A 144,179-nucleotide genomic window follows, 5' to 3' on the forward strand; every position below is an offset into this window, starting at 1 on the left:
TGTCCAACAAAACAATAAAGGAAAAGGGGTTCAAGCTAAACTTGGAAAAATTAACCCATTTGCACATTGCGGAGCTATATAATGACTTGAAATGCAAGATTTTGGGATAAGTACTATATGAGTAGAAAAGAAGTGCGAGATCAACATGGAGTCCCTTCAGGTGAAATTCTATTGCTTTATAATAGAGTTCCATGCTAGTACATGATCTTTAATTTTAAGTGTTGAAATAATACCTGAACAAATAGGAGACAAGGAGTTTCGTGTTTGGGTTGGGAAAGAGGTCTTTTATGAGACACTGATGGAGAGAACCAACACCTTGAAGCAGCAACTCATTATTGATGAAGGTAACAATATACAATCTCTTAGGAATTCTTTTGTTTGCAAGTGCAATAGACATGGTCGATACTAATTTATTTTGGTGCCAATTCTCAAATAGGTTTTGAGGTGCCTATGACACCAACAATTGCACGTTATGTCTATCCTTTGTGCGTTCGCTATCGTAAAGAACTTTTTGAAGCATTATTACACAAAGCGGAGCCTACTTTGAGTGGTAAAATGCGTGAAGAGATTGGCTTTGCTTCAAAGAGGCTCTTATGGAGGTAGCTACTCTCTTTATTTGTAATGTAGCTTTCATGTTTATTTTGTGCTTCTTGCATTTATTCCAAGTTCTTCTTTGTAGATTTTTGTTTCATTTGTTTGTTGCAGGAAAAATAACAGCCGTGCCAGTTGAGTGTGATATGTGGAATCAAATCACCATGTGAAAGGATCTTACAATGTACTCTGGCCATGCAAATCGGGAAAAAAGGGGGGGCTTATCGGATTGGGAGGTGAAGTATTGTCCTTGGTGGTTAGACTTCATGCCAGGTTTCTATCCTTCACATGAGCTTGTGCAATATAGATTACATAAAGAAGGTGCACTCACTATAGCAGAGAAAGATGAGGAGGAGGCAAAAAAAATGGTGTTGGTCCCTTTTATAGTCACCATTCCTAGTCCCCATGAGAAGCCAAAAGATCCAAAATCATCACATCTTCCACCTTCAGATGATGTCTCCATGAAAGACAATTGTGAGCCAAAGAGGACACACAAAGAGATTGCTATTTCCAAGAATATGAGAACCATACCTCTTCAGCTGCAAATACCTTTTCAGTGTCTAGTCTTGTAGGCAGATGTGTGCAAATTGTGGGAGACACTCTCTAACAAAGAAACATGCAGAGAGTATGAGAAAATAAGGGATTTTCTTGTCTCAACTACTGGTGGTAATTGTAGAATAAAAAAGGGCTTGTCTACCACAGTGGTTGCAGATATGATTTTTTTGGACTTGCCTACTGGCTTTTTGGTTGAGGGTTTCAAAGAAATCCCATCATGGAATGAATGGTCTCTGAAATTATTAGAGGCTGCTCTTGGTTTGGGTGTGGCATTAGTTGATGATGGGAGATGGGTTGTATTGTTCTCGTCCACAAAACACAAAAGAGAAACAGAGATACAGATTGGAAGGTTCAAATATGATGTTCATTTTCGTGTGCACTTGAGAGGCATAGACCCTTTTGGAAGTACGGCCAATGGAGTATAGGTTATTTTCAATCCAATCATTTTGGTCCATTGTTCTTTCGTTCCATTTGTTGTTAAATTTCAACATGTAGATATCCTATGGACTTGTAAATTCTTTTCAAAACTTGAAGTTGTGTTGATATGAGTTGCAAGTTTTTGCACTTGACTTGTACATTCTATGTAGAGCTAGTTGCTCTCCTATTATGCATGTTGATAGAGCAATGCTTGTGGATGACAAGATGTTTAGTTTGAAATCTGATGTTTGGACACACTACCTTCCACATTCAAAATAGTCTATTGCAAGTCAAAAGACACCTTGCGTTGGAGGGTTGGAAAAAAGTAGCTTGCTAATGCAATTCCTAATAGCTGCCTTTTGCAAAGAGGGGGGAGTGTTATTCGATGTCTTTCTTGGTTGTGGTGGTAGCCTAGAGGTAGCTCGGAATGTTGGAGTTCATGTTGTTGGCATTGATTTTGACAAAGATGTGATAGAATGGGTTAAAGATCACAGAGGTGTGTACAACACATACTTAAGGCTCTACTCATTTTTCATGGTAATAAGAATTTAACTTTCTTCATAGATTTCATAAACTATTGTTTTACATGCTTATGAGCAGTCATGGGAGGGAAGCAGATTCCATCTACATCAACCAATGAAGAGTTCTTGCCAGAGTATGGCGAGGAACCAATTATACTAGACTTGTGGTACGTAAAAACTATGGCATTCAGGACTTTTGAGTGTCAAGCATTTTCATGGCATTGTAGCCTTCAAGCTTTTGATAATTACCAGGACTTTGCCATGTTATGCAGAGTCACAAGCATCCTACATGGCAAGGCATGAGGAAATCTATGATACACATCGTATGAAGAGAAAGGAGAGAAATCATTGCGTGTTTATAGATGACATTGCATCGGAGGATGATGATTTTGAAGATGAGCCATAGGGATACACATGGGCCTTGTCCAAATGTTTTTCATGTAGTATTTCTATGTGCACTCATATACTTTGTTTCTCTTGAACAATTAAATATGTTGGGGGTTTTTCGTTTCAAAGTTTTAATGTTTGTAGCTAGCCACTATGGAAACACATTGACATTGTATTGTTTTCCACATAGTATCCATAAGTGCAAGCTTACTTTAGTTCTCTTGAACTATTTATCTTTTCATAGGGTTTTTGTCACAAATTAAGAATAGCTTTTGTAATTAAAATTTATTCTCTAATAGTATTATATGTTTAAGTTTCATGTTTTGCTAGTTGTTTTGACTCTTTTATATGAGAGATTTATAGCTAGCCCTTTGAGAAACTATGGTCATTGCCCATTATTCTTCATTTTTCATTGCTAACTGTGAGTTTACTCAATATCACTTTCCTACTAATTTTGGTGGAGGTTTTTATTTTAAAAGTAAGAAAGGCTTTCATATCGGTTTCAACGGCAGTAATCATATGAATTACAATTTGTCTCCTCATACTACTATGGGTATCATTCTCTTCTTTGCTAATTGCAACGTTTATAGCTAGCCACCAGCTATAAAATTCATGTAGAAAAAAGCTCACAAAACTCGCAACTCGCATAACACTTACTCGCAGAATGCCAAGCTCCAATAACTAGGTAGGGACTATCTTTTTTTATTGTTTTTTCTAGAATTTCATAGGGTAGCTAGGACTCAAAGCATCACTTTTGAGCCCTATGTTGAAATTGGTTGACGCTACCTATATGTGCAAAGACATACATATGCAAGTGAGTGCTCATCATATAATCTAATACTAACTAAGGAAGACTTGTCTTGATTTTTGTCAAAGATAGCTTGCATGTTGATGTAGCAGCACTTCAATTAGCTCCCATTTATGGTTGTGTTTAATTGGACTCCATCTTGTTTCTAGCAGCACAGCTCTGATGGGATTCATTTTTCTTACTCGATAGGGTCACTGACCTAGATACTTGAGTTTTCCCTTATGTACTTTGGCATTGTATAACAAGACCATGTCACCTTCCTTGATGTCTTTGGCTTTAATATTTCTGTCAAACCATGCCTTTCTTCTATATTTTTCTATTGTCATAGCATGGTAGGCGACTAATCTAGTCTCTATATGCTTCTCCAATTAATAGAGTCATACCTTCAGGGATGCATGATCTCCCATGCATTCATGTATTGCTATGCGTAGGCTTGGTAGTATAAATTTGAGTGGGACCATAGCTTCAAGGCCGTACACCAATTGAAAAGGTGTATTCCCTATACTGACCTTGACTATGGCTTAGTATGCCCATAAGGCTGCATTTAGTTTCTCTGCCCAATCAGAATGATGTGGTTCTACTACCTTGGTGAGGATAATGCATAACATTTTGTTGGTGGATTCGGCCTGTCCATTCCTTTGGGGGTAGTAGGGTGTGCTTTTTTTATGGATTACCATAAAGCCAGACAAGAGTTCTTGGATAACCTCTTTGACAAAATGCGTGCCTCTATCCGACACAATTTCAATGGGACATCCGAATCGGGTGATCACATTCTCGTATAAGAATCTTGTTGTGCTTCTGACATCTGCCTTTCTGACTGCTTTAGCTTCAGCCCATTTGGTAAAGTAATCAGTGGCCACAATGATGTAGCATGCCTATGTTCCCTTCCGTGCTGGAGGGATGGGACCCACATAATCAATCCCCCATTTTTCAAATGGTTTTTGTGCAACGACTGCTATTAGGGATTAAAGTCCTTGTGTTGTGGTTAAGTAGCCCATTGGCATACATCATAGCCTTTGACATATTCGTAGGCATTTGCCCAAAGTGTTGGCCACTAGTAGCCTGTAAGGAGGACTTTTCTTGCTGTCGCTTCCCCTTGGAAGTGTCCTCCTGCAATGCCTTCATGGACTTCACTAAGGATTGGCATGATCTCATGAGGCATTACACATCTTCTTAAAACCTGGTCCCATCTTGTACAGTTGTCCTACAATGAGTTGATAGGGTGCAGCCTTTAAAATTAGTTTTCTGGCATTCATTGCTTTCATTTCAGGGGGTGGTCTTCCTACCATTAAGTACCTAATGATATCTGCACACCAATCTGAAATAGTGTGGCATCTAAGACAAAATCATTTGCCAATAGATAGTGTCAAAATTTCTTAACACTATACACCATTGTTAGGGCTTCTCTTTCTATGGTGGTATAGTTGATCTCTGCATCATTGAGTTGTCGACTGGCAAAGTAGAATGCGTAGTCTTTCTTATGTTCACCAAGTTGGCAAAGCACACTCCCAATTGCATACTTGGATCCATCAGTATGAACATGAAAATCAATATCCCAATTGGGAGATATAAGGATGGGTGCTGTGATTAGGTGCCACTTTAAAAGCTCAAAGGCTTGGTCGCACTCTTCTGTCCATAAGAATTCCACTAATAATTTGCAAAGTGGTATGGCTACCATGTGATACCACAAGATAAATCTTCTATAATAGCCGGCGTGTCCCATAAAGACCTGTACACCTTTGGAATTTGTAGGAGGAGGCAATTCCGGGCATAGGAGCAAACCCTAACCCTAACCCTAAGGGGTTCACATGTATATCTTCATGTTCATTGTTAATACACTTAGTGTACATGTAGCTATATCGTGTGCACTCCTCTCTCTCTCCCTCTCTCACTTTCACTATCATGGTATCAGAGCCAATGGTGCTCCACTCCCTTCATGAGTGTTAAGCCCTCCTTGCGTGAGACATCTTCCATTGAGAGATATTTCCGTCGAGAGAGATTCAAGCCCTTGCTTCATCAAGGCACGCAAGCCCTTACTCCATCAAGGCACAAGCCCTCTCCATGAGGCACCTTCACCGCTTCTCAAGCTCATCTTGTAGAGCTCATTTCCTTTTCCGATTTGCATCAGAAAGCTCGTCATTCCGAGCTATGGAGAGTGAGATAAGTTCATTTTCCTCTTGAGAGGAATTCCATTCACGCTTAAGAGGTTCATTTCAGTTTCTCAGAGACTAAGGTTCACCCTTCTCTTTCTAGTTTACTTTCAAGATTAGAGAGAAAGTCTTCTTTCCCCTGTGATACTTGAGAGCTATTTTTGAGACTCACTCCTATGGAAGACACTATCTGTTCGTTTTTTGGTGTGTGTGAGGCTCAACTTTTTGTAGATTTGAAGGTGCAAGATGCTATTACAAATGCCCTATGAAAGGAAAGAAAAGAGAGAAAAGGGAGCTTTTTGGAGGCCGTGATATCGTGGTCTCCAAGGAGCCCCTTTTGCTCATTTTTTTGCCCCTTCAAAAGGCATTTATATGAGGCTAAAGTGGCATGAAGGAATGCTTTGTCCTTCATTTGCTTTGTCCCTACAAAGGGAATGCAAGCGTGCATCTAGGAAATCAACGTATCGGCACTCATACCTCACAACAAGATTGATGTTTGTGATCAGTAACGTGATTTTCCTCTCTTAAGGCAGCTTTTGGAGGGCAAAAAAAATGAGTGGAGAAGACTCATTGAAGGCTACGATATCGCAGGCTCCATGAAGCCCCATTTGCTCTCTTTTTTAATGGAATAAAGGGCATATGTGAAAGACCAAAAAAAGGGCAAAGGGGCTTCATAGGAGGCCACGATATCACGGCCTCCCGTCCCTCTACCCTTTTTTTTTCTTTTGCGAGACCTTGTTTTGCCATTCAAAGGGCCTTAGGATTTCTCTTCAAAGGGCATTTCAAAGACTTTTTCAATATATAAAAATATTTCAAATGCCCTAGATTCTCCTAGTCTTACGCTATTCTATGAGAACCTTGAGCATTACTTTTGGTTGAGGTCATTGAGATAGATAATGACAAGCATAAAACTGCCATGGAGAACTGAAATGTTCTTACTATGGGTTGGAAAATGATGGCCATGAGACTACATGGAAGTTTTCATATTTGAATAAAGTATCCCACCCAAGGATAGATAAGCTATGGGCATTGAAGGGAGCCCTCATAAGGGTTTTTAAAAAAAGGCAAAGGGGGCTCACGGCATCCTAGGAGGCTCCTCCTGCCAATTTTAATTCGGCCATAACTTCATCGGTAGGACTTTAAATATGGTGATGTTTGTAGTCAAAACGATTGGAATGACATGAATGAAGCCATTTTTCATGTTAAATTGTGAAAATTCTACAAGTTAGAAAGTTTTGTTTAAAATACTTATTTTGGTTTCATGAGAGCTAGACAAAATCAAACTCTTTATTTTCTTATGACCATGGATTCTTCTCATATAGAGTTTGTAGGTCCTTGACCAGAGAATTTCATAAGCCAAAATAGATAAGTTATGAACATTTAATGCAGCCCTCATAAGGGCCAAAAAAATAGGCAAAGAGGGCTCCAAGGAGGCTGGAATATTGTGGCCTCCTGGGATGCTCCTTCTACCAATTTTAACTTCATTGATAGGCTTCAAATATGGTCATGTTTGTAGTCACAGCGATTGGAATGGTCAATGAGCCGCATCTTACCATGCAACACACAAAAATGCACTCTCCATCGATGCACATTTGACTGAGAGCAGTTGCTCCTCCCCAGCCTTGCTGCTGCTCCCCCCCGCCTCAGTCGTATGACTGTCCGGCCTGTTCTCCCTCTCCCCTCTACCGTACGACCTCTCCCTCTCCTATCTGTGCTCTCCTCTCAGCCTCATCACCCTCTCCTCTCCACTCCCTAGCCTCTCCTCTCTACCTGGCCCTTCTCCTCTCCTCTCTACCTGGCCCTTCTCCTCTCCTCTCTACCCACTCTCTCTACCCTACTCCCTTGTTGCTCCCTTGTTGTACGGCCTCCTCCTCGCCTGCCCTCTCTTCTCCGTCCCCCTCTCCTAGCCTCTCCTCCCTACCCCTCTCTTCCTCTTCGCCTACCCTTTCCTCCCCCTTCCCTAGCCTCTCTGCCCTACCCTCTCCTCCCTATTCTCGCCTACCCTCTCCTCCCCCTTCCCTCCTTACACCCTCTCCTGTCCCTCCCTACTACCCCCCTTCTTCCCTTGCCCTCCCTCTCTCCCTCCTGTTGCCCCCTTCACCCTCTCCCTCTCCCCTTGCTGCCCCTTCTCCCCTTATCTCCCACCCTCTCCCTCTCCCTCCCTGCTATCCTCTTCTTTCCTAGCCCTTCCTAGCAACATTGTTGATCAGATGGAGCTTTTTGTGTTCGAGTCAACCTTCACACCTTGATTGATGATGGCCTAGCCTTTAGCCAATCCTCGCCCGCTTCCACCGGTCATGAAAACCATCATTTTCTTAAAAGACGAGGTGCAGCAGCTCAAAAAAGATACTGAGTAGGAGAGCTTGACATCGCTCTTTGCTCGCATCCATGGGTCCCACCCTTCCAGGTTACAGATGGATGTTGGTCTACTTGGGTGAGGTTTCTTCCATATCATTTTTGACTCCTCAGAGGTAGCACGTATAGTGCTGTAGGCTAGCCCGTTAGCACTGGCCTCCAAGAAGATTTTTTTGACCCCTTTTTCTTTAGGGTTTGATCATGTCGAGGAAGACAGCTTGACGACATCACTCTTCATCAGATTTCCTGGCCTTCCTCAGGTGTACCATCGACTACTACATTCTATTGGAGCCACCTTTGGAGTGGTTTTACTAAGATCCCCCCTCTCCCTGAGATGCCTACTTAAGCAGCAGAAGCAGTTAGATACGATGGGGTACCGCGTGTTAGGGTCATTGTCTCTGACCCTAACATCTCGAATGACCACATTATGCTTCAGCATCTAGATGGCTCCTTCTTCAGACAGAGAGTCCAGATTGCAGGGAGACAAGATGAGCGTAGGATTTGCAGGACCCTTGGGCACTTTGCCAGAGATTGCCAAGGAAAGAGAAAAAACCAAAAAGATCCACGGGTGCACCTCATAGCTTTACCCAACCTGGACCTTCTTCACGACCAGTTCCTACCACCTCATGCACTGCTAGACCTTTGACTTCACAGCCAAGACCATCAGCCTCTCGTCCTGGTACTTCTACAACGCGGACAAGATAGTCAGCATGTCCTGCTTCGGTCGCCCCCCGTTGGGTGCCTATCAGAGTTGGTGAGCTAGTACCTCAGGCTACCACTGATGGGGCCGCGGACCCGTCTCTTCAGGTAGGAGACATCCCTGTCTTGGTCCCATGTGCAGATGAGACTGCTCCCGGCCCTGTTCAGATACAGGAGTGCTCATCTAGGGAGAACCTTTCTGTAGAGACCCATGCTTTACATGAAAACAATGACAAAGATGTGGCTGAGGTCATGCAGTTGTGGCCACATCTATCTACACCTGACAGAGGTAATGGGGTTATTGGTTCCACTCCTCCTTTTGTAGGGCTCCTTCGCACTCTTGCGCCAGAGGTACTCCTTTGCACTCATGCGCTAGAGGTACTTCGCAAGAATTCATTTTTAGTTCTGGCAAACTTGGCTGAGTTTGAGGTGGAGGAGGAGTTTGTACCCTCCATCCTTGGGGAGCATATGTTCCAGGACAGAGTTTCCCCCTCAGCAGGGGGTGTGCTTTCCCCAGTTGACTTCCCTCCTCTTGATAGGAGGAATTTTTCGCAGAAGAGGGCTTTCTTTGCTACCAGGTACGGTAGGATCTTCCATCCGACCTCCTCCTCTCGCAGATGAGGATTGTCAGTTGGAACGTTTAGGGCCTCAAGGGTGTACCAATTGGATGCTAGGGATTTGTTCCAAGTTGGGTAAGCTTCTTTCAGGCCACACTTTTTGGTCACCCGCCTTAAGCAACAAGGGAGGTACTTGCATTTCTGTTTCTTCTTCTATACTCCCCTTGGCGATTGGACACGAAATCATAGTCCCTTCCAGAGCTGAGTGGATTATACTTTTGATTGATGGGCATAAGGTTGGTCTCTTAAACCTTTATGCACCCAATTCTAGAGGGGATCATGTTCTTTTTTTAAAGGAGTCACATATTGCAGATGCTTGGATTATAAGGGGCGATTTCAACATGGTTCAAATGCCCTCGAACAAAAGGGGTGGTAGGGAAGGTGGCATTCACTCCCTATGGAGAGTAGCGTGCAGGGATGCTTGGCATGATGATGCTTTTCACACTCAGCCACATTCTCTCCTATTTTCTTGGTCGAACAAGAGATTGCAGATGCCTATACATGCACGGATTTATAGATTTTATGTGGATGATTGGGCTCTTGATAGAGGTGGTACTATTTGCATTGCAGTTGGGGTGTCCACTTCAGATCATTTTCCAGTGGTTTTGATGGTCTCAGATCCCCTTGTGAGGCGCCGCTCTACCAGTGTTAGGATTCCAAATTCTTTCTATGCAAAGGAAGGCCTTACAGGGAAGACTTAGCCGCAACCCTCTCTGATATCAATGACTTTTATCTTTCAGTTGCTCCTATCAGAAGGGGTGAGATCCTTGAGTGTGAGATAGGTATCCGTCGGCAGTTGGCTGCACTCCAGAGGGAGGAGCAGAAGAGGCCTATAGATGCTTGGATTCAGGAAGACCTTGCTGCAGCAAGGGCTCAGGAGAGCAATCACTTTTAGATTAGAGAGCAGAGTATGCCTTTCCCGCTAGAGAGTCATTTTGGACACAGAAGGGAGGTAAGGTCAACAAGCAAAAGGGGAGGGTAGCACTTCATCGAAGAAACGATGAAGAATGTATTTTCAGTTTATAAAGTACTCCGATTTGGAGAATTAGGGCGTGACAATTTCTGGTGTATGAGAGAGAGGGATTCCTCTCTTAGATATTTGTTGTAACCCCTCTTGGATATTTGCTATGATATATGATGAGATTATGTTGTAACCCTCTCTTTGTTATTCGTTATGCTGTATGTTTTTTAAAATAGAGAAAAGATAGGGGAAAAAGTAATTTTTTAAAATTTACAAAATTTTGGGCATTTAGTTATATTTTAGCTTTAAAATTTGCAAACTCTCTCTCAAGAAAAACCTTCAAAAACTTGAAACCCCAAGTTTTGTGATTTGTTGAGAAAAACGTTTTCTGTGAACGCTGCAAAGGCTAACAGTATACTTGCAACCCTAGGCGCAAAAAAGCCTTAGTGGAAGAACAAAGAGGCCATCACCCAAGCAATCCAAAGGGAGGACGAAGCGAATTGAGGAATGGGTTCTCTTAAGAAGAAGTTAGCTGAGGCAAACCAAGTCAATAGAAGGAGGGAACACAAGACTATGACAACAATCAAATGCATGGATTGAATCAACAAAGAGGACATCGACCTCAAAGCTTGAGTAGAGATTCTTGAGATCAAGTCGCAAACAAGGTGCCCATCTCTTGATCCAAGTTGAAGGAGGTGCATATTGAGTTCACCAATGAGGTGTCTGATATCTTTGAGAACACTGGGAAACAACGTGCTGAATTGGATGAGCTATTACAACTGTTGACTAGACCCTTTGAGATCCCTCTTAAACAAATCCTTCACAAAAAGCAACCATGGTAAAGACTTGACAATTAGAGGGGCAACCTTCAATAGGAAAGTGAAAGGCACTCCAACCAAAACCCTCAATACACCTAGAAGACTCAAGGGAGGTAGGCCCAAAAACACTTCCATCAAGCAAATGAAGTAGCAAATCCCAATAATCAACAACCTAACAAAGCAACAAAGCATCACCAAACTAAGGGTGTAGGAAAACATAGCTAATCGATCTCACCAAATATGACCCAAGGATCAAACTCAAAGACGACTACCAAGCTAAGCCTAATTTTCAACCCATTATAACTTATCAACCCATTATAACTTACATGTGGTAGAAGCCACAAGCATTAACCTATAAATTGTGGTGCTCAAAGGTTCAACAAGGGAGATGGTATCTCCCATTGCACTCAAGGCTCCAATGAACACCAAATAAGCTTGGTGAGGTCCACCAAGTTCTCAATGCAAAGGCAAGAGGTGGTAGCACACCGCCAAACCACTCTCTTGGATACTATTGGTGAACATGGCCATTCCCCAAATAGAAAGAGATTGGATAATATATATAGGTTCGCCAAAGATCAATATTACAAGATGCATCATATCTTAGAGGTTGAGAACACATAGATCTAGGATCCATTGAACGAATGTGACAAACCACCCATTCCGATGTGGAATGAAAATACACGGAGGAACACCATGACCCTCTAGAGAGACATTAAGCCACTATCACAACAATTAGGGATGTTAGACCCACAAAATGAAGAGTTCCAACTAAGCAAAGTGTCGACCAAAGAAAAATAAGATTAATTCACCCATTCTCCAATGTACGAGTCATCTGGATTGATCCACAGTAAAGGGTCAAATCTCACATGAAAGGCACTGCACCAAAGATCCCATGAAGGAATTGCACCACACGATTCGGTGGAATTCTAACCCAATTCTTAGGAGAATCTACCATAGCCATGGAAGAGCAGCACCAGAGGTGGGACAATCACCATGTAGTACATGCCAAGCATCAAGGGCAATAGTATATACAAAGAAGAAGTCCATCGTAGAAGGGTTGTTCCAAGTTCTAGAGCCGAGTTGTCAGTTTGATGATGAGAGTGTAAGTCTACAAAAGTTACGGGTGTGTGGAGTTCAGCTCATGCCATTTATACCGCCTTGCAAAGAGTTGACACAATGAATAGAACATGTTTTTCTCCCATAATTATTTAATCTTTGAGCAATCGATGCATTGTGCACCTACTTTGCAACTGACATTTGTCCATTTCTGTCCTTTGCCTACAAATTAGTAATCTGCATGAGTCATTGTAAGCACCCCAAGGCCAATTTGCATCGTGTGAATGCTTCCTTAGGTAATCTAGAAATAGGCGTAGTGCTTTGACAAAATCCCAAAGCACAAACATTTTGAATGTATGTCCGAATGAATGCAGCCTAGATGTTAGCAATACACAATTCATAGCTAACACCAAAACATCTCTCTCTCTCTCTCTGCAAACAACGAACAAGAAGGACACGAGAACATTTTGATCTCACTTACATGGTATACATTACTCTACAATTGGAAAAAGGACTTTGCATCTCCTATAATGTCCCAAGCTAAGAGCAAAGAGGCTCATCTCCTTTAAAATCAAAACAATTGAGATGCATACATGATCATTGAATCTTGCCTTATTTTGGTCATTGCAAAGAGCAATGTCCTTAAGGTCATATGACAAGGAAAGGGCTTTTGCATGAAGGGCAGTCATATGACATCTTCTTTTCTTTGAAGTGTGGTGCCATGATGCATTCTTCTATTGCAATTCCAACCTTGCAAGACCGATCATTACACCAAGCCACTCCTTCATGCCAAAAGAGGACTACTACATGATGGGTGCTAGGATGTGCTTCTCAGTTGCAACATGATGCACATGGGACTGTGATTCTCTCTATTTCATGATTCCACTATGGGTAAGATTGGTTCTATGCTCTTGTCAAATTCTCATATGAGCGCAAATGTGGCGTGCATGCAAGGGCATGTGTGTGCACAAGTGTGCACATGCACGCTCACGCACATTGTGTGTGCACAAGCGCATGTGCACACACACACGTGCCCATGCATGAGAGAGAGAGAGGGGGGGGGCGGGGTTACCAGGTCCAATATTCTTCTATTAGAGCAAAGAGGCATGTGGAAGCAATACAACCTCATAAAACAAATAACATGCAAAACTATTGTATAGATATAGAAGAATGGGCATGATAGAGAAAAGGGAAAGAAAAAGAGAGGGTAGGGGAAGGAAAATCTAGAAAAGAACCTCTATTATCTTGACATGCATGCCATGGAGAAAAAGCCCAAGGGAGAAATACCAATTACTTGCTCTGACTTGATGAAAAAAATTGCAATGCCTTCATGTCGAATACTTTATCCTTGATGAGTGTGAAAGAACACATGTGAAAGAACACAATGAGAAAGCCCTAAAACAAACATATTTTGCTATTCCTCGTGCTTGTTGAAAAGAAAACCTCTAAAGGATATAAAAGGCATGTGGAGAGGGAAAATACATACTAAACCTAGAAAGAACAATCAATACGAAATTTGAAGAGGTGTCATCTTGAGTCAAATAAGCTTTACTAAAACCAAGCTTACTCAAATGATTCATAGACATAGAGTTATATTGAGTCAATGTAGCACACACTGAAATAATAATCGAAACCCACAAGTAATAAATTAGACTTTAAGTGAGCTATTCCAAGTGATCTAGCTAGTAAAAAATGTAACTATGAGCAAGATACGAGGAATTGAAAAGTAACTAAGCACCCAGGCACGTTTAAGGACCATAGATACACAAACTAAAAAGTAGCTATTTGACCTTTGCATAGCAATGAATGGCCTCACAAGCACCTTTAAGGACCCTCTATGGTTTGTGTATATTAGGCTTATATTTGAATCGTAGAGCTTTATTTACCTTTCAAATCATCACAACAATAAAAGTTGCCCTCCAAAATTCTCTGTGTTTCCTAAAGGGCAAGAATCATTCTCTTGCATCTTTTAAGCGCTCAAAGCTATGATACATACCTTCAAGGACCCTTAACATTTTGTGGATGTTACTTATTATCTTGCAACCCGAAGGGTTTTTACTAATGGCCTTATTGTTCTCATTGTCGTTGTCACCCTTTAGGTAGCAAATTTCCATTTGTATTGCACCATTGTTGTTCTACCATTGCCATTCTAGCCATTCACCAAGCGGTCGTAATTCTAGTCACTGACTTGTGCCAACCACTCACCAATAGCAACCACTCATTAATAGTCACATCCATGCCCTTTCTTTGGGTCTTCTCCCTCCTCCTCCATCCAAGAATCTTCAAGCTCTAAAAGTCATATTCTCGTTACATGGTTCTACCTTCAAGTGATCCAAGCACAAGTAAGGGGCTTTAGGAGATGTAGGCATGACATAGTCATCTTTAAAGGATTGAGGACTAAGAAATTTTATTAGGGAATTCATCTATGGTTGCAAGCCGCATAGCAGTTGGCAAGTTCACAATGTGCTAGTCATGTAGTTATTGTAGTCTTTGTTAAGCCTTATTTCCCACACGCATACAAACACATGTAAACATGTGTTGACAAATTAAACAAAATTTCTCAAAATAATTATTACACTCATATACTCACACAAACACTATCATGCAAATCATCCTCCATGAAAAGTCACACAAGCACTTTTTGCTTCATGAAAAACTATTGTCTCAAACATGTACATTCACCATGAAAAGGCATTGGTCAGCACAAATACATGTGTGAGAGCAATCATGCATGTGTTCCTTGCATGCTTTTATACTTAACAAAAGGACATGGAGACTGACTTTCTTGAAAGTATAATCTCTATATACATAATGTAAGATATGACTTTGACTTTGACATATATTACCATGTTCCATTCTCACATTTTCTATTCTATTTTTCAAGTGAGCTAGCTAAAAGTACATGCCTATTTATATTTAAGCATGTCAATTACAAGTATTCATCATTGCAAGTTCCTCCTTGTGAAAATTCATTCACCCACCATAGGATATTAAATGAAGTTCATCTCTAAAGAGCCCTTGCCCTCCCACCCACCCCAAAAGACCTATTAAAAAAAGGTCTCATTTTACATGCTCCCATAACTATCAAAACCTACAAAAGCATATATACCCCCTCTATATTGGTGAGATGGTTACTTTTACAATTAAATCTACAAAAGCATATCTAGCCCCTCTATGTTGGTGAGATGGTTGCATTCGAAAAATACATTATACCTCTACATCGTCAATAGGAGAGGACAAGAAAGCTCGCAAGAGGGTCAAAAGTATTGCTACAATTGCAAAGAAAATTAACAATAAAGGGACTAGCCTTGAACACAAGCAACAAGCATTTAAGGTTTTAGAAACGATCAATGAGAGATAGCAATGATTACGCTAGATATCTACACATTCTACCATAGGATGACCCTTTCGAAGATATTGACATTAACCTTGAGACTTGGGAGGACGATGTGATAAAGTGTCTCCTTTGGATCCATTTAATCTACCAAGTTGTCTAAAATGGATTTGGTTTTTTGTGTTGCTTATGTATAACTCCAAATCTAGCATATATAAAGCCTTCATAGTTTAATGTTCTAAGGTTTTTCAATGCAAAGTCTTGTTAACATATACAATTAGGATGACCAGCTAATTCCTAGTTAGTAGTACTTCTAAATATTGCATGGCATATGCTCGCTAGCACTTTGGTTGTTTGTCCATTTATGATGAGGCTACTTCCCTCTTGCAAGATGGCTTTTCAAAGGTGGTTGTTTGAGTAATGGATTGAATTTCATTACATATTTAACATGTTATTATTCAAATGACCTTTTTCTCAAAATGATAAGATGCCCCTTGATGGAATTAAAGATGTGAGGACATTCTATGAATTGATTCGAGACCATGGCTTTGGGCTTAATGGATACACTTCAACTCTGTTTGCAAGTGAGCAAGTACAAGGATGAAGATTTTTAAAAGTACAACAATGAGTTTTGTAATTTTCCATTCTTAAGTGCCCTCAATCAAAACTCATAATCCAAGATCATCAAAATGAAAATGGCTGCCTATTTTTAATCAACGTAATAAAACTTGAAACCTTGTATAAGAAAAACGATGCAAATTGAATCAAAAGGTGTGAATGTTGAAACCTTGGAGAAGATGGAACAACAAAACAATGATATATACCTTTCCCCAAGAAGATGGAACAGCAAAACAATGATATAAACCTTTCTAAGACAATAATATATCCAATTGTAGAAATTCATATGTTTTTTGTGATACAATGAGAATCGTGGAGAAGATTGAATGATAAACAATCAGACTAAATACTTATTATGAAGATAAAGAGAGTGATTGCCTTCGATGTCAACAATGTGGAGATATTAGGCTCTATATACAGAATTACTTTAATGTTGGACTTTTGGGCCGAGTTGCATTCCTAAGACTGATGTGGAATCACGCTGAATATCTTCTTCTTAATAACATCAACAAGGCTTCTAGCCTTAGAGAGGATGACGTTTTATGTAATATAAGCATTCCGATCTCATTTAACATTTTGGACTGAAGATAATCGAAGATGATGATATTAAGCACATGTGCTTCCAAAAACCTTCAAAATATGCCTTGAGCTAAATGAAGGCAAGAAAAATCGGCCAATGAGAAGCTCAGTTAACAATTATTGTCAAAAATGTTGATGAAGATGAGGGTAGGTAGACTTCCTTAGTTTTGTTTAAAGATATGTAGTTCACATAGCGACATCTAGTTTAAACCTATTATCACCTAGTTTTCTCACTTACCACTAGGTGGCTGAACCAAGAGGCAACCAAAACAATGCAAGGCAATTCGAAACGGTGCCAAATTATGAACAACCAGGACCCGGAATTCCATAAACAACATCATTCATCCTAAACCTATGCAATTGAGGCTCTGGTACATTGAAACTGAAAAACCGCTTCTAAAAGTAAAGACCTGCATACACTAAGGAATCATTGCTCTCTACAACAGGCTGTGTTTGTACAGCCTCTTCGTGTATACTTTTCATTAATTGAACGATTAGGCCCCTTGCAGGTTGCTTGTCGAAAGGTCCTAATTACAATGAATCAAACCGCGAGCGTGAATTTCAGTAACTCCAAAGGGGGAAATGAATTGCATGAAATTTACAGTCCCAACCTGTATTGTAGACGCAGTCAGCAAATTCAACCATTGGATTTCTACCTTTTCTTTCAAAGCCAACAGATGTTCTACCATCGTAAATTATATAAGCCGCTTTTAATGTTGTTTTGAAGGCCACCTTCATTTTAAGCTTTCTGCTGATCCATACTGCTTAAATGTATGCAAATATGCACATAATTGAGCAGACACAAGGACACACAGCATAACCAATCAGTTAGTCAAATGCACATAATTGATAAGACACAAGGACACACAGCATAACCAATCAGCTAGTCAAGGACACACAGCATAACCAATCAGTTAGTCAAACACACAGCATAACCAATCAGTTAGTCAAATGCACAATCTACAATCAGTTGAAAACATGCTTAAGACTACACTCACACACGCTTGAATGACAAATAAGGCAAACCAAATCAGAGACGAATGCACAAGCCCAAATTCTTAAGAGCTCCACTTAATGAATAAAAGTTCTGGCATTTACATTTTTTTTAAAAGAAGCCAATCTAAAGGCCTAAATGAATGAAAGCATTGGCTACTTTACACATGCTGCCCGATGTATTTGTCACTGTTGAACCATGTCGGCTTGACTTGGACTAGAGGAAAATCTGGTTCTCTACCTGTGTGCAAACATATGTATTACTCAGGACTCCACAACTTTCAAGTTATTTATCTAACTATGCATACCTTTATATCTCATAACTTTCAAAACTGTCATAAGCTCCTGACTTTCTAACACTCAAAGGTGCAATGCCAAAAGCAAAAGAAACTTTTAGCCACATCCATGCTCGACCCTATTCCTCAGTTTCGACATTCACATCTATTTTAAATGAAGAGAGCCTAAACTGGATAAGAACCTTTACTGTGCTCATCCCAGATTCAGGAGTAATCAGAGGACAAAATCACTTCAAAGTAAATCAAGTGGAAAGTAAGCAGCCATTTTACAACAAAATAAATACTGAGTACTACGCCAGAGCCATCTCATAAAGACATATGCATAGTGCAATCAGAGTGTTTCCATACCTTAAAACACCTGGAAAGTGTATAGCTGAAATGAGCTCACAGTAGCGATTCTTCAATCGTTTGCACTGTGAAATATAGCCCTCCTGCCAAAGGCTACAGAGAGAAGCAAAATGAAACCCAGCTAGGCACTCGAAGTACCTACGGGAGGTGTTGATAAAGGTCTCTGCAATGGTTTCAAGGATTCCATAATATTTGCAAATGATGGCCTTTGCCATGGATCACTGTGATACACAAGGAAAGTCACAGGTGTATCACAAATCAATAAAAATGATAATGCATTGGCTGAATAACAAAACAAATTAGAAAAACATCAACACAACTTTCGGACACATGAAAAGCCGCTTGCAGGAATACTCCATCTTCCAAACTGCATATACTTACTTTTCCCAACAAGATTGAATTACTGCTGCTATCTCTGAATTCATTTCCTTTGGGATTTGAAGTCTTCTATGTTGAAACCCTACTGCTCCCACAACCTGCAGGACACTCATATATCATTCAAATTCATGTTTTTAATAGCATCCAAGACTTCAGAACAAAAAACCTTATAGAGCACATGCATTACATCTTTCACTTTGATTCCTATCATAGCTCACATACAGTTCTGTTTTGCAATTCAAAGTTAGCTCTCAACCTGTACAAAAGACATGTAGCTATCATTTAAATTGTGGACTGTACGGAATGGATATGTGTAACTTACATGCAGTATGCATGCATGCATGCAATAAATAGAATACCCCTCCCTCCCCCCCCCCCCTCTCTCTCTCTCTCTCTCTCTCTCTCTCTCTCTGCGGACTTTAATCCCCCTCTCCATCTGTCCATCAGGCCCCCCCTCTCCGTCCGTCGTCACCCAACCCCCCCCCCCTCTCTGTCGCTCATCCCTCCCTCACCATCACTCAGTCCTTCCTCTTCCGCTCCCGTTAGCCGACAGCACCGCCTAACTCCCGCAGCAGGCCTCGCAACAGCAGAGGGGCCGTCGTCCAACCCAGCCTCAGGCTGAGCTGAGCCCCTGGCTCAGTCTGGGGGGTTAGCTTCAACAAAGGGGTCTCAGATTGCCCAGGTCTTTCCCAGCATGGAGTTCCCAAAGACGAAGCTTTTTCCATCAACTCCAACTAACAAGAAGCCATCCTACACTACCATGGCGTCAACAGTGAACACCTTCTCCCTATGCCTTAACTTTTCATAGATTTCAGAGCGAGCTTGATCCACATGAGCGGATCTAGTTCCTACAACAAGAACTCAAAGATGCAAAGCTTCGCATTGCTTCTCTGGAGAAGATAGTTTCAGAAATGAAGAATGAAGGTAGACGAGGTAATCCAAGAAGTCCTACAGCAATGCAATACTGCAAGTCCTGCACCACAGCTTGTAGCCAAGGTCCAAGAAATGGTCACCACTCAGCTCAAATCCATGGGACAGGAAATTACAGCAACAATACATAACAAGATTGACAAATGTGAAGTTAATACTGAGGTAAGAGCAGCAAACCATAGCAAGTAACAAGAACATTTTATGTATTGGGGGATTGCAAGACAGTTGCCTTGGAAGAGGAAGAGGAATGCACTGATGAGGAAAAGATTACTCAACTCAAGAAGGCAGTGGCACAAGTCGCTTGGAATGAAAATGGCATAAGTCTTATCACTCCAAAGGGAAACCAAGCACAGATTTATTTCAAAGATAGGGTTTTAAGAACCGAGATCCTTAGACAAACCAACAATATACCGAGATGAATCCAGGAACATTCCCAAACTCATCCTCTAAAAACACAACATAGTGCAGTTTCAATCTCACGATAGTCACTCATAAGATTGAAAACCATAAACCCCACCACGCATAGCAGGGACTAGCTACTATGACATCCCCACTGACGTCATCAGCGCCCAACAATAAGTGTAGGATTTGGATACCTGAAGAGCTCACTCCAACCCAACTCAAACAAAGGGCAAACGAACTTATCAAAGTGAAAGAGGCAAGGAAAGAAGGTAAATGGGCGGGAGCGGTCTATCGAGATGGGAAAGGAGATTTCAAGCCTAAAAGCCAAGATTATGGCCCAAAAAGCATGCGAATCAGCTTTTAGAAGCTCTAGAAAGCTAAAAGTGCAAAACCCTAGCTTTTTGAGAAAGAAAGTCTAAAATTAGGCAAAATAAAGCTAGCCCCAGCTTTTTACAAAGCTCTGCTTCGGGTTGGGGCCAAGCCTATAAAAGAAGAGCCCCTAAGCTCTAGAATCATTAAGAGTTGTACTCAGCCCAAGCTCTTGTGAAGCCAGTTGTACAAAAGTCTATTTCTATTGCAATTGAAGACCTTCGGGGGGGTCCAGCCCTTTTTAATGGCCATAGTGCAGTGTGATGCTTCTACCCCTATTCTATTCTTCCAGCAGTCTTTCTTGAAGAGGACTGTGTCCTCATAGCTTCTTCCTATAATCCAAGCAATCCCAACGCCAGGCTTCTTCCCCAGATGATGTGCTTTTGGCTGTGTGCTATGCCCGGAGGTGCTCAAGAAATATTCCCTGAGTATCCAGAAACTATAGTGATTTGATTGGGAAGGTGATCCTTTGCTGCCTTTTGCTGTCCAGCCAGTCCAAAGCATCCATAGTTGCTGAAATATTGTTCCCAAAGTGGATTTTTGAGGTGTAGTTCCAGTTTCAGTCTCCCTCTCTCCCTGCCACCCTGCTCGTCGCGCTTCTTGGAGCTGCTACACTGCACCACTTCTGCCTTGGGACTCGTGGAGCCAGCAACTGTCACGGGAAACCACGGCCCACATGTGCTTGCCCCACCCTTACCCTTCACTCAGCCACCTCTCACCTCCTCAGTCAGTCTCACCACACCCACATTCTAGTTGTCCCCCCACCAGTCTCCACTACCACCCCCCATTATCCAGCCCCAATTCACACCAACATCCCTACACACTTCATGGTCACTTGGACTCTTGGGATCCTGTCCTAGAGATATATCGCCTTCACAGGAGGGGGAGCAGGACCATCTCATCCACACCCTGAGCCAGGAAATATCCCAGCTCCAGAAGGCATTGGCCACTATGGTGACAGCTCCACAAAATGGACCAGCAGTAGAGGCTGTTGAGGCACAGATAGCCACTATACAGTCAGCCATTGCAAAGACTACCAGATGGGTGGATGTTGTGAAACGGGAGCCTGCGAAGGGCATCATTTCAGCCACCATTTTGGAGCAGCAGCAGAGGGCCAGCAAGGCTCTCACTGTCAGAGTATGTGGCATCACTCGCACAGCCACAACCCCCATGGATGACACAATGGGCTTCATGGTTTCCACCCTTGGAGTTTAGGAACATGGGATTGAGGGGGCCTGGCGAATTGGGCCAGATCCCAAACGAGAGCAGCCTCTCATCATCCACTTCAAGAGACGCCATGCCCATCTCGCGGCGCTGCGCAGACGCTCGGCCTTACATGCTCAACCAGAGATCCACTTAGATAAGGATCTTACACCGCTTCATGTGGAGGAGAGATGTACCCTCTTACAGAGGCGGGATGCCGCCCGCAAGGAGGCAAGTGGGCAGTAGTCCAAGAGGGGCGGCTCTTGATAGGTCCCCGACGGGCATCTGGTGGCCCCCTACATTGGGGGCGGGATCTATGAGATTCAAATCACCGAGACCCTGACTCAACAGCACCTTATGGTCAGATCCAAAGAACTTCTCAAAATCTTACACAGGTCGAGACATAGCTTTTTACACAGAGACCCATTAGAGTCCAGAGTGCCCTTTGCCTATAGTCAGTGGGTACACGTGGGAGACAGCATTTTGAGATGAGACCCGAGAGACAAGAAGAGTGGAAATACTATACCGATCATCACTTAATCAGTGGGTACACGTGGGAGACAGCATTTCGAGATGAGAATTGAGAGACAAGAGGAGTGAAAATACTATACCGATCAGCACTTATTAGGAGCTAGGTTCTTATGGGTCGGATCCGACAACCTTCACGTGAGGATCTCTTCATCACCCCCCCCCCTCTTGAGGCCTCGCATTTTGCCAAGGACCTACATGAGGGGGCTGAGACCTCACTATATGCAGCCCTCTACCCGAACATCTTGGATTATTCGAGCCGCAGGGAAGTTCTCCTAGTTGGGGACTTCAACGCGAGAATAGGTACACACCAGGTATCACTTCTGGATTTTCATGACGATTCGATCTTGCAACCAGATGTTGATATAGATGAGGTTAGGATGTCTCAAGTCTCCGTAGACAGACGCACACTAGTCCATCCTATGGGCATGCACCATTAGATATGGGAAGGATACATGATCTTATCATATATAACGGCCTGCATTGCTGGCCTTCCTCAGGTCGGTTAACATGTTTTCCAAATGGAGGGGTTCCAACATAGTTGAGTACCTCATGGGATCTCCTGCCTTCATTTCACATATCACCCTTAGGAGCAGACGACACCTATCTATTCTTTAGCATCTCCACACCACAGTCCATCTCACACACTACGTGGACAGCCCCATCTTCTGCACAAATTTGTACCTCACCTACACACACCACCTACCATGACATACACTTTGATCACAAGCTAAAACCCGCATACTCCGCACGTGCCTCAGACATGCTTAGAGACATTGACCACCCACCACTCCTAGAGAGCCGAGCCGCCTTGATCACAGCACCACGAGGCTGCCCTACACATTTTCCCATACACCACCCGATGCACACGCCCTCCACCTCTCAGCTCAGTACCCTGCAATAGCTGGTTCGATGACGAGTGTAAAGCTCTAGGCCGACAACTCTAACTCGAAAGAAAGCATATCACCTTCCAAGTGATGCAAAGACGATACGCGAGTATCGCTGTCTGGTTCGCCACAAGAAGCAGGCCTTCACTCGCCAAAACGAGGAGTTATTAAACTGTGAAATAACAATTTGAAAGACTTACGGCAGTTCCTGGGGCAGTGAGCCCCATCCCCTCTCACACACACCAAAACCTCGCACTCTTATGCGTGCATACTGTATGATGTCCCAAAGCCCTCTTAAACATCCCACACACACTTCATGCACACTCTTCACAGTCGGTGGTGTCTAACAAGCAGCCCTGAAGCTTCAAACCATCCGAGCAAAAGATCATGAGGGCCTATGCACTGAATTCATTACATACAAGATAAATGCCCTAGCCCCAATCTTGGTAAAGCTCTTTAATGAAGAGGTTTGCATAGGCTTCCCACACACTTGGACCCTTAACACCATCACCCCCATACACAAGGCAAGAGATCCCATGAGCCTGAAAAACGACAGGACCATCATGATTGGACATGTCATGTCCAAGATCTATGCATTAGTACTTGACAAAGAGGTTAGCTTGGTTGCTAAGCTTCAAGGACTCGTAGCAACAGGACGAATAGGCTTCCCAGTAGATCACGGGACTATGGATCATATATGTATCCTCAAGGGCATTGTTAAGGCACGGAGACAAAGGATTGTTGCTTTGCGGATTTCCGCAAGACTTTTGACACAATGGCGAGAGCCCGACTCATCAAAAGTCTACACAAATTGGGTACGATGAGAAGATCACTTGGGCAGTCATGGTGCTCTATGAGAGTGTCTCGCGTAGGGTTTGGACAGGCGCAAGATGGACAGAGGAGATCATGAGCACCATTGGGGTCAAACAAGGTCGTCCACTGTCACCAACCTTGTTTGGTCTCTACATTGATGAGCTTGAGACTTTTATTGGGACCCTTGGAGGGGCTGGTTGCTCTCCAACAGGATCTTTGCTCCAAATTCTCATTTACGCAAATGATTCCTCAGCTGAGGGTCTCCAACGACACTTAGATGCACTCCATACCTTCTGTGAATTACATGACTTGAAAGTCAACCTTGGTAAAAAGGTCATGATCTTCAACACATCCCGAGCAGCCATGCGCAGAGAGCACTTTACCCTAAATGGGTTGCCGGTGGAGGTGGTTGCATAATATACATACCTAGGGGTCCAATCTTTACAATGCGACCACACATTACAGGCTCAATCTTTACAATGCGACCACACATTCGGCCCAATCTTTACAATGCGACCACACATTACACGCTCAATTGAGAAAGGGGTACGCTCTAGTGGCCAGGCTCAAGCAACATTGCTTTCATTCTCATCTTCAGGACCCTCAAACCAAGACTCTTCTCTTTGACTCTTTGGTCCGTCCAGCAAGTATGTATGGGAGCCCATGTTAGGGACTAGACCTATCAGAGACAAATTGGGCCAGTGTTGAGAGGCTTCAAGTTCTCATGCTCTCACGGATGATTCGTAGTAAGCCTTCGGTCACACATCAGGTAGTTTTGGCTGAGTTCAGGGATGCCACTGCAGCTTGATGCGGCATTTCAAATCATCACATATCTCTACTGCATTAAATAGTATACTAGGCTTCCTTGGTTGGCGCCAGCCTCCTCACATGGCACTAGCAACAGAGGGGGAACAGAGGCATTGGTACGTGGGGCTTGTGAAAATGCAACTGGCTCCTCTGCAAGTGTGAGTTTATCTCACTGAAGCTGAGCGTCATTAGTGTCGAAGATCATAACCTTGGTTTTACCTAGGCTGATCATGTCTCGGCTCTCACAAAGAGAGAGAGAGAGAGAGAGAGGATGTATTACCGTCTTTGGGAGGCCTCGCAAGCCTATGAGACAAAGTACAATCCAAGGGTAACTCATACAAGCCATTGTGGGATGAAGCAAAGGGCTCGCTAAGGCCCGTGCTGAGTGCTATGGTGTGAAAACTTAAAAACTCAAAACTCAAAACTAGTACTCAAAACTGAGTGCTAAGGCCCTTGCTGAAAGCCATGGTGTGAAAACTCAAAACTCAAAACTAGTACTCAAAATGCATAGCTAGGTGCCGTGGCGGCTCTTCTGTGGGCTGCGAAGATGGTGCGATATCTGTGTTTATCGGGTCATCTCTTCTTGTAGTGGGGGGCATGGTCTCGACTCTCTGTGATCTTTGTATGTGGTAGGCCATATCAAGAACAACACCTGGGCTCGGATCGTCCCTTATAAGTAGAGCTAGGATGGGTTGGACCTTCATCATGCGTGCTTTGGTCGACCTATGCCTTGTGTGGGGTCTTTGTGTCCTTGGCCCCACCACTCAGTGCCATCTCTTCCCGCTGATCCATGCTGTCCTAATGTTGACTATCTCCTCCTCCTTTACTCCACTATGTCCTGTGGCTGACTCGAAAGCATAGAAGTCTATGACATGTCGCTGTGCACGGTCAGTCTCTTGTGAAACCTGGTCATGAGAGAGGATCAGCTGGGAGATTGGCCCAAAACTGTGCCCCTCCTGAACAGACAGTAGTACGGTCCTCGAATTGAGAGAGAGAAAGAAAGAAAGTTTATTAAGAGTCTCGGAAGACCAAAGGGTCTATGAGACTAGAAAGAAACTGATAGAATGAGCTGAAGGGTGGAACACCCATGACAAACACCAAGGAAAACCCAAAGTCCTGAGCCCTCGAAGTAACTCTAGGTAGATTCTCTCGGATGACCTGGTTCACCTCATGATAGGGAAGCGGGATAGAGGGGGATGTCAACATTGTATTGGAAGGGAGGTAGCTTGTCAATGTGGAGTCCCAAGCTCTCAGCATGTTTCTAAGCACATTTCGAGCATGTAGCATGAAATCACTCATCTTTGACTCTCTCGTTCTACCAGCCCTATAAGCAAGCGCTTTCTGGGCAGTGGAGCTCAAAGAGGATGACCAGGTTTGAAAGAGAACAGTTCATGATGCTATCTTGTATGATCCGGGGGAAGCAATGTACTCCACACGACATTTTCAGAGTTTAGCAGCAAGAACCCATAGATGCCTCGTTCTAGATCATTTCCAATCTAGACCACATCAGACAGCGACTACCATGGAGGCTGTCTATGCAGCTTGAGCGAGCGGCAGTGTCATGCACATGTACCTGGATGGTTCCCATTGTAGGGCATATCTATAGATCACTTACCAATATTCACTAGATACCCTTTTCCTGCATCTGACATAGTAGGAGATTCGTCAAATCATTCAGAATGACCTATAGCAGGTATACATCCATAGGACATAGGTATTCCCCCAAATACCCAGACAGCAGGCGATCACAGACTTCTTCACAGTAGTAGAATTGTTGGGACTCCAGAGACACTGCGACCAAGAAGACCTTAACTTCCAAGCACGCCAGCTCAACAGAAGACTAGACACATCCAACGAGCACCCGCCCCATTCAGCGCGCCATCATTGTGGCACCCTGACATCACACTAAATCACATTACCCACGAGTAGACCACAAAGAGGAAACAAGGACAGCAGTGGTAGATTTCGGAAATGTTCCGAAGACACCAAGATTCTCGATGGGTTTATACCCATGGCAACAGATAATTTTCCTGTCAGCCTCCTCCGTGGCTCAAGATGCAAATAAACTCGACCACCCAGATTATACCTTGACTCACTACACAAATCTTGCTATCTGTATTCTAAGCACTGTGCAAAAAACAAACTATACTCCTCTGGCATATTCATATTTCATTTGATTTACTTGGCATCTCCTATATCCCAGTAAAATCAACAAAGACTACACAAAAAAAATACACCACAAACCCTCAACAAAGGATGTACAAGTTAAGCTGATTATTCCTGACCATCCCCAAATGTGAAATCTTGCAAAGTCAGCGGATATTATTTTTTATCTAACCTGTGCAGGACTTAATCCACTCCAGGGCTGCTGAAGAGTGAAAATTTCCCACAGAATCACTCCAAAACTGTAAACATCTGACTTCTCATTTGATGGCTCATCTCGCAAAACCTCAGGTGCCATCCACTCAGCCTGCAACCAAATGGACACAGTTGTCGGAGCAACCATTCAGGGGAAAATCTACAATTTCAAGGTAATTATCAGCGCAAGGAAAAGAGACTTAAGACTGTAAGGGTTGAACGGAACTTCATTATTACTTCACATCAAAAATCCTCACAAGATCCAACAAAGGACAGACACCACATCACAACACGTGACATACATCATTGTAAGACTAGAAAGCATACAATCTTTGAAATTAATTTCTTGGGAAACGAATGAGGCTGTGGGAGGCAGAAAAAAGGATCTAAGACTGCAAGGGTTAAACAGAACTTAATCTGTTCAACGGAACACCCATTTCGGTTTTTATTTCACACCAAAATTTCTCACAAGACCAACAAAGGACAAAGGCCACATCACAACACAGGACATTCATTGTCATAAGACTAGAAAACATATAATCTTTGAACTCAATTTCCTGGAAAACAAACGAGGCAATGTGAAAGGTGTGTGAGGTGTTTGAGTGAAGCACACGAGCGCGCAAAAGGGGGGGGGGGCATACAATTATCTTTTCATCAATACCCAAGCATAGGCTGCTATTTGAGTCATGAAGGATTTTGGGATCTCTTGGTTAAACCCACTGTTTAATAATTTTCTTGGTAAAATGGACAGATTTCCCTTCAAGAAGGATGGATCAGTAAAAGCTGTTCGAAAATTACAGCTTATTGGAAATGACCAAAGTGAGGATTATATCCCATACATAGGAGACTAACCCTGATGCTAACCTCAGGAGGCACAACATCCTAACTACAGGGACAACCTAAGGGTGTGTTAACACCATGCTACTCATAATCTAACAAATCCCCCCTGTAGGGGTAGTGTAGACATGCACAGAGAAATGGTTTAGTCATCAAATGGAAATAAGCATAAAGCTTTGTGGAAAGCTTCAAACTTTTCTCTAGGTAGTGCCTTGGTGACAGATCAGCAACATCGTCATGTGTAGAGTAGTAGGTCAATGTGATCTCCCCTGCATGAAGGCTCTCTCTAACATAATGATAGTAAATCTCAATGTGCTTGGTATGGGCATGAAAAACTCGATTCCTTGCCACAGCCATAGCACTCCGACTGTCAGTGAGAATGGTAGTGGGTGCCTGTTAATAACTCACAAAGATCTCCAAGCAACCTCCTCAGCCACACACAATCTACTTTTGCCATGAAGGCTTCCCTGTACTCAACCTCACAAGTAGACGTGACAAAAGTGGTAAAGACATGCATGACTTGCCAAGGCAAAACAATTCCCACTTGTGAACTATAGGGTACCATAGTCACCTAAATCACTGAAAGCATATAAATGCAAGCTGTTCCCCTTGGATTAAAAAATCCAAGATTCTGTGTACCCTGTAGATAACAAAAAATGCTACCAAGATTGTGCATAAACTTGCTGGCTTGGGAAATAGCAAACTGAATATCTGGTCTAGTGTTGCACACATAGATAAGACAGCCAACTGCCTGCAGCACATATTATTCTACCATGACAGGATGTTAATGTAATTAAGCACGACATCTTAGCTCCTCTATTTGTCTCATCTCTAAGCTGGAAAAAAGAACCGAAACTGATGAAGCCTGTCATATCTCATCAGAAACGTTTTGATGACTGAACCAAATTGAAATCTGAAACCAGCTCCAAAACGTAATGCATAAGCTGTAAAAGGTACCGTGCCAGCTGCAGAGCGTGAAGAAAGAAATGTGTTTGCCTTGAAGCGAGAGAGACCAAAATCGCAAACCTGCAGGATATGAGCAACCATTGCCATTTTTGACTAAAATTAGCCAGATAATCTTGATAGTCAAGCAGTATGATGCTGCCACTTGATTTAGCCTTTTGAGAATAGCACTTTATCTTCTCAAAGAGATTAAAATAAGAAAGGCTACCAAAAACATAATACCTTCACTGTCCATGTCTTGTCTACCAGGAGATTAGGTGACTTAAGGTCTCTATGCACAATAGGAGGGTTGAGACGATGAAGATAATTCATTCCCTTTGCCTGCCATTCTCTTTTGAGTAAGATTGTGAAATTTTCTTATGAACAAAATAAAAGCGAAAAGCACAAAGGCAAAGGCAAAACGACCGATGATGCATAAAAAAGGAAAAGTAAATACACTACAGTATGCCCACTCACCACATCAAGAGCCATTCGAATCCGCCGCCTTTCATCCAATACTTCCCTCATACCAGGTCTGTGAAGAAGGCGGAATAGGCTGCCTCTGAACAGGAACACTCAAAACAAAGCAATTAGGCAATATGTGCTTCTGCTCTAACATGCATGTAAGCTAGTCTTCCAACATGACATGGTTTCTCTTCTAACTGCACAATTATACCTTGGAAGATACTCCGTAACAATAGAAAGATTCGGCCGTTTCATAACTGCACCCATGAAAAGCACAACATTCGGATGCCGTGTACGCTTCATGATGGCCACCTTCCCGCCCCAAAAAAATAAAAAAGGATAGCAAAGCATTTTAGCACATGGGACAATTTTCCTGATGACCTTACAGGCAAAAGTCAAGGACAAAATCTCGTAATCCATATAGACTACACATTATGATTTACTTTCCACATATGAACAGATTACAGTTCAAATAAAGAAAAAATATTTGTAAAAATATACTCAAAGTTCCTATCACATTGTGAGAAAACAAGGCACTTCACTTACAACTCAATCAAGTTGATCCAAATTCTTCTTGTACTTCCAGAGAATAGAACGTGTCCCCTGATATACGCCGAGACTAAAGAAGTAAGGGCTCCATGAATGAAGTGCATACTTGCTTCATTACTTCATCCATGTGGTTGTCTAATTTTGACCCCCATGAACCAATAAGGATGCATGGAGTCTCCGAGTATTATGGTCCGTTCACAATACTAAAAAGGATAGGTGAGATTGCTTACAAGTTAGCATTACCAAAAGAATGTAGAGGCATCCATTATTTCATATTAGTCAAACGGCTGCTCAAACATGATAGTCTCATAGGAGGGGGGATTGTCTCATATACTTGATTGAACCTTCAGTGCTTCTACATGAGCCAAAAAGAATTCTTGATATTAAAGAAACGCATACGCACCATACAATTATTCAAGCACTAGTAAAGTCGAAGGATGGTTCAGAAGAGAATGCTAACTGGAAAAATGTAAGTGAATTCCCCAATATGTTGTCAAGGACGTCATCCCTTCTTGAAAGGGAGGAAATATTACACCAATCATAGTGTGGTGTAGCATTATCCCCCTTTTTTTTTTTGTGAAGGAAATGTTTATCAAGAATAGTGTGGTATAGAATTATCCCGTTTATTGGGGGGGGGGGGGGGGGGAAGATCATTGTGTAGCGTTATCCCCTCCTCGAGGGGGGTGTTGCCTTGGGAGTTAAGACAATGGTCACTAATCAGAGGGGCTAAGGTGAGCCTAAGGCCTACTACCCAATTACAGCGACTAGGACTAGTCCTAGGTGCTATGTAAGTGAATTCCCCAATAGGTTGCCAAGGACGTCAACCCTTCTTGAAAGGGAGGAAATATTACACCAATCATAGCGTGGTGTAGCTATCCCCCTTTTTTTTTTTTGGAGGGAAATGTTTATCAAGAATAGTGTGGTATAGAATTATCCCGTTTTTGGGGGGGACATTGCGGTGTAGCGTTATCCCCTCCTCGAGGGGGGTGTTGCCTTGGGAGTTAAGACAATGGTCACTAATCAGAGGGGCTAAGGTGAGCCTAAGGCCTACTACCTAGTTACGGCGGCTAGGACTAGTCCTAGGTGCTGAGCATACTAAGTGCCTTGAGTAAACTAGTACATACTAAGAAAGTGACCACTTTCTAAGTATATGCTTGGAAAGTGTACTACAAGTGTCTCGAGTAGACTAGTGCTCTCACACATACAAATCCACACACCCACACATATTTGAGCATCCATCTATACAAAGTCTTCGTACAGAGTTTCTGTCGACACCCCAAAGGTGAAGGGCAGACTCAGCCATGACGAAGGCTAGCATTAAAGGAGAAGGCTAATCAAAAACTAGTTCAAAATCGCATCATTCAAGCTACAAGTGCTTGTGAACACTAAACAATTTCATTTTAGTCTCTCCCAAACGAGCATGAGATGGCTAATTGAGAATCTCATGCAATGTGCAACTGCCAAGCATGCTTGACCCACGTCTCTAGGCATGTGACGGGTAGTGATGACCCCTCTCTCTCTCTAAGAATTTCAGCCAACAATTCCATGACGTAATTGCTTAAGAGAAGGTTATCAATCACTCTTCATTAGGAAACGAACACAGCTTTTGTGTGGTAGACCAGCAAGATATAGTTATCCAAGTTTGTATGACAAAGAGAAGCCGTTGATTATTCTCTTGAATGAGCTCACAGCATAAGGATTTGCATTCCATCATACTAAAGTCTAACGGTTTAGCGCAAATCACTATGGCGGGTTTCTTAGTGGGTCTAATGGTATAGACCAAGAATTGGTGTGCCACTAGCCTAGCTTCAGTGATGGAGGCAACTTAAACTTCAAGATTACGTTTGCATCAAAAGAGTGCATATAATTAGCAAGTGATTCCGCAAGCCTACATGTATATGTGTGTACATTACGCATGCATGAAGGAAAAAGAGAAAGAGATTGTGTGTGCATACAAGAATGCCACCTCCTTTTAGGCCACCAAATACACCATTAAAGTAAAACAATTTTACTAACAAGGCTTGGAGAGCGTGTGAAGATCCCAAATGCAACTTATTTTCATATAGATCAACCCCCACCCATATCTATCAATGAAGGCCTCACCACTCAATAGAAGGAAGAGCAAAGGAAACTCTTTGCATTGCTCTCTGCAATAATGAGGCACCATTCAACGATTCTAGCAACTTTAACCACAATATCAAGGATCAAAATACGATTTTGACAGAATAATCTCTATTAGAAATGAAATGAAATGAAGCAAGAAGTGATTAAGAGGTTGGTTTACAATTTTGGCTTTCCTACATAGTTCGAACCTAGAATGATGTGCTACTTAACAAACAAGCAAGCATGCAAGTTCCCACGTTCGCATCACAAAATATTTATTCAAGTATATACTTCTTACGTAGACATCTCCTTATGCAAGACCTTCTTTTATCATAAGTTATGAAGTACAAATCCTCCTAGTAATCATGTTCATAGGTAGAAATGAAAAATTCCTATGAAACGTATTCACAGAAAATCAACTATAACAAAGCACTCACCTCACGCATAAACTCCTTTAAGCGCTCCTCAAAAAAGTCTTGCTCAAGGAAAATTTTTACAGCGACATCCTATATTGAAATAAATAAAGCTATGAGTTAAAATCTCTCTCTCTCTCTCTCTCTCTCTCTCTCTCTCCACACATACACACACACACAAAAGCAAGAGAAAGAAAGAAAAGAGAGAGAGAGAGAGAGAGAGAGAGAGAGAGAGAGAGAGAGAGAGAGAGTTATCACATACACATATCTAGTTATATGCAGGAACATGCCCAAATTCATCCTTTAAAAAGCAACATATATTGCAGTTTCATCTCATGACAGTCTCTCACAAGGCTGAAAACCATAAACTTCATCACGCATAGCAAGGACTAGCTACTACGACATCTGCACCACCGTCATCAACACCCAACGGTGAGTGCAAACCATAGTATAACCATATGCTCCCACACATACATATCCACACACCCCACTTGAGCATCCATTTATATAAAGGTCTTGTACTCAGTTTCTATCAGCACTCCAAAGGTGATGGGCAGACTCATACGTGACAAAGGATAGTAATACACATTTTATGTAAGTATGAATATATATGTACACACATACACATGCAGGTGCGTGTCCGTATATATAAGCGTATACATACATAGATCTTCCTATACGTATACATATGTGTGTCCATGAGTGCATGCATGTGTGTGTGCGCGCACGTGCACGTGAGAGAGAGAGAGAGAGAGAGAGAGAGAGAGAATGAAAATTTGAACCCATGAGAAATAATTTGATAGGTGTTCCTATTAAGGTTAAAAGAGCTTTAAGGGCCCATATTACTATACCCGTGGTAAAACTGCTTTAAAATGAAACTATTTCAAGCAATGAAATCAACAGTTCCCCACTCTATATCTGCAAGATTCATTCAGATGCATTTATTTGCAGACTTGGCAAGCTGTCATATAAGTTCAAGGAACCCACCCCTAGCCCTCCCCCACCCATTAAAAAACTACTCCCAAAAAAGAAAGGACAAAGTATCACCCCGGGAGGGGGGGGGGGAGTGTTTCCTCGTGGGCGGGCACTTACAGATCCATTCCAATCGGCCCGATGCACTGTCCCAAATGAACCTGCCACATTCCAAGAAAACAACAATCAGAAGCTTCCAACAACATATTTAGATTGAATAGGAACCCCATTTAGCAGCTCATACGAGAACCAGGAAAATATGTGAAAAGGTGAAGGAAAATTAATCATATAAAACTATAATCCAATTCATTCCAACACTCAATCCCTGATCCTGACAAAAAGAAAGTCTCAAATAAAGAGGCAATTCATCAGTTGCGCATGTTACATAAAAGATAGGACACATGAAAGCAAGATGGCACCCTCGCTCCACTTCTGTGCTTCTAGATAGTCCACATATTCGCTTGATTCTAAGGGACTATATGAACAATGTATGATCTTGTATGTATTGTTAGCATTCAGTGTCATGTGGGTGCTCACACATTCTGCGCATGAGCAGACACACGTGTGCACGTGTACGTGTGTGCGTGCGTGCATGCGTGTGTCTGTGTAGACACACACATCAATCATAAAGCTTAGGCTTATTGCCAATAAAACACGTGGAGAATTGGACAAACAGAAGTAGACGAATTTGTTCTCTACTAAAAGCATGATCCATTTCAATTCACAAAGAAAAAATCACCTAGATGGCTGTGATAGACGTGATTGAAACTGTTCATCAAAATCACTCACATCTACATTGTAAAAGCACTCTCATAACATCATGATTAACCAAGCTGAGAAAAGAAAGATCAAAAGAGCTGATGTGGAAAAGAAGATAGGGAGGGGGAAACAGATACAGGACATAGTCCCTTGGAAAAAAAGCTGCGGAAGAGGTGGTGGGGGAGCTACATGGATAAGCTGTAGGTCGCACATGATGTTGTATACTTCATAAGACTGGAATTAATTGAATCTAGCATATTGATAATTTTTTTAAAGACAATACTATTTGAGCCTTTATAGTACCCACCAAAGGTGGCTTGTCTTTTTGACAAGAAATCACATATATATTCTTTTGATAACATCACGTTCAGCCTACTAGGGTTCCACTAAGGTCCACTAAGCTTTTTCTTGATTGGAAGAACTTGTTCTCCTTTGTTGATTGCAAAGCTGTAGCAGAACTAAATTGTGACAAATGTGTATATTTTAAGCATCAACACTGATATAATAGAATGGACAACTATGTGATACATATCAAGAAGACACTCACCATTACTCATTGCCCCAGTCATGCAGAACGCACTAGGGATTTTGAACTATAGCATTTAGCATTAAAGTACCATTCTTTCATTCATTTTGCACAACTTGAACGACTGCTTACAGACTGCCATTTTTCATCCTCTTTGAAATGACTACACAGAATCTACCATGAATTCAATCAACTCACAGCATTAGCTTCCCTACAAAATCAAGCTTACAAGAAAAGGCGGAAAGAAACAGCAAGCACAGCACAGAAAAATACCTTGCCCAATGCGTTCCTTCAGATTAAGCTCCTCCCAAGCAATTTCCAAGCCATCCATTGCAAGTGATAGCTCCAAATTCTTCGCTTTCACTAAAGTTTCACCTGATTCTTCAGGAAGATCTAACCTTCTCTCATCAAACATGTCCTCTGTGAAAGACACATTTAAAGGAGTAGCTAGACCACGCGGGCTCTGAGCTTGCAACGTAGGCTGTTGAGGCAAAGCGTCAATGTTGACAATCACAGGAGACAAAAGATTTTGCCTAGAAGAATCGTTCTCCTGCATAGGCGCATCATTTGATTGAAGACATGCCTCCTTGACCTTTCCTGCATAATGCGATGGCAGAGAGGTGGAATTATTGGCAAAAGTGCTTGCTTGTTGTGTGTTTCTTATGGTTTCTACAACATCAGAACCAGCCCTCGAAGGAGCACCAGCCAGCTTATCACCAGGACCAACTATCCTCCTTCCAACCGAGGCATCGCTTGAAATACTTTCCCAGAATGCATGATTGTTCTCTCTCCGACCTGATTTACAAACGAGGACAATTGGTCTATATCAAACAAAAATAAACACTTGTGAATGTTGCCAAAAGGAATTGCAGCATGAAACTGCTCAACTTTCTTTTCAAGAGAATAAAACCCTAGAAGACCCCAATGCAGTGAGTTTTCTTTGTGCATGGCATAAGGACACATCACAAGTATTCTACACAATAGAATCTTTCACTGTTGCATCATGACATGAAAATCAGAAATTAATTGCGGAAGATGACATCATGACAGGCCCTCTTTAGCTTAAACATGTCTGAGATGTCAACAAAAGCACAGTAAAACAAAATCACATAACAAATAAAGTCATCCTATAAATTGACGAGTTCTTTTTTGCCACTAGAACGTCTGGTAAAAGAGCATCACCACCGATTTTGGCCCTGCTTGCAATCAGGAATAGCTGGCAGCCATACATACTGATTTACCTGACTCAACACCTGAGGAACTCTGCCAACCAAGCTCCCAACCAAGTGTTTCCACACCTCTGGACTCACTGTTAGAACTCCCCCCTTCGAATCCACTTCCCCCAATCATGTCAGAAGCTTTCAGATCTGGAAGTCGAAGAGGTGAAGTAATTGTTGGTAATGGCAGGCTTTTGAGAAAAGCCTCTGGACTGCATACGGCTCCCGGATTAGCAATCAGATCCACTAGAAATTCCCTGCGTGTAAAATTATCCCAATTGTTTAGCAACAGTACCATGCATAACTTGTGATTTCCATTGTGCTTGCTTGTTAGGCCCCTCACTTTATAGTGTTCTTCCACGTTCCAAGTTGCCACATTACAATGACAATAAAATATTAGACAGCCTGTGTTTTCACACCAAGGTCACGAGGACTGACAAGACACAAGAAGAATATGCACACTCTTAGCACATTACCTTTGAGTCCCACAAAGAACAATACATGACACACCATCATCCTGCCCACAGTATTTACATCCACGAGCAATGCGACAAGGAAGGTTCACACTGTCAGCAAGAACCTGCAACAGCATGACGGAAGCTTTTGTCAATGACACAAACAAATCACAAAATCAATTCCCAAGCAGAACTTTTCTGGCCTTTTTGTATTTATTGTTTTACTTTATCCAAATGAACAGAGCTTCCTGTCTACACAAGCACAAGAGATAAACAATGCTTGGAAAACTCTATAGAAATCATAGTGCAAACATAATGAAAGAGAACCTGATGTAGTTACCCATAAAGTATTAAACCTTACAACCCTGCAATAGACACTTCACCACTTTATTCCAGAAGTCTAATGACAATACAGATAACACAAGGTACCAGCTGATAATAACACCTGACTTTGTAGACCAAAAAGAAACCACAGCATTCCTCATACATAAAAGGAAAAAATGGCAACATGATGGCACATTGAGCTCCAATAATGCAGTCCAATAATCAATAGCAGTTTGAAAAACATAAAAGCTAGAGATTAACTGTCAATGGGCCTTGCTTGCCCCACACACACACACAAAGAAAGAAAGAAAGAAAGAAAGATGTATTAACGTCCATGGGAGGCCTCGCAGGCCTATGGGACAAAGTACACAGAAAAGCGAACTCATACAAGCCTCAATGGGCTGAAGCAAAGGGCACGCTAGGACCCTTGCTGAGTACTAATCTATGCTAACAAAGTCATAATCATGAATAGAAATAGTCAACTGCAACTGCATAGTGGGCCAGATCAATCTATCCAGTATCAGGAACAAACTGAAAAACAAGTCAGTCTCAGCATTGGGACTCAGAACAGAATTAGAAACCGAAGCCTGGTACAGTGATGGCTCTCTAGTGGGCTGCGAAGATGTCTCATATCTGTGTCTGTCGGTCTCCTCGCTCTCTGGACTCTCTAACTCCACTCCTTGGGCTGACTCAAATATATAGAAGTTTGTGACGCTGATAGGACAAAATCTGTATCAAGTTTTTTAGCACTATACATAGCTGTGGGTAGGCACATAGTTGTACACATCCAGGATAGGTGTGGGCTTTTAGCATTTGTGGATTTTTCTTTCACAAGCATGATGAACTGATGTATATTTTTTTGAGATAATAAAGTATGTTTTGCATGGACTTCATGGGAAATGATGAAATGCAATGTGGTTGTACCAGACTTCCAGAGCAAGGGTATCCAGTGCGTGGTCAAGTGAATGTTTTTGGGGTCATGTAAAATCAAGTCATGAAGGGTTTTTTTAAATTTTCTTGAGTCAATGTGGTCTTGCATGTTACGGGAATTTGATATGTTCTGGTGCCCATGTCAAGGGGCTTTTTATGTGGGTGTACGGGGGTGCATGCAAGCTTTAATGTGCATGCTAATGTGTGTGGAATTGTGTGACTAAAGGTCCAAAATGTGCATTTAACGTGATTTGGGGGAAATGTCTTGAGAGTGGTAAAATGTCACTGGTGAGGTGGCAAATTAGGCTGAGGTGGCTGGACGGATTGGGAAGGCATCCTGCACATGCATGTGGCTACATGATAGAAGAAGGAAGCTTCTGGTTGATGAGTAAGCATGGTATGTGGAGCTTGGGCTTGCAGATAAGGAGGCAGGAGAGTACGCGAGACAGGGGGGCTGCGAAGAGCTTATGGGCTGGCTGGAGGCCATTGCAATCATGGGAGGCTCGTAGGGCAAAGAGGGGAGAGCAGCTGAAGGAGCGCAACTGCTAGCTGGTTGAAGGGCTACACTGTAGGAGGGGGATTCCGTAGATGAAAGAGGCTCTGTGTGTGTGCATAAGCGAAGGGCTGAGCGCCTATGAAGAATACGGGCTAGTACGTGATGAGAAGGGAGCTTTGGGAACAAGCGTAGCCTTGCATCGGATGGCGTGCGTTAATTGAAGGCTGGAAAGAGCCGTACGGGTGGTACGGAATCTAAAGCATGGGTTTTGTACGGGTTGCAGTACGAGGTTGTACGGGGTGTAATTGTTGATCAGTACGGGCTGGTAGTACGGTGCCTTGATTACAGGCTGAACAGGCACGTACGGGTCATTAAAGATGTCTTCTACGAGCTGTACGGAAGATGGTCGTCATTAAATGCAGACTGTACGGATTACTGTGTGGTTGTACAGGCCTGCTGTCGTACGTATAATTGTATGGCTGCTTGTACGGTGAATATACCTGCAGGTTTACAGATGATGGTACCCGCCAGTTCTTCTTTTGAACAGCTTGTGGCCTTGGGAGTCGTGCTAGCCATTGAGCAGTGGGCTGTGGGTTCATAGTGTTCTGAGGCTGACTGCTTTCTGAGTTTTATTTGGGGAAAAGTGCAGTTCTAAGTTCAGTTTGTTTCGGGCTGTGTAGTCTTTCCCCTCTTTCAAAGAGTCTGGGTGTGTTCTAGTCAGATTGTCTGGGAGATTGACTTGTTACTTGTGTGCTCTGGATATCTGCTCTGGAATCTGGTACATAAGCTCATACCGTACTACTCTTAATCCTGCTCTCCAGTGTGCCTCCCTGGGTTTGGCAGAGAACTTGCATAAGACTCCAACGGAGAAAGAGATGTCAGGCCAAGTGTTGGTAAGGTACAGAAGACTCCCTACCAACCACTGGTAACGTCCAGCATCCACCAATGTTGATGAATCATGGATGCTGAATTTCAGCCCAACCTCCATCGGTGTAACTTCAAGCTTGCAGTTCTCCATCTAGAACCTCCTAAGCAGCTCATGACAATATTTCTCCTGACAAATGAAAATACTTCCACTGCTCTGCCGTAACTCCAAGCTTGCAGTTCTGCATCTGGAAGCTCCTAAGCAGCTCATGACAATATTTCTCCTAACATATGAAAATATTGTCACTGCTCTTAATCCTGCTCTCCAAAGTGCCTCCCTGGGTTTGGCAGAGAACTTGCATAAGACTCCAACGGAGAAAGAGATGTCATGGTAGGGTACAGAAGACTCCCTACCAACTGCCGGTAACGTCCAGCATCCACCAATGTTGATGATTCATGGATGCTGAATTTCAATCCAACCTCCATCGGTGTAACTCCAGGCTTGCAGTTCTCCATCTGGAACCTCCTAAGCAGCTCATGACAATATTTCTCCTGACAAATGAAAATACTGTCACTGCTCTGCCGTACCTCAATACCAAGGAAGTAGTGGAGCAGACCCAAGTCTGACATCTCGAACTCTGTCATAAGCAGTTTCTTGACTTGGGCTATTCTATCCTTGTGATTCCCTGTGAGCATGAGATCATCCACATACAAAATACAAAATGATAACCAGCATCATCCCTCCCTCAATGAAGAAGCAGAGGTTGGGATCAGAAGGACTCCTCTCGAGCCCAATCATGTCAAAGAACATCTATCCACCGGTGCCATGCTCTGGGGGCCTGTTTCAGCATGTATAGTGCCTTCCTCAATCTACAGACCTATGATGTGGACCCTGGAACATGAAACCCTGGGGGTTGCTCGACATAAACCTCCTCCTCCGGGGTCCCATTAAGGAACGCAGATTTGACATCCATCTAAAAGATGGACCAACTGTGATGTGCAGCCAAAGCTATGACTGTCCGGATTGATGTCATCCAAGCAATTGGGGCAAAGGTCTCATCAAAATCAAGACCCTCTGACTGAACATATCCCTTCACCACCAATCTAGCTTTGTATTTGTCCAAGCTCCCGTTGAACTTCAACTTCTGCTTGTAGACCCACTTGGTTCCAATGACCTTCCTCTTGCGAGGTCAATCCACCAAGTCCCATGTGTGATTCTTCAGGATGGCGTCCATCTATGTCTGCATGGCCGCCTGCCACTCTGGGATGTCCTTGGCCTCCTCAAAGGACGTCGGTTATGTGACCTGAGTCACCAACGCATAGTGAGCAGATGAAGCCGAAGCATGCCGCTAGGACCTCCGAAGGCCAAAACTGCTCTCAGGTATATCTATCACTCAGGACTCCAGTAAAGTCCTGAGATACCACTTTGGGAGTTTCCTCGCTGGCTGAGGATCCTTTGAAGTGGGTACTGGAGCTCGTTGCTCCTCCTCCTCGTCTTCGGCTTCTAGGGCCTCCTGGGGCACCTCCTCAATGACAACTTTGGGTGGGGGAGGGGAAAGAGCTTTGAATTCCTGATCATCATCAACAGTCTCTGGCAAGTGTCTCCTCAAACACCACATCTCGGCTGACAATGACTTGCTTCTTCTTGGGGTCAAAGAGTCTGTATGCCTTAGACTCTTCACTGTAGCTTCACTGTAGCCAACAAAAATGCACTACTGGCTTTTGGGATCAAGCTTCTTCCGTTCATCCTTGTGCACATGAACATAGGCGTTAGAACCAAAAATCGGTAAGTGAGAGATTGTTGGTTTCTTATCATAGTACGTCTCGTCTGAAGTCATGTGTTCCATAGCCTGTCTTCGTCCGGTTGAGAATATGAATTGCCGTTGCAAGCGCTTCACCCCAATAGACTTTGGCAAGATTCTTGCCTTGCAACATAGACACTCCCATCTCAACTAAGGTCATGTGTTTCCTCTCAGCTACACCATTTTGCTAAGAAGTCCTAGTTGTAGTGAATTGTCGCTTCATTCCATGTGTTTTGCAGAAGCTGTTGAATTCAATTGATGTAAACTCGCCTCCCCGATCGGTACGGAAAGCCTGACCTACCTCTCTGTTTCTTTCTCCACCTTTGCCTTCCATTCCTTAAACTTTTCAAAGAAATGAGATTTCTTGGCAATACAGTAAACCCAAGTCATCCTGCTGAAGTCGTCGACAAATAAAAGAGAATACCTTGAACCTACGAAGGAGTTTGTCGACATCGGTCCACATCAGTCGGAATGGACCAACTCTAGAGGGGCCTTAGCCCAGGGTGAAGCCTCCTAAGGGAACTTGTCTCGATGTTGCTTGCTCTCCAAGCAAGCTCGATAGACATCATCTTTGCATCCAACATTTTGGACTTCTCCATATCGATCAAAGTGCCATAATTCACATGCCCGAACCGTTCATGCCAGAGTTTGCACCGGCCCTGATCTCCATGAACAAGTAGGGCACTAAGTCAATACAACCCATGCTCCTGTACTTCTCTAGCAACCACCTTTCCGTCCTTGGTCTTTACTATGACTTGGCCTTTGCTGAAGAGAACGAACATTTGATGCTGGTCCATCTGGCTCACAGACAGAAGGTTTTTGTAGAAGTCAGGAACATACAATACACCATATATTACCTTCTCTTCGCCGGAGCTCATGACGAAAGTAATACTTCCAACACCTTGACCGAGCACATTCTGCTGTCCCCCACAGTTACTTAGGAGACTGGATGAGTAGACTTCACGGTGGTGAACCAATCCTTTTTGAAGGACATGTGTTTTGAGGCACCGCTGTCCACGAACCAGCCATTGTCATTCTCTCCTGCCAAGAGAGCAGAGCATGTTTCTGAGATCATAAAGAGCTTCTCTGTGGTAACATTTACCGCCTCCCCGCTTGACTCCTCCTTGCCCTTGTTCTGCTTCTTTCGCTTTAGGTCTGCCTTCTTCTTGCGGCATTCCTTCGCCATATGGCCTTCTCACAATCGAAGCATTTCATGTTCTTGAGCTCTTGATCGTCAGTCTTCTTGTGGAACTCCTTGGACTTGCCCTTGCCGGACCTGTCCTTCATTGTTAGGGCTTTCTCGTCTGCCTGGGAGTACAAACCTCTCTAGCCTCCTCCTAGATGAGAAGAGGGTAAAGCTCTTCAAAAGTCATGGGCTTTGTTCTTTGACCTAATGTGACAGTCGTCACGAAACCTTTGAAGCTCCCGGGTAGCTTATGTAGCACCATCAGTGCCAACTGGCTTGAATCCACCTTTTGACCAACTGCCTCAAGTTGGTCTTTTTTTACGTCCAACTGATGGACATTCCAAACAAAAGTTGCAGCCATGGCAATAACTGATTTGATGGTGGTCATCCGGGATGTAGGAGCAAAAGTCTCCTCATAATCTATGATCTTTTTCTGAGCATAGCCTTTGGCAACCAGCCGTGCCTTATACCTATCAATAGACCCATCTGGCTTTCTTTTCACTTTGAAAACCCATTTGGTACCAATGGCATATTTTCCAAGTCGTAAATCCACAACATCCCAAGTCTGATTTTTCTCAATGGGCTGCAATTCATTGTGCATGGCATTCATCCAATGCACATTATCCTTGGCTTCTTCAGAAGTTTCAGGTTCTTTTTCATCAAGAAGAGTACCTGCATAAGCTGATTCAACAGAAAGAGCCCCCCCTCGCGTGCACCTTGCTGCACTACAAGTCTTGCCAGGCAAAGGTGCTGTTTTTGCTGCATGTATTTCTTGAATCTCTTGCCTAACAACATCATCCACTGCCTGTGGAGGAACAAAATCAGCAGGTGGCTGAATTGGGGCATACGGATCAGGAGGAGGCTGCTGTAAATGCTGATTTTCAGCATGAGTATCAGCTGGGGAACCAAAAGCAATAGGAAGCAACCCCTCAAAAACATCATATGAAGAAGCTGGAATAGTGAATTCAGCATGTGTATGAGCTGAATTCTCTGAAAAAATTACATCTCTACTCACAAAAATCTTACGTGTAGCAAGATTGTAGAGACAATTAATGGGAACTTACAGGAAGAGGTTTATGTCAAACAACCTCCTGGCTTTGAACTTTCGGCCAATGCACTTCAAGTTTGCAAGCTGAATAAAGCTTTATATGGGTTGAAACAAGCCCCATGTGTATGGTATGCCAAGATTGATGACTTCCTAACAAGTAAGGGGTTACACATTAGTCCCACTGAAAGCACCCTCTACATCAAGAAGGATGGGGGGGATATTTTGGTCATCATTCTTTATGTAGATGACAGACTGCTTACAAGGTCAAATGAGGAAATAATTGCAGATTTCAAGGCTGAATTGAAAGCTGAATTTGACGTGATAGATTTGGGCATGTTAAATTTCTATTTGGGGATCCAGTTCGTACAAGACAAGCGTGGCATTGTTATGTCTCAATGCAAGTATGTGCAAAAGCTCTTGGATAGGTTCAACATGCAAGATTGTAAGCCTAAAGCCACTCCCATTGAGCCAGGGCCAGGCTATTGGATGCATCATCTATTTGTGTAATACTAGGCCAGATATTCAGTATGCAGTATCTCAGGAGAGCAGGTATATGCACAGCCCAAAGACAACACATTGGAAGACTGTAAAATGCATCTTCCGTTTTTGCAAGGCACAAAGTCTTATGGCTGGATGTTTCCCACGGGGGGGTGACTTGCAGATGCATGCTTACAGTGATTCACATTGAGCTGGAGACTATGATACCAGGCAGTCCCACTAGTGGTTATTGTTTCTTTTTTGGGCAAAGCTTGCATTTCTTGCCTGAGCAAGAAGCAATCTACAATGGCTACTTCCTCATGTGAATCTGAGTACAAGGCAACTTTCACAGTGACAGTTGCATGTGTTTGGCTGCGTCATTTGTTCAATGATCTTCGTCTCTTATTGGAGGGTCCTTCTCCAATTCTCATTGATAGTCAGAGTGCTATAGCAGTGACAAAGAATCATGTGTTTCATGCTTGCACAAAGCACATTGAGGTTCATTATCATTATGTCAGAGAGAAGTTGCATGCAGGGGAGATCAGTATGATCTATATGTCAACACATGACAATGTTGCAGACATCTTCACCAAAGCACTTCCACATGAAGGTTTGAGGCATTTCGCAGTGCCCTGAACTTATCTCCTTTTGGTAATTGATCACTTCCTTGTACATCATCACATTGGCACCGCAGGAGGGTGTTAGAATTATTGGCATATTCTGTTGGGATAAGTGTGATCAAGGGCTTGCTCTATGGTGCATGTGTGCATCTAGGGGAGTCACATGTGTGTTCGTGTGTGTTGTAGAGGCACATCAAGTGCTATGATGTGTCTAGTATGTGACCAAAGTGATGATGTAAGCCAAAGGCCCCCACATGGGAGGTTCCTTTAATTTAGGCCAGTCCCACTGATGTAGGGGCTGATTGCCACTGATGTAGGGAAGGTGCCACCTTCTCCCCTTTCTATAAGAGAGAGTCACCTCTCTCACAATCTATAGTGAACAACATTTTTGTTTCATCTTGTGCTCTCACTCCTCTTCCAAGATGCATCTATTCTATCCCACGTGATTCTACATTTGGTATCAGAGCTTTAGGTTCTAGATCTAGCCTAGCCTAGCATTAGATGCTCTCTCTAGCATGAACTACTAGTTTTTCAAAGATTCCTCATCATCTCCATTTTTCCTCTTTCTTTCCAAAATTTTGTGTGAGCTTGTTCTCTACCTACAAGCAACCATTCTCTAAGCCCTTTGTGCTGTAGAACCATCTCTGTAGGGCACCCCTTCAGCTCGAAGCTTGTCGCGAAATTGCGCATCCATCGCCTGTGCCAACAAGAATACAGTCCGCCGATGTATCGCGTAATGCCGCCTCTGTGGTCACTCATTTGCAAATTCCTCTGAGCACGAGTTGGGCGACACTACAAGCAAGCTGCTGATGAAGTCTGAGCCCGTTTGGTCAAGTATTGGAGGAGCAACAGACAAAAGACCAGTCGATTTTGCCAAGCTTCTACATGGCGACCTTGCACAACATTGCGCCTCTTCTTGCTGGTAGCCCTGGTCTGGTATACTAGTGTTATTTCTGCATAAAAATCCCCTTAAATAGAACTACGAGCTATGCAAATTGTGGCCTCCAATCTACCCTAGTCTCTGTTGACGGAATTCTGCATATTTTGGTCAAAGGGTGTTGAGCAATCACCATAAGTTTGGGGCTTCCATTATTTACTTACAAACTTTCATTGCTTTGATTGTACTTGAGTAGTAGAACTCGTGCATGTGTGCATCTAGGGGAGTCACGTGTGTGTTTGTGTGTGTTGTAGAGGCACATCAAGTGCTATGATGTGTCTAGTGTGTGACCTAATTGATGATGTAAGCCAAAGGCCCCCACATGGGAGGTTCCTTTGATTTAGGCCAATCCCACTGATGTAGGGGCTGATTGCCACTAATGTAGGGAAGGTGCCACCTTCTCCCCTTTCTATAAGAGAGAGTCACCTCTCTCACAATCTATAGTGAACAACATTTTGGTTTCATCTTGTGCTCTCACTCCTCTTCCAAGATGCATCTATTCTATCCCACGTGATTCTACATATTCTAGGCAGTGACCAATGTAATCCATAAGTGAGTTAGGGGCACTTTTCCCTCACTAGAGGTTTTTTCCCCTAACCATGGTTAGTGGGTTAGTGTGGTTTTGTCACTTAGACAAAACCACCTCCACACTTGTAGTTCTTTCATCTTATCTATTCCAGCTTTGACGATTTGCTCTCTGCTCCCTTGCATCTTCTCTTGCTCTCATTCTCCATCAAACCTACAGGGCAGCTTTCACAGCGACAGTTAAATGTGTTTGGCTGCGTCGTTTGTTCGCTGATCTTCGTCTCTTATTGGAGGGTCCTTCTCCAATTCTCATTGATAGAGTGCTATAGCAGTGGCAAAGAATCATGTGTTTCATGCTCGCACGAAGCACATTGAGGTTCATTATCATTATGTCAGAGAGAAGTTGCATGCAGGAAAGATCAGTATGATCTATGTGTCAACACATGACAATGTTGCAAACATCTTCTCCAAAGCACTTCCACATGAAGGTTTGAGGCATTTCGCAGTGCCCTGAACTTATCTCCTTTTGGTGATTGATCACTTCCTTGTACATCATCACATTGGCACCGCAGGAGGGTGTTAGAATTATTGGCATATTCTAGGCAGTGACCAATGTAATCCATAAGTGAGTTAGGGGCACTTTTCCCTCACTAGAGGTTTTTCCCCCTAACCACGGTTAGTGGGTTAGTGTGGTTTTGTCACTTAGACAAAACCACCTCCACACTTGTAGTTCTTTCATCTTATCTATTCCAGCTTTGACGTTTTGCTCCCTGCTCCCTTGCATCTTCTCTTGCTCTCATTCTCCATCAACCCTACACTGAAGGCCTTGCATCCAAGGAGTGCTCAATTTGTCAGCAACCTCTGCTGTCTTTTGTGCTCAGCCCTGAGCTTTGTCATCCCACATCCTGTGGAAGAGTATATATCTGAGTTTTGTCTCTCTCTCTCTCTCTTGAAAGGTTTTGTGTATGAGTGTGATCATCTATCTAGTCTATTGAGTGTTGTATGAGCTGCGATCGGAGTGAGAGGTGTGAGAGAGCCTATCCTCCTATTTCCAACATGGTATCATAGCAGGGTTTCCGGCTCTAGAAGGGAGTTCCTCAGCAAGAAGGCGATTCCAATCGACACTCAAGTTTGCTGCGTGGTCAAGTTCTCTACTGCAAGTTCATTTTCAGTTTGCTGTTTGCAATTACAGCAAAGATGGTAGAGAAGGAACCATCTATAGCCTCTTCATCCCATGCTCGCCTTTCCTCCTTTTCTCATCTTCCTTCTTCATTCATCCCTTTGGCGATGAGTCCGGGAAGCTAGATGGGACGAACTATCCCATATGGAAGGTGAAGATCCAGAGCCATCTCGTAGCTCAAAAATTGTGGAAGCTCGTGACGGTGGATGGACAAAAAAAGTAGAGCCTAACCCGCCTTCACAGCCACCCTCATCCACGTTTAAAACACCCAAACAACACCATCACAAGGCAAAAGGCATCCATTCAACATCCTTCTCTCTATAGGCCTCCTGAGACAACTCACGCTTGGATACATTTTCTCCAGAACCAGACAACCTCAAACAAAAACCCAATGGACTACACAGCCCAACACAAGCTCTCCAACTAACTGAGTTCAAGCTCAGAAAACACTTAAATGACCCATGAAACATGAATTCATCTCTGTGAGCATACTCCACAACTACAACTATTTGCTATGCACAACCACTTAAGGCCTCCACACATTTCATATACAAGCTGTTTGAAATCCACAAGCTCCCCTCACATGACAAAAGCTACTCCGCGGCTTCTCTTTTGCTCATAGAATTCACCTTCCGTCTCAGCTCATGTGTTCTCTTTTGGGATCTTCACCCTCTAAACTCCTCGACCTCTGCTCCTTCTACGAGCTTCCACACTCTTCACACACAATAGTCTTCCCATAGCTTCATTGCTCACAAAACTCCCCTCGTCTGTGATCCTCCCAGCGCGAGTTCACTCACCGCTCTTCACAACGATGGCTCCTCAACTAAGCAACAACTGCTTGCAGACCTTCAAAACAACCACTCAATCCCGTGTGCTCACGCTACCATATCAACCAGCCACAATACACACATTATTTGGTCTTCTATAGAGTGTCGAATATCTTCTCTGCTGCATAGTAGCGATCCCCACCAAACCAAGAAGCCCTCCACACCGGCCGCTATTGACCTCACCAACAAAACCTCGGATCCTCTGAACTTCTCCTCTGAACTTCTTCCAAGGCTTCTCCTGCTCATGGTGCACCTAGCTACATAGTTATCAAGCCCCTTCGATTCCAAAAGCTCCCAGCCTGCGCTATCAACTACTCTTCCGTCATCCTCCGAGAGCTCTCCTGCTCTCTTTCTCTTGTGTTGTTCCAAGTTCTCGGATAAACGCATAGCCCTTCAGAAAGTAGCGTCTGCCCCTATGCTTGTGTTCACCGTCAGCTCGCCTCCGATAATTGGCTCATCCACCAAATCACGTGATCATCCGCCTTCTTTAACTCATCGCCTCTCCTTCATGGGATGATCACAGCATTACTACCCTTCTCTTGCTCACAGGGTTCATGGAGTTAATGGTCACTGTCAACCAGCTCCGCCCAACCTGCAATCGTGAACTTGGTTGAAATCTCCACTCTCTAAAATTCCTCGACCTCTGCTCCTCCTTCAAGCTCACGTCCCAGCCGCTCTTGGTAGCTATTCACTTGCTCAGAAACTCCTATCAACGAGAGGCTCTCCATCCCTGAACTCACGTATCACCCGGGTTGCTATGAACTGCATAGCGTGCTTTTGCTCACGGAGTTCTGCTCTGTGTGCCCAACGACCCCTTCATTCACAACTTGCCACACCCAGCCGGAGTCCAACAATCCGGAATTCCCATACGAGCTCCTCACCAGCTCACAGCTCTTGCTCTCCCCCCGTTCGGAGCTTTCAGATCACCATGCCTCCTTCTATCAACTCCTTCACTACTCAGCCACTTCCTTTTTCTTACTCCCTGCGCTTCCCTCCTTGTGGTCCCCCAGCTCGTCCGGTCTTCCAGCTCCTTCTCGCTGTCGCCTTCATCGAGAAGAGCCCCTTCTACTCCAGCGAGCCCCCTCTGTCGTCCACGAACTCCTTCTAAAGTAGTCCTTCACGTAGCATGCTAGCATCGTCGTCGAGAAGCTTCCTCTTCCTCCTCACGTAGCCACCTGCATGCATGCTTTTTTTATTATGGCCACGTCACCTTTTGCTTTTTCACCACTCTCCCCCTTCCCTTCAAACTTTACACTAAGGCAATTAGTGCACCTTATCCAACCTTAGGCACTCCACCTTTGCACATATCCTTCAAGCAAATTTTTATTATTTGATTGCCACATATAACCGCGAGTCCATGAAGCTCAAGTGCCTGATGCGCCCACATTGCTTTTCATCATTTCCCAGAAGTCCATGTAGAAGCGTCTTCCATCTCAAGACAATATGTCATCAGTGTGGAGTCCATCATGAGGCCACCCACAGCTCATTTCCACAACCAACTAGCTATGTACATAGCTATGCACTCACCCAGCAACATGCAACAAGTGAAAAATATTTTTCCTTTTTATCCACACATCTCTAGCAACCCCTACTCTTCTGCTGTGACATTCATGTCCAGCAGCTAAAGAAAAAACATTAGCAAACCACCTGGATCAAAAACAAAGCAAGCTTGTGCTCTATGCCTCTGCTTTTCTCCTCCCGGATCAAAAGGATAACCTTGAACCCTCCACTGCCAGATATGCATAATCCACCATCCGCCTGGATCAAATGGAATCAACAACACACCAATTTGATGTAGCCACCAGCTCCTTCCATGTATCCACTTCCTCACTAAGCCTCCAAGATCCCATATCTTATCTTGCCAAGATAGTACACAACTCCACTGGCTATCAGCCGTCACACTTATATCATGAGTCTTGCTCATCTTCACATGAGCTACATCTTTTGAGGTCACTACCTCACACACAGATCTCACAGGCACAACCAACTCATAATTTGTGATTAGGGACTTCTCAGCATACCCTATTATCTCAACCTTCGAAGCTGCAAAACTCAACCCATCACATGAATTATCAAGATCACCCAGGAGCAAAATGGCATCCTTCCCATCTGTAGAATGTTCAAATATATCAGCACACTCTTTCTTGTCATTGCCAACCCCACATGCAAAATCCATGAGGGTATCATCAAGTAAAGCATCCAGCTGATCATCAATCACACTATCACTGCTGTCCTTCTCAACATGCATACTGGTGTTTACATTCTCTTCTGAAGAGATCAATGCTAACATATCATTCAGTGCATCATCAAGAACACAATCCATCTCATCCTTTGAATCACCATCATCTTGTAAACACTGAATCTTAACCTCATCATACTCATCACAATTTGCATGCACACAATCAACACTTGCTGTCTGTAGGTCTTTTACTTTATCAGTAATAGCCACATCAGCTTCATCACTGTCACACATGATTGAGCTCTCATCTTCACTACTAATTTCACACCTCTCTTCCTCATTTGCTGAACCTGAAATCTCATCTTCTTCGGTATGCACAATCACAGTGTCAATCACAAACTGATTGCATTCAGCCATCATATGCACATCATCACCACACAAACATGGGACATGATCATCATCTACACACACAGACTTATCCTTAGCTGCCTTTAATGGGCTCTCAACCTCTCCGCCATCTATGGTAGCAACCCCTTCTCTCGGGATCTCTTCTACCACCTCACACAGAATTGTTGAGCAACACCCTCTTCCATAGCAACTGACAAGCCTCCACTCATAAGTGTAATGATTTCCAGCTCCCTTTCATCATCAGGTTCCTTCAACAGTGAAGACAACTGACTCTCTTCCTCTGATGAGATGCTCTCTTCCTCTGTCTCACTCAAAAAATCTCTCTCTTCATCTGTGACTGTCTCCTCAAGTTCCTCTCCCAATTCCAGTCTACAGCTCATCACATAATCTGGTACTCTCCTTGCACCAGCTGAACTTCCTTCTCCTCCATCCATAGCCTCTCTGCTGTTATTTTGACCTCTGCTTCTTCCTGCAGTCTCCACCCAATTTAGGCTGAGTGTTTTCATCAGCTCCACAGCTTCATGCAATTCCTTTTTTAGGGAATCATCCCGCATAGGAATAGACACCGGCTCTCTCTTTACATATGCCTTAATCATTTCTGGCCTATTGACCAGGGCTTTAGGCTCCTCTTGCATACCAAGCTGCTTCAATCTCTTGACCTTCCATTCTTTCTCTCTAGCCACTCTGACTGCATCCTCAAAACTATCAATATTCTTCAGCTCCACCTTCAGACGGAGTGAAGGTTCTAGACCAGCCACAAACCGGTCTCTCTTTATCATCTGCGGGGGTATTTCAGGAATCAAAGCCTCACACCATAGACTCCACAGTCTACTAAACTCTATCAAATACTGATCCACATCCTGATTATCCTTTTGCTGAATTTTGCACAACTCCTTCCATACTTCATTAGGGCTCCTGGATTGTGCAAACCGTGCAAGAAAAGCTGCTCTCACCACTGTATACTCCGGATTTTGCTGCTGAGGATGAGCAGTCCTGAAGGCAGCCACTTGAGTCTGCAACCATGCCTTTGCATCTCCCTGCAAACAATAATTCATGATCTGAAACAAAATCTGAGGGGTTGCCCTATCCTTCATAAGTGCTCTGAATTCCATCTTTTCCAAGAATCTCACTGCATTCTCATATGGCATCCCCCAAAACTCTGGAAAGTCATGTGCCATCTTCACAATCTTTCAACTGTCACACACCCTGGCTTTCTCAGCCACAACAAAACTGGAAGGCAACAAAACAAGCACACTACTGAAGAAGCTCACTCTGCATCCGAAGAGCATTCTTTTTCCTGCGGGCAAGCACTTTCAAAGCTCTCTGCACTCTGGCTCGGAGTCGGATCACACGTAGCTGGACTTCAATACATCTGTCCTTCCTGTGACCACATTTTCCACACCACTCACACTGTATCACTCTCATGTGTGGATTTCTCCCCATTGCTTGCAACACGTCTCAGAACACCTGCTCCTCCAATCTTGTAAACTGAAGTGAACTTCCTCCGTGGAGGCACCAAAACGTGGATGGACAAAAAAAGTAGAGCCTAACCCGCCTTCACAGCCACCCTCATCCACGTTTAAAACACCCAAACAACACCGTCACAAGGCAAAAGGCATCCATTCAACATCCTTCTCTCTATAGGCCTCCTGAGACAACTCACGCTTGGATACATTTTCTCCAGAACCAGACAACCTCAAACAAAAACCCAATGGACTACACAGCCCAACACAAGCTCTCCAACTAACTGAGTTCAAGCTCAGAAAACACTTAAATGACCCATGAAACATGAATTCATCTCTGTGAGCATACTCCACAACTACAACTATTTGCTATGCACAACTACTTAAGGCCTCCACACATTTCATATACAAGCTGTTTGAAATCCACAAGCTCCCCTCACATGACAAAAGCTACTCCGCGGCTTCTCTTTTGCTCATAGAATTCACCTTCCGTCTCAGCTCATGTGTTCTCTTTTGGGATCTTCACCCTCTAAACTCCTCGACCTCTGCTCCTTCTACGAGCTTCCACACTCTTCACACACAATAGTCTTCCCATAGCTTCATTGCTCACAAAACTCCCCTCGTCTGTGATCCTCCCAGCGCGAGTTCACTCACCGCTCTTCACAACGATGGCTCCTCAACTAAGCACCAACTACTTGCAGACCTTCAAAACAACCACTCAATCCCGTGTGCTCACGCTACCATATCAACCAGCCACAATACACACATTATTTGGTCTTCTATAGAGTGTCGAATATCTTCTCTGCTGCATAGTAGCGATCCCCACCAAACCAAGAAGCCCTCCACACCAGCCGCTATTGACCTCACCAACAAAACCTCGGATCCTCTGAACTTCTCCTCTGAACTTCTTCCAAGGCTTCTCCTGCTCATGGTGCACCTAGCTACATAGTTATCAAGCCCCTTCGATTCCAAAAGCTCCCAGCCTGCGCTATCAACTACTCTTCCGTCATCCTCCGAGAGCTCTCCTGCTCTCTTTCTCTTGTGTTGTTCCAAGTTCTCGGATAAACGCATAGCCCTTCAGAAAGTAGCGTCTGCCCCTATGCTTGTGTTCACCGTCAGCTCGCCTCCGATAATTGGCTCATCCACCAAATCACGTGATCATCCGCCTTCTTTAACTCATCGCCTCTCCTTCATGGGATGATCACAGCATTACTACCCTTCTCTTGCTCACAGGGTTCATGGAGTTAATGGTCACTGTCAACCAGCTCCGCCCAACCTGCAATCGTGAACTTGGTTGAAATCTCCACTCTCTAAAATTCCTCGACCTCTGCTCCTCCTTCAAGCTCACGTCCCAGCCGCTCTTGGTAGCTATTCACTTGCTCAGAAACTCCTATCAACGAGAGGCTCTCCATCCCTGAACTCACGTATCACCCGGGTTGCTATGAACTGCATAGCGTGCTTTTGCTCACGGAGTTCTGCTCTGTGTGCCCAACGACCCCTTCATTCACAACTTGCCACACCCAGCCGGAGTCCAACAATCCGGAATTCCCATACGAGCTCCTCACCAGCTCACAGCTCTTGCTCTCCCCCCGTTCGGAGCTTTCAGATCACCATGCCTCCTTCTATCAACTCCTTCACTACTCAGCCACTTCCTTTTTCTTACTCCCTGCGCTTCCCTCCTTGTGATCCCCCAGCTCGCCGGTCTTCCAGCTCCTTCTCGCTGTCGCCTTCATCGAGAAGAGCCTCTTCTACTCCAGCGAGCCCCCTCTGTCGTCCACGAACTCCTTCTAAAGTAGTCCTTCACGTAGCATGCTAGCATCGTCGTCGAGAGGCTTCCTCTTCCTCCTCACGTAGCCACCTGCATGCATGCTTTTTTTATTATGGCCACGTCACCTTTTGCTTTTTCACCACTCTCCCCCTTCCCTTCAAACTTTACACTAAGGCAATTAGTGCACCTTATCCAACCTTAGGCACTCCACCTTTGCACATATCCTTCAAGCAAATTTTTATTATTTGATTGCCACATATAACCGCGAGTCCATGAAGCTCAAGTGCCTGATGCGCCCACATTGCTTTTCATCATTTCCCAGAAGTCCATGTAGAAGCGTCTTCCATCTCAAGACAATATGTCATCAGTGTGGAGTCCATCATGAGGCCACCCACAGCTCATTTCCACAACCAACTAGCTATGTACATAGCTATGCACTCACCCAGCAACATGCAACAAGTGAAAAATATTTTTCCTTTTTATCCACACAACGGGTGTGGAAGAGAGGCCGGAGGATGTTCTGGACAAGAAAGAGAGAATTTTGATTCTAGTAGATGCAGACGATCTCGCAGCGTGGGAAGAAAGAGAGGCCCAAGCCCTAGCCATGCTGATAGGGACAATGGCAGATGCAGTAATTCCCCAATTCAGATGGCAGAGACGTCTGTCGAGGCATGGGCCATCCTGAAGGATCTGTACAAAACAGATAGCAAGTCTCAAATCCTCACTCTCCAACATCAATTATACAATCTGGATATGAGTGAGGGTGACAATGTTCATGACCATCTGACGAAAGTCAAGGTGGTGAGGGATCAGCTCGCAGCAGTTGGTCAGAAGGTAGACTCGAGTCATCTAGCTTTGTGGACTCTACACAAGCTACCTCACAGTTTCAAGAGTTTCATGACGACAGTCTTGGCCCTTTAATATTGCAGGGAAAGGCTCGGGTTCAACTATTCAATCAATCAGACAAGAAGGCTCTCATGGCAAGGAACAAGCCAAGCAAGGGCAAGTTCAAAGCTTCCAAGAACAACAAGACCGAGGATGAGAAGACAAAGAGGCAGATGAAATGCTTCTACTGCGAAAAGCTTGGTCATTCAGCTAAGGAATGCCACAAAAAGAAGGCAAACCTCAAGCGAAAGAAGGAGTCCAAAGCCAAGGAGGAGCCAAAGACTGAATTGACAACGTCACTACCGGCTCTTTCTTTATCATTACGAGCACTGCTCAACCTACGCACTCAACCAAGGAAAGGAAGGCTAGTACGTGGACAATGGAACCCCAAAGCACATGTCCAACAAGGAGTAGTAGTTCAAGACCATGGAAGGTACGCATCCCGACTCCAAGGTCACTGTGGGGGATAACTGACCATGCCCTATGAAGGGTGTTATTCGACGATGACAAAGTCATTGTCACATCCAAGGCAAATGGGAAGGTGGTGGCTCCTGGCGTCGAGGAGCATGGACTATATCGGCTCAACGCTTTGTTGGTGCACGGGGACCATGGCAGATCCAAATTATGGCATGAGCGGTTCATCAATTATGGCACTCTTGCCGAGATGCGAAAGTCTAAGATGGTGGATGAACTTCGACCAAACATCGTGTTTGCAGGGCTTGCTTGGAGGGCAAGGGACAAGTTCCCACAGGAGGCCTCATCACGGGCCAAGAAGCCTCTCGAGTTGATTCATGCCGACATTTGCGGCCCGGTGTCAACAAATTCATTCGCACGTTCGCGATATTCTCTTTTATTTGTGGATGATTGCAAAATCAAATAATGAAAGGCAGAGGTAGAAAAAGAGAGCAAGGAGGTCGTCTAAGCCTTCCGCACAGATAGAGGGGGGGAGTTCACTTCTACCGAGTTCAATGGATTTTGCAAGAAGCACGGGATCAAGCGGCAACTCACTACAGCTCGCACATCTTAGCAGTGTTAGAAATGACCCAACAGAGGGTACACGCAGCGGAAGACTTTTAGTAATGCCCAGGAGCTCACACAGTGTGGTGTGGATGTGGAATCACAAACTTCTTTACTTATGTGCATTCAATAGATGTGCAGACTCATCAATAGACAATGAAACGGCCAGATAGAGAAACCACCAAAATATATATATTTCCGTCCAAAACTATGGACACAATACAAGAGAGACAGATCCAGAGTCCCACCAATGGTGTGGTCCTCTGATCGTACCACAAGGTCCTTCTCCTATCAGCTGGCTATCTCTAGACTCGAGCCCGCGTGCTCCACCTGCAGCTTCTGTAGACTTTCCATCCAGTGTGTTCTTCTCCACCTTACTGCCTGTGAATCAGCCTAGGTGGGCAGCCCCTGCCAAGCTTTGTCTGCAGCACACAGGTCCCTGTTCCACTGCTCCAACCTGCTTGTGAATGGCTGCTCCAGAAGATGATGATCTCAGCACCTTGCTGCCCTAGAAGACAGCCTAGGCTCAGCCCCAAGTGAGCTCAGTCTGCAGCAACTCTGGCCCTGCTTTGCCTCCTGGATGTAGGCCCAAAGATCAGGCTTCTGCTGCTCCTACTGCTCCTCTGTCTGCTGACTTGCTGGATAATAAAATGAGGCCAAGAGCCTCTCCTTATATAGGGCTCAAGGCCCCCTCTAACCAACCGACCAGCCAGCCCTAAATGGGCCGACTGGCTGGTCTGTGGCAGCCCTAACCAACCGACCAGTTGGTTGGCTGGTTGGCTGCCTATACAGCCCTATTTAGGGCCCTTTGCTGGCCCTTTGTTCCATGCAGGGTCCAGCCCCTTTGCTGCTGCTGTCCTGCCACCTGCCAGCCCTGCTTGCAGGCCATAGACCTGCACATATACTTTGCCAAGGACCTCGTCATGCAAGCGCCTCTGCCAGGCCCTTTCAGCCACGTGTCCTGTGCCGTACTGCCCTGTACATCCTGCTGTCCTGACCCGCCTGTACTGCGCCATCATCAGGGTCTGTAGCAGGCCCTTCACCTGCCCACTACCCTCGCCATATGGCTTGCCATGCTGACGCCATCTGTAGGTCGCAATCCTGTGAGGTGCTGCCCATGTGGCAGCCCCCTCTCTTTCTTCTCTCTTGGGCACATCCTGCCCCAGGTCTCCCTCCCCCACGCACTCCTCATTTGGGGGCTTACAGATGGGGAGGTGACCTTTCCAACACCCCCTCTCACCGACACATCTCGGCCGAATGCCAACATGTCGATGACGATGCTCCAGTAACTCCCTGGTCGTAGTCCTCTGGAACTTTTCGGTGCCGAAATCTTTTCTTGGCTTTTCATCCAGTGGCTCCTGCTCCACCAGGTCCGGTTCCGCTTCTGCACACCATCCTAGTACACAGGTCCATCTCTGGTAGCACCTCCTGGCACCACCCCCTTCCGTCACATTCCTGCCTTCGAATTCGAGCAACTCAGCCTCCACGATCTTCCAGTTGTCCCCCTCATAATGAGTGAACAACCTGGAGTCTTCCAGGCACCATGCTCTGAGGGTCTGTTTCAACCCGTCCTTCCTTTGGCAAGGTCTGCAACAAAAGTACATCTCCAGATAACCTGGACTGCGAACTTTAAACGCACCTGACTGAACCTGAGTCACCCTCCTCGCAAGGGCACAATCCTCCAGTCGTGGAAGTCAATTCCCAAGAGCTTCTGAATCAAGGTCGTCCTTCAGCAAGGTCCCTGCCTTCAGGCTCCCACACCTGTGAGCCTCCTACTTGGGCTCTGGTACCATGTTAGAAATGACCCAACAGAGGGTACACGCAGCGGAAGACTTATAGTAATGCCCAAGAGCTCACACAGTGTGGTGTGGATGTGGAATTACAAACTTCTTTACTTATATGCATTCAATAGATGTGCAGACTCATCAATAGACAATGAACCGGCCAGATAGAGAAACCACCAAAATATATATATTTCCGTCCAAAACTATGGACACAATACAAGAGAGACAGATCCAGAGTCCCACCAATGGTGTGGTCCTCTGATCTTACCACAAGGTCCTTCTCCTATCAGCTAGCTATCTCTAGACTCGAGCCCGCGTGCTCCACCTGCAGCTTCTGTAGACTTTCCGTCCAGTGTGTTCTTCTCCACCTTACTGCCTGTGAATCAGCCTAGGTGGGCAGCCCCTGCCAAGCTTTGTCTGCAGCACACAGGTCCCTGTTCCACTGCTCCAACCTGCTTGTGAATGGCTGCTCCAGAAGATGATGATCTCAGCACCTTGCTGCCCTAGAAGACAGCCTAGGCTCAGCCCCAAGTGAGCTCAGTCTGCAGCAACTCTGGCCCTGCTTTGCCTCCTGGATGTAGGCCCAAAGATCAGGCTTCTGCTGCTCCTGCTGCTCCTCTGTCTGCTGACTTGCTGGATGATAAAATGAGGCCAAGAGCCTCTCCTTATATAGGGCTCAAGGCCCCCTCTATCCAACCGACCAGCCAGCCCTAAATGGGCCGACTGGCTGGTCTGTAGCAGCCCTAACCAACCGACCAGTTGGTTGGCTGGTTGGCTGCCTATACAGCCCTGTTTAGGGCCCTTTGCTGGCCCTTTGTTCCATGCAGGGTCCAGCCCCTTTGCTGCTGCTGTCCTGCCACCTGCCAGCCCTGCTTGCAGGCCATAGACCTGCACATATACTTTGCCAAGGACCCCGTCATGCAAGCGCCTCTGCCAGGCCCTTTCAGCCACGTGTCCTGCGCCATACTGCCCTGTACATCCTGCTGTCCTGACCCGCCTGTACCGCGCCATCATCAGGGTCTGTTGCAGGCCCTTCACCTGCCCACTACCCTCGCCATATGGCTTGCCATGCTGACGCCATCTGTAGGTCGCAATCCTGTGAGGTGCTGCCCATGTGGCAGCCCCCTCTCTTTCTTCTCTCTTGGGCACATCCTGCCCCAGGTCTCCCTCCCCCACGCACTCCTCATTTGGGGGCTTACAGATGGGGAGGTGACCTTTCCAACAAGCAGAATGGAGTTGCTTAGAGAAAGCACAGGGTCGTCAAAGAGACGGATGCGAGGGAGAAATCTTTCGAAAGCTTACTGGGGTGAAGCCGATGGATTTTGCAAGAAGCACGGGATCAAGCGACAACTCACTACAGCTCGCACATCTTAGCAGAATGGAGTTGCTAAAGCACACGGCCGTCAAAGAGACGGGTGCGAGGGGGAGATCTTTCAAAAGCTTACTGAGGTGAAGCCATGAACACTGCTGTTCACATCCTCAACAGAACCAAGACCAAGGTTGTTGATGATAAGACTCCATATGAAGTTTCTATGGTAAGAAACCAACCATATCTCATTTACGGATTTTTGGTTCTAATGCATTTGTTCATGTGCATAAAGATGAGTGGACGAAGCTTCATTCCCATAGCAGAAGATGTATCTTTGTGGGATACAGTGAGGAATCCAACACATATAACCTTTACAACCCGGTGAAGAAACACGTCCTTATCAACAGGGATGTGATCTTTGAGGAGTCAGAGCCCCATGCTGCAGAAGAGGTTCAGGAACTTCCAACATTACCCCCACCCAAGGTCACCATCAAAGAGGTGGAGACGACTGAAGAACCCGAGGAGGAGGAGGAGCAGGACGTTCCAATTCCGGCTCCAAAGGCATCTCCAACAAAGGCACCTTCGTTAGAGAAGAAGCTACCTCACTGGTATTTGAAGACTTTAGCAAACTCAAGGGTCACAGACATTCCTGACAGCAGTTTTGGAGTGCGGTTCAACCCAACATGATGACTCCCTCCGTGAACTATGCCATGGTGGCTCAGCTTGAGGAGCCCAGATCCTTCGAGGAAGCAAAGGATATTCTAGAATGGTAGGATGCCATGCAAGCAGAGATGGGCGCCATATGACACCTGTGTTGGAAAGGTCATCTCCCCATCTGTAAGCCCCCAAATGAGGAGAGCATGGGGGAGGGAGACCTAGGGCAAGGTATGCCCAAAGAAAGGGGACAACCACTGTACGGATCAGTACGGGCTGCTGCAGGGCAGTGTACGGAAGGTGTGCAAGGTGCGCCAGGGTCCGGACAAGGGCTGAGCAGCAGTCTAAAGGGGCTGGGCCCTGCATGGAACAAAGGACCAGCAAAGGGCCCTAAATAGGGCTGGATAGGCAGCCAACCAGCCAACCAACTGGTCGGTTGGTTAGGGCTGCTACAGACCGGCCAGTCATCCCAATTAGGGCTGGCTGGTCAGTTGGTTTCGGAGGGCCTTGTGCCCTATATAAGGAGGGCCTTTGTGCCCTCATAACTCATTCTCTGGAGCAGCAGATTTGCAGCAGACAGAAGCAGTAGACAGGGCTTCCTTGGGCCTTTTCCCAGGAGGTGAAGGAGACCTAAAGAGGGCTGCAGACTGAGCTAGTAAGTGCTGCCTACCTAGGCTGATCTACAGGCAGGCAGTAAGGTAGAGAGAACCATTCTGGACAGAAAGTCTACAGACGCTCGAGGTGGAGCACGCAGGCTTGAGTCTAGAGATAGCCAGCAGATAGGAGAAGTACCTTGTGGTAAGATTAGAGGACCACACAATTGGTGAGACTCTGGATCTATCTCTTTTGTATTGTGTCCATAGCTTTAGACAGAAATATATTATTTTGGTGGTTTCTCTATCTGGTTGGTTCATTGTCTATTGATGAGTCTGCACATCAATTTTATGCACATAAGTTAAGAAGTTTGTGATTCCACACCCCACACCACACTGTGTGAGCTCTTGGGCTACTCTATCAGTCTTCCGCTGTGCGTACCCTCTGTTGGGTCATTTCTAACAACCTAGGACTTGGTAGACAAGCCAACCAAGCTTAAGTTCAAGTCTGAAGGGAGATTGGACAACTACAAAGCTAGATTGGTGGTGAAAGGCTATACATAGTCAGAAGTGTTAGAATTATTATTATATTCTAGGCAGTGACCAATGTATTGTAATAAGTAGGTTAGGGGCAGATACTACAGCCACTATTGATGATGATCCATATGCTTTTTTGACTTACACTTACGATCCTTCAAAGGATGCATGCTCTCTTAGTGTCAATGAGACACTGAATACATGGTATTTTAGTAGTGGTGCTTCTAAGCACATCACTTCTAAGAAGAGCCTTTTTGCATCTCTGCATCCTCCACCTACTAAAAAGAAGGTGACTTGTGCAAATAATTCTTTTTATTCAGTGTGTGGAGTGGGGGACTTCACAGATTTCAGAATTTCAGATGTTCTCTATGTGCCAGATATAAAGAAGAATTTGCTTTCAGTGTTCTCTCTCAATAGAGGAGGATTTCAGGTTATATTCAATGATGCTAAGTGTGCAGTCACAGACAAAGAGAATGACTATGCTTTGATGTTGTCTGGCACTTTGTATCAAGGTCTTTTTCAGCTTGATATATATGAGAAAAGATCCGATCTTGCACTTTCAGTGAGCACTCCCACTGCTGCGATGCAAAATGCGGAGTTATGGCATGCCAGGTATGGGCACATGAGCTATGTGCAGCTTAGTGACACTTCAAAAGCATGCTATGGTTGATGCATTGCCTCCTTTGGAGCCACCTCTTCCTCATGCATGTGAGGGTTGTATCCTTGGCAAGATGCATAGGTTTCCTTTTGAATAGGATAGTGTATTAAGAGCTACACGTAAATTACAGCTCATACACAGTGATGTCTGCGATCCCATGAGGACACTTGCTTTTGGTGGTTATCTCTATTATGTTACATTCATAGATGACTTCACCAATTATACTTGGGTCTACAGTCTTAAGGCAAAATCAGAAGTGTTTATGCATTTCAAACACTTTGTGACTATGGTTGAGAATGAGACAGGACTCAAGGTGCAAACACTTCGAACAGATAGACGGGGGGAGTATATGTCTCATGAGTTTGAGGCATTTTTGAAGGAGAAAGGCATCACGCATCAGCTTACAATGAGGCTTACACCTCAGCAAAATGGCAAAGCTGAGCACAAGAATCGCACTCTTATGGAGATGGATAGATGCATTCTTACCAGTAAAAAGTTGCCTCACAGGTTTTGGCTCGAAGGCCTCATGTGTGCAAACTAAGTTTTGAATCGGGCTCCCACAAGGATTTAAAGACAATCACTCCCTATGAGGCATGGCATGGGAGAAAGCCTTCAGTGGATCACATCAGAGTTTTTGGTTGTGTTGCATCTGCCCACGTGCCTGTGGAGTTCAGACACAAGTTGTCAAATAAGGCACTTAAATGCATTTTTGTTGGGTACAGTGCACAAGCAAAGGCTATCGTCTCGACATTCCTACTTCTCGCAAGATTTTTGTGAGTAGAGATGTTATATTTGCATAAATTTCAGCACATACACAAGCTGAATTTACAATTCCCGCTTGTTTTTGAGGGGATGCTTCCTATAGCATTTGGTTCCCCACCTGAGGCTCATGCTGAAAATCAAAATTTACAGCAACCTCCTCCTTATCCACATGCCCCGATTCAGCCACAGGCTGATTTTGTACCTCCACCAGGCATGAATGAAGTTGTCCGGCAAGAGATTCAAGAGATACACGCAGCCAAAACAGTCCCGAATTGGTTGCTACAGACTCTCAGGGAGAGCAGGCTTGAGGCACCTTTGCCTAGCAAGACTCATGGTGCAGTAAGGCACACAGGGGGGGCTCTTTCAGTTGAGACAGCTTATGCAGGTACTCTTCTTGATGAAGAAGAACCTTACTCTTTTGAGGAAGCAAAGGATAATATGCATTGGATGCATGCCATGCACAATGAATTGCAATCCATTGAGAAAAATCATACTTGGGATGTTGTGGATTTGCCACCAAGTAAGCATGCCATTGGTACCAAGTGGGTTTTCAAAGTGAAAAGGAAGCAAGATGGATCCATTGACAGGTACAAGGCAAGGCTGGTTGCCAAAGGATATGCACAGAAGAAGGGCATGGATTATGAGGAGACTTTTGCTCCTACATCCTGGATGACCACCATAAGGTCAGTTATCGCCATGGCTGCAAATTTTGTTTGGAATGTCCATCCCCTCCATCCTTCTTGATGTAGAGGGTGCTTTCTGTGGGACTATTATGTAACCCCTTACTTGCTAGGAATGCATCAATCTTGGCATACCATGCACGTGGGGCTTGTTTCAGCCCATATAAAGCTTTGTTTAGCTTGCAAACCTGAAGTGCATTGCCAGAAAGTTCAAATCCAAGAGGTTGTTTGACATAAAGCTCTTCCTGTAAGTCCCCATTAAGGAAAGCTGTTTTTTGGTCATCATTCTTTATGTAGATGACATGCTGCTCACAAGGTCAAATAAGCAAATAATTGCATATTTCAAAGCTAAGTGGAAAGCTGAATTTGACATGACAGATTTGGGCATGTTAAATTTTTATTTGGGGATCCAGTTTATACAAGACAAGCGTGGCATCGTTATGTCTCAATCCAAGTATGAGCAAAAGCTCTTGGAAAGGTTCAACATGCATGATTGTAAGCCTATAGCCACTCCCATGGAGCCGGGGCTGAAGCTAACTATGTATGATGCAAGTGAATCAATGGATGTCACACTTTACAGCCAGGCTGTTGGATGCGTCATCTATTTGTGCAATACTAGGCCAGATATTCAGCATGCAATATCTCAGGAGAGCAGGTATATGCACAGCCCAAAGACAACACATTGGAAGACTGTAAAACGCATCTTCCGTTATTTGCAAGGCACAAGTCTTATGGCTGGATGTTTCCCAAGGGGAGTGACTTGCAGATGCATGCTTACAGTGATTCAGATTGGGCTGGAGACTATGATACTAGGCAGTCCACTAGTTGGTTATTGTTTCTTTTTTGGGCAAAGCTTGCATTTCTTGGCTGAGCAAGAAGCAATCTACAATGGCTACTTCCTCATGTGAATCTGAGTACAAGGCAGCTTTCACAGTGACAATTGCATGTGTTTGGCTGCGTCATTTGTTCAATGATCTTCGTCTCTTATTGGAGGGTCCTTCTCCAATTCTCATTGATAGTCAGAGTGCTATAGCAATGACAAAGAATCATGTGTTTCATGCTTGCACAAAGCACATTGAGGTTCATTATCATTATGTCAGAGAGAAGTTGTCAACACGTGACAATGTTGCTAACATCTTCACCAAAGCACTTCCACGTGAGAAGTTTGAGGCATTTCGTAGTGCCCTAAACTTATCTCCTTTTGGTGATTGATCACTACCTTGTACACCACATTGGCACTACAGGGGGGTGTTAGAATTATTATCATATTCTAAGCAGTGACCAATATATTGTAATAAGTAGGTTAGGGGCACTTTTCCCTCATTGAGGGTTTTCCCCCACTAACTACGGTTAGTAGATAGGATAGGGTTTTGTCACTTAGACAAAACCCCTTACTCCTTCTTTGTACTTACTTCATTTCAGTCCACTATTCAGTACACTTACTTTTGCACACTCTCACTCTTACTCATTGCTCTCATTGTGCTCACAAGAAGGACTTGACTTCGATGAGACCTTCGCTCCCACAGCCAGGATGGTGACAATACGTACAGTTATTGCCATGGCTGCTCATCACAGTTGGCCTCTATTTCAAATGGACGTCAAGTCTGCATTTTTCAATGGAAAACTGGAGGAGGAGGTATATGTGGCACAGCCACCAGGATTTCAGATTTCAAGATCCACATCAAAAGTATGCATCTGCGTCTGTTTGGTCGTCTCACGCTATGGTGGCGGAGGAGGGTGTGGTCTCCTCGATCTCTGAACCCGCTGAGCTATGTTCAAAGTGAACCCTCGTCTCAGGCGATCTCCTCTGAGAAAAGCCCTCAATCAAGTGTGCTCGGGTCACTCTCTGTGTCACGGGTAGCCTCTGCAATCCTCTCTCAGCAATCCATACCGCCCGCATATCAGCTAGCTCCTCCACCCCACTGTGTCCTGGAGCTGACTCAAATGCATAGAAATATGTGACGCTCTCTGATCTGTCGTAGCAAGGTCTCCCTGTGGCGACGCATCTCAAGTAGATAGAGCCCAATGCAGAGCTGGTCATGGAAGTGGATCAATCGCGATAGTGGACCGAACCCACTCCCATCCTAATAAAGACAGCGGTATCGCCCCCTAATCTCGTAGTAGACTGGGCACGCATGGAGAAAGTGTTCCTCTACCTCAATCTCTCCTAGTGTGCATAACATGCAGATCCGCTGCTCTCTGGGTATACGTGCTGCTCTCCTTGTCTCAATCCTCAGCTGATGGGATGAAACCCGCATCTGCCCAATGGCAATCCTCAGTGTGTGTGAGACTTCCCTGTCCTCGAGATATTGGGGTCTGATGATGAATCCCTCCTCCGAGACTCTCGGGAAATGGTCGCCATAGAACTGGGTCTTGGTGGGGAGCTCCTGATCTCCCCCCCAAGCCCGAGATGTATGAAGCTGGAGAGAGAGAGAGAGAGAGAGAGAGAGAGAGAGAGAGAGAGAGTAGAAACAGTAATATATATATTTGAGCAAGGATGGATCAAATCATATACAAAATGTGGACACAATGTGCCACCATTTATCAGCAAGATCTGCCTCGATGTGAACCACACCCCTGTGGCTCCCAGAATCTGTTGTACATCCTCGTGGCCACTTCAGCCTGCGTTGCACTCGTAGAGCTTCTGTGGGCTTCATAGTGGTACCCCGCAAACAAACCTTCCTGCTGCTCTAGTAAACAGCCCAACGCAAGGCAGTGATTGCTCCTTTGAACCTTGACCTGCTTGCTGCTGTGTAGGCAGCTCGATAGTGAGGCACAAGTCTCCTGTGAATCTTGTCCTCCTTGCTATTGAGTAGACAGCCCAAGTGGAAGACCTGTTGCTGGTGTTCCAGGCTAGCCACCTTGCACATCTGCCGACCCTGAACAGTCTCCAGACTGACCCAACCTGATTCTGCAGACACAACTTTGCCAGACTGCTGCGATCTTCTGCCACGTGGCAGTCCTTTGCCAGATCCCTGTCTACTAGGTGTTCCTGTCCTGCTCTGACCTGCCAAATAGCCTCTTTCTGCTGTGCACTTCTGCTGCTTTGTATGCAGACTCTTTCCAGGCTGCCCCTACCACTGCAAACTGTCCCTGGAACAGGCGGCTCGCTGCCACATATCATCCCTGATCACTGTGCCTATTTCCTGCATGATTCCAACCAGTGGTTCTGGTCCAAAAAACTCCAGCCTGGTCCTGGATATTGCACAGACCTGCAGCACGGCTTGCTGCCCTCCAACCTGCCCCTGACAGCTCCTTCTAGCTGGGTTTTCTTCTGCACCCTAATTCTAAACTAAGATGGAGATCTATGTGCTGCCCATGAGGCAGCCAGGTTGCTGCCCACATAGCAGGCTCCCCAATCCAACCCCCTTACTCCCTTCCATGCTTCATGTCAATCTCCCCCATGTCCTCTCATGGGGCTCACAAGTGGGGACAAAGCATAGCCAGCATGATGCATGTTCTGAATGGAGACAGCCACAATTTAATACCATGCCACTTTTTTGTCTTTTTTGGGGGCGCTTGTTCTGAAAACAGAAGCATGATATTGTATTGCTAGAAGAGCAAGGGCAGGCAGAGTAGTCACTGCCAGAATAGCATTGACTTTTTCAAAAAAGTAAGAAACGAGCAGTATCCAAGCACAGCTGATAATACAAAGCTAGAAAACTTATTATCATGATCTTAACAAAATCCCTTCATCAATGACAGTGAGCTTGCTCTAGTAACCAATAGGCTTTGACTCTTGAGATATGCAATTTTGAAAATGTTCATGAAAGCCCACAGCAAACCTTAGCTAGACTGGTCAACCAGTCAAACAATGCAGGCCATTCAAATTGTTGACATTGCATGTGACCAATGCAGACAGTGGCTATGACTACTGCGTCAAAAGGTCAATGCAGACAGTGGCTATGACTACTGTGTCGAAAGGTCGTGCACTCTACACTCTTAAGAACAATGGACTTTGACACAGAAAATGCTGTGCGACATTTGCCTATAGTCTTTGAATTGTTCATTTGAAATTTGGCACAAGTAATATGTGAGAGCAACTCGTCTTCACCTTGTAAAGAAGAGCACGGTGTCTGCAAAGGCCCACAGAAAAGCTTCCAATTGGGAGCACCACACAGTTGAGGCACTCTTTAAGCGCTGTACTACCCTCCCTCCACCTCGAGAGGAGTTCTCCCTGGTCAGTGCAAGAAGTGCCCCTTGTAGCCAGAAGGACAGCCCAAGTCAGAACGAGTGAGCTCAATTTCTGAGTTAAAAACTACATAAAGAGATGTCAACCAAAAGAAGTAGAGAAGCTCGCAGAACTCACCCCATGCTCTCAGAAACAAGTTTTCCTAGAAGTTCAGCAAGTTCCCGCAAATCAGCAGCTTTACAGGAAAGGTTGAATGCCTGATTTTCCATCTCGCATAAGTGAGAATCGCCATGCTTGTCAATGATAATGACTTCCATTGAGGTATCTGCTGGGTCCACTGCCCGTAACGAATCCAATGTTGGTATGCGACCACCACGTTCATCGGGATGATTGCAAATTGCCCAGACATACGGGTTCATACCCCAGATGTGATAGAAACCATCAACTATTCTGTCAGCATAACCAAGACTGCCATTGACCTGCAGTCACCTTGCCATAGAAAGAGTCAAGTGTACTTGTATTTACGCGTTCACAGGATGCCGGCAACTTACTAAAGGCTCTTCTAGGTCCTAGAGAAGCAGTGCTGTCCATAACTCAACCATCCTGTATCTATATGTACAGCCAATGTGTGATTTATAAAGAGAACAACGCTTCCCCAGAAGGGAAAGCATCGAATTCTGGCAAACATAGCATCAGAAGCCCAAGTTCCGTACACTTACCCAGAATCGGAGAGCTGTTGCTTGTACTGAGCCACTGCCAGCAGACCACGAGATCGATTGATGCTCATGACTAAAAGATGGAAGCAGGAAAGGCTCTTCCGCGATCTCTGCTTCCGCCACAAGCCGAAGCGCAAGGGTCAACTGCAAATGGTAGCTCTGCTCAGTTTGCTGCGCCCAGCTCTGTTGAGAAGAGCCATTATGTTGCCTAATCCCTTTTGCACCGTCTTGCTTGCAGGCATCATCAGTATACGCTCCAAACAATACCGAATCACTGGCGCTCAGCGAGACGGTCGGCGATAGAGTCGACTGGGGAACGTCGCTGGACAAAAGGCTGTCGGTAAAACTACTGCCGCTCGACTGCCGCTGCAATACAGAAGAAGCTGTGACGCTGGCATCTCCGGCAGTAAGACGGTCTGCCGGAGGCCAAAGTCCACCCTTGAAGCTATGGTCAGAAGACTGAGTTCTCAAATGCTCGTTTGCAGCCACCAACGGAAGGCGATCCGAAGCCCCTGAGAAGGATCTTTCACCGGCGGCAGAAAACCCATGCCTGTCTGCGACGCCACAGGAATTCCACTCCAAATGTCCGCTGCGAGCCCTGCTGTACTGAGAGCCGGAAATCCGCCCGGACAACAAAGGATGATTCTCCCCCAAATCGGTCCCTCGATCGAAGCTGGAAACCTTGGAAAGTCCGGAGGAATTGCGGTCGAGGCAGGGGCTTTTGGAGAGGCTGTTGGGGGGGGCACCTTGGAGGCGAATTGCGGAGGAAATCCCGTCTACGAAGGAGGAATCGGAGGCAACGTCGAGGCAGGCATCCAAGGGATCGTAAGGGATATCGTGGAGCTGGTTGTTCAGGAGCAAGTAATCGGAGCGACGAGCAGGCATGACGAGAAGGCGAAGGGGGCAGAGAGGGGGGAGCGATGGTGCATTCTGTGAGGAAGCTTGCTCATGGCGGGGAGGAAGGGCTGAAGGTCACAGAGCTCCAAGAAAATTGGCTATGGCGGATTCATCAGCACAAAAACACAGACTGTTACACAGAAAAAGAGATGATAACACAATTGAGAGAAAAGAGCCGAAAGAGATGCGTGTGCTTTGATACGTTTGTTGCACACTAGGATCCGGGCCCCTTCACACCGGCAGGGAGCTCCCCCGCGCACCCGGCACGCACCCGGTTGCTCTGGCGGCATCCCTCGCTCTGGTTGGGTTCACACCACCCGCTCGCCTATATAGGATGGCTGCCGCCTGTGGTGGTTCACAGACATCAACCTTTTAATTTATGTCACCACCATCGTTTGATTGGTGTCGCGCCCACAGAAGGCCAATCATATGCACTGCACGGCGGTTAGAGGAGCTAACTATGGCATGGGCGGCCTCCATTGGTCGAACACACATCTTTTGTGTCAATGCCCGCCAACTAGGACGGCAACCCTTCACACCACCTTTTGGAGGATGGCAGGCGGGCCTTTCCTCATCAAGAATCGGTTCACATAGGGCGGCGGCCAATAGGGGTTTTGGCTGAGTTGTCACACCCTGATTTGATGCAACAGATGTCCGTCGATGCCTTGCAGAGTCTGCCCGGCACCGTCCCCCTGCCTCCCAAGCTTGAACTGACCCACCCAAGTGATCACAGCTTTTCGAGGGACTGCAAAAGTTCAGAATCCTCTAGTGACACTATCTATCAAGAATCCTCCAGTGACAATCTCTACAGGCGGTGGTTGTATTTATGAGTGCTGGGCTAAGAAAAGTTGGTGTGAACACGAGAGTCGATAACTAAGCATGATTGGGCGGGCAAGTGGTGTGAACTCAGCCTCACTTGCTCGCATTCAAATCTTGCTCAGAGAGGGTAGGTCCTAGGCAACTATGTGTAGATTGGTGCGTGAGGAAAAAACAAGATGAATTTCATTCATGTGGCCTATCCGAGATGGTGTGCAAAAAAAGGGGTGAATTGAAAGTTGAGAGAGAGAGAGAGAAGAAGAAGACAAGCTGAATTATATTTAATCATTCATAAGGCCTGTCCGAGATCAAAAAAATGAAAAATAATACAATGGAGATTGTGTGTAGGAAGACCCCGCCGAGAGATAATGAAGTTAAGGAAGGAGAGAGAGAGAGAGAGAGAGAGAGGTGTGGAGGATTCCATGGGAAAGAAATAGCAAGTGGGGAGTTGGACCAATCATAAAATTCAAGACTTCACAAAATGAAAATTCCTAATTTTGCTTCTGACACAAAGCGCCTTCACTTAAACCTAGCCAGGGACAACAAAAAAGAAGAAGAGAGAGAGAAAAGGGGGGGGGGGCATAAAGATGGAGGATTTAAAGGGATACAAATAGCAAGTGCAGCTTAGCCCAATCATAAATTTTGAAATGAAAATAATATAATTTCAAATTTTGCCTTTCGCAAATTGAGCAATACGTTACTATACTCTGCCCATAGGGCATATCAAAATAAACATTGTGTCTGAGTGGGTGCATGTGTGTGAGTCAAGTAGGTGCATGGGAGGCGGGAAGGAGGAGCGGAGGAGGGGGGGTGCGAAGATGTGAAGATTCTTTCTTAATATTCATATCAACACATTGAGCTGCTCCTTTTCTCTTACTTGAGCGGTTTTTGCACTCACGCACCTAAGTGATTTTTGTACTCACACACCTAAGTGGTTCGCCACATTCGATTCCCCCGAGGAAAGGATACCTGCTAACTATCAATGTAGGCCATGAGCAATGTGCCCCTTGTAGTTGGATGTGTGTGAGGGAGGGTTGGAGGGGGGCGCACGAAAACAAGGGCACCTCTCCTAAAAATCAAGGTGCCCCTCTTGTTCCTCTAGCCCGTTTCACGAATGTCAAGGGGGGGCATGAGAGCGATGGCTCACTCATTTTTTTGCATAACGTAGAGCAAAGGCGAATGTGGGCAAGCCCCCTTTCCCCATTTACTACCTCCACACCTAGAAGCCTTTATGCTTCAAGGGAACTGCTTTCGTATCCCATCATTGTACACTTCCACGGCCCCTTAACCACAAACATCAAAGAGTCAAAATTTAAATTGATTTTAAAGCAATAGAGAAACCCTCTACCACCTATGTTAAAATCATCACCAAATACTTTGGGGGGCACCCAAAACCACATCCTTGCAAGGAAAATGGTCAGAAACATGTTGTCCAAGTCAAATTTTGTCATAAAGAGGGCTTTCGGCCTAGTGACCATCCATCCATCAAGAATAGGAAAATGGTCGGAAACATGCTATCCAAGTCAAATTTTGTCGTAAAGAGGGCTTTTGGCCTAGTGACCAACCATCCATCAAGAATAGCAACAATTCCTTAATCCTTAGTTGCGATCAACACGAATTCCTTATGAGAATCATGGTAAGGGTGGACATAGTAGAGCCATCCTAGTACCAGTCAGTGACGAGTTCAATTCCCATCCTAAACCAGCCTAAACTTGGAGGACATGCACAAACTACAATGAATTTAGGCTGGAAATAGCCACTTTTCTTCCATATTTCCTAGTTCCACGTTATAGTATGGTGTCTAGGCATCATGGTTCAAGAGGGGGAAAAGCTTATCCCACTCTATACCCATTCTAAAGTTGGTTTAGAATCTATTTAATGGAAACTACAAACCCATCCAAAAAACCAACCCATGTGCTAAGGCCTTAAGACACGAACTACGGTGACCATTTGGGAGGTCAACAACTTTGAAAACCCAAAGTCCAACTAGAAGCATGCTCATTGTCAATTGGTTTTCCAAAGTGGTCGGTAGGATTAACTCGATAATGTACTCATGTGCCAAAAATGTGAGATTTAGAGGATGGAGATTAGAATCCGCCCAACTAATGCCTTGATGTGTCTTAGTTCTTGGAAAGTATGGTCACTTTCACAAAATATCAAAGAACTTGGACATTTAAAGTCATTTTTACAGGAACTATTAAGGGAAGGAATGCATGATCGGAACCCAAGACATGTTGGTTGATATGTTGATGAAATCCTATTAGATGGTTTGTCTCATCTATGTTGTTGGATAGTACTTTTTCCAATTGAAGGTTTCCAACCTATAGATCGAGAGAGCCTATGTATGGACCTATTGAGAATGAGTTGAGAACCCACCGTAGTTTACAGGTAGTGATTGCAGATTAATGGAGAGAAAGGTAAATTTACAACAACCAACTAGAAGATTGTACAAATTTCAATAATGCTAAAAGTAAGAGATTTAAGAATCCATGTTAGATTAATGGAGAGAAATGCAAAAGGACAACACCCAACTAGAAGATCATACAATTTTGATGATGCTAAATCTAAGAGATTTAAGAATCCATGCTAGCTAGTGCATCACATGATTTAAAAAATTGTATTAGGAGCCATGTTTTTCTACTCTGAAATCTTCCCATTACCACAATCGACCATGGAAAGCTCCTCCCCTCTCTTCACCCTCTACTTTGAAGATAGATAATTGTTGACTTTGAAAATAGATAATTGCTCGTCTATGATCATGCTCATTTTTTTTCCAAGCGCTATTCTTGATGAATAAATATTTTTTAACATTCATTATGATGCTCCCTCTAGGTTGAATCAAGGCCACGAAAGCTTAACCTTTCCTTTTAGGGAAGGGGGCAAGGAGAGAAGAAGTAATACCATTAAGAGTGTCACATACAATATCATACATTAGACTAGTGAGAAAATATTTTAGATTAGTGATAATGTTTCACAATAACTAAAAAGATAGATGGTACAAGGATTTTATTTTTTTCCATGGTAGTATCCCTCTCAATGATTACTTTTGTCCTTAATTTCTATGTTCAAGTACAAATGTTTACATAAAGTCTCCATTCTTGAGCTATCTTATGCCCTCACTAGCATAAATGTAGGAAAAATCTTGCTATTGTCCGTTAATTTACATGATTCATTTTGATGATGCATACAACTTAAGCTTTTCCACCCTCACAATAAAAGGAGGAAAAATATTTACATAGCACTTTACAATCTTTAAGGCTTCATAATTGGAAAGTGTGCAATGTAACATCATTTATAGAAAATAAACTCGTGAGAGCAAATCTAATAAATTATCAACTAGTAGATATTAGAGGAAGCTTTCATTAGCTTCCAAATTTTTAAATGTCTGGACATATCAAAGTAATTAATTTTGTGTACTCTATCCTTACCTACCCAGCTCCATTTCTTTCTTGAGGATATTTTACATTATTCTCATTTCATGAATGTGATGGGTGCATTCTTTCTCATATTAAATAGAAAAGAGAAAAACCATTACTTTGTAGAATTGTACAAGCATGTGATGCATGGCTAAGTGGAGGGAGATTTGAGCAAGGGGGGATGCACCATTACAAACATTAGCTATCATGTGCATACAAGGTGTGATTGAAAGAACCACTGTTTACATATGAGTTCTCATTTGAATCCACATCATACAACTTGATCTATTCTATTGTGTATCCCCTTAGTTAATCTCATATACAAGGTTTCCAAATATCAATAGCTTTATCATGTATGATCACATTTAGTATCAATTTTTTTTGAAATAGTTGAGTAAATACTCCAAATCATACTATTGAGAGAGAGAGAGAGAGAGAGAATTTATCAAAGAAACATGCAATATTAAAGACATGTACTTGAACAATTATTACCACCTTAGCTCAAAGCAACTCTTGTTTTAAGGATTTCATTACCTTCTTTGTAATGATATCATTCCCGTCTAATTACTTACGTGATTATCCAATGAAGTCTAAATTAAAACGTTGGTTACATGTGAGTCCTTATTGTATGGCCACTAGTCCTTTACTACTCTCCATATTATTTGTAAAGGTTTGACACAATGGCTTGAATTTTAAGTCCATCAAAATTTGAAATATCTTTCCATATTTTATTTGGAAAGGTAATATGGAATCCCAAAGCTTATAAAGTCAATAAAATCCCTTAGAAAATTGCAACATTTGGATCACAAAATATTATTCTCTCCATTTTTGGCTTTCGTAAAGACCAACCCATTTGATGCTTCTAAGGAATATCTTAAATATTATAGATGAGCACAATTACTTATAAAGTATTCCATAATGTAAAATTTGTCAATGCCTACATTATTCCCCCCTCCTCCCAAAGCCCACAAGGAAAACATAGAAAAGGGAAAACATTATATTGACTTATTCTATACTTGGAAAGTATTATATAATTAAAAGTTGTCATTACCTACATTATTCAGCCCTCCCAAACCCACAAGGAAAATATAAAAAAGGGGAAACATTGTACCGAGTTACTTACTTGGGCTCAACCTAGTAAGTGTTGTAGGAGGTGCAATGGATGACACTAGACCTTCTCTTTAACCCTTTAGCACTTTTTGAATACAAGATACCTATATAAAGCCAATTGCAAGTACAGTACTAGCACAAAAAAAATTTTTCATAAACGAATATAGTGTTATTTCCTTGGCTAGTTGCATACCAATACCAAAAACCCAAAGGGTGGGACTTTGTAGTGTTCCTATCTTATAAGGCACACAAATACATGCGATATATAAAAAGACGCTCCAAGATAGTGGCCTCTACTTACTCCTTTTAATTAGGAGAAACAAACTTATTTATTAAATTTCAATCTAGCAAGCCATATGAGAGCCTCACAAAATTTAGGAATAGTCAAGAAACTTTAAGCAGTGCTTAAAGCCATGCACTATCCTTGCAAAGAAGAGATGCCCTAAAAAATGAGTTGTGTGCAACTTCAAGAAAAATGGAACTTGCACATAATTTTTAAAAATTTGATCATTCCTTTTCCACCATGTACCTATAATTATTGGTTCCAATGTCATTCAAATTGATTATGAATAAAATCTATGATTTCGAGGCAATTGACATAGTTGGCGGAGATCCCCATGCAAGCCACCTTTGAATATTATGATAAGAGTCGACACGGATAATTTTTTATACAAGCAACGCATAATGCCCAATACATTACATTGGAAGCTCATGCAATCTTGTCCATCATCATCCTCCAAAGGCTTAAAGTGCATCAAGGTCTTAGAATGATTTCAAGGGCCTAATTTAGCACTGTAAAGTAGTGATGAGGTGTTCATTACAGTTTAGGCATTATGAATTCAAAAAATGAAGACATTATTTTATTTTTGTAAAAACAACATGCAATTATTGTGAAAAAGGGTAAAAAAATGCTTTGTATATAGCTTGATGTAAATTGTATGCATCCAATATTAGGAGTGTAGGCACACATGCTCCCATAATAGTCACTAGTATGGCTAGTTATCATACAAGGCTAAGGAGAACAACTCTCTATAAGAGTCAATAGTAAAGAGGTAATCAAATAGTAAAGAATCGAAGGATCTTTTATGGGACTAACTCGAAGTTTAGTATATAATTTGAAGACCAAGTGCATAGAGAAAGTCTCCTAGAGCAAAATGTTCATACATGTCTCAAACGGAAAGAAGACATGTTAGCATCATATGGGCATTATACCTTGTGGTTTTAAGTATATGGTTTAGCTTATAACATAAATAATAGATGTTAAGATCATATGGACAACTCTGTGCATGAGACAATGATTTCATAACAACATAACAAGATCCTTTACGATCATGATTGTCTCAAAAAATCACCTTAGCAAATAGAAATTATATACTTAAAAAGACCAAACAAGATTTGATTGCATTGTAACTTAGCAAAATTATAGCAAGAGAAGAAGAAAAAACGTTTAACATCATGGGACAACAAGATTTGATTGCATTGTAACTTAGCAAAATTATAGCAAGAGAAGAAGAACAAACATTTAACATCATGGGACATGGCCACACACACACACACACACACAAACATAGGGAGGGAGGGAGGGAGGGAGGGAGGGAGGGAGAGAGAGAGAGAGAGAGAGAGAGAGAGAGAGAGAGAGAGAGAGAGAGAGAGAGAGAGAGAGAGAGAGAGAGAGATGCATGTTGGCATGTTTTTTTTAATACAATGGATTCATGATTTTTAAAGCCAAAATCCCAAAAACAATTCCCCCCCTTTAAAAGCACTATTAACATCTCCAACAATCACGTGTAAAGTTGTATGGCTACATCCTCCCCCACTCTCCTTGTTTGGCCTCAATTAATTAAAATTTTTTGAGAAGCCTATAGGGCCCCTATGTAATGGTGTCCTTTAAAACAATTGCACTTATTGAAATTACCATAAGAACTTTAAGTTCAACGTTTCCAAAAGGTGAAAAGAATTCTTTTTTAAAGTGTCCTTCAACAATGCCATTTAAAAAACACATTTTTGCCACCGACCACTTTGTAACTTTCAAGAGCTTTCATTGAGCAAGCTAGGTGTAAAACTCTTAATTAATTCTTTGAAACTTCAATATTTTATATAAGTTGTGTTGACTTGTAAAAGAGTTGGTTTGTTTGTTTGGGTGGAGATAGACTCATAGACATGTGCTTGTACCACCCTTAAGATGTATGAGTTATGACAAGTGCTTTGGTCCTCCCCATATGGTGACACCCCTCATATGTTCTTGAATATAAAAACACCTAGTATTCTTGTTTCCTAAAAGGAGGAAAATGGAGAAACTCTCAAGATAAGATTTAAAAAAATAAAATGAGAAGTACATAGATTAAATTCACAAGAGCATGATAGAGAAATTGAAAGGGTCAAAAGTCGATGTAAAGTGTGATTAACAAGTGTAGGTGGTTGGGGACCCATGAGTGCCCATGATTCCTATAGGATGGCATAGTGCTCATGATTATGATGCCCCTCATGCTCTTAGGAGGGACCCATTTCCCTCTCACCAAGGCCCTACATTTAAGTGAACACAAGTGGGTGCTAGTGGTGAGTTGAAGACGTGAGGACGAGGCAAAACGAGAGGGTTGTCGATGATGAAGATGAGGGACTCAAGGACACACCATGCACTTGACATAGATAGTTAATCTAAACTCCTTTACAAAGCTAGTTACCAAGGCAGGGGTACTTAGGCTAGTTGTATGCGTCAAGCTATTCTAGGAGGTTTAATGGTGCTGTTCCATGTAGAAAAGCGTTGAGTGTAGAAAAGCCACCAAGTAAAGAGAGAAAATATTCATTATGCATGAAGGATTGGTATAGTGCTATCTATTTATACATTTATTAATCTCTCTCTCTCTCTCTCTCTCTCTCTCTCTCTCTCTCTCTCTCTCTCTCTCTCTCTCTCTCTCTCTCTCTCTCTCTCTCTCTCTCTCTCTCTCTCTCTCTCTCTCTCTCTCTCTCTCTCTCTCTCTCTCTCTCTCTCTCTCTCTCTCTCTCTCTCTCTCTCTCTCACTCACACACACACACGCATGCACGCACGCACATGGTTTTCACTAGGGTGATATTGTGTATGCCCACCCACCTTCTCCTCATCCTTTGAATCGATATGATTGAACAATGCTCATAGTCATATCTTTGGTAGTAGTTAGAAACCTTAATAGCATGTATGCTTAAGGTTATTAATTGACCCCTTGCTTTAGCATAGGTCTTTATATTAAATTGATGTAAAAATGTGGATTTCAAATAGCAAAGTAAAGAAATAGACCTAGCTTTTTGTGAAAGTGGAAATATCTCTTGTGTTGGAACCCAAGCCTTAAGGTTGAGATGAGTTTGGAAAAATTGACTTAGATAACGAGAGATAATCAGAGTAGGTAGTTGAGGTAATGAAAAAGGGAGTGCTTCATGTTGAAAGGGTCTACATATGGAACATGGCCCCTCATCGTTGGTAGTATTTGTTCAATCTGGATAGATGTAGCATCCTAGTGCTACATCTTAGATATTATGGTATAATAGGGAAAGTGCCATGAGCCATTATGGCAAGAAAGTAGCCAAAATCTTGCCTATATAGGGACACCCTTGATTTATTGGCCAAGCTGATAGGGCATCATAGTCAAACATGCGTGTTGAGCTTGATGCACAATTGTGATATGTAACATCATGGGCATTGACCCCACATTGCCCTTGTAGTGTAAGCAACGACCTCATGGAGGGCAAGGGGCCACCACCAACGCTTTGTGGAACATCATCTTGACTTGACCCATTCATATGAGCTAAGATGAGCTGGTTCATAATGGGAATTGGATCTCTATGTCAAGGTGATATGTTGGTAGGAATTGGATCTCCATTCTCTGAACCTGGCATTTTTTGCCCACAAATACATCATTAGAAGCTTATCCCACCTACCCCACTTTGTAAAACCAATCAACAATGATGACTTTGGGCTCGATATGTTATTGGCCTCTCAAATGGCACCATGAAGACCTTAGCACATGGATTGGTTTAGGATGGGCTTGTAAGTCCCACTAAACCCATTCTAAACAAATTGGTTAAGAACGGGTTTCTAATTCGCATAGTTTCAAGCATAATTTACAAAATCTAGGAGGGGGTTCTATAGACATAGGCTACTCTTGAGAAAAAACAAAGAAAATAAAAATTTTATCGTCTTTATGGGCACTTAACTTTTCATAGTGGATATACAAATTATGCATGCTTTTGGTCTATTCATGGGTGACATGAATTGCTATTACAAGTGCCTCAAGTTCATCACTTTAGGAGCAAAACTAGATAGCTTCCAATGTGACCCTATATCATTGGCAATATAGGGTATATGGGAACACCTAAATGGTAAGTTTAGAGTAATGAAAGCTAACCAAAGTTGCATATAATAGACTTACAAATTTTTTCCAAAGGAAAGTCTCACATCTTCCGGTGAAATTTTCACATCTTTGAAATGCAAGCATGGTATCATGGATAGAGCCTCTATATAATACAATCTTAAATCCCATTATATCATAAGAACCATTCAATGTGGTTAAGGTGATTACAAAACCTAAGTAGACCTCTTTATGACCTTTGTTGCCAAAATCTTAAAGGAACTATGCCAAGGATTATTGAACCCATCCCATCATTTCATTAGATTCCTTTGTAATATTTAAAATTACACCTTCGGTAACTAATAGTATCCACTCATAGTTGGACCTTCTGCACATTACCAAGGTCAATTGAGTTTGATCATATGGAATTTCATCTGAGAGGAAAGGATTTATTTTCATTGGATGGTTGAATGATAATAAACGATGTGCTTTCTTGGGGATAGAATAAGAATCGTCATTGCTTGTAACTTTTTTGTACATTAAAAGAGTCTTAGGACTTCATCCATAATCCATGAGAAAATAGCAATCCACTCTAAAAATGTAGTAATGCATCAAGGATTTGCCATGGGAATTTCAAATGACCAAAATTTGAGCACAAAATGAAGAGACCTCTAGATCTATTTCATGAGAATGGCAATTAAAGGGAAGTTTTCTTATTTTGTGTTCCTTGCATAACATAGTCTAAATTGGGAATCACTAGACTCAAGTGCATGACGATGCTCAATTCAAAAGTAGAGCTCAAACCCATACACACACACGCACACACACAGAGACACACACACGCACACAATAAAGGATAGACTTGATGTGAAGCCTCTTATGAAGTTACCTTGTTACACTCTATCCCTAGTAATATAGGGTATCTGGACTCTTTTGAGTGGCCATCTTTGATTGATCAGAGCTCGTAGTTGATGGCATCTATAGATGCTAAGCTCGAACATGAAAGAGAAATATTAGTGACAAATCTAATGCACACCATCAAAGTTGGCTCCACCATGTTAGCTACAAAAGCTCAACTTTGTGGATTCAAACCTTGAATATTTTAAGCTCTAATAAGCAACACTCTTTTAGTCACTTGTATTTGAGAAAGGAAAGGGCAGGAACCTTGAACATGTGTTTGAAAAAGTGACAATCTTGGCCACAAGTAGAATAAGAAAAACCATAGCGATTACCTGAAAGGAGAAAAACTATAGCGATTACCTTAAAGGAGATCCAAAACTCCCATACAATTTAGTTGGTGATAAATTTGGCCTTTTGACATTGTGTGAGAATAAAATTTAATAATGTACATTGTGAATTGCCTTTGCTATTCCTAGTGCCTCTTGTAGATAGATTATGAGATTGTTACAATGTGTTCATCACAAGCTCTTTTACATTATTTTGGTAGCTCTTTAGTTTTAAACATATAAATTTACATGTTTCAAGCCCATAGACAACATAGTTTTAAGCATTTAGAGAGAGTTACAATGTGTTCTACCTTGATCTATAACTAGCATGCTATGCATGGGGCTAGAGTGTGAGACAACAATGAATTGAGCTATATGCTCTACCTAAATCTATAACTAACATGCTATACATGGGGCTAGGAGTGTGGGATTACATTGAATTAAGCTATCCACTTGGGCATATATTCCCATTGCATGGAGGTAGACACATGGAAGTAGGATAACAAAGACAAAAGAGCTGAGGGATTCACAAGAATGTGGAGGGCCATGCAAGGTTTCCTGCTCATGCATCAAATAAATTCAAGCTAGAGTGACAAAAATGCTAGGTTCAAATCACACATCCACTTATCCCTTGCTCGTAAATCATGAGCCTCAAACAATTGGAACATTGTGGGAACATAGGAGGTAGACAAACCCCTCTTTATGACTTTGCCTCTTATTACCATTTTTAAATATATAACTGCATTTAAATTATTATTTTATATATGAATTCTTTTGTGATTGACCATTTGCAAAATTAGATATTAGACATAGAATAGATATGACGGGTTTACATGATCTACTTAAGCTTAAGTGTACCTATAAGTATCAATGTTTGTAGAGAAAGGACTAGTAAAGCTGCACATCTTCTATGTGTCCATCACATATCCAAGATCTTGTACATGTCCAACACATATCCAAGATTTGGTTTAGACTTAGTTAATTAATTGAGGCCTCTATCATAGACTTTTACCACACCCAATAGTCAATCCCAACTTAAGTGTTTGGAAGCTATCTCAGCACATGTTGTATGAACCCTTGGTGCAACTCAGCCTTGATAATTACTAATTCAAAGCTTGAGGGCATTATGAAATATATTGAGACTACTAAAATGTTTTTATTCATAAGGTAGACTTCCTTATTTTATGGAAGGTGAATATCAAGAGGGATGTTGCACGTTGATTGGATCCCCTAACATGTCTGGCATTTTGTGAGTACCCTAGGCTAGGTTAGTGTATGGTGATGCAAGGTATGCAAGTTACCCTTCAATCCCCAGGCAAAGTCAATGGAGGGTTACACAGATCTACACCTTACTTTGAGCATAATATGTGCTTTTAAACAAGGTGCTTTCATTTTTGCTAAAGATGTAGAGGATCATGAGCCCAATCAAGCTACTTGCAATGCACCAGTTGAGGGTAAGGGTACAATAGTTCATTGTAGCTAGATGGTGCAAGACATTGACATTGAGGTCATTCATATGAAGACAAAGGTGTCCCATTAAGAAGGACAAAATCTCTTAACTTGAATTGAGTGTGATCAAAATTGTGCCTCACCTACTCAATTTCAAACACACATTTCAAACACACACTGAAAGTACCAAACTTGCCTATCAAAATGTTCCAATTGAAGAGATCCCCATTTACAGTTTATTAGATTTTAGTTATTATCTTTGTAATTGATTAACGCATCTTTTCATCCTTTTGAATATTAGTAAACTCTCTAAATAAGATTTTTGAATTCTTTTTGAATTTTTGGACAGTGTTTTGTTCTTCTACATTATCTTTTCATCAATAGAAGTGGTGGCCTACAAATGCAAGTCCACTGATGGGAGACCAAGATTTCATGGATCCTAAAAAGGATTACACTTCTATGACAATATTCAAAATTGGCCACTCATTGACTATCCAAATCTTTTTTGAATCAAAACAGATATTGTAAGCCACAAATAAGGTGCTCAAAATGTTTCTTCACAAAAATGTGAATGAACATTGAAGCTCCACATGGCACTTTTGGGAACACCAATAGTATTCAATGTTGCAACAATGAAACATGCTTCATTCTAGCTATTGGCATTTGATATAGAAGTAGTGGTACCAGTGGATTTTTTTGTGCTAAGTTGATGGGTCACTGTCCTGCAACTCACATTAGGTATCCATTGAGACTTGAACCCAAGACCTTGAACCCAAGACCTCCCAAAGAGAGGCAAGTGTTTTAGACACTTGGGCTATAGCCTCAAGGATGAATAGCCAATAGCCATTTTGCCATTCATAATGCATTACTTGAATTGATAGATTCCTTTGCTAAGGATTCAGACACTCATGAAGGAAGAGGCAGCAATTTTGTTGACCTCCATCGATTTGAAATCATAAATAGCTGACCTAAGATGTAAACCTAATCTAATGTCCTAGTCATTATGGGCAGCTCAACTACCCCAGTATGTGATGATGGCCACTTTGCAATGACCTATTGTCTATAGCCTGATTTTTTCTCCAACATATACTAAAGGCTTAAACATTTGGGTGCATCACAACCAAGACATCCTTGTAATTTTCTATTTCCTCTAGGTACCCTTAATTAGCCAAGCTTGCATGAATTTCTCTTCAAGAGAGATCGATAAACTAAATTGCCTTTTGGGATTATATTCCTAATTATATGAGTTATCCAAGATGTTTGGTTTTTTAATTAATACAAAGCTTTGTTAAGGCCTAGAGATCTTCACAATGGCTTGCATCTTGCAATGATTCCTTATTGGTATTGGGTTTACTATGGCATGGATCTATGACTTTGCTTTTCTTACATACGTTTTGACCCTTCTAGGGCTTAGGATTTTCTTTCGGCATTGATTTAGGACTTTGTTTTCTTAGATAGGTTGTGAGCTTATAACACCTAAGTTCCTATAGTAACTACCATGAAAAGTGGGAACTTATTTATTTTGTATACATTTGCTATTTCATGTCAAAATTTGAACTTTTTGAATGTATATTTTATCAAACAATTTTAATGTTCTTCTTTTGAAGCTATCCTAGCATTTATGTATGTTTCATGCTTTGTACTATCAATTTACAATATTTGACCTACAAAATGTAATATTCTTTGGAGTATTTATGATTTTTCCCCCATGTGAAACTTTGCTCGTCATTGAATGGATTTCCTCTTAGATTTTATGCCAACAAAGCCACCCATTAAAACTTTGCTCATTGTATGGATTTCCTCTTAACCTTTATACTAACAAAACTACCCATAGTCACACCTATGTTGATAGAACTTTTCTCTTTTTCTACCACCCCTTCTCCTTCTCTTTTCACATTAATGCTCTAAGAATCCTCTATCGCACCATATCCAAACCTTGTCCCACACTCCTCCCTTTAGACCCACATACATTAAGTTCCTCCATGGCTACTCTAAGACTCCTTTGATGCTCCTCTAATCAAAGAAAGAAGTCCCACAAATAGCAAGAAAGATGGAATCTATTTTTGCATTCTCCTTGAACTTTGTTTCATATTTTATAAATGCATCATCTTCCTCTATATCTTCTTTATAGATTTTGGGTAAGGGGAGGGATTTTTTGCCAAAGAGGGATGTTTAATTAGTTAGAGAGAAATTCTTGCCCTCTCACTTGAAGTCTTAAATGTCCCACTTATGTTTTGGTTTCTCTTGTATCTTCTACATAAAACTTTCTCCACCCTTTCACTTGAATTTTTAGGACATTTCCCTTTTTTAGAATTCCTTTTGCATTTCCCCCATAAAACCTCTTTTTTGCTCCTTGATTTATCAATACCACACACTCACAAGAAAAAAAGGGAGAAATTCCTTACCACACCAATTGAGTGTTTGACAAGAAGAGGCACAATCGTCTCAAACAAAGATATCCAAAGGCATCTCATGGTGAAAGACACATCCAACCAGAGAAGACCAACAACCTTGAAACACTGCAAGCACTTACTCAAGGACATGGTGGTAGATTGGAGGTAAGGAGACAAACCCTAGCACCTAAGCATGTCCATAGTGACTATTTTTGACAAAGGCAAAACCCAAAACATACGCTAGATGGCTATTGGGACTCAAGAGGCAGATTTCATAGCATAGATCGAGTTGACATGAGTTCATAGCATAGAGCAAGCTGAGTTGGAACAACCAAGATAAAAGAACCCTGAGTTGAGGCAATTTCCACCAAGCCAAAGTCCATCCACCTTGTTAAGGTGAAATTCCAGGATTTCAAAGGGATTGAGGATCCATCTAGCATGTTCAAGACATCCCAGAGATGGTTCAAGCAATTTTTGATTTGTCATTTCATGGATTGGTAGCATTTGTCTGAGGTGCTCCTCAAAAGATCCGGCTTGAGATCAATGAGGAAGATGTCCAAAGCAAGTTGAGAAAATTGAAGCAAAGGAAAAACTAGCCTACCCAAGTCTTTGTGTTATGAATGCCAGCTCCTCATTAATCAATTCAGCACCCGAATCAATGAAGCAAATCCATGTGTTCTTGGTTGATTACTATATGCATGTAGATGGATTTTTGCTCCCCTCACATTATGAATTTGAACAAAACATATGTAGAGCTCTTGAACCAAGCTATTGCTTTGGAGAAAAGTGGTGCAACCAAGCCTAAGCAAAAGAAGAAAGGAAAGGAAAGTGAGGAAGATGACAAAGCAAGTTGAGAAACTTGAAGCAAATATGGATTTGCGCTCCCCTCAGATTGTGAATCCAACCAAAACATATGAAGAGCTCTTGGATAGAGCTATTGCTTTGCAGAAAAGTGGTACAACCAAGCCCAAGCAAAAGAGGAAAGACGAGGAAAGTGAGGAATATGACACATCATCAAAAATAGAGAAACTAAATTCACAGCTTAAGAAAGCTTTGTAGGAATTGGGTATATGAGAAAGACCCAAAACCAACAAGAAATGGTGCAACAAGTTCTTTCGACATGGGCACATTGAGGATGAATGTAGAATCAAGTATTATGATGCATGTTCAAAGTTTGGGCATGAATAGATAGAGAAGTGGTATGCCAAGGAATGCATTGCAGGTAGAAATTGAAATCCCACCAAAGGGTATCCCGTAGTGTATGCATTCCCTCATCCTTGGAATCTTTCTCGATTGGAATGATTTCCTATTTGTTGCTGATTTTGATGTTGTTGAGGATGATGCTGATGTTGATTCTGACTTTGATGCTGACTTTGTTGTTGATGATGACCACTTCGCTGGAGATCTACCTCTGCCTCTACCTTTGCCTTTGAATTTGTGAATTCTTGATCATTGGAATGACCTTTGCATGCGTGAATGGCCTGAGTCTTGAGTTCTTCACCAAATAAGACTGATAGGAGCTCTTCTAGTGTCAGAATTTGCCATGGAATGGCAATACTCTGGATTATATTCTCGTATCCCTCTCCTAGTCCATTTAGAATGACTTGAACCATTTCTACTAGATTCATGGTCTCTCTTGCTGCTGCAAGTTGATTGTTGTAATCTTTGATCCTGAGTACGTAAGCATGAACAGTTTCACTGTTGTTGCAAAAACTCTGGTTTATTTGGTTTTTGAGTGTGAGAATCCTGGAAGTGTTCTTAGACTCATAGAGAGCTGTGAACATATCCCATGCTTCTTTTGATGTCTTGACGGTATTGAGTTGTCCTAGCATGACATCTTGCACATTCTTCTTAATAAGATGATATGCATACTTGTCTTTCTTGTCCCATTCTGCCTATGCTCGAGCAATGGTAGGATTTGCTACAGGTGCAGACACTGTTAGTGTAGCTTGAGATCTCACTACAGATCCCACTGTTGGTGTTACGATAACAAGTAGAGTAGAGCTACTGTTGGCTGGATCATCCAATGGTCTAGGTGTAGATCCATTGACATACTCCCATTTGTCTCCATTCAGTATTTCCATGTGCTGTAATTGGAGTTGTCTAGCTTCGAAGATGCCTCCAGATTGAGGTTGCTAGTTGTAGACATGGTGCAAGAAAATGTACTTAAATTGTATGTGAAATAACTATCTGAATCAACAGCAAAAACACTATATGTATCAAGTGAAATCTAAACTATTGATGAAGATAGAACTGCAATATATAACCAAATGTGTTACAAGGCTTGTGGGGCAAATGATGTCGAGAATAGCCAAGAGGATTTAAAAGACTTGAAATGATGTGCACAATGCCAAAAAATAGCCAAATAGGCTTTACAATGATGGCATGTGTGTGTGAAATCAAATCATGTGCTATCTATCCCCTGAACAATTGGTCAAACCTTTGAACACTTTAAAGTCTACTCAGTGAATTGTGGAACATCAGGTTTTAGGTAATTTGATGATGTGAAGCCGCATGTGAGCATTGTGACTGACTCCGAGTAGGAACTATTTAGGAAATTTTTGGCATGGCTTTGATTGGTTGCTTTGGAGTTCTCTCCTCTATGGATGATCTAATTTACTCTGATCTAGATCTAGACCAACCGTTGAGCGATGAAAAAGAAGCAAATAATTCATTTTCTTTGTTCGTTTTAGGTGCTGGGTCAGATGCATCGATGTAGAGGCTGTTGTATGTGAAGGAAGTGGATTTGATGGTGAGGCTCAAAAGTGTGTGATACTTGTGCCAAAATGTGCGCATGATGTGACGAAACGTAGAGCACGAAAAAGCAAGCGATTTTTATTTTTAGAGCACCCTCAAATTCTTCTTGGATGAAGGAATACGGCTTGATCTAGGTGGAGGGGCAAAAAAAGGATGCAAATGTGGTAAGTGATGATGTGGCAACTGTGTTCACATGCTGTGATGACTATGCCTGTGAAGAGACTATGCTTAGGGAGCACTGTGAGGTGTCAAGTGGATGCACATGAAGAAACTGTGTGTGCCTCTAGCAGGGGGTCACAGTGCTTAGATGGCACTACTGATTGGGCAACTGAGGTGGTAAGTGATTGGGCTATTGAGGTGGCAATTGTGGGACCATTGATGACATGGCAACTATACCTTTCTACTGACATGGTAGAGGTGACATGGCAAGAAATGATGATGTGGCTTGGGGCCTAGGATATTGATGTGGCACTATCGATGGTGATGTGGCAGTTGGACCTGGCTTTGCTTTTGCTACTGACATGGTAGGATAGGGTGCCATGTGGCACTATTTTGACCAAGCCCAGGGGTGTGGTACCCTTGAGGATAGGGTTGTTGCCACATGTTGCAAGGAGGGTTGTTAGAATCTTCAAAGATTCTGTTGGAATCTATGAGATTTTGTTGACGGAATCCTTCCATGAGCCGGTGGAGCAACCGTCTGTGTAGCAGCTGTTTGAGTGAAGGCATTCTTAGATCTGGAGCTTGCAGGGTCCATTGCTCTCACTGTAGCATAAGCTGCTGTGCCTAGTCAAATGGGTTGTTGGAGGCTCGTTGGAGAAGGGAGGCGCTTTGGAAGGCTAGTGCTGGTGCCAGTTGAGGAGAGCCCGTGAGCTCGAGGGCCAATTGGAGCTGATGTTTTGGAGAAGCCTGGTGTCCCATGCCATTATGGGAGCTTGGATTTAAGAGTTATGGGCTACAATGTTGGGAGGCCACTGTTGACAAAGTTAAGCCATGGGTGTCCGTGCTCGTTTGTTGTAAATGGTGCCTTGGAGAGCCATCTATAGAGGCACAACTTCTTTGCTTTAAGGAGCGGTTGGTTGCAGGAGGCGAGCCAATGCCTTAGGCTATGATGTGTAGCCCATGTGTTGCAGTGCTATTCATTGTAGAGGCATCATTTGGAGCATCAAGCTCATCGTTGGTTTGGAGTAGGAGCCTGTGTTGTTAGTGTTGTATGCAAGTCGCTGAAGAAACATTGTTTGGAGAAGGTAAGCAAGCCTTGTTGGAGTATTGAGTAGGAGGTCAATGGAGCCTTGCTAGAGGGCTGATGGTCTGGTGTAGTCGTAGAGGAGTGAGTTCGTTGGAGCTAGGACACGGCCGCCTCACTTGCTAGATGTCATGCAAGGCTGGAGCTGCTTCTTGTTCTAGAGACTCACTGTCAAGCTGAGCGTAGAGGTAGGAGAAGGCGCTTGTTGCCTTAGAGCTTTGTGTTGGCTATTTATTGGAGGAGAAGGGCCGCACGTTTGTAGTAGCAAGCCGTACGGTAGCTATGTAGATGTTGCTTCTCTCTCACAAACTTGGGCAAAAAACTCACTCAAATAAGAGATCCCTCTCAATGATGAAATTCTCTCAAAGATCTCTCTCTCTCTCTCTCTCTCTCTCTCTCTCTCTCTCTCTCTCAAACTAATGAATACTCTCACTCTCTCTCGCAGGAGAATTCAAAGTCTATAAGTGAACACTTAATGAATGAAAAAATTCTTCAAATGGACAAAAATTCTATCACTATGAAAGTGAATGGAACACTCAATCGCTCAATCTTTCAATCACTCAATCTCTCTCACAAGGATCTCAATGCCTTAGCAGAAGGCAGGGATGCTCTAATACCATGGAAAAATATGAAGAGGGGAGAGGAGAAGAGTGAAGATGAAGAGAGAGGGCACAGCTAGAGAGCACACCACAAATGACTATCGATACACTAGATTTAGTTCAAAATGTAGCATATATACAAACCCTTATAGGGTTAGGATTAAGGCATCTAACCCTTTCCTTTATAGCACTCTATTGGGTTAGTGCTATGCACATATGATCACATGATGTTGAGCATGGTTTCTCAACAGCACCCCCTAGGTCTATTTGGTCAACCAAGGGGTTTGCTATAGCCGAATATGGGTTGTTCCCTTTCCTTGTGAATGAAATCTTGGTTGGATGGCTTGGACCATCCCAACAAGCCCCATCTTTGCTCCATGCCTTGGGCTACTACTGCTAGCCCTTGTGTAGGGCCCCAAACTAGGCCTATTTGACTGCCACAATAGCTACGATCTATTTGTCTCTTCATCCTATTGGTTTTGCCTCTTCTTTGTTCTATTTATAAGTCCCTATAGCCTATAGAACCCCTGCATCCTGCCCATACACTTGCTGATGTTATTTGGTGGTCATTATTTGCCTTGTCTAGGTAGCCCTTCTTAACGATTTCCAAGTGTAGTCTTGTTCTCCAAATATGGTTAGCATCTGGATCATCCTTTGCCAGCTCTTCCCTCCATAGTGGATCTCTTCTACTAGGTACTTCCTCACTCACTCTGCTACCCACATGGTAGCTCATATGCCACCCATGTGGTAGTTCCATGACTCTATGGTCCACCACCACCCTCGATGGACTCCTCATATGGGATCTCATAGGTGGGGGGGTGACCAACCCCATTTGAACACCCCCACTCACCGACCCACATTGGTCGAATCAACCTCTGTCACAATGACGATGCTCCAATAGCTTCCATGTCATAGACCTTTGAAACACTTTGGTGTCGTCATAGTCCACCAGGTCTGGTTCTAGTTTTTGCACACTAGTCTAGTATAGAGGTCAATTTTTGGCAGCATCTGGTGGCACCACCACCTTCAATCATGAACCTGCCTTTGAACTCGAGCACCCCAAGTACCATCATCCTCCAACTATCCCCCTCATGATGGGTGAACAACTTGAAGTCCTCCAAGCACTGAGCTGTTAGGGTCTATTGTTTCAAACCATCCTCTGTCTGGCTAGGTCTACAACCAGACAACATACCTAAGACATCATATCCCAAGCATAAATCCATCTTACCTGGATCATGAAGCTATGACTATGGTTCTATTTTGCCCTCTAAGTCACAGACTCCATTTGACCTTGAGTCCTTAGGTCTTGTCAAAGAATCCCCTCTCCTTTAGTAAGACTAGCCAAGCATCTAAAAGACTCCAGGCACTCATCACTATCCATCAACCTTCACAAAAGTCTCTGATTCCTATCCTAACCACCCCTCAATGTTGGACATCCTAACAATAACACCGAGGTCCATGTACCTAATCTAGCAGCACTCGGAGTTGCCACCAAGAAAAGTTCCTTTGTCACCCCACAAACTTAGCTGACTCCTCTAACTCTGAGCTAGCACTCTTCTTCTTTTGATCAACCTTCTTCTTTTTGCAATCCTTCACAAAATGGCCTAGCTTACTTCACTTCTCTTCTTCTTGTTCCCTTCATCTAAAGAGTATGCTCCTTTATCAAGTTTGGGCTTGCCTTTGCCATACATACCCTTGCCCTAGCCTTTGCTCCTATCCTGAGATATTTGGGCTTTATCATCCTTTTTCTTACCATCATACTTCTTTTCCTTAGCTTCTTGCTCTAGTAGCAATGGAACAAACTCTTTGAAAGTCACACTGCCCTTTGCCATGTAGTCATCATAGTCCCAAAGCTACTATAGATCTGGGAAAGCATTATTAGCACTAGCCTTGCCATTCGGGTCAAACTCATCCTTTGACAAACTATGCCAGCAACAGCTTATTGCACATTGCCTTCATCTTGGTGATGTGTTCCTATACTGATGCCCCTTCATCCATATTCATGCCATACAGTTTGTCTTGAGGTCCAAGATTCTTGCCTTGTTGTTGAGCTCATACATATCCCTCAACATTTTTCAAGGCTCAAAAGAAGAGTTCCCATTTGAATATGAGGCAGTACCATATCTATTGTCATACCCACAAAGATAGACAAGGCTTCTGCATCCCGAATCTATCATTCTCTCACTAATACAAGGTCCACTATCATTGTCACTGCCACCAAGGTTGATGTGGCTAGCATTGTCACAGTGGCCTCTAAGGTAATAGATCTATCTTTGCTGTAATCCCCATGACTCCCTCAACAGTAAGTGGCTCCAAACCATCATTTTTCACAACAGGTAATTGGTCCCATTGAGCTTGTCCATCTTGCCAAAATTTGGGATCCTATATCTATTGGCCAAGAGTTTAGAGTGTCGTACACGTCCTGCCTGAAACTTTGCCTCCCACCTGGGTACAATCCTTTAGACACCTTCCTAAACTAGAGCTCTTTCTTGAGTACAATCCTTCACACACCAAAGCTAATTCCTCCGAGCAATGGATCAAGGTCATCCTTAAGCAAGGTTGTTGCCTTCAAGCTCCACTTATCGATAACTTTTGTCAAGGCTCTAATAACATGTTAGATAGATGAGCCTAGGAATTACATGCCAAAGTGTTTCACTATGGAATCAAGCTTCATAACATGTGTGTACTTCACAACCATTCATGTGTGTGCAAGCCAACAAAATTTCATAGTACGATACCAAAATGTTCTCCTACTATATGCTTGGCACCTCTAGATCTCTGACCCTCCATGCTCCACTCAACTTATGTAGACCCTTTGTCCAAAGATCCCTTCCACCTTGGTGTCTGGATACCAGCCTAGATGGGTTGCCATTCTTGAGCTAAGTTTGTAGCACTTATAGGTCTCCTTCACCTCTTGGATGTAGGCCCAAGGAAGCCTCTTGATACTCCTTCCTGCTCTTGAACTGGCTGCTCTAAGTGATGAGTGTGGAGGCCCCAAACGGAGCCTTATATAGGGCTCTAAGCCGCCATTCCAAAACAACCAATCCCCCAAGGCCTATTTGGTCAACCTTGGGATCTGTTGTAGCCTAGCCAGTGTCTCCCCCTTTTCCTTGTAAATATCATCCTGGTTGGCTGTCTTAGACTAGCCTAACTAGGCACTGTCTCTGCTCCATGGCTTGGGCTGCCGCTAGCCCTCATGTAGGGCCCCAAACTAGGCCTATTTGACTATCACAATAGCCGCAATATGTTTATCTCTTCATTCTGCTGGTTCTACCTTTTCTCAATCCTATCTCCAAGTTTGTATAGCCTGTAGAACCCCTGCGTACCATCCATACACTTGCTGACACAGATCCATACCTTGGTTGATGTCATCCAACTTATCTAGGTATCCCTTCTTGCTAGTTCCTTATGTAGTCTTGTTCACTTCAAGTATGGGTGGCATTTGTTCATCCTTTGCTAGATGTGCCCTCTAGGGTCAATTTCCTCTACCAAGCACTTCCTAACTCTCTCTACTACCATATTGTAGCCCATGTGCTGCCCATATGCCAGCCCAATGACTAATCCTATCTTATGGTCCATGTCCACCACCCCCATGCACTCCTCATATGGGGGCTCATAGGTGGGGAGTCGACCAACCCAATTCCAACATGAGCATCCTCTAAAGCTTGAGAAAGGCCAAGGGAGAGGCAAAGGCAAAAGCAACAAAGGCTAACATCAAGATCCTCCCAAGATTGGCCCTTTTTATGAAGAGGATGGTCATTTGAATGCAAAATTTAAGTTATAGTTGGAGCACATTGAGCTACTTTAAGAATAACACAGAAAGAGAAAGAAATTGATCCATATTGGGGAGTAGTCCATGGAGTGGCAACATAGACAATCAAAACCAATACAGTTACTCTATCTCAAGGCCCAATGACTAGATAAAAGAAAGGACCACCTCAAGCCAAGGACATCAATTGGAAAGAACAAAAATAAATGGCATTTAAGGTGATGAAGGAATTCAAGGGCAAGGACCTTGCAATTGATCTGCCACCTGAGAAAAACATAGTTCCACAAACAACCCAACTAGGTAAGGCCTCATTGAGTAACAATGCATCCAAGATGAGCCAGCTAGATCATCAAGTCTCTAAGATGACATTGGTGTGGGAAGAATTCCAAATTTTATGAACACAGTCCTTACAATGGCCAAACTTTTGCAATATGTTCCATATTGCTATGAATTTCTTATTAAGCAACTTAAGCATGGAATAGTGGTAGATTCCTTGGTCACTATTTTGGTATTGATGCCCCTGTGGTTGATTAGGCAATCTCAATCGTGAATGCCAAGATTAAAAAGGAACAAATACTAGGTGTCATTATGGATGGTGGCTTTAGGAGTCAATATTATCTTAGAAACCATGGTGAAATGGTTAAATCTTAAGAATTTAAAGCCTTCTCCATTTTGAGTTCATATGGTAGATCAAAGACTAGTGGAGCTAGCATGTTATATGATGTGGTCATCACAATTGGAGGAGTTCACTACACTGTAAGCTTGATTGTCATTGCTATGGAAATGAATACCTATTCAATGATGTTAGGAAGACCATGGGTAAAAAGTGAAAAAGCATTGCATGATTGAGGATCTGAGATGATGACAATCGAAATCGAGGATACTGAGGTGAAAATCCCAACAACCCAAGACATGTTCGAGCAATTATCAACCTAAGGACTTAGGGGTCAATGATCAATGTCCAACCACAAGATGTCGAGTCTCGGCTAATGGAGATGCACATCTTGTCTATAGGTGGAAATGATCTTTTGTAGGTGGCTACTGAGATTGACAAAATATTAAATAAGAGAAGCTAAAAGAAGAGAAGCATCTATACCTTGGGCATTTCATTGAAGATGTCATTGGGGAACGCTAACTAGTCGCTCCTAAGTTGCCACACATACAAGCACACACACATATTTATGCCTTTTACTTTGGTCAAATTTATCCATAATAGTTCCCCCCCAGGCAGGGAATGCACAGCATTTCCATGCCTGGGACCATCACGCATAAAGAAGGGCTTGAGATAATGCTTGTTGATCACCTTCTTGCCATATGGATCATGCAGCTCTTGAACTTGTACACACCCATTGCTACGTTCCTTGATTACTTTGTATGGACCAGTCCACAGTGGTAGGAACTTCTTATCCATTTGGTGGTCAAATCTGTTATCAAAGCATAGCACAACATCCCCCTTAGCAAAGTGTCTTTCCCATCCCTTGTGAATTTTAGCATCCAAGCAGGCCTTTTGTCGATTCTTTTGGATCTCTGTTTGATGTAGTGCAAGGCGTCAGGTTTCATCTAACTTCTCAAGTTGTACCAACCTGGCCTCTACATGTTCATCTTCTGTCATCTTGTGCCAAATCTCAAGGCCAGAATCTCTATCTCTAGGGGTAAAACTGCATCAGTACCGTACACCAACTCAAAAGGAGTGTGACCTGTAGACGTTTTATGACTGATGTTGTAAGCCCACACAGCTTGAGTGACCTTTTGATCCCATTGGCTCCCGTTCCCTATGGCCATTTTTCCCATGGATTTACAAAGGAGGCCATTGGTCCGCTCCGTTTGTCCCATGGATGCTGGATAATAGATGCTAGAAGTGCGATGATCAATACCCATGCGATCCATGAGCAACTCCACTGCTTCATTTAAGAATGGACTCTCATGGTCAGATACTAATTCCATGGGTGTCCCAAACCTTGTACAGATACGTTCAAATATGAAATTTGAAACTGCGTTACCATTTGTAGCGGGGAGGGTGATAGCTTCAGCCCACTTAGTGACATACTGAGTGGCTACCAAAAGATACTTCTTTTTGCGAGCAGTCATGGGTAGGGGCCCAAAAAAATCTATTCCCCACTTATGAAACGGATGGATGGACATCATTGGGTGATGTTGCCCAAGACACAAATCCTTCCTACCAAAGAATTGGCATGGTTCACAAGTTTTGCAATACATAGTAACATCCCTGAACAAGATCAGCCAGTAGTACCTAGCATGTAAAATCTTCTTAGCTGTATAGTCATCGGCATAGTGGCCTCCACAAAATCCATCATGATAATGCTTCAATACCTTAGGTACTTCATTTGCATCAATGGCCCATCTTAGTATCCCATCCATGTCTTGACGGTACAATACCCCATCAAAGAGAGTGTAGTGCCTACTATCTTTGCGGATCTTCTTTCTCTCATAGCTAGTACTTTCTGGAGGAAAGGAGAAAGCGGTCAAAAATCTATAGATACCACCATACCATGGATCCCAACTTCTATGGCCGCTACAAGGGTTACATCGAGGCACTCCTCTAAATCAATCAAAGCATTCTTCAAGTTGAAACAACCCCCTTTTACAATTTGAAAGAAAAATCATATTCTTGTAAAACTGCCAACCATTTGGCCAATCGGCCCATGGGATTTGGTGATTGAAGAATCTGCTTTACAAGACCATTGCTGTAGATTATGATGAAAGACTTTCCAGCTACATAATGCCTAAATTTCTCAATGCAAAGACAAAGCATGCTTCTTAGCCTCAGAGTAGCATCGTTCAGTGTAGAGCAATTGTTGAGAAGCAAATCGAACGGGATACATGAACCGATCCTCCCCTTGCTAGAGAAGAATACCTGCTAGAGTATGCTCACTAAACCCATGATTGATATAGAAAGTCTTTGACCAATCAAGATTGCATAGAATGGGTTCTGAAGCCAGAGCACTCTTGATTTGTACAAACCTATGATCACAATCCTCATCCTAAGAGAAATCAACTCCATCTTTTAATAGCATAGTCATGGGTCGCATCAAAGTAGCATATTGATCAATGAAGCAGCGATAGTATCCTGCTAGATTGACAAATGAGCATACCTGATGTTTGGTTGTTGGCGGGGAGAGTTTGAGGATAGCTTCTACCTTCTTGAGGTTAGCAAGCTTGACGCCCTCAAATGAGACAATATGTCCCAGTAACCTCCCTTGAGTGGCTCCAAAGGTGCATTTATCAGGGTTGAGGCTACCATTCACATCATTGACCCTTTGGAAGGCCAACCTAACCTTCATGATGTGCTCCTTACGTGCCGAGAATATACAGAAATCATCTAAAAACACCTCCAAGAAAACCCCCAAATATGGAGCAAACACCATCTACACAAATCTTTGAAAGGTAGCAAGAGCATTGGTGAGGCCGAATGGCATTACTTTGAATGCAAATGTCCCCCAGGGTGTGGAAAATATGGTTTTAAGCACATCCTCCTTAGCAATTCTGATTTGATAAAACCCAAAGTAACCATCACAAAAAGTATACATCTCATGACCACTTAACTTCTCAAGAATGAGGTCTTGAAAGGGAAGAGGATGATGGTCCCTCTTGGTGGCCGCATTGAGTTTCTTATAGTCTATGCAGACCTGCCACTTGTTTTCTTTGGGGTGACTACCATTGGTGAAACCCATTCAGTATCGTGGACCAAAACGATAAACCCAGCTTCTACAAGTTATCGCAACTCTAAGCGTAAAGCATCGGTCTGTAGGGGCCCTAATCTCCGATACTTCTGAGCCATAGGCTTTGCATAAGGCTTCAGCTCTCTATCTTGTGCTCTATGGCAGTCACATGGTGAAGGTGGTGGTAGCTAGTTGCGAAGAGGTCAAGGAAATCTTTGAACATTTCTAGGAACTCGTCTTTCTCACTTAGCGTGAGGTCGGGGGAAAGCATAGATTTAAGCTGTTGAAGACTAGCTGTTACCTTTTCTGCTATTAAATTACATGGCACAGCTGAACAAAAACTGAACAAAGAATATAGAGTACACAGCAAACTAGAGAGGAACAAACTTTTCCTTCAATACTAATGTAGTACAGATGATGGCTCCGTCCACCCGTGTGCTCCCACAGTGGAGCTTAGATGGTGATCTAGATAGATACTAGGTGAAGAGCTACTAGCTAGAAGGTCTGATATGATCTAAACTGATCTTATACAATGGACTGGGGAGGTTGCCTCTTTATAGCTATGAGGGTGGTAGTCGGATCAACGTAGTCGGTGGAGTCGACTAGTCGACCTAGTCAGTGGAGCTAACAAGTCAACCTAGTCGGTGGAACCGACTATTCATCCATGGAATATTCAAGAAATATTTCCTATACCATCGCCTCGGGGGCTCCCACGCTCGAACCCCCACTAGGGGGGCCGCTAGCGTCCCTGGGACCCCCCAACTGGCCCCCAGGCCCAACAAGAATAAGGGGCTCCCACATAATCACCTTTCTACCGTCAATAGTCTCATTGATAGAACTCATCTGACATGCAAGTTAGGAAACATCTAGTGTCTCGAGCTCACACATGGCTTCTTCTCATATGGGGGCCTTACAACTTGAGCACCTTGGACCACTGGTAGTTACCAAGAGGGTGGGGCATTGACCATATCTAACATCTGCAAGTGGTGGGGTCGGAGACACCCCCATCATGTAAACTTCCTCCTCTGAGAACTCCTCCCCCCCGTCTAATTCTTCCATTGATTCAGACATCGAGGATGAGAGAGTATCACTCTCTTGCTCCTCTTCTTCTTCTAGTTTAGTGGCACCTGGTTGCACTAGGATCTTCTCCTTAGAAGCACTAAAAGACATGTGTCCTGTCTTCCAATAGCTAACTACATCACTCTTTCTCAACCATGGTCTCCCGAGTATGGTTGGGTAACTCCTGCTTGTATCTTCAATGTCCACTGTATAGAAATTGACGGTGGTGGTTAACCCATTGATAGTGATGGGCAAATTCTCAATGACTCCTAGGGTGGTGAGTCATCGACCATCTACTACCTTGATTCGAGTGGAGGAATGCCTTGTGCATTTCAAATTCAATTTCTTCATGATATGGGGCACCATGATATTACATGCAGCTCCCCCATCGACACACACACCTTTGACACAGCAATTATTTATGATGACATCTATTGTATGTGGGTGTTGATCAATTTCTTTAGAGATAGAAGAGACCTCTCGTACCTTTCCCTTTTTCTTGCTCCTCCTTGTTGAGAGCCCTTGCTGTAGCTCACATCTCACCTTAGGGCTTAATGCTATTAGTTGAGGGAGTGTGATGCTCAAAGACCGATGAGCAAGGTCCTGAACGACCGAAGAGTCCTCTTGCCCCGAGTCGATGGGAAAATCCGAGGGTGACCACTTACTCTTGTGAGATCTTTTAGTCTTCTCTGTTGGTGGCTCTGCCATCTCAGCATCCGAGGGCTCTGAGAAGGACACCTTCTTCCTGGGGCAGCTCGGGCCATGGTTTGGAGAGGGGTCCGAGGTGGTATGAATTCTTTTCCCAAGGTCAAGGATCTCCACGTCAGAATCCTTGGTGCCTAATTCACTTAGAAGATTCACCCTTGGAATATTGGGACATTCTGTGCGATAATGACCTTTCTAGTGGCACTCATAGCACACAACATTGGCACGTTCTCTTGGAGGGCAATTGGCTTGATTTCTGATGCCCACCATCTCAAGCCGAAGATCATTCAGGGCCTTGGCTAGGTCATTGACTCCGAGTTCTTTAGTAGGACAGGCGGGGGGGTAGGAAGGAGGGGGGCTCGTGGGCAAGGTTGGGGAAATCTTCTAGGCAGAGGTTGAGGATATACTCCTTATTGAGGGTAAGCATCTAAGGGAGCACCATACATTTGAGGTGGAGGGAGTGGATACATCCTTGATGAGGGATGGGGGTATGCCCCTGAGTTGGACCCCCCTGGTTGTTGTTGCAAGAACTGAGGGGGTTGCGAAGGGACAACCGTCTTCTTTGAAGCGGGGTTAGATTAAACTTTATCAAACTTTTGAGCAATCTCATGTGCTACCATCAGAGTTTCTAGATTCTCCCATTTAAGCTTGAGGCAGAATTCGTCACTTGCTCCTGCTACAATGTAGCCCAGGACATGTTGAGTCATTCTAGCTCAAAATCCGGCATTGTCCTCTTGCGTGGCAATTAAACGGTCTAGGAGCATGGTCGCTTGATCCACATATTGATGTGCTGTCTCACCTTCTAACTGCTTTAAGTTTGCCACCTGTAGGTACACATTCTCTGGCTCCTCTTCTTTGCTAGAATACTCAATCATCGCTGCTGTCAACCTTTTGGCAAATGTCTTTAGCCTGATTCTCATACCACACTTGAGCCAAACCCTGTAGAAATGTGGGAAGAACCAACAACCATATATCTTCAGTAAGAAAGTTGAGAGAAACACAACGGCGCTTGAAGGCTACAAGATACTCATTTGGATTTTCTTCAACCTATCCACATAACACGGGAATGTCAGCCATGCTTGGAAAATGAAAAAGAGAGAGATGAAATGAGGCTTATCTATTGGCAAACAATGGAAAGAGGTAGCTTGAACTGAAAATCAGGTGAAGATACATCCACAAAGCACACATAGGCAGGGTAGGGTGTGACTGGTGTATTATGAAATATTATACTGGAAGAATCTTCAGCATAGAATAGCTCATAGACAATCTTAAAAGGACCAACCCTCATGATATTGCATCCATCTTTACAAGTGAGGGTTAGAGATGCAGCGCTGCATGAGGTTGTTCATGAAGGCAAACAAGAATGCCATGACAAATGTCAACAGTGGAGAGCTTGCACATCACTTTCAGCTTCTTCCAGTTCTTGTAGTTGCCATGCTATTTCTTCAACGTGTGTGTGGTTTGGCATCCTTCTTTTGTGCAATGTCCTTAAGGACCTTTCTGATGATCTTCCGAAGTCGGTGAACTCGTATCAAATGATGCTAGACACAAGGCATGGCGACGCTTGAGGGCCATAGAGGAAAAGGGAACATGAGGGAAGAAGCATTAACATAGGTGGGGAAAAAGGATTAAGAGGGGTGGGAATGAAGAGAGGGACTATGCCACAAGGGGGAAGGGAGAGGGGGAAGAGGAGCATGTACATGGGACAAGGAATGTAGAGATGGAGACATCAAGGGAGGAGGGTCATGCTTTATTTGAAAGGAAAGATGGGGGGAAGAAATCAAAGTACTAAATAGGTGGCTTTACAAGAATAAGCATGTCCCATCAAGGAATAGCCCCATCCTTTTATAGCCAAGAGAGGGGGTCTCTCCTAATAAATGCATCTTCCCACATGCATGGTGTGTGTGGAAGAGTCTCCCATGTGGGCTAGGCGGTTATGCACTCTCAATTGTGTGCGACAACCCTTTGCCTAATTTTTCTGCATAAATCAGCCCCCATATCCCAAGTCTAAGATACTCCCTTGGTCTCTTCCCAATTTTATAATACGTTCAAACATCTAGGAGGACAATGGCACAAGGAATCTTGCCACCTCATCCTACTTTCCCATTATTTAACTTGCATTCTTGGACTTTCTATACCCCCCCCCCCCACATGGGCCTATCCTACATGGAGGGAATAATCCAATATAATATCCATCTCCACCTATTTTATATTACTTCTCCCATGGTCCTTGGACCATATCTCACTAAATGCAGGCATGGGACTGCCTAGGTGGAGGGGTGGTACATGGAGGACCCATGCCACCTTATCATTTTATATTATTACTACCATGGATTATGTACAACACACCTTATGGGTCCTCTTACGTGGAAGGGTGGCACATGGTCATGCCCTACCACCTCAACCCTAGGCCTTATGCACACCATATTTTATTATACTATTGCTATACATACAAGCACACACACATATTTATGCCTTTTACTTTGGTCAAATTTATCCATAACAGTGCATACACCCATGATTCATGTATGCATGATTCATGGCCACAAGGCACACATGCATGCACACACATATGCACAAATGTCACACACATTGATGCACATAAGAGATGGGCATACATACACACATGATGCATGTATGCATGCATGCACATGTGTGCACATATGCACACCCACATGCATATGTACACACATATGTATAGGCACTCTCTTTCTCTCTCACACACATAGTTTTTTCCCCCTTTGAAATCTCTCTCTCTCTCTCTCTCGTAATGGCCGAGCAAAAGATCATGAGGTTCAAGGCACTGAATTGATTGCATATGGGATTAATACCCTAGCCCCAATCCTAGCAAAGTTCTTCAATGAAGCTATTTTCCTTGGCTTCCCATGAAGCTCGACTATTAACACTATCTCACCCATCCACAAGGCAGGGGATCCCATGAGCTCGGGAAACTATAGGACCATCTTGATCGGACATGTCATGTCCAAGGTTTTTGCATCGGTAGTCGATTTCTTGAGATGCAGGGGCTTAGAGCATATGGAAAGGCTTGATTTTGACACGATCATCGGACCATGGATCACATTCTCACAATCAAATGTATTAATGAGGAGGAAAGGAAAGGGAAGCACAGGGTTTATTGTTGCTTTGTGGACATCTGCAAGGCCTTTGATATAGTTTCGAGAGCCCGCCTCATTAGGTGCTTATAAGATTTGGGTTATGATCAGGAGATCATTAGGGCTATCATGGCACTTTATGAGAGTCTCAGGTAGAGTTCAAATAGGCTCTGGATGAATAGACAAGATTTTGAGTACTATTGGGGTCAAACATGGGTGTCCTGTATCAACCAACCTTGTTTGGAATCTACATCGATGAGCTTGAGGTAGCTATGTAGACACTAGGGGGGCCTAGTTGCTCTCTCACTAGCACTTTAATTCGGATCTTGCTATATGTAGATGATGTGGCACTCTTATGACCCTCAACAGAGCCTCAACAGAGGGCCTTCAGAGGCACTTAGATGCACTACAATCCTTTTGTGAGCCACATGATTTGAAGGTCAACCTTGGTAAAACCAAGGTTATGATCTTCAATACATCTCGAGTCGCTATGCATCAAGAGATGTTTATGTTTGATGGGTCACTAGTCGATATTGTCTCATCATACACATACTTAGGGGTTATTTCTTCGGACCTATTCTCACCATGAGATCAGTGATGCAAGCTCGCTTGAGTAGAGTGAACACCTCGTTGGCCAAGTTAATGAGGCAGTGCTTTCGCTCACACTTGCAAGACCCTTGGATCATGTGCTTAACTTTTGACTCCTTGGTTCAACCAACAGGGATGTATGGTAGCCCTTGTTGAGGGGCAGATTTGCCTGGCACTGAGTGGGCTCATGTGGAGCAACTACAGGTACTCATGTTGTCACAGATGATTTGTAGCAGTAAATCATCAGTTCCTCACCATATCATTCAGGATGAGTTTGAATCATCTCCCATTGTAGCTCAATGTAGCATTTTAGGTCATCACCTACCTTTATCAAGTCAAGGCATATGGGGATTGTACCTTTAGATGCATGAGATTGCCATGGCTAGCATTGTCCTCTTCTATGTTTCTACCAGTTGCAAGTGACCAGAGGTGCTAGTTTGCACACACACTGAGGTGGTTTGAGCGATTGGGGCTCCACATGGACAAGCTTCCCCTGTTCCAGTACAACATTGATGTGCTATTCTCCCCACTATGATATCATGAGGTCAACTAGGTCATACACACTACTCTTCCCACTACAATATTATGAGGTCAACTAGGTCATATGCAAGGATCTTCTACAGCTACACACATTCTGAACTTGGGAGGAACTGAGTGAGCTCCCAATGAAACTTAGCTTGTATAGGGATCATTGCCTGAATATCTCAGATGAGGGCTTTATTGACCCACCAAGATATACCTTGATTCATTTACCCCATTTGCTGAGGATCTCTATTGGGCAGTTTTGGGTCTCTTCCCATAGACTCCATATTGAGAGTGGCCGAGTAGAGGGTTCACCCAAGGAGAGACGTATATGCACCTTATTTGGTCTACATGAGATTGAGTCTGAGGAGCATTTCATTTTTAGATGCCCAGTGTGCTATGAGATCCAAGGATGCTTCTATTGTCTATTTAGAGATATCTTCGGAGTGTTATCTCGTTTCCTCTCTTTCCTAGATCAAAGATGCTTGGCTGTGTTTATTCATGAGGCAGTCAAACATCGTGAGCTGCTACTTTGATCATAGACATAGGAGGAGCATAACCTGGTAGATTCTTCTTAGAGCATGATTAGAGAGTTCTTCTAGCTAGATCATACAAGCTCCCACTCTACAAGCTCTAGGCATGATTGGGATCCAGAACCAGTGATACGATAGCTCAAGTAGAGGGTTAATACATAGATTCTACTTGGTGACATTCCCTCCTTGTTCACAGGATTGACAGGGGTCACGGTTTTCCTTGTCAGACGTAGAGCTATGACTAGGAGACAGCACAGGACTATGCCCATAGGCAGCCGACATCATTTTATCTTTAGTTTTATGACCTCACTCCCCCATCCTTGATGAGGGGAGATAGAGTGGATCATAGTCATGATATTGGAGCATATTTCACTTTGTATTCAGATGATAGATTATTTGATGATGATTATGATGATAGTGGTGATGGAGATGACTTTTACTCTAATTGACTATGTAGCATGTGTCTTTTATTTTCTGCATGGGTGTTGATGCTCGATAGTAGGTCCACCCTTTCAGCTTGCTTGTATCAGGTTTCTCAGTCTCATTCGATCTTTTGAAGGCTTTAATAAACTTTCTTTATTCTCACACACACACACACACACACACACACACACACACACACACAATAATTTTGATTAGTAAATGTATCTCACACATAGACACTTATTTCTTTACACATACACGCACACACACACGTATATTATTCTTTTATGTACCCCCTATGGAATCTCTCCTTTACTCTCTCTTTTTAACCACCCCACACACCAAGCACACCAAACCTCCCATACCTCCACTAAGCCCTTCTTAACCCATGCACTCATTCGCTCCTTACTGCACTTGTGATTTTAACTTTTTTTTAATTTTCTAAGAATCCATATGGTTGTCTATATTCCTAGGTAAAGCGATAACAAGCTAGGGAAGGCATTACATGTCTACCCAAACGTAACTATGATGTTCTAACACCTAGTTTATTTGGATGGTGGTGGCAAAGTAAGTGGATCCTGACCTCTGAACCTAGGCTGCCTGCTGAGGATTCGACATCTTTTTTCAATATTATGTTTGTCAAACTCAATATTATAAAAAATTCGTAATTTTGGTGAAAATTTTTGCAAACTCTAGTTGTTGCATTTTTCAACTTAGATGTCTCAAACATTTTTTCCTTATATGTTTTCCTTTTTTAACTTTTTATCCAATTGATGGAATTAATTGTTATGGCTCAATTATTGATGGGACTTTATAATCTAAACACACACTTTGATTTTCCAACTAGTCTTTGGTAGGACTAGTGCCATACAATTAACTCACATCCATTGGATAATTCCTTAGCATGGATAATCCCTAGTCATTTTGTGATCCACCTTATTTTTTACTAACTTTTATATCTATTTTGTAGAAGTGGTTCATGCATCTACTATTGGCATCATTTTTTCATTTTGACACTTATCATACAGATCTACTTTTATTTACTTATTATCAATAGGTGGGGAGTAAGTTCCACATGGTGGGCTTACTTCCCACCATGTGGTCTTACCCTCTGGGTTGGGGATGGGCGACCCACAAACACACACAAAATTTTTATTAGTAAATGTATCTCACACACACAGACACTTATTTCTTTACACACACACACACACACACACACACACACACACACACACACACACACACACACACACACATGTATACTTCCCCAACTATCAATTATTGTTTTATGTACCCCCCATGCAATCTCTCCTTTACTCTTTCTTTTTAATCACCCCACATACCAAGCACACTAATCCTCCCATACCTTCACTAACCCCTTCTCAATCCATGCACTCATTTGCTCCTTACTCCACTTGTGACTTAAACTTCACTTATGACTTTACCTTTTTTTTGGATTATCTAAGAATCCATATGGTTGTCTATATTCCTAGGTAAAGCAATAATAAGCGGGGAAAAAAGGCATTACCTATCTACCCAAACGTAACTATGATGTTCTAGCACCTAGTTTGTTTGGATCATGGCAGGTAAGTGGACCTTGACCTCAAAACCTGGACTGCCTGAGGATTTGATATCTTTTTTCAATATTGTGTCTGTCAAACCCAATATTATTAAAAATTCTTAATTTTGATGCTCGTATAGTTGGTTGACAAAACTCCATTTTGGTCCACTTGGGGACAAACCCTACTATGAATGCCTTGCACAAGGTGTCCCAATTGATCCTTTCCTCGGGGTTCAAGAACCTGGACTACCTGAGGATTCGACATCTTTTTTCAATATTGTGTTTGTCAAACCCAATATTATTAAAAAATCTTAATTTTGATGGAAATTTTTGCAAACTCTAGTTGTTGCATTTTTCAACTTAGATGTCTCAAACATTTTCTCTCTTTGCTTTACCTCATACAGTTGGTTGATAGGACTCCATTTTGGTCCAAACCCTACTATGAATGCCTTGAGCAAGGTGTCCCGATTGATCCTCTCCTTGGGGTTTAAGGATCTGAACCATTGACCTGCCTTATCATCAAGACTAAAGCCAAAAGCACTCACCTTGTCCAAATCACCCATGTAACCAAAGGTCTCACAGATTTGTTCAAATCTCTCTACATGGGAGACTGGGTCTCCTTCTCCTAGAAATTTAATGATTAAGACTGACAGTTGGGCTGGCACTTGAGGTTCTATTGGCACCCTATCTTGCCTAGCAAATGGGTTTAACATGTCCATGGGTTTGGTTAATCCAAGCCTATCCATCATGTTGGAAAAGATTTCTCTTAGTCTAGCTATTGTAGAAGGGGTAGCAAATCTAGGATCATTAAGATTGGAGTTCGAGGCCACTAAGGCTCTAACACTGGAGGGTTCTCCCATATCTCCTTCTAGGATCATGGACGCTTTTGAGTTTAGACAGGTCACCTTGTGGTGACTCATGCACGACGTAAGAATTGATTTTCGAGCTTGGCAAACTTAAGGATGCAGAGCTAGGTGTGTAGATCGTCAAGAGGGTATTTGAGGCACTATCCTCAATTGATCTCAAGTGGATGTGTTGTTTGGCATAGTTGAGGCCATAATTCTAGATTGATTTTGTTTCAACGTGATTGTCAACAGGCGCGGCAATCCCTTGTGGCTTTCTTAACTTGGCCAACCTTCAATTTTTAGGAGCTAATTCAGCACACTGAATTAGGTCTAATTCAATGGCACTGGATTATCAAACACTCAATTACAAAATGTTGAATTATTTCAGCAGTGCTAAATTACTAAACACTGAACTATTCTAGCAACGCTGAATTATGAAACATTGAATTACCAAACGATGAATTACGAAATGCTAAATTACAAAATGTTGAATTACATGTAATTCAACGGTGTTAAATTACCAAACGTTGAATTAAGGTTGACCTTAGCTTTGGATTCCTAGTTTAGCATTTAATGTTGTGCTAAATTGTTTAAATACTTAGATGCTAAATTTGCTCGAATTCTACGTCGTCTCTCTAGAAGAATTGCCAACAAAATTCTGGGGATTTGGGGTAGATTTTGATTTTCTAATCTTGCTTTTTAGCTTTTTTTTCTTTTGGGGGGGAAGGTACTAGCTACCTAGTACAAGAAAGAAACAACAAAAAATGGACACTTTTGGTGTGATTTTCAAAGATGGGACTGTTTGTCATTCCCAGGACCTTGAACTTCTTCCAAAAACATAATTCTGGAGCCTTTTTCTTGTGATTTGAGTGCACACAAGGCTTAGCAATGCTACAAACTACCTTTTCCTAAGTTTCCACACTCAAAATAACTTAAAAAACAACTAGAAAGTACTCGAATTATTTTCCTCTCTCTTCCTCACTCTCTTCCTCACACACTCCCTTCCTATACTCCAAAACCCAAGCACCTTTCACTTTAAGCTACTAAGTGGTGGTCAAGGGGAAGATAACGAGAGAAGAACATGCAAGAAAAAACAGACCTTAAAATTCCCCAGTAGGCACCAAAAATGTGGTCTCGGTAGTGACTCATGTGTTGTGGGGATCTTGAAGGAATGTTGATGGAGCCTCCTACTCCAAGCTACTACTTGTGAGAAAGAAAGAAAGTTGATTAAAGTCTATGAAAGACCAATGAGTCTATGAGACTAATAGAAACCTTATACAATGAGCAAAAAGGGTCGAGCTACTAAATGAGCATCATCACCCATGCTGAAAGCTAAGTCCTAGGAAGTACATAATCATACCATCATCATCAGTGATGGGGTGTCATCCTCATGAGCTCATGATTCTCATCATCTGACTAGGGTAAAGTACAATGAGGGTGTCATGGGAGACTCCGGTATAGGTGAGGCCATGGTGAGACATAACCAGTAATGCAGCATTGGCTACTATTCATCTCTCTCACGTGCACGGAAGAGATGACATGCATGCATGCATGCGCACGTGCGCATGTGCACACACATATGCATGCACACACCATGAATTTTCAATTAATAATCAATGAACTAAACTCTTGTATACATAATTTTAGATGGATTTTACCACTAATGGAAATATTCAATGTGAAAGATGGTTGGTTGAGATCTTTTTGACCATATTGGCTTTTAATAGTTTTTGCGATTAACTTTTGAGCCACTATGGTGTGGCATCATATGAAATTTTGGTCTCTTTTAAGGTTGGGTCACAATGAAAAGATTTTGTGTCCATGGTTGGAGCAAATTAGCTTAATCCTATCATTAGTTTATGACGCCATGCACTAATCAAACATTGAGGAATGATTGACTAGGGAAAGTGAATTCCAAACTATATCCCTAAGGAGATATTTATGTGAATCTATCATGTTGTTGGATGTTTATGTGAGCCAAATTTTGGCATAGGGAGAAGTGCCTAATATTAATGTTTCATCTCATCATATCTCTTAGCACAAGAAGTAGGATAGTCCACAAATGTAGCTTTTAATGATGATGCTCACTTGTGGATTATCCAACACTTCATGGATATTTTTTCACAATATTGAGGGAGGCATGTTGCTCTCCTTGCATGTCAACAATGAATAAGAATATGGATGATTAGCTAGGCTACATAGTGACACATGGCCAAGATGCACATACAAGAACAAATTGTTTAAGGCATAGAATTCAAGAGAATCCATAGACTATATAAGAAAAGGGACTCCTATTGAAATGTAAAAACTATCACTCATAGATTTATCAAGCAATTTTCTTACCCTTTCACTTGCTCTAGAAAAAGGTGTCACAAATAAAGTGCTCAACTGATACGCAATTAACTACCTCTTGATTTAAGTTGAAACTACTTGTGAAAAATTAGGATCACGTTGATATTATTGGATCAAAGAATAGGGTGGTTGAAATAACTCCCTCCATGAGTCAACTATCTCAAGCAACTTCACCAAACTAGAGAGTAGGAATTGAACTACATGAATCACCATCTAAAACTCACTAGAGCTCATCTAGCTTACCCTCAAGCACATAGAGTTCGTGGGTCTCAATTCCTACATGTGCATCCTACATGCAATTCCTATATGTGCATCATAGATGCAACTCCTACATGTGCATCCAACATGCAAGTTCTAGCTGCAACTCCCACATGTGCATCCTACATGGAAGTTCTACATACCATTCCTATATGCACATCCTAGATGCAATTCCAACATCTAGAGAGAGAAAGTCTTATAATTCCTACATGAAGAGAGAGAAGATCTCCAAACTTGTATAAATATCTCATGATAGAATGAAGCCCACACTCTTTGGGGCATTGGGTTGATTTCTACTTTGGTGTTCTATGCAATTGTCTCCAAGTGTCCATGCTCCCTTGTGCTCTCACATCCAATAGCATGTCCTACCCGTGTCTCCTACTCCCCCCTCCTCCAACCTTACAACTCCTCCACCCCCCCCCTTCTCTCTTTTGCTCTCTCTCCCCCAACTCCTTTGCCCTTACACCTTTTTTCTCTCCCACTCCTTTGCTTCTCCTAAACCCTTACCCTCCTTTGCTTCTCCTAAACCCTTACCCTCCTAGATTAGTTCCTCGACCCTTGTCCTCCAAGATCTATGAGGGAGACGAGCTCTCCATCATGTATTCTATCCTGAACCCTAGATCCTTCTTCTAACCTTGAACCTCCTCCTGAACCTTGGAACCTCCTCTTGAACCCTAAAACTCCTTCTAAACCTTAAACTCCCAATGGAGGTGAAGGCCTTCATTCCCCAACCATGTTGTTGAATATTACCTTCATGCAAGCATGCACAACAATCTAGTTTACATACTTGAGCCTACGTCTCTTATTGGAATATGACTCGAGGTCCTAAGCTACAAGTATACTACAATGATGATGACATCGATATATCTGTAGGTGACAAAAAGCCTCCGAATGTTGTACACCCTCCATGCCCTACCTATGACGTAGAGAAATGGCAACATTTAGGAGAAAAAAAACATCAAAAGAAATCCATCTACTGAGAAAGGAAGACCAAAGTCTTCTAGCTTTTGAAGAAAACCTTGAGCTAATCCAGCAACATTTCCAAGTTTTACTCTCTAGTTCTAGAAAAGAAGAGGCTCTAATCTTGCAAGCTAGGGAGAGATGCAGATATGCTAGAATCAAAATAGTCTAGAACTTTGAAAATCTCTACCCAGAACAGCCCCTGACCCTAAAGGAACCAAAAGCTCTATTGATATTATGGCTAATGGGAAAACCCCTAAGGAATATGGTCTCCCCATTGAGTTCTACAAGGTGTTTCTGGGAAGACACAGGGCCCTACCTTAAATTCTGGGAAGAAAGTATCCTAGCCCATGCCCTATCGACAACTCATCTAAATGGAGGGGTCATTAATTTAATCCCAAAAGGGGGAGACAGGCAGATACTAAAAAACTAGAGACCCTTGACAATTGAGCTACAACTACAAAAATCTTTGCCAAGGCCTTGACACTAAGGATCCTATAAAAGAATGGACTCCTAGATTCAGCTTCATCAAAGGTAGGGATGATATTTGGGGAGTGTTGACCTATAGGAACCCCACGATCCCCAAGGGTTAGGAAGAAAATACAAACTCTGTCATCGGGAAACAACGCCTTGTTGAGGCACAACAGTTGGCACGTGCCTACTAAGAAATATTCAAGCAACAACTCAAGGCAAGCAAGGGACCAAATACTATCCATCCTAACTATCAGACTGCTAATCTAACCCCAAAAGCCTCCCATGTACTCGAAAGTGTGGACGAGGAAGAATTGGAAGGTTCATCAGTAGGACGTGCACTCCTAAGGCATAAGATGTTTGAGGAGGACCTTGCATGGCACCAAACAAAGGAAGAGGACAACATGTGCTTACACTGGTTTCTAGAGCCACAGTTTTTGGGCGGCGAACCAATCACACAACCCTAATATGTGGCTGGACTAGCTACATTTCTATCCACCACTGAGGTCAAAATACCCATTACAACTTTGTTTTACAGGGAAATCCCACTCTATGGAGAGACCTCTCAGATTGGATGAATGGGTAAATAGTAGCTCCTGACCACTAGTCCTGAGATGGTTGAACTCCCAAACAAGCCCTAAAACTTTCCCAAGGTACACATCAATAAATTGGACTAGTACTTCGAAAGTGATGACATCAACACAGTACTGCCCATCTCCTACCAAGGTAAGAATGTGACTCCAATCCTAGATGGAGGAGCGGGTGTAAGCATAGTCACAAAGTAGGGTTGGGCCAAGTGGGGATGACCTAATATGGATAGCACAAATCTCGTAGTCAAATTGGTTGATGGAGCAACAACTCAATCGATAGGAGTTCTAAGGACATCAGTATTAAGACCTTCAGTCTAACCTATCGAGTGTAGATTGTCGTCCTGGACTTCCCCAACCAACTCAATGGTTGAGACATCATATTGGGTAGACCATTCATGCGTACTACAAGATTGGCCCACGACTAGAGCTCGAATGGAATACGTTTATGGAAGGACGAGCAAGTCATGAGGGTGGATCTCCAAACTTAGAATGCTCACCCTATGTCTGGAAATCTAGTCGCAACAATCGAATCTGACACCACAATAGTTCAACATTGGTAAATGTGTGCAAAGCTTATAAGGAAGACGACAATGAGAAGAGTCTCTCAGAAGCCACCCTAGTGAGTCAGTTGCTATGGCCAAAAGGAGGGAAGCAAGAGGACACTCTTGCCTTGTTGACCTTTTGAGAACTAAGGGTTCTATCATAAGATCATTTCAAAGACTTTGTTGAAGCATTTCAAAACAAAATTTTGACAAAAGAAACAAAACCCTGGCCTAGGCCAAGATCTTGGAGAGTCTTGATGATGAAGTCCCATTCTAGTTTGTCATATGCCTTGTCAAAATCTACTTTCAAAAAGCAGACATCTTGCTTTGTGTCCTTGACATACTCACTCCCTTCTCGCAAATTGACAATGGCTTCTAGTAATCCTCTTGGTGGTTGGTTGAATTGGTTATCGCAATCAAGGGAGCACGACTAGAAGAGGATGAGGTGGACAAGGTGGTTGTGTCCTCATTGGACCCATTTTGGACAATCGCATTGTCAAAATCTTTTTCCACATTGACTGCATCCTTATTGTTTACCTCTTTAGGTTGGGATGTACTAGCCTTATCTCTTTTGGCCTACTTACAAAGTTCCTTAAGGCTCTAGCCTAGGCCTTGGTTATGACATTTAAAGACATCAAAGATAGTTGGCTCCTTTCTACACTCATTAAGGCAATGCTGGCTTTAGGGTCATTGGTAGTTCTAGGTGGCCTTCGCATTGAAAAGTCCTTGTAAAGGTGATCCATTCCACGACTAGAACACAATGGCGCACCCGCATTGGAGGTGGTTTCCACTGCTATGGTTTGGTCATCTTGTATTGTATAGCATAGAATCGATGGTCTCCTTATTAAGGTGTTCATATCTCTCACTGACTGAGAGATAGGAGCTGTTTTGTAGATGGGGATATGCTGGTCGTTCTACATAACGTAATCACTTACATAGTTGGACTGACTTTATAATTTTATCATATTGAGAGTAATCAATTCCACTAAGGGTGTGATCTAGTTCTTCCTAATCCCTAGACAGTTCTTCCTCCACTAAGACTTGGTTCATAGAAGTGATCCGCGGTGGAGGTGGTTGAGGTCTCGGTATAGGTGGGCGTAACGAGAGATTTGAGCCCTAAACTGCCCTTGGTTGGCAGGAGTGGCTCCTTGTATTGCTAATTGTCCGTGGTTGGGAAGATTTGTAGGCACTGGCAATAGTAGTGGTGGCCTTGGTTGGTACATGGGTTGGGGGATGGTCTTAGGATATCGACATTGTGATGTCTCATGATTCCCCTATCGCGCACAATGGGCACAATAGAGTGCCCACCTTGTGGAGTTGGTTTCCCATACACAAATTTCACACCAAACATTATTGTGCCTTGGAAATAAATAAGGATTACTAGGGGCTTCCCTTGTTTCTCTTGCTTTCAATTGTTGGCTCAGTTGATTTAACACATTGGTAGCCAACTCCTCCAGGTTCATGCCTTTAGCAGCTGTTGGGTGCCTCTTTGGCTTCACTCGAACTTGTGGCCTTTAAAGTTTGTGATGCCTTAGATGAGGTGCATGAAGCCTTTTCCCATTGAGCCTCTTTCTTCATATTATTGCCTAGACATATTGCAGTCTTGCTATATAGCTCAAATGATGTGGGATTCGTTGCAAACAAATGATCATGAAGCTTAAACCTATGAGGAAGCGTGGAAACACTTGTGCGCCTAGGGTTAGCTCCTAGGGCTCTTCTTGATATCAAGTGGATGTGTTGCTTGGCATAGTTGAGGCCCCAATTCTAGATTGATTTTGCTTCAACGCAGTTGTCAAGGGGTGGCAGCCCCTTGTTGCTTTCTTAACTTGGCCAACCTTCAATTTTCACGAGCTAATTCAACACACTGAATTAGGTCTAATTCAATAGCACTCGATTATCAAACGCTCAATTACAAAATGCTGAATGATTTCAGCAACGTTGAATTACTAAACGCTCAACCATTTCAACGTCGCTAAATTATGAAACATTGAATTATCAAACGATGAATTACGAAATGCTGAATTACAAAACGTTGAATTACGTGTAATTCAATGACGTTTAATTACCAAATGTTGAATTAAGGTTGACCTTAGCTTTGGATTCCTAGTTTAGCATTTAATGTTCTGCTAAATTGTTTCAATGCTTAAATGCTAAATTTGCTCGAATTTTGCGTTGTCTCTCTAGAAGGATTGCCAACAAAATTCTGGGGATTTGGGGTGGATTTTGATTTTCTAATCTTGTTTTTTAGCTTTTTTTTCTTTTTGGGGGGGGGGGGGAGGTACTACCTACCTAGTATAAGAAAGAAACAAGAAGAAACAACAAAAAATGGACACTTTTGGTGAGATTTTCAAAGATGGGATTGTTTGTCATTCCCAAGACCTTGAACTTCTCCCAAAAACATCAGTGTGGAGCCTTTTTCTTGTGATTTGAGTGCACACAAGGCTTAGCAGTGCTACAAACTACCTTTTCCTAAGTTTCCACACTCAAAATAACTTAAAAAATAGAAAGCACTCGAATTATTTTCCTCTCTCTTCCTCACACATTCCCTTCCTATACTCCAAAAACCAAGCACCTTTCACTTTAAGCTACTAAGTGGTGGTCAAGGGGAAGATAACGAGAGAAGAACATGCAAGAAAAAACATACCTTAAAACTCAATGTTTCACTCTTTGATTGTACTTTGTCTCATAGGCCTCTCGAAGATGATAATCTCTCTCTCTCTCTCTCTCTCTCTCTTCACGATGACCCACGACACAGCTAGGGCACGACTTACACAAGGACAGAGAACTCTAGCTTCGCTAGAGTGCTTATGCTTTCAAGCACAATTCCCAAGACCCCTCGACGAAGTGATGGCTATTGACAATGGTAATACCGACAACCATGTACACACCACCCTTTTGCAAGAGTGACCTATCATCAATTAAGTGGCGGCACTTCGAGAGGTAGCAGGTGATTATGGGATCAAGGATGATTTGAAACAAGCCCCCCTGAGTCCCCCACTAGATCATACAGCCAAAGTTTGCCATGACATCACTCTAGATTGATGCCATCTTCCAAACGGTTGCTTATCTTCACAGGGTTTGTGCCTTACCTAGAGGAGACTATCGAGGTTGGCACAAGAGTAATCTATACGATAAGTTGAGAGTGGGTTTAGCATGGTCTGGTGCACATGCATGCAGATGGTTTGGCCACTAGGATATCCAAATCTCCCCCTCTTTTAGGGCACAATTTGAATGCCTTCGATCCCTTGCTCCTACTTAATGAGATCAATCGTATTATACGATTGGATCATGGACTTGGGGAAGGGGGATCATGAGTTCCTCCACCAAGATCCAGTTAAACCATGATTACTTCTTGAGAGTATCGAATAATGATTGATTATTAGACCCCATTATCTAGAGGATAAGCGAGTCTCACACGCCTTGAAGATCGCAATTGGACAGATGCGGGTCTGGTCTCATTAGCTAAGGATTGAGGTAGGGAGAGCCACATGTACGCCTAGAGAACATTGGATCTACAGAGTATGCATGATGGAGGAGGTGGAGACAGAGGGGCATTTCCTATTTACTTCCCAGTTTGTTGTAAGATCTAAGGACGGTATCATTGTCTCTTTCAAGAGGGGCACGGTTTCGGGGGCCTCTCCAAGCTGATTCACTTCCAGGACCAAATCTGCATTGGTCTCTATTTGGTGGAGACGCGGGGATAGAGAGAGATTATTGCATAAAATTAGACAATAAGCGAGGACACTACCATAGGGGACATAGATGGACCAAACTCAACAAGATTTCTATGCATTTAGGTTTGCCACTAGACATGGCAAGTAGAGGAGGAGATAGACGATATGAGGGCAGTGTGGGTCAACTCGATGAGACGACGATGAGGAGGGTGCAACCAAAAACACAGGGACCACACACAATGCAGAGCTGGACCAGGACACATATGATGGAGGTTCAGTCTAGCACAGCTCTACTCGAAGGTGATCGCTCAAGCAGAGGCGCCACTCTTGACATGGCCCATTGGATACAGAGATCACAGAGACAACCTGATAAATAGATACGAGATATTTTCATAGCTCACAAGAGAGCCACCATGGCACTTGGTCATGTATTTTGACTCTAAGAATGAAAACTGGTTTTCAGTTTTGAGCTTGAGCTTAGTTCAGTATAGTACTCAACAAAAGAACTTAGTGATTTGTATATTATCAATACCTTTATTTGATGAAATCTGGAGTCTCTTAGCTCAACATTATCACTTTTACTTCTCTTCTTAGATAAGAAAACCCTCTTCATGTGGAGTGAGAAACAATTGGATGCTCCTCAATGACTTGTCAACAAGACCGGACTTGTTTGGCTTAGATATAACCCAAGCTTTCTTTGTGTTACTAGTGTGGCATGTTCCTACATTTGTATAGTCTTTGCCATTAGGTTTAGACTCACATTCAACCATATCCACCTTTTTTCTTCCTACACTTGAAAGCAAAATGGCTAGGCTTCCCACAATAGTAAGAATAGCATTTCTTTCTGGTGTTCTTATGTTCATAATGATTGCCATTTTTATCGTGGCGACATTGAGTACTATCGTATTAGTTTGGTTTAGGACAACTGGCGTTTTGAGCATTGCTTTTTCTTTTCAGCCATCAGCGTTATGTTATCTCTCACACTTTGCCCAAATCCCTCGTCACATCTCTGTATGCTGTCTCCTAGGTGTATCCGCAAACCACCGGTAGTGGGTGCTTGAGCTCCGGTGTGTCTCTATATAGAAGACTCCTATCTCATCCTATGTAGCACTTTAAGAAGTTCCCTGGCTCTAAACATAAGGTACCATTGCAATTCCAGATATTATAGGACGCGGTCTCATCAGTATCTTGCATTTCATAGACCCCAGCCCCCTTTGTAGGAGGGCGAGCAAGATGCATGCCAATGAGTCGTCGTCCATCTCATGCTACCACCCACTTTCCCTCCTTGCAGGCCATGTCCCATTGCTATATCAGAATGCGTCTCTCCTCAACCTATAGGGATGTCAGGTCCTCATCCATGGAAATTGATGGGTGGTATGACCGATCTACAATGTAGTGCTGCTAGTCAGGCCTGAGTGTCGCGGAAGTGTATGACAAGGGGATGCTCTCGATTGGGGTCTCTCCCCGTGCGCCAGGTCCACGTGATCACATGCTCCGAGATCCCTAGAGTGGTAGCCACAAAGGTGGTTGCATCGTCCGTCGGTATGGCAACTGTACGAGGAATCCCACAAACTCTGATATTGAGATCCTTGTTGGTTCTGTCCTGTTGCTCCAAGAAAGGGGCTGAGATAGTTGCCTTTGCAAGTTTCCATTCGGCACATCCACCCATTTGATCTCTCTGCAATAGCCGACTGCATGGTGGCTACTTGAGCCTCTACTGCTGGTGCACCACTTGAAGCTGTCCCTAAGGCGGTCACCTCCTTTCGGAGCTGTGAGATGTCCTGCCTAAGTCCCTGTATGATGCTATCTTGCTCTTGTATGATACGGGATTGCTCTTGGGTGAAGCGGGCCTACTCTTGTGCAAAACGGGTCAGCTCCACCTCCTGTGCACGTATGCTGTGTGTCTCCATCAAGAGGGGCTCTGAAGGCATCGGGTGGATCGACTCAAGGGAAGTTGGTCCTCCTGGAATCTGGAACTGATGGTGCTGGTATGAAGGTGGAGAGTGAGACTGGTTGTTGAGGGGTGGCTGGGTGAGCTGAGTAAGGTGGGCGTGGTAAGGGGATGTCTGGAGTAGCAGCGAGCTAATTCCAGTGTGGGCTGGAATAGTGGCTGACTGAGGGGAGAGGGAGAGGAAGGATGAGGTCTACTGTGGGCTTGCATAGGTCAATCCTGATAGTGATGATGTCGGCGCCGAGCCTAGTGCCAATTCTGCCCTAGCGGGAGATGAGGTCATGGCGAAATAAGGTAGCTGATGCCATCACCTCCCCGGGTGGTGGTGCTCTCTGATCCAAGGTCGGTGTAGAAGCTGCTGCTGCTGATTGGACCGGTGATGATAGTGATGTTGGGCCTGATGTTGAGGCTCAAGCTGAAGCTGACACCGCATTGGTTGCATTCTGTGTGGCAGCACTATCAGCCTGCATGCCACTTCAATTGGTGCATCTGTTACTGCCATCAATCTTGGCCTGTTTCAATTGCTTCTCATCCTTCTTGGGTCTTTATTTCTCCTTCTCAGCTTTTTCCCCATCCGCCATTTTCCTTCTTGAGTTCTCTCACTCTCTTTTGTTCGTCTTTGCAGAAAATTCTATGAGGGTGGATTGAGGGACTGAAGGAGGCTCCCATCTGCCATCAAACTATTACATGGTGGGGCAGACCTGAATATTTGGAGCATTTTTTCTTGCAGATTTGGTGCCCCTTCCTAGAATTCAGACTTGGTCTCTGGGGTGATATCTAACCTGATTTTTGGTGCCCTTTTCTGTGATTCATTTTGAATTTGCTTGCTTGTTGTTCAGCGACTCAAAATGTAGGTCACCTTTTGCAGGTCTGAGGCTCAGGGCCAGTTGCGGTTTTGTGGCACAACACCTGGGGCTGTGAAGGAGTTAAATGGGGTGCCTAACAGGGCACAGCAAAACCTGTGGGCTGGAGCAAGGCCCTAGAGCCTAAGCAGCAGTAAGGGCAGGCCGATGCTACCTGGCTGAAGGCCAGATGCTAGGTGGAAAGGAGGTAGGGTCTAGGCCTGAATGGCAGGGAGCCTAAGTGGGGAAGGAGCAGGCCAATGCGGCATGGCTGAAGGCCAGATGCTAGGCAGAAAGGAGGTGGGGGGCTAGGCCTGGATGGCGGGGAGCTAGAAGGGGTGGCAGGTGAGCTAGGAGATGGCGGGGGGTCTGCACAGTAAGGAGGGCTATGGCAGCGAGATCTAGAAGGCAGCAAGGTGGGCTATGGGGAGCATGGTGGGCTGAGAGCATGGCGAGCTGAGGGCTAGGCGAGCAGAGAGAAAGGCTAGCAGAGAACATAGCGGGCTGAGGGCTAGACGGGCTGAGAGCATGGCAGGATAAGGGCTAGGCAGGCTGAGAGCATGGCTGGTAAGTAGGAGGAAGGAGGGAGAGTAGATGTCACATAAAAAATGAGTACAACGAGAGAGAGAAGTAGAGAATTTATTAACGTCCGAGAGAGAGAGAGAGAGAGAGAGAGAGAGAGAGAGCGGGACGGGGGGTGGATAGGAGCTGTGAGACAGGGAGGAGGGAAGTGACAGTGGATCAGGGCTAGCTTGAGCTGAAAGCAGAGAGTTTATTTATCAAATCTTGTTCCTGTTATCAAATCTGACTTCTTAGCAGCCTGCTCGCATCCCTGACTTCTTAGAAGTGTTAAATATGCATTCATATATCCTGACAGCCTTATCTTGACATAAAAGCATACATTGTACAAGAGACAGCCATGGTATAGAATATAGCATCCTGCAAAGAAAATGTTCCTCTTCCAATCTTGTCTCTGGAGCATGTTTAGATTTTTAAATTGAGTGATTGGTGCCAAAAATGCAAATTATAGACATTCCAGGATTATTAAGAACACCCACAAGGGATCCACAGCACCGTAAGAAACCATGAGGAATCTCCCTGCTACAGACCAAATGTGAGGTCTCCAAACCAGCAAAGAAGTGATGACAAAAATATAAAAACGGGCAATATGTCACACTTACTCATTTTCAGAAAAGTTTACTGGATCAGGATTTACATGTGACACTTTCAATTCGCATCTCATGCAGGGACATGTGCAAATGCATGCTTACACATGCGCACACGCCTGCGCGCGTAGACACAGACAGGCACGGGCTTGCACCCTCAGCCTCCCCAACCAACACACACGCTTGTGCATGTGCACACGCCCACACGATCAGTGACACTTGCATATAAGCAAGCACGTTTATCAATTGAATATAGTGAATGCTCTTGTGTTTCTGCCTGCCGTTGGAGCTTTTTAAATATTTTTTGGGAAAAAATAAATTGAGAAAAAAGAATCCACTTTTGATCAGCTTCACAAATTCTTTAACCTCATAACTGACTTCGTGAGAAGGGAGGTTGTTCCATTTCCATTTCCTTCCCAATACAAACTTACAAAATGAACGTACATTAATTATCTTGGAACAGTCATGTTATGAAAAATAGGTTTCAGTTAGGTTGAACTAAAATCCTATGCTTTTGCAAATTTTCCTGAAGTTTACTCATAGTGGGAGTCACAAGCTCTAGACCCTTTTTCCTGGGCCCCTGCCTTTGAGATTGAAAAAAGTTACCAGGATGTTTTGGAAGGCATCTGGACATTATAGAGCCACTCATAAAAGTCCCCAGACGGCCCAGCAGTTTGTTTCTGAGATAGCTCTGACACTCTCTTTGCACGTGGCATTTGCATTCCTTCATATAGAGCAATAGCGGTCCTGTTGCAAATTCAAAGCACATATTGGATAAAAAACCTTTCCCTAAGCCTTTGTCTCCATGGAAACTGTCTCCGTCATGTTCACCCTCTTGTTCCAGAGCCAAGCAACAATGTCAAGGAAAGAAAACAGTACAAACAAATTTATGGAATCTTACACAGTTCCAACATCTTAGTAATTAAGTAGCTTATATACATGCAGTGAAACTCCATAAGAGTCTAAGAGGGAATGAGTGGGAGAGATGAAGATAAAAAAGCCGTTGTTAGGCATTAGCAAAAGAACCAAGAGTCCATAAGACAAAAGTGAGGACGTCAACCTTGTGAATTGGTCTGACACAAAGAAGTAACCCTGTGTAAAAGAATAACTGATAAACTGACTTGGGACAGGTAAGTGGAGGATACCACTGAGGAATAGAGTCGAGTCAGCCACCAGCACTGACAACCATATGAAGTAAAGGTCAAACCATAAGGCTCAGCCTCATACAATGACTACTGTATTTCTGCAAGAACCCCAAAGAGCTCCACTAAAGGGACTATAAAACCTCGGATGGTAGATGCATCAATTGACAAATCTCACACTGGACAGTGATTGGCCAAGTGCAAGAGAAAAGACTACTTGACATCTCTCGACCTCAGAAGCAACACCATTACTGACTGCAATGCTGCATGTGGTGTGTCAGAGAGAGAAAGTGATACTTCATTTCATTAACATTCTGCGAGTGGCTTGCCCATTCTCTCTGGACACTCAGTCAAACAAACATAATTCCTTGGTCACCACTGCCATCTATGCTGTGTGACCCTGTACCCAATATTGGTGATGTAGAAATGGTCTTATTGGCGACTATGCTGATGGCCATCTCCATGCTGCCAGGTCCCATGCGTTGAAGACTCTAAAAAAATGAAGTCTTGAATCCTAACCAGTGCTGTGATAACTGCACAAGTCCCTCAATGATGTGCACCTTACAAAGGCAGCATCCAATTATGATAATCCCTTGCCATGGCATAAGAACCAGACAGACTCAGAATAATGGAAGTCTCTCAAAATTGCTGGCGCAAATGAAAATACCAGGAGTGCGAAGTCCAGTCATGTGGGATCACAGTGCCTTGTGCCCCCTTTTAGAGGCTCCAAGATGTGGCAATGCATTTTTCCACATATCTGCAAGGGGTTGTTGTGGACTCACATATTGCTATTTCTCACTGGCAATGTCAAAGCATGCAAAAGCCCCCTAGTCTGAAATGGAAGCTCCAATTATTACCTTGCCTATTCCAACATTGTACAATTCTCATGCATGGTGAAGTACTCCTTTAAGAGACTTCAATGCAGAGATGCAGGTGAGATGATTGACTCAATCGAGTGAAGCGTCAGCAACCTTTATCCAAAAAAGCTCTCTGTCGTGCACGTGTCTCCCATTTAGCTATTTTCCTATTGTCATTACATTGCAGATAATATTGTGCTTGACATAAAATCTGATTTTCTTGAGAAGAAAGATTCCTGAAGTGACTCAGCTTTGTCAAAGACTGACACTGAAATTTTGCCTGAGCAACATTGTCCCGCAAGGTCATCATGTAGCTTTTGCTTTTGCAAGGTCATCATGTAGCTTTTGTTATTATGAATGATTGCTTGCATTCGTGTAACAAAAGCTTCCCAAGCAAAATCAATGCCAATGGTAGCCTCTTGAGATGGTGGCTGAACTGCACCTTTAACCAGAGCCTTGTATGCTTCATGTTCCAAATAGCTACTGTTTACAATGAGCAATCTTTTGTGCACAAGCCTGTCATCATGTATCTCATGAAGACCAATCCTCAATCACAAAGGGGCATGATCAGAATGTGTGAAAGTGTAATCCACCCATAAATTGACAGTGAGAAAATCATAGTGCTGAGGATCAACTCTATACCATCGATCCAACCGAGCCCAATAAGCAGATTGAACATTGTGTTGAAATGTGTAACTAGGCATCATAGGCTGTGATTCTTTCCACAGATCAATAAGAGGGAGCTGAATCAATAAAGTAGACCAATACTGAAGCTCAGAGGCTAACATGTGAGTGTGACCTAAAGTATTGTCACTTGGTTGAGGAGCATTATTAAAATCTCCACAAATGAAGGCATGTTGTTTCCAAGGATAACTTTGCATGTCAGCCCAAATTAAACCCCTGTTGCGAGAGATTGTGGCGCATAGACTGATGCAAATTCATAGACTTCCCCCTGTACAAGACATTGGATGATCAACCATCTACCTTGACTATCATTTAGAGCAACCATTGGCTGTAACTCATGTTTCACCAGGAAAACCACACCTGAAAGAGAATGTTCTCCTGCATAGAAAATATCATAACAAAAAAAATGCCCATGATGACCAGCATCCTTTCCTGGGATCACATAGACCCTGTACATTGAGAGTAAGACACTCTATGTATGACAACATATTTACAAAGTATTTACATGTAAGAACCCAAAATTTGCATTTCAACCTCAGGATCCGGCCCCCGACCCTGAGATGAAACTAATGTCTGTGGAGAAGATAAAAGAGCAGCCACTTCCTCTTCAGGAAAGAGAGTGCGACTTGCTAACACTACAGCCCAAGTAATTCCAATCCCTGAATTTTCTTGTGGTGTGTTCCCACTCGATGATGAGCCATTCCAAGTACGTGAAGGAAGAGGTCTTCGTGCTGTCACTATTTTTCTTGCAGTCTGCCAAACTTCCTGCAATGTTTTCTGCTTTACTTTGGATTGAGATGTAGAAGCCATCAAAGAAGAAGCATTGCCATTGGAGGCAATGGGAACTTTACCCTTATCCTGGGCTGCACTAATAGGCTTGTTGAACTTATTTTTAGCCATTGATTAGCCCCCGGTATCCTTATGCTGCATCTGAGCTGGCATAGCATCTAGAGGCATTCTATGTAAAACCAAAGGCCATTGAGAGGCCATGTGTCCAAACTTTTTACATTCGAAGCAGGCACCTGCAAATAACCCCCATTTGAGCTTATAAAATGCACTTCCCATTGCCACATGATTCACAGTAACAGAATAGGAGTCAAGGGTGGGATTATCAGTATTCCAGAGAATACAAAATCTATTTGTATTTCCATTTGGCCTAGGTGGACAAACCAAGAGAAGCTGCAATTTTTGGCAAAAGCGACGCCAAACTTTGAATAAAATCAACCACCTCCACCCACACTAGACAACGATGGCGAATCAGTGCTTGAGAGTCCCGAGTGGGCGACCATGGCAAAATATGAACCATCTGTTGCCCAAAAAAAAGCGAAGAATGTTCAAGGAGCATCTATTTATGCTGCTCATCAACCATAATAACTTCAGAAAGTCCCCTAGCTGCATAATGCACTTTACGAACAAAACAACCTCCTAGTGTTCTGGTTAACCAGTTCTCGACATCTGCTGCAACCGGCATACAACCTCGGAAAAAGATGATGACAACATGCCTTGCATATTCCCGCACGGGATCAACTATATCATCAACCTCCACCATAATCCCAACAGAGGGTGCAGAATCTTTCCAACCCTTGTGGGTATCATCAAAACCCTCATGCATAACATCAAAAACCAGCTGTGCCCGAAGAGAAGTATGCACAGGGTCATCTTGACCCGAATCTTGCTTTTGTTTCTTATGAGAGTAAATCTTCGTTGAAGCCATGACGAAGAGATGAAATAAACACATAGGAAAAGAGAAGAAGATGACAGGCTTATGAACAATGAAGGCAAAAGAGTGAAAAATAACGAACAGAAGGAGTTGTACCACATAAGGAAAACCCAAGGGAAAAAAGAAAGACAAGCAGTAGATGACTAGAGGCAAGACGGGGTAGCAAAGGGAAAAAACGTGCATCTTTGGAGAGCAAAGCATATCCATTTTGAGCAACCTCAAAGCTTTTTTATGGAGCTTGGTTTTCCAAAAAATCTCCATGGCCTGAGACATAAAAGAAGAGAGATCTCGAGATGACCAATGCAGTAAAGGCAAGTAAAACTAAACATAAGCCAAAACAATGGACTGGACAATTCGAAGCCGAACATGCAAAGGCCCAGTGGAGATCTTCCAATTTGTCCTAAATTTTGTTGAATACCCAAGAAATTTGCTGCCTATTGCTGATTTTACAGCCAATTGGATAACCCAAATGCCTTACTATGTGCTCAGGAGGAACAATCTGACCTGGCCAAAGAAGAGCATGCCAGTCACAAAGCTTGAGAGGCAAAAGTTTTGATTTCTGAAAATTAATAATTAGATCAGCTGCCAAACCAAAATCAGAAAGGGTATCCATCAATAAGCGAAGCTCCACAGGACAATTCTTTGGCATGAAGTAAGAATCATCTGCATAAGCTTGTGTAATAAAAGGCCGTGAGCCTGGAATCTATAACCCCACAAGCTGTCCAGTATCAACCAGATGATCCATATAAAGAAGCAAAGGATGAGAAGCAATAGCATGAAGCAAAGCATGAGAGGGCATCCCTGTCGGACTGACCGTCCTAGAGTCCAGGACTCAGACAAATGATGCCCTATAAGGCATTGAGCAGTGGAATCAGAGTAAAGCCAATAAATGACATTAACTAGCTTTGGCCCAAAACCAAGTCTGGACATGGTTTGAGAGACATAATCCCACTGTACAGTATCAAATGCCTTTGCCACATCCACTTGCACGACCAAAACATCTTGATTTGAATATTTAGCATATTCCATTGCAGTGAGAGTATTGGAGATATTATCGTGTATATGCCTTCTTGGAACAAAACCATATTGCCTTGGATGAAGACCATCATGAAGAATATCCTTTATCTGGTGAACCAACATTTTGGCAATAAGTTTATATATAACAGGCATCAAAGTGATAGGTCTCCAATTAGCCATATTCTCACAGAGAGGTTTTTTGGGCACAAGCTTGACCAGACCATGCTTCCAAGCACAAGGAAGATGTTGATGCTGCCAGGCTACATTAATGAACTGCAAGATTTGACCCTTCAATTCAGCCCAGAAGGAAACAAAAAATTCAACTATCAAACCATCCTAGCCAGGGGATTTATGTTTACTTAAATGCTTGAGAGCATAATCCAATTCAATATCTGAAAAAAACATTTCCAGCGATGAAGCTTTTTGCAAAGAAACAATAGGAGAGACAAGATTAATAAATTTGCTCCGAGCCATTTCAACCTGAGGAGTAGAAGAACATGGCTGAGAAAATAGAAGCTGAAAATGATCCAGACATTGTTTTCCAAGTTGAGATGAAGTCTGGGTCCAAGTACCATCTGCTTTTCTGACTCTCATGATAGATTGACTTTGTCTATGTGCATACAAATTCCAAAAAAAAGATTTTGATGAACAGCCCTTACCTAGAAAAGGCTTAACTCTAGCCCTTGTCTGCCATTTGGAAAGCTTGCGTTTATCATTGGCTCAAGACAATGAACCCTGTTCATAAGAGGAAAGAGACCTTTGATGGCTAATCTGTACCAAGAACTGCTTTTGTGATTTTGCCCACTGGATTTGATGCCTGATTTTTGCCATGTATCACCTTCCATAATCCTTAATGACATTTTAAATGCGATGCACAAAAGAGTTCCAAGCAAAGTCAATGTCCTCCCAAGCATGTGATAACAAAGGCCTGCAAGCCATTTGAATCATTTGCTGAAATTTTTCATGAGAAAGATATAATTGATTGACATGCAAGTGTTTGACTGGAGAGAGCTGCATATCATCCAAAGGCACTCCCCACGAACCCCGCACACCAGTGTCTCTCCTCATCTCCTTCCTATGAGATGACTCCCATGTATATCCTATCACGGTGGGCAATCCTCTCTTGAGGCTCTCATGTGTGTCTCAGTGTAGAAGACCATGTCTTTGTCAGTGTATGTCTCCCAAGAAACCACCTGGATCGGACCAGAGTGTGCCATTGCAATTCCACATTGCAATTCTTAGTCTACTTTGCGTCCCTCTGGCCCGACACCGTCATAATTCACCCTCTTCTATCTCTTCCTTCTCCCCCACCAAATGAAAACTGCAGCCAAAGAGGCGTGTGATCGGACAATTGTTGAGAATAGTTAGTCCACATTTGACATGTATAATCATCATATTGCTGAGCATAAATAAGATATAATCTGTCAAGCCTAGCCCAATACTCTGTAAAAGCATTATGATGATATGTCAAGCCCAAAACTGAAGGGTGAGGTGCTATCCATAGATCTGTAGCATGAAGTGATGAAATAAAATCTTCCCATTGCTAAATTTCAGAGGGTAGCATATGAGATTTATGAGTAGTATTGTCCTTCCGGTGAGGACAATTATTGAAATCACCACAAAGTAAAGCATTAGTGGACCAAGGATATTGCTTCATGGAATCCCACATTCGAGCTCTACAAGCTGAAGTCTGAGAGGCATACAAGGAACCAATTTCAAAAATTTCTCCATTGATCATACATTGGATAATCATCCATCTGCCACAAAGATCATTATATGCTACACAGGGCTGCAAATCATGTCTGGCCAGAATGCACACCCCGGAGAATTGATAAGAGCCTGCATAGAATATATCATATCCTGAAAAAAACCCATGCTGACCAGCAAAAGAATGCTGATTATGCTCTTGCAAACACACAACATCTAGATGAGTTGTATTTGGAATCTTTGAGTCATTATATTACAAAGAAGCTATCCCAGAAAGGGAGAGCTATAACACATCAAGAGAAAATCTCACTGTAGGACAAATATACATCATGATCACACACACACACACACACACACACACACACACACAAATATGCATTGTTGTTCCTGTTTTAAGAATTCATTTTCATTTCCTATAGATATAGCATGTATAAAATCTTTTGATCCTTATATTATGATTATGATCGAATGTTCACACACACACACACACACACACACACACTTTTTTTTTGGTAAAATCCATTGTATTTATAAGCTCATGAATTTACAATATGGGAAGTCTCCCACACACTAGCATATGGACTATCTGACAGATACAGGACAGCTTCATGGTTTGCACACAGACTTTTTTTTTTGGTAAAATCCATTGTATTTATAAGCTCATGAATTTACAATATGGGAAGTCTCCCACACACTAGCATAGAACTCCGAAAGAGAGCCCGATAGAAGAACTCAAAAACAAGTAGAGAACACTTCAAGGCAAGTAGCATCCAAATCCCTTGCAGCAAGACTGTCATGTAAAGACTGCTTAAGGGACATTCTGAAGAAAATATATGCCTGAGGAAACTGTTGACCCATCCTAGAATGCAGTCTCTGTGTCCAGATGGTCCATAATACCCAAAAGCGAGTCCAATGAAAGAAAAGGAGTAATGGAGACATCTGAGATGAGCAGCATCCAAACATCCAGAAAAGTTTCCCAAATCTGATAGAAGGGAACCGAAGCCGCAGTAAATGAGAAACATGAGTGATCAATGTGCGAGAGTGCGGGCAAAACCATAATAAGTGAGGAACTGTCTCGCGGGGATGAGAGCAACGGGGGCAGAAAGGAGAAGCAATGCGGCGAGCTGCCAATTTCACCCCAATGGAAAAGGCTCCCACTATACATCTCCAAAAGAAAAGCCTCTGTTTCAATGGCAATTTGGTTTTCCAGATTTTCATGAGACGGGATTGCCACCAAGATAAAGGCCTATCCAAATTCCAAAGAGTGTTGGCATGCTTGTCAATCCATGGCTGTGGAAGAAGAAATCTGTAAACCTTCGAGGAAGTCAGATTGTGTATCGAGAGTGTATGTGTAGCAGGAGGTATGGAAGTCAAATTCCAGTCCATTAATCTGTCCTGTGCAAACAGTGGAGGAACCGGAACAAATGGCTGCAACATAGTTGAAAGTGTTCTCCAAATGGATCTATGATGCAGGCCCAAGGAGAATGTCCTGCAAGCTTGTGGAAATGAAAGTGTATAGCCTTGTTGATCCACAACATCACCAACAAATCTTATGCCCAATTTCATGAGATTATATGCTTTGATAGGTGCCTGTAAAGCGAGAGGCGATGCAAACACCTTGCTCCAATGGATGCTTTCCAATCGAAAAGAATTGCCATGATGAGAGGAAGCACCTGTCCATTTTGCATATGAAAGAATTCTCTTCCAATCATGAAGAAAAGCAGTAGAAACAGGGCAACCAGGAATTTTTCCCTGAAAGGTAGATAAAACTGCTTCCCAGTGATCTGTAATCCAATGCCCATATGCATGGGAAGCCATGTTTCCACACATAGCTGCTAACATAATAGCCCATGGTTGTTTTTGCTGAAAAAAATCAGCAATCATAGTGCTCTTTCTTGCCAACATATGAACCTGGAGATTGAGAATATTCAGCCCCCCATGAGTCTTGGGTGAACAAATAGACTGCATAGGTAGTAGTCGCAAAGCTTTTTTAAGAGATTTGCTTTTCCAAAATATCTCCATAGCTTGGGACATATAAGAGGCCAAATGCTTGAAAGACCAAGGAAGAAGAGGCAAATAAAATTGCACATATGCCATAATGATGGACTGTACTATCCGGAATCGAACATGTAGAGGCCAAGTGGACAAATGCCAGTATTCCAGCTTCTTATTGATCTTTTGAAGCACCCATTTGAGCTGTTGCTGCGGAGTAATATTCCAGCCAATGGGGTATCCGAGATGTCTGACAATAGTAAGGGAAGAGATAATGTGGCCTGGCCAAAACAGTGCATGCCAATCAGCTTCTTTCAAAGCTAGAAGTTTTGATTTCTGAAAATTGATATGCAGTCCAGCAGCTATGCCAAAATCATTCAGTGTATGCATCAAACGAGAAAGATCACTTTGAGAATTCCTTGGCATGAAGAATGAATCATCAGCATAGGCCTGTGCAAGAAAAGACTGTGCCCCTGGAATTTGCAAACCATGAAGCTGTCCTGTATCTGTCAGATAGTCCATATGCAAGAGTAACGGATGGGTAGCAATGGCATACAGTAGGGAACTAAGAGGGCAACCCTGTCTCACTGAGCGAGTCATAGTCCAGGTTCTTGACAACCCACCACCAAGCAAGCACTGTGCCGTGGCGTGAGAATAAAGCCAGTAAATGATGTGGACAAGTCGAGAGCCAAATCCCAATTTTTGCATAGTTTGAGAGATGAAATCCCAATGGACAGTATCAAAAGCTTTCGCAATGTCTACTTGCAGAATGAGAACATCTTGTTTAGAATATTTGGCATACTCAATCGCAAGCAAGGCATTGGAGATATTGTCAGTGATCTGCCTTCTGGGGACAAACCCATACTGCCTAGGATGAAGTCCTGCTTGCAAGAGGAAGCGAACCCTGAGGACAATCATTTTAGCAATGAGTTTGTAAATGACAGGCATGAGGGATATAGGCCGCCAATCAGCCATCGTCTCACACAACCTTTTTTTGGGAATCAATTTTACTAGGCCATGTTTCCAGGATGGAGGAAGAGATTGTTCTGCCCAGGAAAGCTTCCTTCAGCAAATGATGTGGCTCAATGGGTTCAGGCATTGTTGGGAGGCTGCTTTGTTGAAGGGGTATATTTTGCTTCTAGGGGTTTTTATGAGGTACACTTTTCAGATGCCTCATATCGCCAGCAGATTTTGGAGATGTCGCCCCTTTTCTATGGCAGACAAATGGTGCATGTCATGCCATGGTCGCCAAACAAAGATTACCACAGCCTCATTCGACATCATTGCCCCGTATGGGTTGAGGTAGTGGATTTTCCAGACTATATGAGGGCTGAGTTACCAAGTTTGGCAGCCACTTTGGGGCAAGTTGTTTGCCCACCCCGCCCTTCGGGTAATCGCAATCGCTTTTGTATTCTTTGGGATACAGATCACCCAACCTCTCCTTCCATTGCGGTCGAAGTGGAGGATGTTCCCCTTGGTGAAAAATATTTTGACTTGAAATGGGGAGTTTTTGCAGGGGCTTGTTTCACATGCCATAAGTTTGGCCACTTAGCCTCACAGTGTCCTGCAGTTCTGCATCAGCTTCCTCCCACAGCTATTGCTCCAGAAAATACTCCCCCTCCGACTTATCCCTCGGGGTCTAAGGCAATGCCTACCAAACTGGGTGATGTGGCTCTCAAATCTGTCCCTTCCAAGGAAAATGTACTTCAGGTTTCAGCTAAGCAAAAGGATAAGGGTAAGGGCAAAATTTCAGAATCTCATGTCTCTCCCCAGGGTGCCTGGCAGCAACCCAAAAAGGTTTTTGCTCTCAAACCACGTCCACTACAATCTCGCCATTGGGATGCTTCAATTTCTACCCCTGGCCAGACCTCTTCCCCTGCTGACAGCCTTGCTTCTCAACTGTGGGTTGATGTGCTAAAAAGAGGCATCCCTGTATGTGATAATGATGAGGATCATAGAGCTAATGATCCAGGAGCCCAGGTGGATGTTGATGTCATGGCTGAGGCCTGACAGTTTACATTCTATTCTGCCTTTTGGTTTGACTGTACATATCTTTTATGTCTACTTCAATCACTTGCATTACATACAATGTTCAGGGTCTTTGCAATGCCAATAAGTGGAGACTCTTCTGGCATTATGTACATAGAATGCATCCCGATGTGATCTCCTTACAAGAACACAATCAACATTTCTTGGCTGGTCAGCAAGGCCACTATGCTGGTTATGATATTTTTTATGCTGGTACAATGCACTTTTCGGGGGTTTGCATGCTTGTAAAACATGATATACAGCCCACGGTGGCCCACAATGATCCTCAGGGTCGATGGATGGTGATCAGGTGCACCTGGCAGGATACTCTCTATGAAATAGCATCTGTTTATGCCTCACAAACTTCTGCGACTAGAGCTCAAATGTGGGACTCCCTCAAACAATACCCATGGCTTTCCAATGCTTTTTTGTGTGGAGACTTTAACAATTCGCCTGCCTCCCAAGATAATACTACTCATCGCTCTCACATGATCCCCACTGAGTTCCGACATTGGGAAGATATGCTCTCATCTCTGCATGCTGAAGATCTATGGCTCTCAACAAGGGACACAGATATGGGTTATACATATCATCACAATGCTTTTAATCATTACTGGGCTCGACTTGACAGATGGTATTTGCTGCATGCTCAGCAGTATGCTGATTTCACATGTACATTGCGGATTGATCACTCCCTCCTGCTATCTGATCATTTCCCAGTATGCTTGACATTATCAATAGCACGTCTGACAGATGATATGCCTTTTTTTGGTCATCGCTTGCTCCATGTTAATAGTGCCACACACACACACACACACACACACACAAATATGCATTGTTGTTCCTGTTTTAAGAATTCATTTTCATTTCCTACAGAGATACAACATGTTGCAAAGACTTATTTATAAAATTCCTTTGATCCTTATATTATGATTCAGATCGAATGATTTAGAGTGACTTTGAGCATATACCTTAAGTCTGGACATGATACTAAGAGATTTGCCAACTGCATTCCATCTTCATATGCTAGATTTGCTCCCTGTCCTAAGGATGGTGTGACAGCATGAACAGCGTCTGAATCATGTCAAGTAAATCAAGATTCACTAGATTAAGAGTCATTTTCCCTCGTGCTGTTAGGCCTAGACTGAATCCATGCCCTAGAGAGGGAAATAGTGAACTTGCATTTGAAACAAAGATTAGATTGCAGTAGACAACAAGAAAACAAGTGAAAGAATTAGACAAATGGAAAGAAAGAAAGAAAGTTCACTGAAAACCATCTCTATGCAAAGTAACAAATAAACGAACAGGTTAAATTTGTAGGAATTAGCTATTGAAAGCTTCAGTCTGCTGTCTACTCCTATTATACCATAAAATACTGATAAAAAAATGTTATGTTGATATACGTGTACACAGCTTATTCAATAAAGAAACACACAATCAAAATGCTATGAATATAGAGATTATGAAAATGTCAAATTCAGCAAAAAGTAACAATTTTCAAATACCTCCAAGTAGAACGATGTTCCCCTTTGACCATGAGGATAATACTGGCATGTCAAGTATCCGTCGCTCTAGAATGAGATCTGGTTCTGTAGCCTACCCAACAAGGATCTACCACTAAAACTCAAACATGAATTCTACTAGATATATTTTAGAAAATTTAAGAGGAGACTATGACACGCTTAATTTCATATGGAAAATGTGCCAATCAAAAGTGTATACCAAAATAAGTGTTGTAGCAAAGTTCCATCCCTTGAAATAGTCCAGTAACCTTTCCTTGGCTTCTTCTTTAGTTTTTGACCGGACTTTTGAGGTTCCTTCACAAAATTCATCTTGAAGACTCATCGCCCAATAAATCTTTTGTTGCACTCCATTCACAATAAATACAGTTCGCCCATTGCTTACTGATGCAAATGCGCCATGGGTTTTCAAAGCCTGTATGAAAACTTTAAAGGAATTCAAAACTTGACGTTTAGCTACAAAAGCAAGCCAGCATCATGAAGGTCAATCTACAAATATACCAAAATAGACCAATTAAATACATTATGCTCAATGGATGGTAAAGATGTGAGAATATAAAACTGTTGTAGGTAGAAAGAAAGAAAGAAGGAGATATATCTACGTCTTTGAGAGGCCCACCTATGAGACAAAGTGAAATCCAAAAATAACTCATACAAGCCACTGTGGGCTGAGGCAAAGGGCTCACTAGGGCCCTTGCTGAGTGCTATACCCAAAATACTCAAAATTAAAAAACTAGTACTCAAAATACATAGCCACGTGCCATGGTGGCTCTCCTGTGAGATACAAAGATATCTCATATCTATGTCTATCAGGTCGTCTCTCACTGTGGCAGAGAGTTGTTGGGATATGTGTGATCAAGGGCTTGCTAGGTGCATGTGTGCATCCACTAGCAGTCATATGGTTGTGTGTGTGTGTGTGTGTGTGTGTAGAAGAGGCACACTTAGTGCTATAGACCATGACACAGGTGATGATGTAATGCAAAGGTCCCCATGGAAATGACATGGACGGATGGGAGTAAACAAGCTCAAAGGAATAAAGGCTAAATGCCATGGTTTTATGCTAGTGCTATGTAATGTATTAAATGGCCAAGAGTCATTACCTTTTTTTTTTTTTTGGGAAAAAAAGAGACTTCTATTAAGTATTAAAGAAAAACTGTTAGAGCAAGCTCCATATGGGATACATCATGCAATGCATGAAAAGCTCAAGAGCCAAAAAGAAAGGATTGAGGCTGATAGTGCCATCTCAATCCGGTAGAAACCTCCGAGAAAAAGGGAGAACCTCTCCAAACTCGAAGAAATATAGTCCTTCTAGAAGAGGCTGCCCGTGAAGGGCCCTGCATGCTAGCCCATATGGCTATCAAAGTGTGAACCGTGTCAGCTCAAATACCCGTGAACACCTGTAATGGGTGTATCTGGGTGCCATCCAAGGCCTCAGTACATCTGGCTCTCCAAATGTGCCAAGAGGAAATGCTAGCCAAAATCTCCCAAAATCTCCCAATAGTCATTACATTTTTGGATAAGGAAGAGTGCTTAAAAGCCTTTCCACTTTTGGCATGTAACTTTGGATGAGTACGTGAGTAAAGGAGCGACAAAGAGAAAAGTATGGTAAAAGGATGCTCAAGAGAAAAGAAAGGAAAAGGGATATTTAAGAGATGAATACGTGACTTTGTATCAATGGCTCATACTCTTATTTCAATATTATAAATACTCTTAGTGTGGATCACGAGCCACACCTCGAGGGAGGAGATTGTACCAAGTGATTGCCTCTTGTCTTTTCATGAGTTTTCGTGCATATTCAATTTTTGGTGCTATTGTATATGTTAGAATTATTATTTACGTTTCACCACGTGGGGTGTGTCGAGTACCAAGGCATAAATCTTGGACATGACATTCCCAATCATGATAGTTTGTTCAAGGCATGTCTGGGACATCACTGGTTGTGACCTGAACGGGGTCGTGGGCATCACTAGGCATGGCCAAAACTGCTTTGAAAAGTATCTTTTTTTTTTTCTCTCCAAGAAAGAGACTTCTATTAAGTAAGAGAAAAAACCCGCGAGAGTAAGCTCAAAGCGGAATACATCATGAGACCATGAGGATAAATAAGCCCCCTCAAAATGAGGTGGAAAACAACCAAGGCAGAGGCTAAAAGTGCTGCCTCAACCCTGTAAGAGTCTCAGAGAAGAAAGGAGAATCCTTCCATTCCCTGAAGAAGGAAGCTCTCCTAGCTAAGGCTGCACGGGAGTCTCCCTGCATGCTCGTCCATACGGCCATCAAGGTATATATGGTGTCTGTCCAGATACTAGCTAATGTCTGCAAGGGATGAAATTGAGTTCCCACCAATGCCTTTGTGCATCTGGCTCTCCAGATATGCTAGGTTGCGATGCTCGCTAGAATCTCCCAAGAAGCATCCATAGAGGCATGTACAGCCGCAAAAGGAAGGTGTGGTACCACATTCAAAGAACAAGACTCAACTTGATGATGTTGAATCGAAATGGCCTGAGATGAGTCAAGTCTCTCATAGAATACCTGAGGCCTCGTAAGAGAAAGCCAGGCCACTGAGCCCCATGTCATAAAGAATGGGAAGTGGGCAAAGTGATTGAAAATCCTAGCTACCCCCATCCAAATCATCCTCACCTGTCTGCAATCCCATAAGCAATGCTGAATCGTCTCTAAAGTAGAGAGGCAACGAGGGCAAGTAGGGTCGGCTCTGAGCCAGGATCTCCAAAGGTTCACTGCAATCCCACCATGGATAGAAAGCCAAAAGAAAAGAGTGATCTTTCCATTCCTGTGGGATTTCCAGAGTCTCTTCCAGAAACACCTTTGCAAATCTACAGTGATATCAAATGCCTCCCAATGAGGAACCCTGGAAGGTCTCCAACCTCTACTATTGAGCTGGAATCTCCTGGCATTACTGACCGTGTAACAAAAGAAGGGGATGCTCTTCTCTCGATGCCCTGCGTCAATCCACTCCCACTCTCCAAGGTCCCACTGCAAATACCTAATGGGAACTCCCCTGTAGAGCCAAAGTCTCCAAGATCTGGTGGAGAGAAGCCGGGGGTCTGGGTCGAGGAACCACTCTGAATTCAATCCCTGCACCAAAAGACCTACAACCTTGATAGGCTGAAAAGCAGACTCAAGCAAGACGTCCTTTATGGACCTGAACAATCTACCACCATCATGCACGCCAAAAACCAAGGCATCCTCATGTGTATCTCGAAAGGCCAAAACCTGAAGAGGAACACCCCCTCTCGTAAAAGCACCTGCCTAAGTGGAGCAAGTGAGTGGAATATCATCTGTGTCTACCCAATCCGCTAGAAGGGCTACCTCAATCTGCAAGATCCTCCCTGCACTCCCTCTTAGATGTCCTGTCAAGTGAGATTTGATCTCCTTTGAAAGCCTAGGGAAAGCTTTCCATGACCCCAATGATGAGGCGGGCGGTCCCCTCTCCCAACTGGACCACTGCATGTAGAGTGAAGCACCAAGTGGTCTGCCAAGATCATCCAATATATTGTCATTCCACATGATCGGTTGCCTATCAATCTCTTCTCGAGAGGAAGGGGGAATCCTTCAAGAGTGCTCCTGAAACTGGCCCATGCTTCCAGGATGAGAGGGGACAAAGGAGACCTGAGGTGTGCTGCGGTGAAAATCCACCTAATACTGCCCATCCAGTCTCCTGAAGAAGGTGTGCACGTCTGTATGCTGCTAATAAAAAATGCCTTCCACGGCTCCTACCCTGGCATAAGTGTCATGTGCACGGATTGGTATCTGACGTGTACTAGGTACACAGAACTAGCTCAGGTTAGCTTGGGGAGGCTTAGAGCTAGGCAGGCTTGATTCTCGGGTTGAGTGGCAAGGGTACGAACTATTTATAGGTCTTTGCTATTTTTGGCGCCGGGGCCTGAGTCTATAAAAGAGGCCCAGGGGGTTCAGTTCTCAGTGTGCAGTTGGGAGCAAGTCTCGTTCCCAGGTGCTAGGTCCTGATCCTAGATTGAGTCGCGGACGCGCGCCTGCATCTTAGCGTAGCCCAAGGCCCAGTGGCAGATCCAGGGCTTCATAGCGCCACCTGGTGGTATGGGACACCAGGCTGGTTTGGATCTGATTGGGAGTTCGTGCCAGTAGCTCAGCTCGTGGCTCGGAGGGGACATCTTCTGATTCGGGATCACATCCCGTTGATGTCATGGTTGGGTGGTGAGCAGCCTGCTCAGATCTGATGTTGTGTGTGGTTGTTTTGCAGATCAGGGGTTTCAGGAGTGCTGGGACGTGTCAGTTGGTATTAGAGCCAGCTCCTGAGGTAGGAACTTCTGACGCGGGAATTTTTGACGGATTTTTCCTCCAGGTATGCCCTAAATTTCGAAATCTGTTGCTGCGTTTTCTGCTGGGTACCTGAGATAGGAGGGGTGGATAGTTATGAGGGAAAAGGAAGAAGAAAAGGAGGGAGAGATTTCGAGATCCCTGAAAGGGCCTGTGAGAGAAGGCTGTAGGAAGTGGAGAGAGAGCAGAAAGGTAGGAGAGAGGCGAAAAGGCTGCAAGGGAGGTGTAGAGGTGACGCCCAGGGCAGTACGGTAACAGGCGGGTGCAAGGAGAGGCTCGTAGGGCAGCGAACAGGCTGTGTACAGCCTGCGTAAAGGGCTGTGTGCAGCCTGCGCAGAGGGTGCTTTTTTCGAAAAAGCACCCCCTCCAAAGCTAGGGGAGCTTGGCCTTTTTTGGAAGCAGAGCTTCCAAATAAGGCTGTCCTGCTCCCTATATAGATGGGGGCAGGGAACCAGCCTACCCACAGCCTAGCCTAGAGCCTCGAAACAGCTCCTCGAATTGCGAGCCAGCTTGCGCCAGCCTGCGTCAGCCGTACCTTGCCTGCGCCAGCTCTACTTCTGCACCGTACACCCTGCGTCAGCCGTACCTTGCCTGCGCCAGCTCTGCTTCTGCACCGTACAGCCTGCAGCAGCCGTACACTGCTCGCGTCAGCAGCTGTACACTGCTCACTTCCGTACGGTACCTGCAGCAGCGAACCCTGCGTAAGCACCCCCTGCTCCGAGACGGTACCCGCAGACTGTACGGACGCCGTACAGTCCATGTCAGCATCTGTACGGCCCTCGGCAGAACCTGTACGGCCTGCGTCAGCAGACCGTACAGCCACATCAGCAGCACGGTTGCTGCAGGATTTTGCACGTGCATCCGGTAGCGGGTTCAGCGAGGTCTCGGGGATTCGTGGGCTTCCGGTTCGACAGTTTCCAGCATCTCTTAAGCAACTCTCACCCTTCTGGCTACCATTGTGCAGGCACTCACGCATGTGGATGCCATGGCTTCAGTGCTAGGCCCGAATATAACTCCAGATTCTTTTCCGGGCGACCAAAAGTCTAGAACGAAGGAGATAGTTGACACTTGGTTACACAAGTGGCAGGTACACTTCCAATTCCACCCATATCCAGATGAGAAAAAGATCCAGCTTGCAGCAGGGTTCATGTCAGGTAAAGCCTTGCTATGGTGGAAGGAACTCTAGCCTAAACCCGATACATGGACAGATTTTGAAGGGATCTTTAGGAAGGAGTTCCTGAAGGAGGATGATTACGATATCGTTGGCAAGCTCAAAGCCCTCGATATGTCAAAATTAAACTTGACCTTTGAAGTTTATCTTCAAAGATTTCGGGATTTGTAAACCAGGGCCACTAAGATGGATCCAGTGACCTTGTTAGGTTTCTTCGTGGATGGTTTGCCAGACTCCTACAAGTTGCAGATAAAGAACAACAAATGCACAACGTTGCAGGAGGCCATGACTTATGCGCGCATATATGATGATACCATGGCCGGTGCCAAAGCAACCACAGTTATCGACACGAGTGGAAAGAACAAACGCAAGTTCTTTCAGCATACGACTGGTATTGGGGAGATGAAGTCTACGGACAACGCCTCCAAGAAAAACTTAACTCCAGCAAAGAATGGTAAAACCCGTTTCCTTCGCACTCTAAGGCTCAAGAAAGAAGGACGATGCTTCTATTGCGAGGAGCGGGGCCACACAAAGAATGAGTGTCCTGAGCGGAAGAACCAAAAGTTGGTGCTAGGACCGAAGCTCCAGGCGGGTCCACGTACCGCAGCCAAGGGAGCGAACCAAGTCGCGATAACAGGTATTTCAGTAAATGTCATTACCTGCCCACTCTCTTGTAATTGTACTTTCAATACTTCGTTGTTTGGTTCCCATGATCTTTTCCGAGTTTATGGAGAAGTTATGGACCAACAGGTTCACATTCTCTTTGATCCGGGCAGCTCTCACAACTTTGTTAATTACAAATTTGTGCAGAAGATGGGGCTGTCCACAGTACCTAGCGACCACACCTATGAGGTGCAGCTTCCAGCTGGGAAGCAATTTTTGGATCGCAAGGTTGACGCGCTTCCTATCCGGATTCAGGCCTACACGGGAGCTCTTACATGTTATGTTATGCATCTGGAGCATGTAGACTTGTTGATCGGGATGGAGTGGTTTAAAACCCACAATATTCAGATCGGATGGACGGAGCATACGCTTTCTTTTGTAGATAAGGACACCCAATTTTGTATTCAGTGTGATAAAATTCCCTCTTCTCAGGGGCCTATTGTATCTGCGACGCAGCTTCGGAATATATTAAACAATTCTCATTATGATGTCTATCAGTGTGTTTTGATCCCACTTTCTTCATTTGTTGTTTCTGTAATTAACAAAAATGAATTAAGTGTGTTTGGACACCGTGAATTAAGTGTGTTTGGACACCGTGAATTGAGAATGTTGTTAGATAATTTTAAGGACGTATTCCCAGCTCAACTGCCGGAAGGTTTACCTCCAGAACGGGCAGTAGATCATCGCATAGACTTAGTCCCAGGGGCTCAACCTATCAGTGTACCACCTTATAGGATGAGTCACGTAGAGGAGGATGAGTTAGCTACCCAGCTTCAGAATTACCTGAATATGGGCTATATCCGCCCAAGTAAATCACCTTGGGGTGCACCTGTCCTCTTAAGAAAGAAGAAAGATTCTTCCTGGAGAATGTGTATAGATTATAAACGATTAAATAAACTGACGATTAAGAATCGATACCCTCTACCTCGTTCCGATGATTTGATAGACCGTTTGGTCGGAGCGAAGTATTTCACTAAGATTGATTTGCGTACGGGTTATCATCAAATCCGTATCTATGCTAAACACATAGATAGGACCGCATTCCGGACTAGGTATGGTCATTACGAGTTCCTCGTATTACCTTTTGGTTTGACCAATGCTCCTGCTACTTTTCAGCAGATGATGAACGATTTGTTCAGGGATTTTCTGGGCAAATTTGTTGTAGTGTTCTTAGATGACATCTTGGTATATAGTAAAACGCTTGAGGATCACATAGGACACCTCCGGGTTGTCTTAGTTGTTCTAAGACAGCATAAGCTTTATGCCAAGATGAGTAAATGTGACTTCTTTATGAAGGAGATCATTTACTTAGGACACAAGATTTCTTCTGAAGGTATTAGCATTGATCTAGATCGTATCCAGAAGGTTTTAGAATGGTCTATCCCTCAGACTGTGAAACAACTTCGTTCTTTCCTAGGATTACGGTATTTCTTCGGAAGTCTGTGCATGATTATTCACATATCACGGCACCCTTGACCAACATATTGAAAGGTCGTGGACGCAGGTCTACTCAGCCGATACCTTGGAATGATGCAATGAACAAGGCTTTTGAAACCTTGAAACTTTCTATCAAAGAAGCACCCGTTCTTGCATTACCCGATCCTACCCGGCCTTATGTTTTAGAGGCCAATGCGAGTGATTATGCGATTGGGGCAGCTCTATTCCAAGAGGGCAGACCTGTAGCTTTCGAGAGTAAGAAGCTAGACGACACTCAATATCGTTGGCCCACACTCGAGAAGAAACTTTATGCTGTAGTGTATGCTCTTAAGGTTTGGAGACACTACTTGTATGGTTCGAAGTTCCTTGTATTGACTGATCATCAGTCAATTAAGTATGTGTGTGATGGATCAGAATTGAGGGGAAGGAAAGCTAGATGGGCAGAATTAATGGCAAGATTTTGATTTCGAAATACGTTATCGTAAGGGTTCGTTGAATAGTGTGGCGGATGCCTTAAGTCGAGTTAAGTTTGTAAATGCTTTGTCATTTACAGAAATATCCTCAGACCTATTTCAATCCTTGAGAGGGCTATACGCAACTGATAGTCATTTCAGTTCTTATTGGCAGAGAGTCCAGGATGGGAGCTCCATAGTTGACCAGGACTCAGGGATTGTGCCACCTATGGTACAGGCGGCGGGAGGTCAGTGGATGATTAGGAACGGCTTGCTGTTCCGGAATGAAAAGATTTGTGTGCCTGATGTTCTGGACCTTAAATCCAAGATTCTCTGGGAGTGTCATGATGCTCCTAGTGCGGGACATCCGGGTATACATAGGACTCTTGTCTCTTGTGAAGCATACCTTTTATTGGCCTAAGATGCGTGCATTTATAGAGAACTATGTAGTAGGTTGCCGGGTTTGTCAGGTTACTAAGGCCGAACTCCTTCGAAGCGCAGGTTTATTACAGCCATTACAGATTCCAGGTAATAAATGGGAAAGTATTTCCATGGATTTTATTACTGGTTTGCCTCGAACGCGCAAGGGTCATGACTCCATTTGGGTCATAGTCGACCGTTTGACAAAAATGGCTAGATTCTTACCTACTAGAACAACTATTTCAGCTGTTCAGCTGGCTCACGAGTTTGTGGACCACTTGTTTAAGCTGTATGGTTTGCCATCTGACATAGTGACAGGGAGTTTACAAGTAACTTTTGGACACTTGTATTTGAGAAGTTGGAAACTACTCTTAAGTATGAGTTCCTCGGATCATGCACAATCCGATGGCAGTACAGAGAAGGTCAACCAGTTGGTTGAAGACATGCTTCGGGCATATGTATCTAAGAGACAGTCTTCATGGGAAGATTATCTACCTATGATTGAATTTGCTTACAACAGTGCAAAGCATTCTAGTACGGGTTATAGTCCTTTTATGCTTATGTACGGGTTTCAACCTAAGTCACCAGTTATGGTTGGATTAAAAGGGATTCAAAATGATGCTGCTAAGAACTTCTTGCTAGACATGCAGGAAATGTTGCAGTTTGCCAAGGAGTCTATTAGAAGTGTCCAAGATCGGGACAGATTTATGCTAATAGACATCGTTCACCTAGAGAGTTCTCTGAAGGAACGATGGTATATTTGCGAATTCCTAAGGAATCCAAGAGCCTAAGTACTGGTTTGGTTCCGAAATTATCCCCCAGATACTGTGGTCCTTTCCAGGTCATTAAAAGAATTGGACCGGTTGCATATCGACTAGAATTGCCTCCTGATGTTAAAGTACATCCAGTCTTTCATGTCAGTAGATTGAAAGAAGTCTTGGGTGCAGATGATCAAATTGTTTCTCCTCATGAGATTATAAAAGTTACAGATTTGACTTTTATTCCTCATGAACCTGAGTGTATTCTTGAATTTCGTGAAAGACAGATTCGTAATCGTACTATCACGGAATACAAGATCAAGTGGAAGGATCGTGTTGAGGAGGATGCAACATGGGAGACATTACAAAACCTCCAGAGAACATTTCCGGGTTTTATAGCGAACTTAGGAGTGAGTTCTTAGAGGAGGGGGAGTATGTCATGTGCACGGATTGGTATCTGACGTGTACTAGGTACACAGAACTAGCTCAGGTTAGCCTAGGGAGGCTTAGAGCTAGGCAGGCTTGATTCTCCGGTTGAGTGGCAAGGGTACGAACTATTTATAGGTCTTCGCTATTTTTGGCGCCGGGGCCTGAGTCTATAAAAGAGACCCAGGGGGTTCAGTTCTCAGTGTGCAGTTGGGAGCAAGTCTCGTTCCCAGGTGCCAGGTCTGATCCTGGATTGAGTCGCGGACGCGCGCCTGCATCTTAGCGTAGCCCAAGGCCCAGTGGCAGATCCAGGGCTTCACAGTGCCACCTGGTGGTATGGGACACCAGGCTGGTTTGGATCTGATTGGGAGTTCGTGCCAATAGCTCAGCTCGTGGCTCGAAGGGGACATCTTCTGATTCGGGATCACATCCCGTTGATGTCATGGTTGGGTGGTGAGCAGCCTGCTCAGATCTGATGTTGTGTGTGGTTGTTTTGCAGATCAGGGGTTTCAGGAGTGCTGGGACGTGTCAATAAGTCCCCACACCACCATCTTGCAGAGTAAAGCTCTGCACTGTAAATCTGGATCAATAATATTGAGACCCTGCTAGATACTAGTATGCGGTGGGTGTCCCTGAAGGTCGTGAGGTACCGGAGGTAAGAGGTGGCGGTATCAAAGGAGCGCTCAGTCGATAAGGAGCACTTTGGCGAGTAGAAGCTATACCACCACCTTGAGGAGGACCGCCCTGTCGAGGTCGAGGAGCAGGTGCTAGACCTGTACCACCCCCCTGTCGAGGCCATGGGGCGGTAGCTGTACCAGAGGGCTTCTTATGCCTTTTCTTCTTCCTGGGGCAATCCACGGCACCAATGATCCTGCATATCCTGGTCCTGCCTACCTGCAATCTCTACTCTTTGGCGAAAAAAGAAACCATTCCGGCGTTGGATCATAAGATGGTCCATCGTGAGGTTGGGATTCTTACGGAGGACCCTAACTCTAGGTACCCCATCAGCCTTGGTTGCCTCTGCTGTAGTCAACGGCAACCCAGGGAGGGGTGGGATCTCAACAACTGCGCCGAAATGCTCCCCAATAACAGAAAGAAGTCGATGGTAAACCTGGGGAAGCCCGAAAAATCTGATGAAGAGCGCAAAAATTTCCTTATCTGCCTCCATTGGGTTGAAACCAATATCGAAGGCATTAAAGAAGATCTTCCAGTGTCCGAGGTGTAAAAACTTAGCTTTGAGCACGGTGCTCGCAGCCTCTGGAGTGTCAAGAACAACCTCGAAAAAACCTCGTCCCAGAAGACGAACATCTAAAAGTCGTGGAGAGAGGACTGGGGGAAGAGCCGCAAGCATCCAGTCTCTGGCTTGGGATCTGGAAGGGTGAGACCCGAAGATGCGTGTGAGCAACATGGTAGAGCATTCAATCTCTACGTCCTTCTTGAGTTGCTGCAACTCGTCTTCAAAAAAAGTAATAGTTTTCGCGGCCGATGGAGGTGAAGTAGGATTGGCTAACGGAATATCCATCGCCAATTGAGGTAAGGAGGCCGATTCGAATACTTTTGAGGCTCTGTCCGCTCCAAAAATCGCTACAGGAGAAGGAAAGAGAGGGGAGACAGGAAGGGGGGGACAGGAAGGAGGGTAGAGAGCTTTGGAGAGGAGAGGGATGAGGCGGGAGGTAGGGAACGGGGTAGAAGAGAAGGGGGAAGAGGAGAGCAAGGAGAGGCGAGGGGGATAGGGAGCGGGGAAGAGGGGGGGGTGAGGCATAGGGAAGGGAGCGAGGAAGAGGGGGGAGTAGGGGGCAAGGTAGAGGTGGAGGCTGATCTCTGACCTGCCGCACAAGGGAATTTCTGTGTCTCTACATCTCAATCAAGTAGAGCCCAATGCAAACCTGGTCGGGGAAATGTATAAGCCGTGTGAGAGCCCCTCTTGAAAGAGAAAGTGGTATTGCCCTTGGATCTCATAGTAGGCCAGACATACACATAGAAAATGTTCCCCTGTCTCGACCTCCCCCATCGTGCAGTCTACAGACCCGCTGCTCTATCATCGATTTCATGCCCAGGAGACATGCCAGAGTTGCACCTTTGAGTGGCCAACAGCACTCTATCACCAATTTCGTGCCCCCATTGCCACATCCATCTTGATGTCTTGATGGTGATGATGATGATGATGATGATGAGATAGTTGACTACGGACATGACATGACTATGTTGTATTCAGGATTTAGTACTGACATTCTGCATATGGATGCTCGTTTAGTAACTCCACCACCACAGCTCGTTTGTACCAGGTTTTTCACAGTCTCATAGACCCATCGGTCTTCCGAAGACTTTAATAAACTTTCTTTCTTTCTTTAGGTATGCCGGCCACTCTCCCTGCCTCAATCCGCAACTGGTGGGATGAGACTCGTATCTATTTGATAGCAATCCACAAGTCGTGTGAGACTTTCCTATCCTCGAGGTATTGGGGCCTGATGATGAGACCATGCTCTGATATCCTTAGAAAGTGATCATGATAGAACTGGGTCAGAAAGTGGTCCTGATAGAATTGGGTCTTCGTGGGGAACTCCTACTCCCCCCCCCCCCCCCCAGCCCGAGATGTGTGGAGCTGGAGAAGCTCTACGCGTATGATTCGGTTAATCCCATCATGTGGAATGAGCTCCGGTGGTGCATCCATGCTGTACTAGAAGGGGGGGAGCCTATCCATCTAGATACCGTGGCTATCAAACCATGTGGACACCCACGCATACCATACTGTATCTAAGCCTCTCTCTGCTAGTTGTCGGGATGACTCCAGTGCTAGTCTCAGTAATGTCCCCTGAGGTTTTAATCCCATCATGTGGAATGAGCTCCGGTGGTGCGTCCATGCTGTACTAGAAGGGGGGGAGCCTATCCATCTAGATACCGTGGCTATCAAACCATGTGGACACCCACGCACACCATACTGTATCTAAGCCTCTCTCTGCCAATCGTCGGGATGACTCCAGTGCTAGTCTCGGTAATGTCCCCTGAGGTGGCTGAGAAACAGAGAAGTTAGTGATGTTGAGGCGAAGGTAGGGGATCTTATGAGATAGTCAACTACATTGTCTAGACCATTATAGATGATGAGGTCATGTATCCTGGACTTTCCTTTGGAGGACAAAGTTCAGTCTAATATTTGGCAAACACTTCACCAAAACCAGAAAGGCTGGCAATTAGATCCTTTTGCAGACAAAAACATTAAAATCATTTAAACATATTTTATAAAAAGGATTACCTCATGTGAACAAAGGTGACTATCAATTACTGCTCGCCACATGGTTCTACCATTATCTTGAGGTGGGATGTGACCAAACAAAGCTCTTCGTACAAATGAGTGTATCCCATCTGCACCAATCACCAAAGGGGCCTGCCATCATCACCTTTCAAATCCAATCAAAAAAAGCAGGCAGATTACAAGACAACACTTCATATTTTAACTAGGAAATCCAACAACTGCATATACTGTTCCATTCTCTCAAGCACAAGATAGATACCCTCAAATGAATAGATCTGCCTATTTAGAAACCCTACATCCCATCTGAGTGTCTCTTGTGGTGTGGCACACAACAAAAGGAGAGAGAGAAACCATGAAGTAGCTGTTTGGAAGGTTAACAATTTCACATTGATACATATTTCCATGACTCTAAATTTATATCAAAAGATGGCATTTTCAGAGCTGCAGGGTGTGCCCACTTCCGCTGAGAAGATGTGTGAGGCTAATCCAAATGCTGGAAAGGATGCCTACTTTTGCGAATATGACCCCTTAAATAAGTGGGAAACAACAAGCATTCTAAGGGACCTTGCTGACCAGCTGCCTGGTAACTTCCATGCTGTCCACCCATGCATGTATGTTGGCTTGAAGATGTGCAACTAGTAAAAGGTTTACAACATCCTTCAACATTTGCTACTTGTCCAAATTTCCTCTTGCTAGGCACCCTAGATAGTTATGGAGAGTAAAAAGTTCAAAAATTAACCCCAAAAACTTTATAATCCTGCATGGAAGTGCATACTACATGCTATTTCTAGACTTTTTCTTGAGCGATTCTCTTTGAAAGTTCCCTTGCTATTGTACTTCATGTAAGGGTTCTTAGATGAACCTGTACTTTTCAAGACATACATTTCGATCGTAGTCTTTCACCTAGGTACTGAGAACGCTTTTTTACTCTCCTCACATATATTGACTTTATGCCCCTACTAGAGGATTGCACTGCCCTGATCACCCGTTCACTCGATGAGGCTGCACTTCACGCCTTCCCTCACACTACTCGCTCTACCCGCCCACCACCATTGGGGACCGTCCCTTGCAACAGGTGGTACGATGATGAGTGTAAGACTTTACACCACCAACTCAGACTCAGGACTAAACAGAAGCTTCTGACTGAATTACTGAACATTTTGTTTAGTAGTAACTCCAAGGACTTCTGGCGGAGATTCTTGGAGAGACGGTCCCCTTCACCTCTCACCGATACTAGAGTCTGGCAAGACTATGCATGCACATTATATGACATCCCTTGATCAGCCCACTTCTGACTGTCACACATACCTCGTCCTACTTTCTGTACACTCTTCACTAAGGGGGGTGTTAAGGACGCGGTGATGAAGCTTCATAATGGCTGAGTGAAAGATCATGAGGATCTATGCACTGAATTCATTGCATGTGGGATTAATATCCTTGCTCCGATCCTAGCAAAGCTATTTAATGAAGCCGTATGCCTTGGCTTCCCAAGCACTTGGACTCTTAACACTATCTCTCCTATCCACAAGGCAGGGGATCCCATGAACCCGGGGAACTATAGGATCATTATGGTTGGGCATGTCATGTCCAAGATCTATGCATCCATGCTCGATTTTGAGGTCAGCCGATTTGCAAAGATGAGAGGGCTTAGAGCATATGGACAGGCTGGGTTCCGACATGATCATGGGACCATGGATCACATTCTCATGCTCAGATGTATCATTGAGGAGGCGACAGCACGGAGACAGAGGGTTTATTGTTGCTTTGCGGATCTCCGCAAAGCCTTTGACACCGTTCCCAGAGCCCACCTCATCAGGTGCTTGTAGGACTTGGGTTATGATTAGGAGGTCATTTGGGCAGTTATGGCACTTTACGAGAGAGTCTCAAGAAGGGTTTGGACAGGGGCTGGATGGACAGATGAGATTCCTAGTATAATTGGGGTCAAACAAGGATGCCCTTTATCACCCACCTTGTTTGGCCTTTACATCGATGAGCTTGAGACAGTCATGCAGACATTA

At 43.5% G+C, this 144,179-nt stretch overlaps 2 protein-coding genes, 1 long non-coding RNA gene and 1 pseudogene across 4 annotated transcripts in view; 2 read left to right on the forward strand and 2 right to left on the reverse strand.

The window, feature by feature from the left end:
• The first annotated feature begins 221 nt into the window (after positions 1 to 221).
• On the forward strand, positions 222 to 1,290 carry LOC147881952 (uncharacterized). Its single transcript, XR_015543914.1, has 3 exons — positions 222 to 344; positions 437 to 599; positions 706 to 1,290. It is a non-coding gene; the product is annotated as an uncharacterized LOC147881952 (long non-coding RNA).
• Positions 1,291 to 17,509: 16,219 nt separating this feature from the next.
• LOC147881953 (serine/threonine-protein kinase CTR1-like) lies at positions 17,510 to 67,830 on the reverse strand. Its single transcript, XM_087402111.1, has 16 exons — positions 66,781 to 67,830; positions 66,239 to 66,540; positions 65,984 to 66,128; positions 36,038 to 36,141; positions 35,586 to 35,818; positions 34,618 to 35,139; positions 33,180 to 33,220; positions 32,112 to 32,180; positions 29,234 to 29,334; positions 29,035 to 29,119; positions 28,801 to 28,899; positions 28,573 to 28,641; positions 26,759 to 26,890; positions 18,485 to 18,579; positions 18,104 to 18,324; positions 17,510 to 17,700 (listed from the first exon to the last, which is right to left on the reverse strand). Exons 1-15 carry the CDS (start codon positions 67,660 to 67,662, stop codon positions 18,225 to 18,227), a joined length of 2,979 nt encoding a protein of 992 aa, XP_087258237.1. The 5' UTR covers positions 67,663 to 67,830; the 3' UTR covers positions 17,510 to 17,700; positions 18,104 to 18,224.
• A 49,066-nt stretch (positions 67,831 to 116,896) lies between these two features.
• The window catches only part of LOC147881954 (uncharacterized), a 138,364-nt gene continuing 111,081 nt past the window's right edge, over positions 116,897 to 144,179 (reverse strand). The window contains exons 5-9 of one of the 2 annotated variants that reach the window (XM_087402072.1): positions 142,162 to 142,293; positions 129,476 to 129,688; positions 129,259 to 129,349; positions 128,725 to 128,827; positions 116,897 to 117,353 (exon numbers count right to left, since the gene is read on the reverse strand). In XM_087402072.1, coding sequence (XP_087258198.1) covers positions 117,209 to 117,353; positions 128,725 to 128,827; positions 129,259 to 129,349; positions 129,476 to 129,688; positions 142,162 to 142,293 — 684 coding nt within the window. In that variant the 3' untranslated portion in view covers positions 116,897 to 117,208. The remainder of the gene's footprint in view (positions 117,354 to 128,724; positions 128,828 to 129,258; positions 129,350 to 129,475; positions 129,689 to 142,161; positions 142,294 to 144,179) is intronic. The other variant, XM_087402071.1, reaches the window with a different exon arrangement.
• On the forward strand, positions 134,343 to 141,536 carry LOC147881955 (uncharacterized; annotated as a pseudogene).

The sequence above is a fragment of the Dipteris shenzhenensis genome, chromosome 30, assembly GCF_047967505.1.
Source record: "Dipteris shenzhenensis isolate YYH24624 ecotype China chromosome 30, Dip_SZ_1.0, whole genome shotgun sequence".
NCBI lineage: Eukaryota > Viridiplantae > Streptophyta > Polypodiopsida > Gleicheniales > Dipteridaceae > Dipteris > Dipteris shenzhenensis.

Coding starts and splice junctions, on each gene's coding strand:
- LOC147881953 (XM_087402111.1), bottom strand. CDS start 67,662: ATGCCTGCTCGTCGCTCCGATTACTTGCTCCTGAACAACCAGCTCCAC. Junction 35,819..36,037: donor GTTCTTTGTGGGACTCAAAG/GTAATGTGCTAA, acceptor TTTTACACGCAG/GGAATTTCTAGTGGATCTGA. Junction 18,325..18,484: donor ATTCAATCTTGTTGGGAAAA/GTAAGTATATGC, acceptor TGTGTATCACAG/TGATCCATGGCAAAGGCCAT.